Here is a 144179-nt window from a genome sequence, read left to right as displayed (position 1 = left end):
CCCTCTGGCTTCTACAGCCCTCTTGGCCCTGGCGACGAGTCGTTGTTGGTCTTCCAGGTCGTCGAGGGCGAACTTCGCCTCCCACATTTCGGTTAGGTCTTCGTTCGTCCGTCCTACTTCGTTATCAGTCGTGTGTTTTTGCAGATTACGACTGGTAATACACTGGCATGCAAGAAGCAAGTGTGCCAGGGTGTCCGGTACGTTGCAAATCGGGCACATATAGCTATATCTCGTTGGGTAGAGACGGTGCAATAGGGCCCCATGTATGTATGTGCTGCTTTGTAGGCGTCTCAGTATCACGCTTTCCTCTTTTGTCAGTTTTGGGTGTGGTGGAGGGTATACTCGTCGCTCAAGCCTCTAATGCTGGAGTAACGACGAGTAGGTGTTTTGAACAACTTCCGTCTCTGCAACGACGGGTCGAATGTCCTGTGGCCAGGGGGCAGCCCAGCTGACGCGCTCACGGGCAGCGGCGTGGGCCGCTTCGTTTCCCTGCAGACCCTCGTGTCCTGGCACCCATAATATACAAGTGTATGGGAGTTGAGTGCTTCGCCGTTTCAAAATATTGATGACATTGGCTGAGACATGGCTCTTAGCAAAATTCCTGCAGGCGGCTTGCGAGTCGGTGAATATCACCGCGGCGTCTGTACATGTGGTGGTTGCTAGAGCGATTGCCGATTCTTCTGTTGCGTCCGAATTGAGTGCGTTGACCGTGGCCGACGCTAATTCCCGGCCTTGAGAATCTACGACGCTGACAGCGTACGCGTTTCTATGCGGATACTTGGCCGCGTCAGTGTAGCGGGCGTCCGGGTCTTGCTTGAACTTTCGTTGAATAGCATTAGCTCTAGCCTTGCGTCTACTTTTGTGGAAAGTAGGATGAGTGTTGCGTGGAATAGGTGCGATGGACAGCGACTCTCTAATGTACAGCGGGATGTGCTTTTAATGGTCTGCATCGGCGATGAACGTGTCGCTGTAGTTGAGGTACCGAGCATCGACCTCCCCGTGGGCGTCAGCTTGAGCCTCTCCAGCTGACTGTTCCTATGCGCTTCGATGAGCTCTTGCCACGTGTTGTGGATGCCCATCTTCAGGAGACGTGTGGTAGAGGCCATTGGCGGAAGTCCCAGGGCTACTTTAGTGGCCTTTCTTATGATATTGAGTTTTTCAATTTCAGCGGTTTTCACATTCAGGTACAGCGTGCCGTACGTAATGCGGCTGGTGAACAGAGCTTGCATTATACGTAGCGTGTCGTGCTCTTTGAGTCCGTTTCGTTGATTCGCGATCCTCTTGACGAGGTGCGTGAGTTGTGATAGTGTCTGTTGGAGTCTCGGTAGGGTGGCAGCTCCCGATCCATCCTTGTAGATGTGAACTCCAAGCACTCGCAGGGTCTCGACTTTTGGAATTAAGGTCCCTTTCAGCGTTACGCTAGGGTCGGGCTCGTCGTATAGAGGGGATCTGCCTCTTGTTGTCGCTTTGAGGACGAGGTGCTCGGATTTCTTGGGGGCACAGCAGAGACCGCAGTTTCTGAGATACCGTTCGATGGCAGCATTTCTTTTTTTTTTTTGGCGTAAATAAAGCACGTTTAGCGTCTATCTGCGTATCCATCTATCTAGCCACTTAATCCTGCATGCTCTCATGATCGCCCCCTTAACTTGTCCTAAACCATAATTAGTATGTGAGGGTAAGATGATTTGACCAATATGACGCGCTGGTCAAGACATGAATGATGCGACAATTCCGTCACGTACGTCGTCAAACACTTCCCGCCAGACAATGGCACATACCCGCGGGCGGGTATGTGCCACTGGTATGAGAGTATGAGCCACAGGTTATTGACAGTATCTGCCCAGGAATGACAAGGACGCAATGAAATTTTAACACGCAGGGGTTGAGAAAAACCTCACATCGTCAGCGTTGACCAGACGAACGCAAAAAGTTAATGCAGACGAATGCAAAATAATAATAATAATAATAATAATAATAAGCAGGTGTCACAAAGCGAAGTGTGTAATGAGTAGGTGACTTACAACTTCCCACCCATGACAATGATGATATGTGCGGTTTAATGTCGCAAAACCACCATATGATTATGAAAGCCGTAGTGGAGGACTCCGGAAATTTCGACCACCTGGGGATCTTTAACGTACGCCCAAATCTGAGCGCACGGGCCTACAGCATTTTCGCCTCCATCGAAAATGCAGCAGCCGCAGCCAGGATTCGATCCCTCGACTTGCGGGTCCACCCATGACAATCAGCACAGCAGTATAATTTTTCATCGCATTCAGCCCCAGCGTCGACAAAGTGTGCATGACGCCTCCCAGATGTTCATCGGGTACCTCGCTTCTCCGTGGTATTGTGAATAATGGCATTATGGCTACTTTCGCACACTTCGCGAAATTAATAATAAAGGCGTAGTGCCTATGTTGCAACTTAATTTGCAGTAGTCGCTCCAAGATAATTTACAAGATTACGAGTTCAAGTCGGCATAACCGACGGCAAGAGACAGAAGCGAGGAAATAGAGGGCTGGCTAGATGACAAGGGTTTTAGAGAAAAGGTCGATCCTCCAGCCTTCACGTGGTTGTGCGGCATGGGCCGCGCTGGCCTAGCGTGTTAACGCATCATTGTGTACCGACTTCCGCGCAGAACAATAAACGTAATCACGAAATAAAGGAAGGGTAACTAAATATAGTACATAGTTCACGCTCAAACGCATGCTTGAATTAGGTTTGTAGACGCGCGTTCTTCGATTTCGCGCACTTTCAAATGATTCGCGTTTCTTTGATGGAGGCTACTTTAGCAGGAACTGCTAGCGTCACCTGTAGGCGCCACAGAGAACGCCGCTGCGCGGTTTGTATGAATTGCGTTGCGCGTCTTGAAACACGTTGCGTACTCCGGTTGTACTGACAGGTATGAAGTATTCTAGTGAACGAACTCTAAATGGACGCAATTAGCTCTTATAAACTATGCGAATAGATTCGAATGACTATTTCCCGTGTACTAAGATCAACGGCTGAAATATGTAGCATATTTATTTCACCGTGTCCATTACCATTTCACTACTATTAGCATACCATTTCACCGTGTCAACTGTGTGAATCTGACTCATGATTTTTTTTTTGCAATATTTCTCAATGCTCCAACAAGAGTGAGTCATTTCTTACTGCCTTGCTGGAGCTTAGCTCTTACCGTAGACTATAGCTTGCGAGCTATATTGGTTGTTTAGGCTCGTTTTGTTAAAGGAGCAGTGGCACGAAATTTTCAAGAAGGAATAATGAGCGCGATAGATATACGTCGATAAACTCAATATCTACGAGATATCAAAGCCAAATATAGCCTGGAACATGATTAAAACTGACTTGAAAATGCACGCCGCGCGACTGAGCGAGATCCGGAACCCCTGGCGACGCCGACATCAACGCAGGGGCAAAGTGAACAAACCTTCGTCACCAGCTTGTGTTCGCTGGTTGCCATGGCACGCGCCTTGCGCTTGCGCTACCTCCATTCTTGTGGCTTCGCGTGTGCTAGCTGTGCTGTTACGCCACCAGATGGGTTTACCTTGCCCCCGGAACTGCTCCTGCCTATCTCGGTACTCTTTCAATCCGAAACTTTAACTGGGTGCTCTAAAAACATATCTAAAAAATAACTGTCGCGCACTCGCACAAACTAGGTTTCCATTCGTGATAAGCTACCTATTGCAACAAAAAAAGTGGAATTTTTTCTGTCAATGCTCCTTTAAGCTCTGTTGCTAAACTCACAAACGATGCACAAGATGGTACAGTATATCAATGCGTATTTTTGGTTTAAGCAATATAGTGTCATACAAAAAATGACGAATAGTGCAACGGTCCTCGTAGGTGCTGCACTGCATTCTCAGCCCATCGGCTTCCGCTCGTACAGGATGCCGCCGCACTGAGGGCACACGTGGTACAAGTCCTTGAAGTAGTCCGAGTACAGGGGCACCCAGAAGAAGCAGCAGCTGTCACAGGATAGAGATGACGTGCACTTATTCAATAACTGTATACGAAAATTGGCAGGACTGACCAAACTTGATGTTTGGGCTTATGAAACAATTGAGAGTTATAGTATACCGGGCGTACCGTGATACCGGAATAGAAGTGCGCATGCGCAGATACGTACGTTACGCGTACCGCTTACGGTACGCGCGGTATTTTTCGGATTTAAGGTAGCGTAAGTGCACGTAGTGTACGTAAACATGGCGGCGCTCTCGGACGTCCGCTTCGAAGTGATTTTGGCGTAGTTGTTGAAAGATTCACCTTGTTCGCAGCAAACGACTGTTCAATGTGGCTTCGCTTGCCTTCAGTTAGCTTCGATGACTGAGTATTACGGATAAGTTGGCGTAGTTTTTGAGATAGCTTCCCATTTCGAACGCGCCTAGGCCTAACTACAAGATCAATGTAAACAAATCGGCAACGTAGATGTTTTAGCGTTTTGTACGCGGTTCATATTTATTTACTTTTATTATCACAAAAATAAACTTCTAACAATGCTTCGTGTGGTGGCATAGGCAAACATTCTCGTTTTCTTTTCATTTTCACTGTTCAACTTATTAACCATCTAATAGGTGGCGCCACCATTCAACTTGAGGGCACGTAAACCACGTAAGCGCTATTTCGCTAAACTATAAGACGCTGCCTACAACGAACTTTTGCTGCACGCTAGCGCAATTCCCTTAACCTACGCTATCACGCTAACGCTAAACTATAACTGTCTAAAATCACTGATGGAGACAGTGTTGTTGTCATAGCTTACTATAGTGAAACCATAAATTGGATAATACTTCATAATTTACCCACTTTGCGCGGTGCAAACAAGGACGAAGGAAAGAGCACACACGCACGAAAGCAATCTGTATTATTTCTGAAAGTGCATCTTTTAAACCACTGAACATGATCTGCACGATCTCGTCAAGGAACACAGCACTCGTGCATATAACACCCACACGTGATTACAATGCCTCGGATCAGAGCGTCCACAGTAACAGAATACAACAAACGCACATCAAGCAAACCACTTAGAAGAAAAAAATCATTAAAGATGATGACAGGAAAACCTGGTTATCCTATAAAGAAATGGAAGGGTGGCTGATGCACTTTCAGTTTTTTATGCAACGGGCTCCATTGGTTTCGCTCGCTGTTCTATTGCGGTGTTTACAGAAAATGCTAGCGCTTAATAGGCTGAAGTGTGCAACCATACTCTTGACAATGCATAGAAAAATGCACGCTCTGGTGGCCTCTTTCGCCTGTACAAGTGGTAATTCAGTTTGATGTTAAAGCATCTGCCCGTGTGCACCCCGTACTCATGAGCACACGTCATAGTAATGTTATCCCCAACGAAAACAGCTTCTGGCTGTGCTGTAGGGAGTAGGGGTGACGCACAAACAATGCGTTGGACACTTAAAGTCTTTTAGTGGGCAATACCCCTAGTTCAGGCAAACACTTGACAAAATTAGTCGGTAATAGCGAATATTTTCTACTCTTACGCTATCCAACATCACCCATCGCTTAGCGTGTGCTAGCCTGTGCTCACTTGCCCAACTCGACGGCCTCTCACTCACCACACAACTGATGCGCAGGTACAGCAGGCCACGCACATCGCGAAGCGGCCGTTCTCGAGTTCCACCTTGGTCTTGACCCGGTGGAAGCACTGAGGGCACGTGAGCACAACGGGCACGTCACCGAAGTCAGGTTGTTTCTCAGGCGTCATTTCCGGCCGAGCCGTGAGGTGCACCTCTTTGCACGCCATGCGAGCGTTGCGTGTACAGTAAACATGGTTTCGTTTTGCAGGTGGTCACTGTTCCCGCCACGTAATCTGTATGCTACAAATGCGCTTGCGCGTAACATAACTACCGACACATTCTGCAAGGAACAAAAATTCAGTGTCCGAACTAAGTCTCGGAAGTTATAGGAGAGGCCCTAATTTTAATATTTTGCGTATGCATACGGACGTGGACACAGACACCAAAATTAAGGGGGCTCTAAACTACACTGTTGATTCGGTTGTTGTAGCTCGGCGTTGCAGAAGTACCTACTGTAGGTGGGAATTCCGATAAAGGTTCACGCACCCTGAGTTTCAAGTCATTGTGCCCTCACTCGTTCATTACTTAAGACCCACTTTGGAGTTCTTTTTAGGGGCGAAGCTCCTTATGGCGTGGCTTGTGCGTCCCACAGTTGTGAGTAACCATCCCTCGTTAATTTTTGAACCGGCCATAGAGGGTGGTAATTGACTATACGCTGAAAAATACAAATGGTACGATACTAGATGGCGTTACTTGTACAAAAGAAGGGTTGACGGCAAAGGTACGGAAGTAGAGAGAGAAACGATCGTGCGACTACGATCGCGTGTTCTTCGGCGGCGCCGTACGCCAAAGGGCGCTTTATAATAAAATGTTTGGCGCGCGCATGAACAAGGCTGCTGAGCGGCGTGCGCGCAAGTCGGTGGCGACTCGCGCTCGAAGAAGGGACCCCAACGTGCGGGCGCGCGAGGCAGAAGCGCGCCGCGAAGACCCTGCAGTACGACAACGGGAGGCCCAAGCGGCGCTGCAGCGCCGTGCGGACCCAGCTTAGCCCCACTCTCCATCATTCACTCCATGGATATACTGTCATTTTTTGTTTATTCACTATACTTGTAGGGGCACTTAAGCTATTTGGAAGGAGAAAAAGAGTGCATGAAGACCTTTCGTACAATCCGAAATACCCGATTTAAGATGACAGCATAGTAGAAAAGGGAGATACGCTTGTGTAGCATAGCAATGCACACAGATGTCAGACAGCTAAGAAAAAGTGAAGTGAAGCATCACGTCTTAACCAGAGAAATCTTTAAATTTATTCACTGTTCTCGGAAAGTTGTTCGCAATGGTGGATCAGTGGTTACAGTGCTCGACTGCTGACCCGAAGGTCACGAATTTGATGGCCAGCCGTGGCGGCCACCTCTCGGTGGAGGCGAAATGGGAGACGCCCTTGTACAGTATGTGCGATGTCAGTACACGTTAAAGAACACCAGGTAATTGTAACTTCCAGAGTCCTCCCCTAAGGTGTCCCTCTTGATCACATCGTGGTTCGGGGTCGTAAAACCCCAGATATCATTATATGCTCTTGGCAAGCTGGTGCATGCGGGTGAAACGAACGAGCATATACCTCGAGTTCTTGCTCACGGACAACGCTCATTTGACATTCACAAACGAGACTATATGCCGTCTACACTAATGCCGGAATTTGTTCGAAACGAGCTTGTTAAATCGCGTAAAAGCTTAGTGAGTCTGTGTCCGAGTGAGTCCGGCTGAGAAAAGTACTTTTGAATCCGAAACCGAGTAAGCTGTTAGTGCAAAATATATTTATTGTACTAGTCTGGGTTATCTCTAGAATTTTAGCTGAGTTATACTGTCATATCTACCCATTTTCAGCGTCACTATCAGCCTTAAGTCAGCCTACACATATATACTATTCACAAGTACTCACTTAAAACGGGTTTGTTAATATGCCACGATAATAATTATATTTTATCAGAGGCGTCTGTTACGTAGTAGTAGGGGGGGGGGTGCCTTGCTCACTCTTTCCTCGCCAACTATTTCGCGAGAAGTTATCGATAATAATATTAGGTGTGTTGTTGTTGACGCGTCTTTATTCGCATTTTATGCACTTGGAGGGCTGAGGTGCATTTCGTGTTTTGTAACAATTTCTACACTGTAATGCAAACACTGATAGCTCGTGCTTGAAGATACGAGATCAAAAGGCGACTTGTAGAATACTGATCTTGTGGGATATCGGTGCTATAGAGTATTGACACAATGATCGATAAAGTCCATTACGGGCTACCGCACTCATGAGCCGACTCACTCAGACTTTAACCCTCGTATTCAGAAACGCTCCTCGACTCGAATTTCATCCATCACTTCACTGAGTTGAGCACTGCGCCGCTGCTCGACTGAAATTGACCGTGCGCTTCTCAAAAAGAGCTGCAGAATATTGCCGATATTCGAGTTGGTCTGCCAAGAGATGGCGCTCCCATCGACTTTTTCAAGTCTAGGAGGGCCTTTGAGTGGAGGAAAGTTGGTGAATAGGGGGGTTAGACTCAGATCTGACCGTCAGTCGTAGTGTCAGTCTGAGTGTGAGACAGTCCGAGTGTAGTAACTATTAAGGTGAGTTCGAGAAAGTCTGGTGAAGACAAGTTTAGTCAAGTTCCCGAAATAATGTAAGTGAAAAGTTAAGCTCCACGCAAATACTTCGATTACTTGTTCTTCTACGGTTCGCGGAGTCGTCCACCTGAGGAAAAGTTTGGTGGGCATGAGTATGAGTGAGCCCTAAGAGGAAAGTGTATTTCGAGAGAGTGCCTGAGTGAGCTCCACTTTTTTCGCCGTACAATGCAGACAGGTCTACAAGTTCTAATTGCGATTTGCATAATGACTGCGGACACTGTGGACTAATACTACAGACAGACAGACAGACAGACAGACAGACAGACAGACAGACAGACAGACAGACAGACAGACAGACAGACAGACAGACAGACGGACGGACGGACGGACGGACGGACGGACAGATGGACGGACGGACGAATGAACGGACGGACGGACGGACGGCCAGACAGGCAGACAGACGGACGGACGGACGGACAGACAGACAGACAGACAGACAGACAGACAGACAGACAGACAGACAGACAGACAGACAGACAGACAGACAGGCAGGCAGGCAGGCAGGCAGGCAGGCGGGCGGGCAGGCAGGCAGGCAGATAGACAGACAGACAGGTGAAGAACTGTGTTGAGGTCCTGAGGAACTGCGTTGTTACGCCATTTTTCGGGGGCAATCCGTAGCAGTCACGGGCCGCTCCCACGTAGGGACAGGAAGACCACGGCCCTCCGCCCTCTTGGAGGCCCTCTGGACAGCATGAAGTTGACCCGAGAGGTCAACCTCTGTTTGTGGCTTCCTTCCAGCCCTCTTCTTTGTGGAACTCGGCGTCACGTAATGCAGAACCTTTCAGAGCATATGAGGTAAGTAGCAATACGCGACGGTGGGCGAAAAATGACTGAACCTGCCTCGCGAAGGTAAAGACTCTGCTTGGAGCATCCTGAAGACTGATGATTGCGGTCGGATAAATTTAGGATGAATAGGTAGAAAAGCCCAGCAAGAGAGATGATAATGGGTCACGACCTCGTGGCAAGTAGGTACCTGTCGGCGTCCCCGCCTGCCGGAACCGCCGCGATACCTTACGCGTGGTCATGGGCAGACTCATTGGAAACATCGGGAAGCACGTTGGCCCTCATGCGTGCCGGGAACCATGTTACTTACTGCGGTCAATGTTATTAGATTCGTGCAATACAAAAGCAGCGATGAATGCTCTATGTAAATAAAACCGAGAGAGTTTCTACTAGAACGGGCTGACGACAAAATTTTATTAACCTATTGCAGAAAACACCGCAGAGCTGATCTGTGTACGTTGTGGGCTGTCATTTAAAACGCAGTATACTTGCCACGTATTTTCACTAAAGCTTCGCGTCACGCATGAACAAATCAGATTTCTCGTCTCACGGAGCGCCTAGTTCGTTCATTGATGAAATATTCATGCATAGCCGTATTAGTCCTTTCCTGCAAACACGTTAACAGTAAGACTAGCACGGAAGGAGAAGGTAACGTCTGCCAGAGCTGCCAATTCGTTGACTACTGACCCTTCTCTGGGGGGTTCTCCTTATATCCGCTTGGTGGCGTGACAGTTTATGGGCGTTGCGAATATATTGAATACTAGATTGCACTGACTTGAAACTCGACAGAAAAAGAACACTGATGCGCAATATTAGCACTGCTAACAAGTGTTATGTTATTCAGGTCTCGTGCTGTGTCGAGGGCGCAATATACAGTAGTTAAGAACATGAACCGACTAAGCCAGTAATGAATTTGGGTGAGCTTATACATACAGCAATATTTTAACAGTCACGGCCGTTGCTACCTATCGGCAGACTGTCTCAAGACATGGTGTTCATATACCTTCTTTGGACGTCTTCGGAGCTGCGCCTGGATGCTTGACATGAGGCTGACCGGGAGTTAGAGGTGGCAAGGCTACAGCAGCGGGTTGCTGAGTCACCACGGGTGGTGGTGGCTGCCGAGTCGCTGGCGACTTGGCTGGTGGCTTGACTGTCGGCTGAACGGGCGTCTTGGCTGACGGCTTCGGAGGCACTTTGAGACCCGGAGGCCCCGCGAGAAGCGCCGGGTGCACGGGAGCGCCTTGTACCAAAGCGGCGGCAGCCATCTTTCTTGCTTGCTTGCTTCTCTACTCAGAGTCTTACCCTCTACGTGGGATTGGCGAAAAGGCCGGTGGTTGGTCGGTTGGTTGGTCAATCGGTCGGTCTGTTGGTTGATCGGTCGGTCGGTCTGTGGTTAGTTCCTAGAGGAGTGGCTCAACCCTTGGTGTGGGATCAACCATGAATCGTGCGGCAGTGGGATTTTGAGAAAAAAAAAGGTAAAAGATTAGTCAAGTTCACGGTATAATGTAAGTGAAAAGTTAAGCTCCACGCAAATACTTCGTGTACTTGTTTGTCTACGGTGTTGTTCAGCGGCTTTTCATTATTTGGTGCGCTTCCAGTTAATTGTCACTGACTATTTCGAATGGTTTCATTTCAGATGAACCATTCGAGCTATGCATGACTCTTTGCTACAAATGATGTATTTGGTCACATTCATTAATAACAAATTGTAACTATACTTCTATTACACCTGTATATGGTTGAGACACACCAGAGTGTCGCAAGCTTCTATTTTCCCCCTCCAGCCATTTTTCTGGATTATCTTTCATTTATGTTCCTCATACAGCCACGTCATACCATACCAAACTTAGTGCGTATACCAAGTAACCAACCGGCCGTGAGCACACCATGAGCGTGGCAAGTAAATCATACCTTGCATGACATGCATATCATTCTTTTACTACAACCCCATCCTATTGATGTTTGACATACAGTGACGTCACGCAGTACGAATCTTGGTGCATATCAAGTTAGCGAACCGGCTGCGAGCGTGCTATGAGTGTGGCAGTTAAGTCATGCCACACGTGGCATGCATTTCATAATTTTTACATTACCAACTGTCACTTATGTTTTTAATACAGTCATATTATGCAGTCATGTTATACCAACTTTGTTACACAATCCGTCAACGAAACCGCCAGTAAATCACAAAGTGATAGATAGATAGATAGATAGATAGATAGATAGACAGACAGACAGACAGACAGACAGACAGACAGACAGACAGACAGACAGACAGACAGACAGACAGACAGACAGACAGACAGACAGACAGACAGACAGACAGACAGACAGGCAGACAGACAGGCAGACAGACAGACAGACAGACAGACAGACAGACAGACAGACAGACAGACAGACAGACAGACAGACAGACAGACAGACAGACAGACAGACAGACAGACAGATAGATAGATAGATAGATAGATAGATAGATAGATAGATAGACAGACAGATAGATAGACAGACAGACAGATAGATAGACAGATAGATAGATAGATAGATAGATAGATAGATAGATAGATAGATAGATAGATAGATAGATAGATAGATAGATAGATAGATAGATAGATAGATAGATAGATAGATAGCATAACATTTTTAGGCTCTTGAGGGCTCGTTCATTTGATGGAAAAGAAAGATCAATACTGTCGATCTTCATATCAGTACTTCTTTAAAGTACCCCATGGGCCCCTTGCGCCATCCAGTTCGCGGATGATCATCAAGCCGCTGGAGCATAAATGAGGTGTGCGGACCATCGAACGCTAAATGGGGTATATCATTACGTCGCCGTTAGCTTTTGGATCATGTAGTGGTGGCCTAGCGGTCAGGAGCGTCATGCCATGAAGTGCAGGGTCACATGTTCGAATCCGCGGTCGCAGTGGACCCGAATATTTTTTTATTATTTAATTATTTGCATATACCTCGAGTTCTTGCTCACGGACAACGCTCATTTCACGTTTGCAAACGAGACTATATGCCGTCTACACTAATGCCGGAATTTGTGCGAAACGAGCTCGTTAAATCGCGTGAAAGCTTAGTGAGTCTGTGTCCGAGTGAGTCCTGCTGAGAAAAGTCCTGTTGAGTCCGAAACCGAGTGAGCTGTAAGTGCAAAATATACTTATTGTACTAGTCTGGGTTATCTCCTGATATTTAGCCGAGTTACTGTCCTATCTACCCATCTTCAGCATCACTATCAGCCTTAAGTCAGCCTACACATACTATTCACAAGTACTCACTTTAAACGGGCCTGTTAATATGCCACGACAATAATTATTTTTATCAGAGGCGTCTGTAACGTTGTAGAAAAGGGGGGTGTCTCGCTCACTTTTGCCTCGCCAACTATTTCGCGGGAAGTTATCGATAATAATATGAGTTGTTGTTGTTGTTGTTGACACGTTTTTATTCACATTTTATGCCTTTGGAGGGCTGAGGTGCATTCCGTGTTTCGTAACATTTTTTTCACTCTAATGCAAACACTGGGGGCTCATACTTGAAGATACGAGATCAAAAGGCGCCTCGTAGAATACTGATCTTGTGAGATATCGGTGCTATAGAGTATTGACACAATGATCGTTAAAGTTCATTACGGGCTACCGCACTCATGAGCCGACTCACTCAAACTCTAAACCCCGTATTCAGAAACGCTCCTCGACTCGAATTCCATCCATCACTTGACTGAATTGAGCACTGCGCCGCTGCTCGACTGAAATTGACAGTGCGCTTCTCAAAAATAGCTGCAGAATATTGCCGATATGCAGTGAGTTGGTCTGCCAAGAGATGGCGCTCCCATCGACTGTTTCAAGTCTAGGAGGGCTCTTGAATGGAGGAGCGTTTGTTACTACGGGGGTTAGACTCAGATCTGGCCGTCAGTTGTAGTGTCAGTCTGAGTGTGAGACAGTCCGAGTGTAGTAAATATTAAGGTGAGTTCTAGAAAGTCTGGTGAAGACAACGTTTGCGGAGTCGTCCACCTGAGGAAAAGTTTGGTGGCCATGAGTATGAGTGAGCCCTAAGAGGAAAATGTATTTCGAGAGTGTGCCTGAGTGAGCTCCACTTTTTTCGCCGTACTATGCAGACAGGTCTACAAGTTCTAATTGCGATTTGCATAATGACTGCGGACACTCTGGACTAATGCTACAGACAGACAGACAGACAGACAGACAGACAGACAGACAGACAGACAGACAGACAGACAGACAGACAGACAGACAGACAGACAGACAGACAGACAGACAGACAGACAGATGAAGAACTGTTGTGGTCCTGAGGAACTGCGTTGTGACGCCCCCTTTCGGGGGAAATCCGTAGCAGTCACGGGCCGCTCCCACGTAGGGACAGGAAGACCACGGCCCTCCACCCTCTTGGAGGCCCTCTGGACAGCATGAAGTTAAACCGAGAGGCCAACCGCTGTTTGTGGCTTCCTTCCAGTCCTCTTCTTTGTGAAACTCGCGTCACGTAACGCTGAACATTTCAGAGCATATGAGGTAAGGAGCAATACGCGACGGTGGGCGAAAAATGACTGAACCTGCCACGCGAAGGTAAAGACTCTGCTTGGAGCATCCTGCCACGCGAAGGTAAAGACTCTGCTTGGAGCATCGTGGAGACCGATGATTGTGGTCGGGTAAGTTTAGGATGAGGAATTGGAAAAGCCCATCGAGAGTCCATCGAGGAAAAAGCCCAGGAAAAGCCCATCGAGGAAAAGCCCATCGAGAAAAGCCCACCTCGTGGCAAGTAAGTACCTTTCGGCGTCCCCGCCTGCCGGAACCGCCGTGATACCTCAAGCATGGTCATGAGCAGACTCATTGGGAACATCGGGAAGTACGTGGGCCCTCTTGCGCGCCGGGAACCATGTTATGCTGTGAAATCCGGCATCCGAGGATGGCCGCTGCCTCCCTCAAGATCGAGCCAGATGCGAAAGCCCTATAGCTGTGTAAAGCGCGTCTGTAAAGACTCTTACATGAGATGGGTCTTTCATTGCTATGGCGCTGAACGTTTCTTGCCAAAACCTTTCTGAGGCAGAGCGTAGCAGAATGTCCATGTGATCGACCAGAAAGGTCGAGTATGCCGGGAGATTATTGACTGGAGTGGCCAGTGGGTGACTTATGATCATCGACTGGATGAGCTTAAAATTTTCGGTACAAACGGCAGCGCGGGCGCATGTGTGATGCTTCGGGATTTCATTCTGTCAAAGAGTGCGAGTTATTGCAGCAGTTACGTCTCTCAAAAGCTTGAACTGGGGAGATGAGGTGTTTATTGAGTGATTGATTGATTTATGTGTGGGTTTTAACGTCCCAAAAGCACCACATGATTATGAGATACACCGTAGTTGAGGGCTCCGTAAATTTCGGCCTCCTGGGGTTCTTTAAAGGGACACTAAAGGTTGCCATAAAGTCGACGTTGATTGTTGAAACTTGTGGTGGTCCAGTAACCTCGTAGTATTACTTTTGTGCCAAGGAAGGGCCTATTTTGAAATAAAATTACGTTTCAGTGGTCCGCATCGGGTTAGCACACTTGAAATTACCCCCCCCCCCCCCTCAGGAAGCGGACCGAGCGGACCGACTCTAATCACTGTTGCCATGCACAACGTTGCTCGGCTTTACTGCACTAGTAGCAGGAGACCGAAAGCAGTGGGAGCCACAGCAGCAACAACAGTCATTGATCATTTTCCCGCCACCGGCTTCAAAATTGCAGATGTTTCCTTGGTTCAAGCGCGCTCCGATAGATAGCACCACCTAGCCCTTGTAACCACGCAAAAATTGATTTTTTGAACCACTCGCGCCATTCCCCATAGTAATGTCCAGAGGTTCTTAATTTCCATGAATCAAACAGAAACAAACAAGCAGCATTTTATTGCGGCTCTTGATGCACGGAAAGTTCTTTATTCAGCTGGATTGATTATTAGTGATTAATTGTGCGTGGTCCGTCTGATCTGATCGGGATCGTTTTGAAAATGTCCTACTGCGGTGCATGTGTTCTTGTGCATTTATCTTAATTTCTCGGTAAGTAGGGCACTGTTGTTGATAATATTGTTGTTTTAGATGTTGTCATACATTGAGCTTTCACTCTAACGAAAATTGTTATTTGGCTTTGGTGTCCCTTTAACGTGAACCCAAATCTAAGCTCACGGGCCTACAGCAGTTTCGCCTCCACCGAATATGCAGCCGCCGCAGCCAGGATTGGATCCCGTTACCGACGGGTCAGCAGCCGCGTACCCTAGCCACTAGAACAACGCGGCGGGGCAAGGCGTTTATTGATACGTTCGTGTATTGTTCATTTCATTCTTTTCTTCTTTATTTTATTCTTTTCATGTACTCTTGAAATGGTGCCGCATTCTTCCCATGTAATGATTCAGTTTTTATCTGGCCTTGTTGATTCAACACCATCGACGGAAATTGCGCACGATAAACAGGGACACAAGAAGAAAACACACTACGCAGGCGCTGTGTAGTGTTGTGTGGCCTTTTCTGGCGTTGCCTTTTATGCTGTGCTATTTTCGTCTTTCTATTTATTCGGTGATTTTGCTGAATAATAAAAGCTGACCGCTATCCTACGTGTCATCTCGCGTGAACTTGCGGTGTGCTTACTCGCGTGCCTTCATTCCTCCGAATAGGCGTAACACACTAAACCATCAAAGCATTTTACTACGGCAATCACTGTTTGCTTTTCTTCTTCTCCTTCTTCTTCTTCTTCTTCTTCTTCTTCTTCTTCTTCTTCTTCTTCTTCTTCTTCTTCTTCTTCTTCTTCTTCTTCTTCTTCTTCTTCTTCTTCTTCTTCTTCTTCTTCTTCGTATATTATTATTATTATTATTATTATTATTATTATTATTATTATTATTATTATTATTATTATTATTATTATTCATTGCATGGTATGCCAAGTATGAGACGGAGAGTAGATGCATACCACAAATAAGAGATAAGAAGAAGAGAACCTGAAGAGTGACGGAATACTTTTGCTTCATACAAGCTCATTGCAACCAAAGAAAGAAGGCAAGTGGTCTAGTATTGTCAAACTGTGCCGAGTTGCCTGTTTTTAATCAGCACCGCGGTGGAGCATCGGCTACGGTGATCGGCAAGTGACACAGCAGACGCGGATCTAACTTGGGCTAATGGAGTCGCATTTCTATGGGAACGCAATGCCAGAGGCCCATGTAGTGTGCGATGTCACTTAAATAACCTCAGTGGAGTGAAAGTAACCGGAGCGATTTCCTCTGCCACGCCTCGCATATAAGAATATGGCGTTTTTTCGCACGCTGAACTCCACGGTCATTTTTTTTTAAGCACATGTAGTGCGTTGCAATGTCTCCACTTCGCCCTCGACGCGAAGCAAGACAGTGGAGCTACTTCGCATAATTCATGTAACAGTCTGCGCAGGAAAGCATGTTCCACTTTCGTTGGTATGGCATGGCCACGGGCAGCGCTGGTTAGCACTTCTGGATATATTGAGCACGCATGGACACATTTCGATGGCGACAACAGGTGGTTGCAATCAATACAGCGTCCCTCTCCACTTATTGTGCCATATACTGCAGAGTCCTCAACTATTTACTACCACGCAAATAAGGCTAACCTTACCGCTATTTGGAAGGACAAATTGGGAACGCTATGTATGCGTTTCCAAAAAGTGCTTGTCTGGTTTTCCATAATGTGTTACACAAAGAAGTGAAGTATGTTACATGACAGCGACGTGTTAGGGCTGAAGTCCGTCATAAGGAATTTGAAAGCTTGAAGCCTACTCTTTATTTCTCCCGTTCAGTGACCATGACAGCCTACTTCTGAATAAAGAAAATTATTGCGTTAAAGAAAAAAAAAACATCTTGGCTTATTAATGTACACTGTGTTCATGGTACAACAGCTTTAGAGCGGGCTATGGTGCGCAAAATATTATTATATTGCGACCGCTCGAAGAAAACTGTGTTCGCTGGAAATTTCACCACGACAACTGCTCCGTGCAAGTGTGTCAGTTCAGAAAGAAAAATATTTATTTATTTATTTATTCATTTATTTCAATACACTAAAGGTCCAATAGGGATTCACATAGGAGGGGGGGGGGGGGGGTTAAGTGAATGCAAACATTTTAAACTACATAAACAGCAAATAAAATATAAATTAAAAAAGATAAGAACAAGGAAACATCGAGGAAATCGAATCATCGAATACCGTCAAATGAAATATAAATTTAAAAAAAACAAGAAGAAGGAAACATCGAGGAAATCGAATGATCGAAGACCGTCAAATACATTCATCAACATCAGTCGAACATACATTCATGATTCCAATAACAAACAAAAAGGGTAATGAAGAAAAGCTTTTTTTATATAAAAAATAGATTGCACCGAAAAATTCATTATATATAGCATAGCGAAGAACCGTAATTAAATAAAGCGAGGACATTCAGACCTATAGGTTAGCGATGTTCCTCGTTGTACAAGTTTCTCCGTAGCATCGAGTGAAATATGTAAGGATCTCTGGGAGAGAGTTCCACTGGATTATGCCCAATGATAATGGTGAATTTCGAAACTGCGTGCGCCCAACTAAAAGTGTCTAATAGACACTTTTAGTTGGGCGTACGTAATGAGCTACTACGTACGCGGCACGATACGTTGCGTATGCTGCATGCGAAGCGCTTAACGACACATTTAGTTCACCGTATTCACCTTACCAAGATACGTTTGGTTCAACTAGACGTATGTTATTAGAAATAAAACAGCGACCCACAGGTCGCGGGATTGAATCCCGGCTGCGGCGGCTGCATTTTCTGTGGAGGGGAAAATGTTGTAGGCCCGTGTGCTCAAATTTTGGTGCACGTTAAAGAACCCCAGGAGCCCTACACCATGACGTCTCTCATAATCATACGGTAGTTTTGGGACGTTAAACCCCGTGCTATATCTATCAATCAATTAAAACACCAACAGGTTCAGGCACTCTCGCACACAGCATGCATGCTGTAAATGGTTTTTTCAGGACTTCCCTGAGGCGCCAAGCAATCTCTTCCCACTGCTCCAAATGCCTAAACGGGTCGCTGGTTTGTACTTCTGGTAGCAGACCTATCGTCCCTGAAAGTAAAATATATACTCAATTATGGCCGGCTTTGTTGCTCTCTGCGTTCGACGCCATCGCTGCCGTTTTGCTATCTGGTGCCTGTTTCAATCGAGATATTATTTCCGCCACCCGTATTGACTGTACACGCCCCATGCGCAGATATCGATGAAATCTCCGTCTTCTGAATTGCCGGGATTTTTTTTTTTTTCGTTCGCTGATAAGAAGAGCCGTCTTCCATGGCAAGGCGCTCGACAAACGGTCACGTGCTTGGCACGCTTGACGAGTCCGATATCAACTGCGGCTCGTTCCACGAGAGCGACGAAATACCGACCGACAACAAAATCAAGGCGCATTCTAGTCGACCAGCGTGATGTCCTCCAAGCTGGGCCACTCGTTTCAGGCAGGTCCCGTCGAACTTGTGCCATCGCTTCATGGCAGGGACAAAGCAAAGTACCTCGACTAAACGTTCACTTTGGAATCGAGCGCCGGTGATCGGTTCAGGTGGCGCTGTGACCAACGTCCCTGCAAGGCGAGGCTGATGACGGATTTTTACGGTGGTGACCATATGGTGTACATGTTTCGGACACACGACGAAGACGTTCACCGGCTGGCGGTTAGCAAACAAAAGAGCCCTCTGTCGGCAATCTACGTGCAACCGGTACGTAAGTTCGATCGATTCATTCTTCTCTGCTTTTGATATGCGTGAACGATTGATAATTGAGTGTACGTGTAAATGACCTCACTCTGTAGATGGGGAAAGTGAAAAAAATTGACCAGAAATGGCACTGCGATTCTATCTTGTCCTCAAGTGTGATTATGCTTATTGGAAACACATGCGTGCGTGTGAGAGAAGGGCATAGGGGGAGGGATGCACCCTCAAATCATGCCAGAGGGGTGCCATGTCGGCCCGATACATTTACACTATCAGACCCCCGCCGCCAAATTTCAGTGTGAAGGGTTATAGCCATGCAAGTCTTTAGCGGTGTTGCCGACCGATGGCCAACGTTGTAGATTTGTAATAACAGTGCACTTATCGATTACCTTTACTTCGCAACGCCGTAGACCAAGTGCAGGCCGTCTTGAGGGTGTGAGAAGCACGCAATCACTTCATTTTCTTTCTTGCGTCTGTTGCGGAGCTTGCTTTATTTCGGCCACGATCATTGATGGGAAGGGAGACACATGGGATGATATTCACTCCCCTCCTCCTCCTCGCCGTCCTGATGAAGAAATAACCGTGCAGGGCTTCGTTGGTATTTCCTCTAATAAGAGACGGCGACATGTAGCTACCTCGCCTGCTCGCAATATTCAAGTGCTTGCAATGACGTTATTGAAGCCGTCATGTTTGGAGGACATGTCGGCAGACGAACGTTTGTGATGCCGCGTAAAAGTTTTCGGTACGTCGCAATAAGGCTCTTCTGTTATACACGCACAGAAGCCAATAATATTCCGGCCACGCAGTTAACACTTCGTATAAGTTAAACCGTCGTGAGATAAGGCAGCCTTGACGTCATCAAAACTTCCACGTTGGAGGAACAGGACATTGAGAATTAGTGACGTCGTGTGTAAGCTATCGATATTCCTTTTGCTTTGCTTTGCTGTGTGTGTGTGTGTGTGTGTGTGTGTGTGTGTGTGTGTGTGTGTGTGTGTGTGTGTGTGTGTGTGTGTGTGTGTGTGTGTGTGCGTGTGTGTGTGTGTGTGTGTGCGTGTGTGTGTGTGTTATTTTGAAATCACGCTTCCTTCTGTCCGTATACATGGCCCGTCTTAATGAGATGTGGTGAGTGCGCTTCCTCTCTTGCAAAGTGATCGCTCGCACTTCCATATCGAGATTCCAATGTTACGCAGATAGCGCGCACCGTTCGTGACCCGGAAGTATAGTGGCGGCTGTCTTTCGAGCACAGAAAGGCATGCACTGAGATGGGTGAAGATTATTGTTGCGGGACTAAAAGACGATCCTATAGGGGTACAACAGTTTTCAAGAGCGTCTTATCACGTTGCTGCCGTCGAGTGCATGTGCAGTTCGCACATTTGAAGTGGCGAAAATGCATTAGGTACCTCATAAAGCTCACATACACTGTGTTTATTAAAATATATTGTTTAAATTATACAATTTCTAGTCTAGAGTACAAGCACACTGGGAACGAAGGAGTATACGTTCGCGCTGTTTCCACTTCCGAAAGCACGATATGATTATGAGAGACGCCGCAGTGGAGGGCACCGGGAAGTTTGACAATCTGTTGTTCTTTAATGGCATTCACATCGCACAGTATACGTGGTTGTATCATTACGTCATCATCCAAATGCGACCGCCGCGGCTGGAATCGAACCCGTGATCTTTGGGTCAGATGCCTAGCACTCCACTGACCTACCGAGACGTACTTCCGTCGATGAATGACCATCGAAGTTCCGTAGAAACGTGGGGCGCTCCGTTCACTCGATAGACTGCGCACTCAATTGTCTTGGAAACCTCCCGTGTGTAAGATCGTGCTCCACTGTTGATTCAATAAACTGTCGGTTGAAAGACACTCCAAGTGTCTGTGTGACGCGGGTAATTATTATGGCCATATATGATCATATAAAGATGCATATGAAATTATATATGTCCATATTTTACTAATCTAACGTCATGTAAGGGTCCATTTAAATCCATATACGTACATATACAGCTCACAAAAGGTAATATACTGTTTTATACGACTGTATACTTGAATGCGTACAGGGCTGCTGGTATAGAGAGGCGAAACGCATACAGAAAAAAAATTCGTTCGTTTTAAAAGCGGGGACAATATCTGGGTGTATTGATTGACCGCATGATAGGTAACATGTTTCGACGACTCCAAACAATTCGGACCAGCCACGCTGATTTAGTGGGTATGGTGCTGACTGCCAACCCGAAGGTAGCTGGATTGAAGTTCAGGTCGCGGCGGCTGTATTTTTGTTGGAGACGAAAATGCCAGAAGCTTGTGCTTCTGGCATTTTCTTTATAGGTGCGTTTTAAAGAACTCCAGGTGGTCGAAATTTCCGGAGCCCTCCTCTATAGTGTCGCTCGTAATCACATAATGGTTCTGAGACATTAAACCCCAACCATTCTAAATGTCTAAATGACCGCGGTCTAAAATGACCATAGTCTAAATGACCGTGGTGTCGATAACAAGCTAGCTCAAAAGCGTAACGAACGGACACGACCTATATAAAAGACTGTCTGAGAATTCCAAACTCTCTGCGCTGGTGCCGTTCCCTCCTTTTGTCCGTGCGTCAGTCTGCGCTCGAAAATAGTTGTTACGAATTTCTCAAGTTTGCACAACGCCATATCAAGGCATACTTTGCAACGAGAATGATGTGATAATATGCTGGTTCGTGTGTTTCCCTATAATTGATCCTAACTGAATTGTAATAAAATATCTACCCTAAAGTTATTTATGTTATGTTTTTGCACAGAGATGAATTTTCGGCAAGAATTATAGCGCACGTCCGTTAGTGGTTATGCTCTTTTGAAGCATAAAAAATGTGCTTTGAACAAGGCCCACAGAAATCGACATGTCGTACGTCTCATCGAACATGGCAGTGCATTCACGAAAGAGAGCCAACGAAAGAGAGTACAATGTGAAATGAAGGTAAATGAAGACATTTATTGCACTGGAGCTTTGTCCGAACCTCAGTGTTTTGGAGCTTTCTTTGCCCATAGTCGAGAGAAAAGGCAAGCGGCATGCATATTGCGTGCTTGGTGTGTACTGCCTAAACCACTGACCAAACGTGAAAATCGCAAAAGTACGGTACGTCCCGCTCATTCTGGGACTCGATGGCATGCGATGCAGTTGGCAAGTATTGGCCTAAGTAGCATTTTTTATTGCTTTCAGCCACGCCTTCGGAAATTATTTGAGTTCTATAGCTAAGCTGCGTGTAAAATCAATTTTCAAAGCTGCAACACGTGTGATCGCACGTGCCTGCAGTCATTCAAGATCGGTGATCACCGGTAAGTGTTGGAGAAGTGGATCGGACCGCGGCAGTTCTGGCATTGCGAGCAAGTGAACTGTCCGGGACGGTGCCGCACCTACGACGGTCTCCTGGTCAGCGGGCCCTCGGAACACAAGTGCTCGTCTCTCACAGAAAAGCATCTGCCAGACAAGTATGCAAAAAGTAAAAAGAAACCATTACAGGGTCGGCTTATGCATTCGCCTAAGGTGACTCGAAGGCGAATTCCGTCTTCTCCCATCTTCTCAGTAGGGACTGGGCAGTATCGAAGATACATTTATCTTGGATACTATGTTTGATACGTTTAGCATATACTGTATCTGCATCCCTTTACGTATCGGTAAACAAGTATCCGTATTTCTGATACATTAAAAACTGTATCGTGTATCTTGAGATACGAGGTACTATTGCAACACTATACCGTGCGAAACATTAATCGCTGACTGAACGCTACTTCTGAAGCTGCTCCGGGTGCCTCTAAGCCACCTGAGCAAAACTAAGGGCATAGACATAATTTTCTTTTTCCGCCAGAAACCATTTGTTAGGGCAGATGAGGAGGTGTGCGTGTCCTTTTCGGTGAGGTGAAGCAACATGACAGCACTCGTGCATTCTTGACAGAAACAAGCGCTCTTATGTAGAAGTTTTCGCGCTTGCAAAAGAACCTTTTGTTATATCTTTTTTTTTTCTTTTTAAATGCGTCAGTGCCATGACACCTACCCTTGGCCACTCAAAAGTGCCACGTACTAGAGTGGGCAGAAAATAGCATCCTTTATTTTTTGCCTTCTTTCTGGAATCACTCTTTGTCCCCACAATGCGTGCGGCGATAACCGCGAAAATTTTGATACCACTCTCCTGCGTGGCACTTCGTTACAAATCTGAAGCCCGGGTTGCTTAAAATCTCGTGGCTTTCATACATCGATTATTCGGGCAGTTTCCCGTGGACGTCTCTGACGCGCTGTGCTCAGAGGCTGCTTTGCACGTGCTGTGGCACTTAACACGTGATCATAGACGGTGAGCTTTGCGCCGGACGAAGCCTAAAAGCCACGACGTTGCTACAAGTGCCTAAGCATGTCGACGGCGCATACCCCATATGGAGTTGTTCTATAGAAGATCGGTGTAAACAAGTCTGCAACATAAAAATTTTCGCTTGCAGTGCGTGATTCGTGTTTATTCTCTTTTATTGTCACTAAGGAAAAGTAGTAGTACTAATGCGTGCGGGAATGTAGGAGGGTTGTTAGTTTTCTTTATTTTGTTTTTTTTTACCGCATTCACCTTTCTGCTATGCAACGCCGCTGTCACATCTTAGACTTATACATAACGTGCTGTTCACAACGAACGTCGGCTGCGTAGTAGCGCTATTCCGTGCTCTCCCGCTAACGTTAAACTGTAACTGTTTATTGATTTCCATTTCTTTCGTATTTGCAGAGACGAACAGAGTAACAACGCTCCTGGTGTTGTCGCGCGCGTCGGTGAAGATGTACCAGACATCCGTGCCATCACAGAAAACAGCAGCCGTGACCTGACTGCGCGCAAACAGCAACAAAAAAGACACGACGAACCCCAGCGGAAAAGGCTGAAGCGGGAGGAGGAAGAATGGTGCCCGATTCTGCACAAGCAGCAGCCTCAGAGCCGCAGTCCAGCGACCAATCGTAATCGCGTCGAAATGGTATAGACAAGTTTTCGACGACTCTCACGTACACGTCACCCGTCACATCGAAACCACTGTGGCCCGTTTTACCGAGTGAATGCGAGAAACGTGGCGACAAGCCTGTATCTTGACTCTAATCAATTCGAGCAGCAGCGACGAAGGCGAGGTCATTTTCAATGCCTACACGCGTGAGTCGATCGAATGCAGGGATAACAAGAAAAGCACAAATAAGGCCGACGAAGAGACAGCAAGAGTGAATGCCAGAAGGGTGCAGAAAGACGATGCTCGTACGCGCTTCTTCGTAAACAAAGCACATGGAAAGTGTCCTGACAACGTGTCAGTATAGTCTTGCACGCGTCAAGCATGCGACGGCAAGGACGGGGCGTCCTGAACACAGTGTCGTCCAGTGGTTGCAGACGCCGTACTCCTGCAGCAGTAGTCGCGAAAAGAACCTACGCGAAGACGTGCTTCGGCAGATGCGTCGCTTTCGGGAGGCCGAAATTGAACTGGTGCGAGAAATGCAGGGCACACAGATCACCCTTAGAGCACTGTTATCTCGCAGGATCAGTGCAGTGCCTACCACGCCTGCAGTGCCTACCGTGCTTACGTTGCCCGCCATATAAATCGAAATGCACACAGGGCATTAGAAGTGCACTCCATTCGCGCGGCGTTGAGAAGAATGGCCACCACCCAAGCTTGATTCTTTCACTGGCAGTTCTGAAATGACGCGTATGTGAGTACGTACAGTTAGCGTCAGAAGTTTGGGCACAACCAGACACAAGAAAAAGCTTAATATGTCCGGCCGCTTCAGCAGACAGCTTTGAATGTGCGTTACCGGCTTCGGCACTAGCACGTACTCTGCAGTTCCACCAGATGCGTTAAAAAATTGCGTGAAAAATTTCCGTTTTTTTTCAGACCTAGTGTTCCTTGAGCGTTAGACGCTGTGTATGTATGTATGTATGTATGTATGTATGTATGTATGTATGTATGTATGTATGTATGTATGTATGTATGTATGTATGTATGTATGTATGTATGTATGTATGTATGTATGTATGTATGTATGTATGTATGTATGTATGTATGTATGTATGTATGTATGCCATTTACAAAAGAAACGAAAACCTGATATTTGTTTGATCCCATCGAACCTTTGAGTTGTAAGTTTTAAGGGTATAAATAAAACAGTCTCACTCGAAGCGTCATCAACTATTCCCGGTGAAAATTTTCAAAGCGAAAGAGATGAGGTAGTTGGTAAGAATTCATTCAAGGTATAAAAGTGTCTTGACATCTTTCTTGTGTCCGTGTTTGCGTGCTTCCCTTTTAAGAATAAATTTGTTTGCCTGTTCTGCCAAGTTTTCGTGAACGGTGGTGCAGATGACGGCTGTGAGCATTGGCACAGCGGAAGGGGGGGGGGGAGGTTGGAGGCAACTTTTTTCTCTCGCATATATTTTATTTTTACACTTGTGCGAACGCACACACGCTTACAAACCTGTTTTTTTTTATTTTTCTTCGTTAAAACATTTGTATTCGTACGAATGTCTGGGGGAGGTGGAGCGCCCCTCTCCCCTTCCCCGGGCTATGGGCCTGTGCCACATGCTGTGCATATACAATGACATTTTATAAACGAGAAATAAGAAAAAAAAACTGTAACAATATAGAGATTGTCCCTCGTGAGCGTTCGCAGAGCTCACCTGAAGAACACTGCTGTAGTGCTCTGCTGGAAATAAGGCGGAGAAACTTTCAGCACTATACTTTTAATATATTGCGTAGCATGCTTTTAGGCTGCAATAATATATTAATAATTTTTTGTCTTTACATTTCAAAACCATGGTGTGATTAGGAGGGGTGCCGTCGCGGACGGTTGCGGACATTTTAAACAACCTCTTGTTTTCCAACGTGCACCTAAATTCAAGTATACACGGGCATTTGGCCTTTCGCGTATACATCAAAGTGGGACCACCGTAGCTGGCATATGATCCCGTGACCTTTGGTTCAGCAGCTGAGATTACTTTCAAATTCAAATCCTGTATTTTTTTCAAATGCATTTAGAATGGACTTCAGAGTTAAACGCTGCGGTCTGCAGCTTGAAAGAGGCCCGGAAATCTAAAGCGCAAAGCAAGACTTTACATCAGGGCGCGCGTGGCACCTGACCTCGATGTGCATGATTGATGAACAAAAACATATCAGTAGACAAAGGATCATTGGAGATACAGGCATGACCACTGGATGGAAGAGCGCACGGCACTCTTTTTCATCCAGTGGCCGTGATACAGGTCGCCAGTATTGATAACAGTCAATTATCTGGACAGTGAACACACTGTTGGGCAGTGTCGATTTTGCATAGAATACAGCTAAAGTTATAATAGGGAATGTAGCACTAAAGATGATGACGAAGTATACCTTATTCACGAAGAAGAAGACAAATGATCGCGTGCAGGTTCCAGTTTCCCCCTGACAGCATGCAATACAATTGCACTATTCCACACGCTAATAAAAAAAAAAAATGCTTATCAGTCCCTGTCTTGACAGCTTCTTCAGTATACAAGCACCTATTAATTCCCTAGAACAGTGATTTTTCGCGGTCGAGAATAATGGAAGCGGCTATAACCAAGCTTCACTTCTGGGTTACCTCCCTCAACGTTTACCTACATAGAGCAAGTCAAGCGCTGTCTACTCTGTGTCTCGTCTGTAAGGAGGGGGAAACAATCAGTCGTTACTTTCTAAACTGTCCCCGGTATACACGTCATTGAGGAGAAGATTCATAGCACTACCTCTTCGAAACTTGGGTCTGGAAATATCCGAATCAGTTGTTCTCTCATTTGGCGCCTCTACTCTGGGCTGCAGTAACAGGGATGTTTACTACGCCATAGGGGAATTTATCAGTCCGGCTAGAAAAATGTTGAGTGAAATTCTTCACATTTTTAAACATTTAAGTACTAATATTCAGTAAGTAACTTTGTTGTATTACCTATCCTTAGCTTGTACGAGAAGTACTGCGAGGAAACGTTTAAAAAAGACAATTAACCTAACACTCCGCCAATCCCCCTGCGTTTGGTACGAGCCATGAGAAGAGGAGAAGGAGAAGATGATCGCATATAACCACACCATACGTCTTGCACCGTCGCAATTACATTCCTTCGTGGAAGATGTGGATTCTCTTGTCGGTATATAGTGGCATGTTGTTGGCTATTCGTTTTCTTAACAACGGGGCAAATGTCACATACGAATTGACCGAGTTATACTGTGCCGCTTATATCGTACGCCGTTAGTATGCACCACAAAAAGTTAACCAAGTAGCGCAGACGGACCTGTCGGCGCACAAGAGAGCATCAAGGTTATGTAGCACTATAAGATACACTTCACTGCAAATCACTTCTGAGAAAGAATAATTGTCTATTTGCTTCTAGTTGTCGTGCCATCGAGTACTTGCGAGATGCTCAGCGGATTGCGCAGTAACACTAAGGAAAAGCTACAGATTCAGGGGGAAAAGACTCCCCCGTCTGGCGACATACTAATGCGACAACAGCCGGAACCCTGCCATTTACAACACCCAAAAGAGGCGAATATAGCAGTTTAAGGGAGACTGCGTTGAAATTGTGAGCGTGGTGTTCACGTAGCCAGCGCCCTAAGCCCCGCCTCTCTCGGCGCTCTTTCAAACCGAGACCGCGAATGGCCGCAATAAAGCCGTCTCTAATTTGCCTTCGTGCACTTCGCAACCTTGATATGAAGGTCGCTAGCTACTTATAGCAGCAAAATAAACACGATAAATAACTTTTGTGTTCGTACTACAGAACACCTACATACGCTAATAAAAGCATAACACGACAGCGTATAGTATGTCGCGTCCTCAAGCGGTTGCTACTTACACTAATATTTTTGGGTCTATACTTATCGCTACTAGGTAGCAGCACCAGTTACTAAACTTTGAAGTTGAAGTGGCGTTTTAGACAAATATGTAATGCGCGTGAGAATCAGAAGCTCTACAAAAAGCAGAAAACGCCGGCGGTAATGTGGTAATGATAAAAGTCACCTGACATCATTAGAAGGTAAGGACGAAATAAAAATTATAATTATTATATAAAGTCTTGAAGACAATAACAAATAACCGAAATAACGCTAAAGATTAGCCTACAATATGAAGGAAATACCGTATTCTCAGAATTATGCTTAGACAATTCTGTTATCTCACCATTTACGATTTAATCTTTCCAACTGATGGACATCATTGCTACGCATCGTAGGCTTGGTATACTGCGACGTAACTAAATATACGAGACATACTGAATGGAAGAGAAGGATGCAAGATGAAAAGCCAAGGGGAGGCCATCTGTACAAGTATCTCTCTCAGTCTTCAAAAAAAAAAAAAAAATCAAACCAGTGGGTTTCTGAAAGTTTAGAGAATCAAGCCCAGCACATTCCAGATTGACTCGCGCTGTAACCACGACATGGCTTAGCAATGTTTTAGCCCTGATGTTTTAGAGGCGAAGCTCCTTAAAGCGGCACCCGTTCGTCCCTCGTAGTACGTAACTTGTCTTACGCTTTGACCTCCAAGGGGGTGCCGGTGGGAGATTTCTCCTGTGCGTTGTTGAGCAACGAAAAAATCGCAGCGTTTGGGTTAACTAAAAGCCAAATTCTTCTGTCTCTTATTCCCCATTAGCAGCCATTGGCATGTTCCAGTAGAAAACGTTAGTAGAAGTGGAAGTGTAAGCGTTAGCTAAATGCCGACTTCTGCTGTCTCCCATTCCCAGTAGCAGCCATTGTTTACCTCCGTGATTAATGTTCGAAACACCGTTGACTGATGAAAAAAAAAAAACAACGAAAGACGCCAGATGTTTTCTAAAAGCAAAACGAAAAGACGCCAGATGTTTCTAAAGCAAAAGGTGGTGGTGAAAACATTTAATAACCATTAAATGGTTACAGAGAGGTGATTGGGTTGGGGCCTTATTGGCCTCCTACCCTCACAGCACTAGGTGGAACCCCTATTCCGGGGCTCCATTGGCAAGCAACGCCGCCCGCGCACGTTGAACCAGAGCCTCTTGGGCCTTCAGGTCTTGACAGCCGAGCAGGGCCGCCTCCCAGTCCTCTCTCGTGGGATTGGGGTTGGGGGGGATAGATAGATTAGACTGGCACGCCCAGACGATGTGAAAGGTGTCAGCCACCTCACCACAGAACTGGCACGTGCCATCAAAGGATGAATTGAAATGTTTTAGCACCGCCGGGCACAGTACAGTATTGGTAAACAGTTTTAAAAGGAGGCGCTCGTCAGCGCGATGCAGTCCCTTACAAGGGTCTGGATAGCGCCGGTGCTCCTCCTTATAGTAATTGGTAATATCTTTGAATGAAAGGGCCGAATTGTCTGATTGCGAGTAGGCTTCCAAAGACAGGGAGATAGCCCGGGAAGAGAGTGCGCGGGCGGCCTGATCGGCCTGTTCGTTACCCCTGAGTCCTTGGTGACCGGGTGCCCAAACCAGATTTCGCGGAGTTGGATTAACGTATCGGCAGCTAGGTTCCAGTATGCGCTGAGCAAGCGGTGAAGCCCACCCTAGCTGATAGTTCCGACAGGCCCCTCGTGAGTCGGTGATGATATGTTTAGAAGAGGGATAGGTGAGAGCCAGAGCGATGGCAACCTCCTCCGCGTGTGTTGCGCTGTAGGCTTTGAAAGTGAGCCCGTTTACGGTGTTTGCGTTGTGTATGACTGCGGCAGTATACCACCCCCCATGGTGCGGGCCGGCAACGTCCACGTAGCACACGTGTTCCTCTTGACCAAAGTGTCGCTGCAACGCTTCCGCGCGCGCCTGGCGGCGACCACTGTGGTTTTCTTTGGACATGTTGCGGGGAAGGGGTCGGACCCGGAGGGCGCGTCTCCAAGGTTCTGGCACTCTCACCCTTTCCTCAATATAGTAATCGTGTTTGATGTGTATTCGGTCCAAGAGGCGGCGACCGGAATGGGTCTGTGCAAGGCGCGTGTATTGGTTAACGAGGTGGGCTTCTCGAAGTTCCCGGTAGGTATTCACCACGCCTAGGGCCAGAAGTCGCTGGTTGGACGTGGTGATAGGGAGGTCAAGAGCCCGCTTGATAACTTTACGGTGGATGACCTCGAGTTGATCATCCTCGTGTTTGCGTAGGTGCAAGTAGGGAGTCGAGTAGAGTATTCTACTCGTTACGAAAGCATGGGCAAGCCGCATTGCATCCCTGCTTCGTAATCCGCCCCGCTTGTTGGAGACCCGGCGGACCATACGGCCCACCTGGTCTCCCACCGTGCGAAGTTTGGCTATTGTGGTGTCGGCCTTGCGTTGGTGGTGTATGAAGAGGCCAAGGACGCGGATCTCCTTGGCCTCACGGATCGGTCCCGAGGGAAGACTGATATGGAGCTGAGTTGTGTCCTGAGGGGAGGGACGTACGTGCACAAATTCTGACTTAGCCGGGGCACACTGGAGTCCGCAGTAGGTTGCGTAGTCGTCGACTACAGTCGCTGCTGCTTGCAGGCATGACTCCATGTGACCCAGGTTACCTTGCGTGGCCCAGATCGTGATATCATCCGCGTAAAGAGCGTGATGTATCCCTGGTAAAGAAGCCAATTTGGGGGGAAGATGAAGCATGGCTATATTAAATAGGAGAGGAGAGAGGACCGCGCCTTGAGGAGTTCCCCTCGAGCCGATGACGTAAGGCCCATGTTCCTCATCTTGTATGCGTATGTAGGCTCGACGGTCTGTAAGAAACTGTCTAACATAATTGAATGTTTTATAACCACAGTTGGTCTGACTGAGGTGGTCAAGGATTACCTCATGCTTCACGTTGTCGAATGCTCCTTTAAGATCCAAGGCCAGGACTACCTTGTCATTGTGGGGGCATTCAACAGGATCTAATATGTCATGGTGGAGCTGTAGAAGTATATCCTGGGCTGACTTCTGAGGGCGGAATCCAAACATGGTGTCCGCAAAAGTGTGCTGTGTTTCTAGAAACTCGGAGAGTCTGTCGCGCACCATCGTTTCCATCAGCTTGCCGACACAAGACGTGAGGGAGATGGGGCGAAGGTTCTCCACGTCAATAGGTTTACCTGCCTTCGGGATGAAGGTCACGAGAGCTGATTTCCATTCAAGAGGGAGAGGAGTTTCTCCGTCCCAAATGCTATTGATGTATTTGAGGAGCGTGGCGTAGGCTGCGTAGGGAAGATTGGCCAACAGTTTGACCGTAACCTGGTCACGCCCTGGTGCAGTGCCACGCTTCATCTTGCGTAAGGCCGCCTGGAGGTCGTGGAGCTGGAACGGGGTGTCCAACTGCGTGTTCTTTTTGCCTGCGTAGGAGTATGCGGCCGTCCGGGGGTCCTTGGTGGTGCACAGGTATCGGTCCCTGAGCGTGTTTGCCAGCTGTGTTGTCGTTCCTGTAAAGTTGTGCATGACCTTATGTAAGTGACGTTGAGTTTCCGTGCGTGTTTGTGTTGGATCGATGAGAGCGCGAAACAGGCGCCACGTGTTGCGACCAGACATCTGGCGTGCAGCCGTGTTGCACCTGTCCACCCAGTTAGTGTCGGCTAGCTGAGCAGCATATTCCGCAGCTTGCTCCGTGAGTTCTAGGATGCGTTTCTTGAGGCGTCTGTTATGTTTCTGTTTTTTCCATCGTTTGGTGAGGCTGCGGCGGGCCTGCCAAAGATGGAGGAGGTGGTTGTCTACGTCCGTTTGAGTTTCCGTGAGCTGTATCAGCTGTTCGTGTTGTTTCAGTGTAGACGTCAGTGATTTAGACCAGGTGTCGTATCCCGACTGGAGAGGGTCTAAATAGGTAGAGTGGTGCGGAAAGTTGTCCAGTCTGGGATACGAGCTTGTGTAAGTGGGCGTTTTAAGGGACGCATGTACACAGTTGTGTTTAATACACAATGATCACTACCGAGAGTGTCCTGTGTGTTCAGCCAGTCGGCATGGCGTATGTTGCGTGTAATTGTGAGGTCCGGGCAAGTATCTCGTTGAACAGAGTTGCCTACACGTGTTGGGCTGGCGGGATCAGTGTGGAGGGTGAGTCCAAGTGTAGAAAGAAGTTCCGCAAGCTTCCTTCCACGCGTGTCCTCTCGTGGGTAACCCCATAACCTGCTTGGGGCATTGAAGTCGCCGACGATCAGGAGGGGGTCTCGTCCTGCCACCTGCATAGCTTGTGTGAAAGTTTCGCTGAACGTGACGTTCTTAAGCTTTGGGGGACAGTAAATGTTTAAAATATGAACAGGTGGGTCAGATCGCCTTATAGGCAGCACCGACACCATTGTGTATGGGAAAGGCGGTGTTGTGGGGAGTGTGACTTCCTGGGCGGTATATTGCTTGTGAACAAGTATACATGTCTCCGGGCTGTGTTGAAATGTAGTGTAATTTGTGAGTTTGACGTCCGAGCCGGGTTCCTGAAGGGCAACCACGGCAACAAGGAACTCTAAGGTCTCAAGATAGAGGCGGAAATGAGCCCGCTTCTTGTGGTTCTTGAGACCTCTGCAGTTCCACTGTGTTAGTAACAACGGCTGAGTTGCTCTGGCTCGCGACCTAGGGTTGGAGGCCATGTTCGGAGATAGAGGGTGGGGTTGTGTTGTTAAGATTACTCAGTTCACCAGCACCCTGTGCTGACGTACTGGAGTCTTCAGAAAAGTCCGACTCATCTGGAGTCACTCTGTTAAATTTTGAGGGGCGATTAACGTCCCTAATTGGCCCTACGCGCTTGAGGACGCGTGGATTGTCTTGTATCCACTTTTGGATAATGTGAGTTACTGTTTGTGTCACCTGTGCGATGACAGTCTCCATATGACGCGCGATGGTGTCGTGGATAATTTTGGGGAGGTCGGCCAATTGTGTTTCTATGGCATTCACCTGGGTCTCCAGGGCCGCGACGCGACTCTCTACAGTAGTAGGAATCTCCCTGTCTGTTATATTTTCCTCTTCGTCGCTCAACGAGGGTTTAGTAGTGAGATTGGTTTTGAGCGAGTCAAGTTCGCTGGCTAGTTTTTCATTCTGAGATCGCAAAAGGGCGAGCTCATGTCTGAGTTTTTGTGTTTCGGTAGTGCTTGTGGCAGAAGGAGGTGGAGAGGAGAGAGAGGAGGGAGAGGAGGCGACCTCCACCCAACTGCCCACCTTGGGTTGGTTGCGTGCAGCGTTGCCAGATGGAGCGCCGAGAGCTGGAGATTCCGCCGCGCCAGGTGGCAGCGTTGCCGTTGCTGCTTTGCCAGGAATTGGCACTTTGCCAGTTGACCGGTGCTTTGGTTTTGTTGGGGTCCCCGATGTCCTGGACCCTGGTTGCTGAAGCCTGATGAATTTTTCAGTGCATTCGCGGGAGCTGGTGAGGTGCGGACCCCCGCAAACTATGCACGTTGGGTTGCATTCGTGGGGGGCCATCCCCTCAGGACCAGCGCCCACGTTTTGGCCACAAAGGCTGCATCTTTCGGTGACCGGGTTGGGACAGATATCCGCCCGGTGCCCCAGTGCACCACAGCGGTAGCACGCTGGCACTGTCTTCTTGTACTCCCTGACGGGAGTCAGTTCTGCGTTATAGTGGACGAAACGCGGAACCTTCCTTCCCGCGAAAGTCAACACAGCTACGTTGGAGTTCCCCAGCTTGCGCGCATAGACTAGTTCACCGCCACGCCACTGCACACTATGTTTCAGAGACGCACTGGTTTCGAGGTTGTGCACAGAAATCACGCCGCGACACACATCACCGGTGAGCTTGAGGTGACCGCGAAGCGGCAGCGGTCCTTTGCTGGTGTTGATTTGAAAGTCCGACAGCAGTTTCTGAGCCACCTCGTTATTCTGCGTGCCACAGATGATGATGTTTTGCTCCCAATTGGGAGAAATGCTGATGTCATTCATGTGCTGCCTTCCGATGAGTTGGGAAATGGCAGCGCCGAGCTCACCTTGTTGAAACGCTGCCTTGAGGGCTACTGTGATGCGTGGCTTGAGCACGATCACGTAGTCGCCAGGATTCATCCTGACCGTTGGTTTCGGCGTCCACTTGGAGACTGGTGAAGTCTTTTGTGGAGCTTTAGGAGATGGAGCACGAGCGTCTCCAGTGGCTGAATTGTTGAGAGGAGTTTTCAGTGCAGACGCTCCTTCCGCGTTTCTTCGGCGGCGACGCCGACCCTCGACGAGTTGAAAAATGTCGGCTTGCTCCGCCGAAATGGTGGATGGGCCGTCGTCTGATGGATTTGTCGGGATATACGACCACGACAGAGTCGTAGGGTCGTAGCCACGTAGTTCAGGCAGCGCCATGTTGAGGAGTTGACCGAGCGGCGTCTCCGCATCCAGCAGCGGCGGAGCCGCCGCCGTGAGGCTTAGCTCGTTCGCTACGTTGTGATGCAAAGTTGCTCGAAGTGGCCGAAAATTGGGCGTACCTGGGTGAGATTGGTGTCCCCAGAATCTTGCTGACTTGGCAGATGCTGTCACACAAGTTTTAGAGCAGCCACATTGAAGAGAGCACGGTTCCAGCCGAAAATCGACGGAGCCGATGAGCGTCGCGTCCGATCACTTCGCGAAGCGCCCGCGTCTCCTCTAAAGCAAAACGAAAAGGCGCCAGCTGCGTAACGAAAGACGCCAGGTGTTTTCTAAAGCAATGGTTTTATAATCAAAACCATATCGCGATACAGGTTTGCAGTTGACGATGCTCGTTGCCTTCGGTGTGTGCTCGTATGGATAAGGATGCCGAAAGTAGAATAAACTTTGTCTAAACACATATATACCATGAACTCGAGGTGGTTAAAGTTGGGAAATAGACTCGAAGCACAAGCCGTAAGAAAGTGTGCGTGTGCCACCTCTCGTTTAGTCCCTAAAATCTCCGCTGGATGGCGGTGCTTCTATATGGGGAATATATGATGAAAAGATCTGAGATGGTGGTACTTGGAGCGTTCAATAGGTGGACGAACGGACAAATAGACAGATGCATGGATAGACGCATGAACGGACGCGGGGGTGGACGCATGGAAGAACCCAGAGCGGACGCTCGAACAGACGCACGCATGGACGGGTGGATGGACGCAAGGATGGTCACACAGACGGACGCATGGACGGACGGAAGCAAGAACGAATGGACGGACGAATGCTTCGCCCCACTCTCCATCATTCACTCCATGGATATGCTGCCAATTTTTATTATGACCCACACGCTACCTGTAAATAATGTGAATAAACGCTCTTGCTAACCGTACGGGCTCCTCTCGTCGACATCTCCCCGAGACTCTGGCTGGCTCTTGTCCTCTTGGTAGATCCCCGACTAAATCACTCCCAAATTTCTCAATTTTCCGTCTGTATCTACAGAGCGGACAGAAAGGGCCGCCATAGTCCTCTCTGGGCTGTTGTTAACGTGTGGGAGCCTCCCCCCTCCCTACCCCAATATCAAGGCCGTGGCGGTTTTTATGCACGAACATTCATGTACAAAAACATGCATGCTGGACAAATACCCCCTACTTTCCGTAGAACATTCTTGCTACAACCCAGAAAAAACACCCTGGGCTGGTATTCTTTAGAACGTGGCCTCATTAGAAGCTGCATTGCGCTGGTAGCACCGAGGAACCCAAGCCACTTTAAAATAGTATCGAAGCAGGCTTTGGGAAAATTTTGCTAGATCATCAGGTGTAAAACTTCATCCAGGTAATCTACGATGGAGGCCACGTGGCTATAGCGTCTGACTACCAGCGTCACTAACTGGTTTTTTCGAGTGGGGCCAAAGGTTCTCCCCTCCTGGTAATTTGTGTGGACGGTACTCATTCCTAAAGAAGGTGGCCTTTCTTTTCCATTATGAATGCAATGAATAGCGTGAATACGATGGCTCAAAAGAAGTTTACGGTGGACTATGGGAAAGGAGGGTATTACTGGAACCCTCTGCAACCAACTCGCATTTTTTTTTTCATGCTAACGTTTGCAGATAGTAAGTGTAAGCGAGATGTTTCAAGAATGTATATTGTGAGCCCGTAAGAGGTGCTGCTGACCGTGACTTAATAGAGGTTTTTAGCAAACTTCGGAAACACGTTACGGAAATACGACGCGGTTCTTTTCCGTATGCGCGTACGATGTTCGCGCATGTGCACTCGTCGACCAGTTCCGTGTTGCCGCCCTTCCGTAACGTGTTTCCATAGATTGCTAAAGATCTGTTTTTTGTGTAGAATGCTTTTCGCTCTTCTATTACCGAGCAAACTTGCGATTTCCCATGCTTATGTTCCCTTACTGAACATAAACCATGCACATTTTTCACGTGATTTCACACACCAGTTCACTGTGCTATAGGGACCCTAAAATGGCGGCAACCATGACTTTTTATCTCATCACTGTCATCAGAGGGTCAGTGCAGAGGAAGACAGGGAGTTGTTCGTTCCTGGCGTTCTTTTGTGCTCTACCCACTGTCTTCTGATAGGGAGACTTGCCACCAGGGAACACGAAGTTATGCGAGGGGCACCGGAACTAATCTGAGGTAACCGTTTGAGCCGAAGCAGCGTCTCAACCAGCTGGCCTTTTCCCAGGCCTTTTCACTGATGGCTCCCTCTAGGCCGCCATAGTTCTCTCTGGGCTGTTGCTAACATGCGGGAGCACATCAACGAAATTCGGCAAAGTTCCGTAGACAGCCTTATCAATGGATTTCGGTAAAATCTCAAGATGTTTCCTTTTTACCTAAGTATTCACAACTGCCTTCTGTCCCTGGCCTGTATAACGCGCAGCTGGTGTTTTCTTTCTAACTTGGAAGATTTACAAAGCTACGTATGTCTAAGTACATTAGCCACGCTTGTGTCAGCGAACGTGACACGTCTTTTTCCCCCGGTCAGTGCCCTGTGGTCACTAAGCGGGGAACTCGTTTCACCAGGTGCTGGCAAAGCGTTAGGAAGAACATGGCTGCCGAAGACGAGCGTTAGCCCATGAGATTCGTCGATGGCGCTTCCATCGGTGTCGGTATTTAAGAAAGAACAGGATAAAATACTGAGGCTTTAGATTTTGGCGTCGCCTTATTGCTGAATCCTTTCCGTTTTGAATCCAGGTGGGTTATGGTGCGGCCATATTGGGCTAATCTTTCTGTTTAGCAACCTTGATAACCAAACAAACAATGTTACAATAGGAACATTACGCATGAACAAGCTTGAGTTGATGCATACGATGTTTTGAGATTTTACTGTTTCACAAGGATACCTAAAAAAAAAAGACATTCGTTAGCAGCCCAATCAATATGGCGGTGCCTACGCATATTACGTAAAATCGTCTATTTGTTGTCTTTGTTCAACAGCGGTGCCCAGCTTGACGGTACCAACTCTTAAGAACTGGTTATCAACACTGTAATAATAAAATTAAAAAATACACATATAAAAGCGTCTTATAAGATTTGGCTCTATGGGATTTCGCTACACAGCATTATTGTGCTTGCGTACTTGATGAAACATCTGGCAATGCATTCTTACTTGCGAAAAAGGAAAGCCCATATGATCACGTTTGCACAGTTTTGTAACTCGGTTGGAATATTTTTGATATAACTGAATTACAGCTCTGCGAACAGTAATCGCCAAAATATACCGCAAAGCAGCGTGAGTGGCCTCATCCCCGGGGAAACGTGCTGAATCATAGTGCAGAAACGTCTTTAGTTATTGTTCAGTACTTGCGAGTCGCGTACAGCCTATCGGTATAGCACATGAAGTATTTGATGAAATCTTCTTACGCTGGCCCAGATGTTGGGCTGTCGCCTTAAAAACAATACACTAGAGAAAAAAACTAGTTTTGCAGTATATGTAAAATACTCTTTCACAATACCAAGTTTACCACTCCCACCTTTTGAAGACGATTCATACGACTCGCTCTCTGGATTTCGTGCCGACCGGTTGTGCCCCCGTGATCTCCGACGACAGCGCTGCTCTGGCCGACTGGGCTGGCCCTACGCGATCTCCTGACGTGGACAAGAGCTCTCGCTGAGTGGTGGCCTGTCCTAGGGCTACTTCGACCGTATCCATCTTTCCTATCCTCTTCTTACTTGCGTCGTTCGCTGTCCCTGCACCTTGCTCTCTCCTTCCTCTCTCTCTACCTCTTTACCTTTTAATCCTATCCTTTTAATCCCTTCTCTACCCCCATCTCTCGTGATCTACTGTTGAGGTGTCCTCCCCCTGAGAGACAGTTACGGGGCTCATTTTTCTCTTTGTTTCATTTTAAATCACTCACGATTGATACTGTAGAAAACGCGTAAAAATAAAGTGTGACTGATGACTCTACATTGAAGCTCCCGCACCAAACTCTACTGGGGTCTACGCAGTTTCCGGTGGGCAAAAATGAAATGCATAGCATTCGGGGGAAATCCGAGACTTGACATACCAAGAGCTAAAGACACGGTGGAGGAATACCTATTCCTCCACCGTGGCTAAAGAATTTAGTAGAGCCTACGAGTTCAAAAAAAAAAAAACAACACTGAAATCCATGACGAGAGCATAGCAAGTGCGCCAGGAAATTAAATTGACAGTGATTTTCCCGATCTATTGCTAAACCTATGGTGGTGAAATCACCGACAACATTCTTTTTAGAGTATCATTTATTAGTCCTCCTAACTAACTCACTGTTGAAATGTAGTTTTCCTATAATAATAAACACACTACTCGTATGGCACACCGTTAAACGAAAGTGTGTATGTAGAGTACATCGTGAAGCGGTTCCTCCGTGAGATTGTTAACATGACCGTGATTGCCAGAAACGATTAACCCTAACACGCCTTCTGATGGCCATATTTCTTTAAATTTTTGTATATATGTAATCACGTTTTAGCGCTCCCTCCAATTTGCTTTGCCGTTGCAAAGACGAAAATTCCGGCGACATCACGAGCTGCACTAGAAGTCACGTGGTGTGAGCGCTCGCTTCTCTCTAGCAAGCTCTGCTCTCTCTCTTCCAGAAATCTAGCAGTAACTCTTTCAGTTCAACCAAATATTTCTTTCCTTTTCCTTTTCATTGTATTCTCCTCGGTAGAAAAAAAAATGTCTTTTGACCCGTTCACGGAACCTCAGTGGGGGAGTTGTTTTCCTGCTGGGCAGCACACAAAGGAAAGCCACATGGACCCCCCTTTTTTTGTTCATTCCAAAACCAGCGTGACGAGATAAGATTCTGCTTTTATCCCCAACTGTTTCCCCCACCCACTGGGGACAAAGGACACGCTTTTAGCTTCTTTCCGGTTCTGGGAAAGGGTTCCCTCCCTAGGTGGCACGTGCGCTCCCTTTGTAATCCCACTGCCTCTTCTCCCAAATTCCCCTGCCTCCTCTCCCCCATCCCTCTCTTTATCTGTGTGGAACGTCACAGGCAGTTGAAGCTGAGCCGTGCAACGCTGCCGACGTAGTGCTTGCCTCCTGCGTGTCCCGCTAGAAACCGCGCAGTATTCAGACGGGCTTGTCTGCGTCGATTGCGACTCCAGCCATGAAAAGGGGACCACTGTTCGTTGCCTTCGTCGTTTTGTTGGTGCTGTTTATCGACGCAGCCTACGCAAGTAAGTGTTTTCTTGTTTATTATTCCTCTTTTTTCTGAATTGGCGTGGCTGTTGCCTGTGTGATGTATCTTATCTCGCTAGGTATCTTGCTGAGACGAGCAAACAGTCTTGATTTTATAGCTGTCTTTTTTTTATTGTTTAGTATCAGTCAGTTGGTGTGTCGCACGGGTTATATTCTGTAGCCGTTTCGAATGTCAGTCAACTTTTTTGCGAGTCTATTAAGCGGGGGTGGTGTATTGCAGTCGATATGTGTTGCGTTAGACTCGTACGTGTGTTAACGAATGACAAGCGTTCGTTATTAGATATTATTTTGGCCTAATAGCGTTGCCTGGCGTGACTTTTAATTTGTGATGCGGCTCCTGCACGCGGGGATGGTCGGAGTACCTGGCGGCGATGGCTAACGTTGTGGTGCTGTGTTGGAAAATTGCTCGTGTACGTGCGCGCAGCGTCCGTCCATAGGCAAGCAATGTTGTTCAACATTCAACCGTATGTCGTCGCATGCATTGCGTGGTTTTGCCGTCCTTTGCATAACCTCGTATAGCTGAAAAGAAAAAAACTCGCGCAATTTAGTTAGTGGATCATTGGGTATTTGCAGAATATTTGAACTATTTAGTTTTGTTTAATGCCGCGTTACTGATGCAATGGCTAGTTCATCTTTAATTTACGGGGCGTTCATTTGCCACAACCTTGCCATATTACTATGAGGCATGTCTTAGTGGGAGGTTCTGTTGGTTTCGGTCGTATGATGTTCTACAACGTGCCCGGACGTGTCGCAACACACGTACCTCCACAATTTGGCCTCCACCGAAACGAAAACGCCGCGACTTTTTGGTCGGTAGCCACTACGGCCACTTTCGGAAGTGGCCGTAGTGGCTACTTCTGGGCTTTTTTTTTTTTGTTAGCCAGCCCACCTTCCTAGAATGTGCGACTTGAAAGTCCGTGTATCTGTTGAAAAAAAAAAGCTACTTGGCTCATCGCGAATCGGCATAGTGTTCGTACGTTTCGAAGCACAGGCGATCCGTCTGAGCCGAACCTCAGCGCTGCTCAACCTGTGGTGGTGTTAGCCTGATTTCATCAGCCTTTTCCAGAACTACTACTTGTTGACGAACGCACATCTTCTCTCCTTTCGGCGCTCTAACAGTATGCAGCCGAAGTCGCTGTCAGGGAACCCCAGCCAAGCGATTGTCACGCTGTCGTGTTAGCTTACCGTGTCGCTTTTTTTTTTTTTTCACTCGTCCCCCACTGCCGCGCAAGCGTGGATAATTGTGTGCCTTGCGCTGAGTGCATGGGGAACTTTCGCGTGGTTCTTTTGCTTACGGACAAACTGCCGGCGCATTCTTCTCATCAAATCTTTGGCGAGCGCTCACTCCGATTTACTGTACACGAGCAATTTTTTTTTTCTTATTTTGCACCATTCAAACGTGCTCAGCAGCCCAACACTTCAGCCAACCGCGTAGCTCAAGACTGTATTGATGAGGGGCGCGAAGAAATTGAACTATTTTATTGTCTCAAAAAACGCACTTTCTATGACATAGTTGCCTAATGAGTGCGATGACTCTACGTTGTGACGACAAAGCGTGTAGTGTTTAAAGGGCACATGAAGATAAACAATCAGTTCAGAATTACAAACTATACACTGTGAATTCCAATGTCGTTAGTAAACCATCACGTGTTTATTAATAGAGGACAATACAGGTAAAATGTTTCAATTTTGTGCAAATATCTATGATATCGCGGCGTTTGGTGCGATAAGGGCAAAGTGACGTTGCCATCTACATTTGCTTGTTGCGCTCTTCCTCGCTTGCCAAGCTTCTCGCAGTTCATACGATGTTTTTCTTTATTACTAAAGTAAACTTCTAACACTGCTTCACGCAGTGACACAGGCAAACATTCTTGTTTTTTTTTTTTCCTTTTCACTTTTCTTTAACTTATTAACCATCGATAGGTGGCGCCACCATCCCTGCTGGGGCACGTAAACGCTATCCCGCTAAACCATAAGACGCTGTCCCCTACGAACGTTTGATGCGCGGTAACGCCATTCCCTGAACCTCCGCTATCACGATAACCGTAAACTATAACTGTCTACTTTGTTAGCGTAGGTCTACGTAGCGTACGTAAAACATGGCGACGCTATCGGACGCCCGCTTAGAAGTTTTGTTATGAGGCCAAATGTATTGTAGTGTCTAACGTGAGTTCGCCCTACTAATCAGATTGCCCATGCTGACCGCGTCATTCTCTCTTTTTTTTATTCCATCTACAGTGGACGATCTCGTCGGCCTGCTATCCGATCGAGTCGACTCCGTCACCAACATGGCGCGCGCCTTCCTGGCCGTCTTCGTGGGCGCCTTCACGATCAACGCTTGCGTCGTCGTATTCATCGTGTTCGGGGACGGCCGCTCGCGGCGGTTCCTCTTTCCCCTGGTGGTGATCTACGCCGCCCTGTACCTGGTCTTCGGCGGGTTGGCCTACCTGTTCCTCGGCCTCAGCGGCACCGTGGCAGATCGAGTCCGAACCCTGGGCTCCATCATGGACACCGTCTCCGTCGGCGACGTGTCGGACTCCGCCTTCTCCTACATGAAGGTTCACGAACACGATTGCCGCCTTCGCTTCGTGTGCGAACTGTCCGAAAAGGCCGTGCAGCGGGATCACATGTTCGCCCTTGTGCTTCGCATCGTGAGCGTGCTCGGCAGTGCCGGTGGTCCTTACGTCGAAGCCGTGCTCGGAGGTCTCAGCGGCCGCGGCTGTCACCTTCTCTTCGCTGACTGTGACTACTCGCCGTTACGTCGATCCCTGCCTTTCCTAGACTGAGTGAAAGTGGTTGTATAGATATGTGCTATTCGCTCTGTTAGATATTTATTCCAATAAATCAACCCAGTGTCATTTCCCCCCGTGAACCGTTGTTGGCCTTTTTTTGAAGCCCTCTCATGTCCGATCGGCCATGAGGCGGCAATGCGGACTAGTATATATCGCAGAGTTACTGGATATTTCAGTACAACGTCATGATGCATCACGTCCAGTGCAGAAAACTAATGGATTCAATTTTATTACCAGAAAACAATCTGGAGGGACGCCTGCGCCAAAAGCTGTCGCAGCAGCTTGACGAAGGCCCGTGGTCCCTTACATGACAATAGCACATATATGACACATGTCAACAAGTGTTTTTACATGGCATTTACATCGAAAGCGTTATACATACAGATAAGCATACATTACACGTACACATAAAATAGAAGAATGAAGGGTATGAAGAGAGATATATAATTTATTTACAGAACGGTAGAGGGGTCGGCCTGAGCTACAGTCTGCTGTGGCCTGCTGCTCTACACTGGGAAAGGATGACCGGGGAGTGAAAGAGTGATTGATGATGGTAAGAGAGGAAGATGAGAACCTGCTCTTGTTTGGATGGGGTAACTCTATCTAAAGACATGCATCCAGTCTAGCGGCTGCTAAGCATGCGACGACGGCTCCTGTAACCACATTTCTGCTGTTGTTGTCAGGCAAAAGGAATGCATTTAAACTACGTGCACACCAAACGAGCGGGCTTTCATGCTCACTTTAAGATTTCAGCAATACAACAATGCATTTTAACAACTTATATAAACACAGCAAGGCAGTATAGTTGCGCTCCTCCTTTCCAGTGGCAGTGCGTTTGCCACTACGGATAAATATCTATTATCGAAATTTCTCGCAGGCAGTGCCATGGCGTCAAACCTGCTATTTTTTTCTACCGGAACCGAATTATATCGACAGAGTTCAAGCAAAATTCGGCCAAAATGTATATTGCGAGTAACCCTAGCTCCGCACTGGCATGTCACTCGGTTCGGCTAATGTTTTCGTATGCCGCACGCAACTATCGATGGGAAAACAACGATCCCAACGCGCAGAAGTCTTACGTCCTCTTATTTACTACGTTCAGCACCGAAAGTCATGCATTCACGTATGCTAGGAAACGAAAATTCGCACGCTTTACCAGTTACACTGATCAAAGTATACATTTGCTCTCGAATACAACATCGACAGACCCCGTATACCAAGCTCACTTGTCAAACTGGCACGTTTGAAATAGAAGACAGTTATAGTTTACGGTTATCGTGATAGCGGAGGTTAAAGGAATGGCGTTACCATGCAGCAAACGTTCGTTGTGGACAGCGTCTTATAGTTTGGCGTTTACGTGTTCCAGCTGGGACGGTGGCGCCACCTATTGGATGGTTAATAAGCCAAAGAACAGTGAAATGGAAAATAAATTAAGAATGTTTGCCTATGTCACTACGTGAAGCATTGTTAGAAGTTTAGTTTAGTAATAATAAAAGTAAATACATACGACCCACGCACCAAACGCGAAAAAAAAATTATGTTGCCGATTTTTTTACATCGATCTTGTAGTTAGGCCTAGCGCGTTCGAAATGGGAAGCTATCTCAAAAATTACGCCAACTTATCCGCAATACTCGGTCATCGAAGGTAACTGAAGGCAAGCGAAGCCACTTTAAACAGTCGTTTGCTGCCAACAAGGTGAATATTTAAACAAATACGCCAAAATCACTTCGAAGCGGGCGTCCGAAAGCGCCGCCATGTTTATTTATTTTATTTATTCAGATACCTACAGCGCCCAACTGGGAATTATTGTAGGGGGAAAACAAACAGGGAAAGATACAGGTAGTATATACAACATGAAAAGCAACAAACATTATGTAAGAATAAAGATAACATCAACACTCTAAACATAAATACCATTATAAATAGACTAAACATCACGTTACTAAGAGGTTGATACAGGCTGTACAACACGAAAAAGCAACAAAACATAATAATAAAGTAAACTCTTAAACATAAATTAACTTTATAGATACATAACCTTAAGAAAGACAGAGTAGAAAACACAACTTGACAGAAGCTGTACATGGTGAGCTAAAGCTCAAAATATCTACCATATATCATGTAAAACCTAGTTAAACAAATATTCTGCGAAGGCTTCATCAAAGGAAGTCGGCAACGACAGTACAATTTCATTCGGGAGACTATTCCAGTCATGGGCTGTCTTCGGAAAAAAAGAATGTTTATATAGGTTCATCCGACACCAATATTCCCTAATCTTCAGGGAATGGTCTACGCAGATCTATAGGTAGGATCAAGTATGTAGGTTTCTTTCCTTAAGCCTGTTGCACCTATCAAAATTTCGTGGAACAGTTTCAGGCGAATGTATTTCCGCCTGTCCTGCAACGACGGCCATCCAAGATTGTCCCGTATGTCGGAAGAGCTTTTTCTGAAATCATCGTTCGATGACACAAATCGTGCTGCACGCTTTAGGATGCGCTATAATTCTTCAATACATGTCTTTGTACCGGGGTCCCAAGCGGAACATCCATATTTTAATATAGTGCGAACATTTGAAAAGTAAAAAATTTCTTTTAACTCAGGAGGAGCTTCCTTGAAGTTTCGCCTTAGGAAGTTGAGGACCCGACTAGCCTTCGCCGCTACGTAATCAATATGGTCATTCCAGGAAAAGTTATTTTTGTATAAAAGCCCTAAATATTTGTAGCTTGGTACAATCGTGAGGCTTTCGCCATCAAGAGAGTATTTCGTGTTTAAAGTATGACGTTTTGTAGAAAACTGGACAGTGTTACATTTAGAAAAAATCAGCGTCATATTCCACGTATTGCACCATGGTAGTATCTTGTCGAGGTCACTTTGTAGGTGTACACTGTCATTCAAAGTATTAATTTCACGGTAAAGACAACAGTCATCGGCATACAATCTGAGACGGCATGATACTCCTTCGCCTATATCATTGATAAATATAAAAAAAAAACAAGAGGCCCGAGTACAGATCCCTGAAAAACACCTGACAAGACTGTTTTATGTCGATGAGGTCGTTCCGTTAAGAACAACACACCCTTTTCGGTCAGTAAGGTAAGCTTCCATCCACTGGAAAAGAGCTGTAGGAATATTAAGTGCAGACAGTTTTACAAGTAATAGATTGTGTGCTACCGAGTCGAAGGCCTTTTCGAAGTCTAAGAAAATACAGTCCACCTGTTTAGCATTATTAATCGACAGAGCTATATCATGAGAAAACTCAATTAATTGAGTGTCACGTGAGAGACCTCTCCTAAAACCATGCTGTGCTAGAATGCATAAAATTGTTTTCTTGGAGATGAGTCATTGGATTAGATTAAATGATATGCTCTAGTACCTTGCATGAAACACTGGTTAGTGAAATAGGTCTGTAGTTTCGACTCTGTGTGTTATTGCCGCTTTTGAAAATAGGAATTACATTTGCAGTTTTCCAGTCACGCGGTAAAGCACCGGAATCAAATGACTTTTGACAGAGAATCGTTAGGAAAGGGGTAAACGATGCAGCACAATCCTTTAACGCATAATTCGAAATGTGATCGGGTCTGGGGGCTGACTTTACATTCACTTTTCGTAGTAGCGTTATTATTCCCTGCTCGCAAAAGGATATATCACTCATTTGTGGTAAGTTCAAAGCAGTTTTCAGGCCACTGGCCTGGGGGATCGACTGTACGAATACAGATTCGAAGTAGTTACTGAACTTTTCAGCCTTTCTTTTAAGGTCACCGGCATAATTATTGCCATCTATAATATCTGGAATAGGATCCTTCGCCATTCGCTTGGTTCTGACGTACTTCCAGACTTCTTTTGGGTTAGCTTTTAATTTTTCGCCCATTGCATCTAGATACGCGATTTCTGCCTCGCGCATTTCTTTTTCTATATTTTTACCGAGTTCCTTCATCTTGCTGAAAACGTCTGGATTCGGTGATTTTCAGTACCTGCGATACAGGCGAAGTCGTTTATTTATCAATGCGCGAATATTTCTACTAATCCATGGTTTATCTGCCTGACGCTTAGATTTGATTACTCGAGACGGAACGAATGACTTCGTGAGCGATAAAAGTTTGGTTTTCCATAGGTTCCATGCAGATTCTATGTCAAGAGCAGAAACGTGCTGTTTGAAAAAAAGGCAGGAATTCGTCAAGCTCCTGTGATAGTGAGGCATAATTGGCTCTATCATATTAGAACACTTGTCTCAAAGGAGGGACATGGCAACGCTTTAAAACACAAGATAGGTGTGCAAGAACAATTTCATGGTCGCTTATACCGGGTAATAAATTAACAGAACTAATGAGAGTGCGTTCAGAACAAAACAACAAGTCTAGCACATTTGCACTATTCGGGGCTATTCTCGTGGGACTTTGTACAAATTGGAACAGGGCATGTGCATTAATTATTTCACGAAATACAGAGTAAATAGGTAACGAAGTGGTTATTTGCGGCTGGTGGCAAAGCCAGTCAATATTTGGTAAGTTAAAATCTCCTCCAAGAACATTATACGTTGCATCTAAGGACAGTATAGTATGTCATTTAAGTCGAATATACATTGAGGAGTATTGGAAGCAGGTGGTCTGTAAAACGACCCAAATGCTATCGAAGTGCCATTAACTAAGGTGACCTTGCACCATGCTGTCTCACATGACGCACTTTCAACCTTAATACGGCTACAATTCAGACTACTGCGAATCATGACGAAAACACCACCGCAACGCGAGTTACGGACCTTGCGGTATACACTGTGTAATTTGATGGGAATATCTCATTGTTAGTTATAGTCCTGTCCAACCAAGATTCAGTACCAATCACTACTTCAAGGGTAACCAGATCTAACAGCAAATAAAACTGCTCTTTTTTGTTTTTAATACTGCGACAGTTTATGACAATAACCTTCGAGTCGTTCACTTGGCGCAGTCGCCTTTCGGGAGCATTTCGTGATGGCTATTGGCCTGCCCGGATTACAGAATCACTCTTACTCTCATAGAAAAACACTTCATGTCCCATAATTAGCTTATTGAAATTCAATTTAAGAAAACCACCGTGGTCACGGGCAAACTGAGCCAATTTCTTTCGAGCAATCCTGACATTTTTCGAATAATCTTGGCTGATAGAAAACTTGTTTCCCTCAGCTTTGAAGCAGCCGCAAGCACTCGCTGTTTATTTTTGAATGACAAGAATTTGACAATCAGCGGCCGTGTTGATTCTACTTGGTACTTCCCCAATCGGTGCGCTCTTTCAATGGATGTTGGACTGACTGAGATATTTAGTTTATCAGAAAAAAAAAAGAAATAACCTTTTCTTCGGATTCTGCCCAAGATTCGTTTACAGTGTCCAGAAGGCCATAAGTTATCAAGTTGTTACGGCGCGATTGCTTATCTAAATCATCTTGGCTATCGTGCAATGCCGCCAGTGATGAAATGGTTGTTTCAACACGTGTGGATATATTTTCAATTGCCGCTTTAAGTGAGGTACAGATGAGGCACACGTTTTTGCTCGTTCCACTTTGGCAGCCGGCTCCGTTACTTTTGATTCAATCGCCTGCTGGTCGGACCGAGGCGAACGAATTTCGTTAAGAATGTCTGTCTGTGTTTGAATCAATGACGGTATCTGCATGATAGCCTCAAACATTTTCTGTCCCTGCTCAGCTGAGAGAGGTCCAGGGTTTTCCTCGACATCACGACAGCATATTAAACACGTTTTGATAATGGCCGCAATGCATTCACAGTAACACACGATACAACTTACTAGGTCAACAGCAATCGTGCGCACATGGCGAGTGGAATCTGACGCCAGTTTTTTTGAACGCTTTACCCCTTACAGTAAGATATGAATAAGCGACCTGTAGATATACAGCGTGTAACCTTCTGGCATCCATGGCGGCGCCAGATCCCGAAGTAGCTGGGAGGAGGGGCAGCTTAAGTGGTTTTCCGTCTTCCGATGGGCGTGGTTGCTAACCAGCATAGTCGTTGACAGCTGGCAGCGGTGATAAGTCCAGTGGCACTTGACGAAACCAGGCATCGATGGAGGCCAGCCATGTACAGTCCGCATAGCTGACGTCATCGATAAGAAGACACGGTGCGTAGGTCGGATGAAAGGCAGTCACCACCTGCAGAAGCTGTAGAAACACAGCGTGTAAGCTTCTGGCATCCATGGTGGAGCCAGATCGTACACTACGTAGACTTACGCTACCACGGTAACATTAAATCTGAAAAAAAAATATACCACGCATACGGTAAGCGGTACGGGTAACGTACGTATCTGCGCATGCGCACTTCGATTCCGGTATCACGGTACGCCCGGCATACTATACTGTGTTAGCGTAGGTACAGTGTACTACACTGTAGCGTAGGTGTACGTAGTGTACGTAAAATATGGCGGCGCTATCGGACACCCGCTTAGAAGTTATTTAGGCGTAGTTGTTGAAAGGTTCACTTCGTTCATAGCAAACGACTGTTTAAAATGGCTTCACTTGCCTTCAATTGACCATTTGCGGAAAAGTGAGCGCCCCCTGTCGTGTAAACAGGAAAGCTTCGCTTTTGGTTGGAAAACAAAACGCTTGTTTTGTTGCTTTAAGACCAAAAGCGCATGCCCGTTACTGAAACAAGAAGGTAAAGGAAAAAAACATTCTGTTGACGTTTGTATACACGGTGTAAAACAAGAATTCCTCGCGTTTCAGCCTGAGAAATAACCAAGTGAGGTGATACCTGCACTCCGCTACCTCGACGGTTCGCCAGGCTCATTACGCCTGCTCTTTTAAGAAGAACATTATGTTATACACTTGAAGTTGAACCTTGAAATGTCTGTCGATTAACTATAGGTTCAGTGAGGACGGCTTGTGCACCGTCTGTGAGGTACGGTGTTTGCGTGAAAACGGCAGTGTTCGCCGTTACAACGGGTCATATTGATGGAACGCCAGGCTGATGTTTTCCAACCAAAACCAAAACGCCTGTACAGGAACGCTACCTGTGCGGTTACTGCTCATGCGCAGTGGTTTTCCCGCAAATGGTCAATTAGCTTCGACGACCGAGTATTACGGATAAGTTAGCGTTGTTTTTGAGATAGTTTTCCATTTCGAACGTGTCTGGACCTAACGCAAGATCAATGTAAACAAATGGGCAACATAAATGTTTTCGCGTTTGGTGCGTGGTTCATGTTTATTTACTCTTATACTACTGTTTATTTATTTACTAAAATAAACTTGTAACAATACTTCACGCGGGGACACACTGTTCCTACTTCTCAACCCTCCAATAGGTGGCGCCACCATACCAGCTAGGGCACGTAAACCACGTAAACGCTATGCTGTCCACAACGAACGTTTGCTGCACGGTAACGCCATTCCCTTAACCTCCGCTATCATGCTAACGGTGAACTATAACTGTCTAATACCCCTGTCACACGGGCACTTAAAAGTCTTTTAAGTAAGCGGTCTTTTTACGAAAAGGAGTTCCTGACAGCAGACACACGGCACAGAGCGAACTCCTTTTCAGAAGCGGTCTTTTTCGTAAACTGCGTTCGTCGATCTCTTTTACGGCTCTGAATGAGTAGCCTCGAAACCAGTGGGCGCCAGCAATTTTCGAGTGGTGGGAAAAAAAAGCAAATGCTTATTTTTCTGTCACCAAAACTTTTTGTAAAAACAAATTTCTTATCCTGCAGAAGGTGTAATGAACTCTTTTAATGGTTGTTTTTTTTTTCTACTCTCGTAAGCAGCTACAACGCGTCGGCAATATCACGTGGTGACGCTCGGTCTTGCACTGCTTTATCCTCTCCTTGGCGGCTTTTGCAGCGTCTGCCTCGCTTTCCAGAGCGAGAAGGCAGGCCGTGAGGCTTGCGATCCTCGCTTTTTTTCCCGTATATACGGTCGCCCATAACGTGTCGAGAGCAGTCGAGAGCAGCGAAAAACAAATACGGTAAATAAAAGCACAGTGGTGCCAGACGGACTTGTGCACGTCACTAGTTATGGGAATGCTTCCTTATCTAGTGCAAAAACTTTGACATTGGTGTTTCTTCATCTCTTATTCTTAAATTTATTTGAAGAAACGAGCAGTGCAACAAGTCTTTAATTTGTAGATCGTGATACATCGTTTAATTTTCATTGCTTCTCTTTTAACTGCGAGCGCCACGCTTTCGATAGCGTCTTCGAACGAAAACACTAAAAGGAGATCGTTGCTGCCGTGTGTCTGCGGCGCGAACACCTCTTTGTTAAAAGTCTTTCAACTTCGTAAAAGACCGCTTGCTTAAAAGACTTTTTGCGCGCCCGTGTGACACAGGTATAAAGCTACTTATCACTGTGGAAGGTGGTCTTCAACGTCTGCCACAACACCGAGGTAGTTGGCATTCGGGGACGTGATTACCAAATTGGTTACAAACCATCAGGAGGGCAGAGAAAAATTTTTTAGGGGCGAAGCTCCTTATGGCGTGGCTTGTGCATCCCTCGTAGTACGTAACATTATTGGCACATACCCGAAATAGGTATAACATTTGACCTCCAAGGTGGTGCCGGTGAGAGATTTCTTCTGTGCGTTGTTTAACAATAAAAAATAGTGCTCAATGTACATGCCAATGACTGCTAATAGGGAATGAGAGACAGGATCATTCGGCTTTTAGTCAACGCGCACGCTGCGATCCCCATTAGCAGCCATTGGCATGTACATTGAGCACTGCCGGACAAGAAAGGGTTGCTACATTATACTCGCTGGGTGTAACCTCCTTAGTTTTAGAAAGGTTTAGCGAGCGTTGAGCCGCAGGGCCATGAATACAATGAACTAGTATATACCATGAATGAATTCGAGGTGGTTAAAGGGGGGAAGCAGATACGAAGCGCAAGCCGTAAGAAAGTAAAAGCTGAATCCTCCTGTCTCTCATTTCACATTAGCAGCCACAGGCATGTACATTGAGCACTATCTGACAGGAAAATGTTGCTACGTTATACTCGCTGGGCGTAACCTCCTTGGTTTTAGAAAAGTTTAGCGAGCATTGGGCCGCAGTGCCATGAATACAGTGAACTAGTATATACCATGAACTCAAGGTGGTTGAAGGTGGGAAGTAGACCCGAAGCGCAAGCCGTAAGAAAGTGTGCGTGTACCACCTCTCGTTTAGTCCTTGGAATGTCCACTGAATGGCGGTGCTTGTATATGGGGAATATATGATGAAAAAATGCGAGATGGTGGGACTTGGAGTGTTGAATAGATGGACGAACGGACACACAGACAGATGCATGGATGGACGCATGAACGTACGCAGGGGCGGATGCATGAACGAACGCAGGGACGGGCGCACGAACAGATGCATGAACGAACGAATGCTTCGCCCCACTCTCCATCATTCACTCCGTGGATATGTTGCCATTTTTTTATGAGGTGGGGGGGTTCATCTCATTGAAAGGGCACTTTTCTGCTCTGAAATTGGGGGAGGGGGGTCACGGGCTTGGTGTGCCATCGCCTAGCTACGCCACTGCAAACCATTAAAATTGATTTTCAGAAAAAAGAAAACTAAATGACATACAGTCAACTAATGTTGGCTTGTACAGTGATACTGAGAGAACATACCTTGAAAATTTCCTTCGAATAGGCGAACAATCCGTGCATTTAGGATTCAAGCACGCAGTCTTCCGCACGCCGGCTTGGTTAGCGCGGCGTTGACGTGAGTCCCCATTGCAGAAAGCGCGCTCAAGTAAAACGCGGACGTCTAAATGAAAGCGAACACGCGCTACGAAGACTCTTCCACTCTATTTTTTACGGCTATATGTGTTTATTTTTGTAAGTGGTGAATTCGTCAGCCACGTGCGACAGTGGTGCCCTTTTTACGCGCTAAGACCAACGGTGGTTTCCACAATTTTGACGAGACAATTTTGTGCTGCGTGTGCTTTTTCCGCGTTCTTGCGTCGTCGTTGCATAATACGATTTCGCGCAGTGCACCTCTTTCCGTCTGCCCCCGTTGGACAACGCGAATGTAAACTGCTTTCGGTGTATATTTTATTTCGGGAGCTTCACGCTGTTCTTTTGCTGTATTACTGTTGCTTATTTTGACTCTTGCTCTTGGGAGCGTTTGTATTGCGGAAACGGATGGAACGTGTGCCCCAGCGACGCCTGTGTGCCGTGAACCCGCTTCGGCGGCTTCTCCGCTGTTTTGGCAAAGTACCTCGCGGGAACGAAAATGCGCAAGTAACGGAATAAACTGGCTATCACCAACCATACCTAACAATTTGTGAGGTATTACGTGCCAGTACTATTGTATGATTACGATGAGGCACAATGTAGTGGAGGGTTCCGGAAAGTTTGAACGTGCGCTTGGTGTACTTTAACTGTTTCGACGACGCGCGAAAACGGTTATCATTTCATATGTTTCAGGAAGATCATTTTGTTTTTGCAGCCCTGCCGCGGTGGTATAGTGGTTAAAGTACTCGGCTGCTGACCCGCAGGTCGCGGGATCGAATCCGGGCTGCGGCGGCTGCATTTCCGATGGAGGCGGAAATGTTGTCGGCCCATGTGCTCAGATTTGGGTGCACGTTAAAGAGCCCCAGGTGGTCTACATTTCCGGAGCCCTCCGCTACGGCGTCCCTTATATTATAATCATATGGTGGTTTTGGGACGTTAAACCCCACATATCAATCATTTTGTTTTTGCAATTTTGAACAGTACTCCATGCACATTGGAGGAAAACAAATTCATCAGAATGAAATGCTCTTTCCGACAAATACATGTTGTAGAGCCAGAAAAATATTTTAGAATAACAAAAAATGTGAAAAGTGTGCAATTTTCAGGGAAAAGCTGGTTTAAAGAGCAATATAAACACTAAAAATGCAAAAAATATTCAAAACAAAGAAATAACAGAACACGCAGTTTGAAAATAAACAACCCAAGAAAAGTATTAAAATGATTAATGTACAAAATGTTTCTATTCACACAGACAAAGAAAATCAGAACCGAGGTGCTGCTTCATTGCTTGTGCCATGCGGTCAGAGACACGGAAGGCTTGCTAATGCAGGACACCTGTTCGCGTGCCATCTGCGCGGCCTCAACAATGACTCGGGTGCGCTCATCTTTGTGCTTGTACAGCGTCGCTGTGTCCTTGAAAAGGGGCACACAGAGTCACTCAGTGCAGTGCAGAGCAAGAAAACCACTTTTTCCTTTCTAACATAGATTTGAGGACACGACTAGCACTGGGGTGCAGCTTGTGCATGCCAAAGATCCTCTAAAAAGAAAGTCAAATATTGAAAAGTTTGTGAAACAAAACGTTGTTTTTCGGAACAGTCATCTCTTCCGAATATAATATAGATGTTCTTGCTTTGTTTTTTGTTTCTTTACTTTTGGGCTGTTTCATTGAAGACGCCCTATTGTTGGTGGAGAGAGAGAGAAGAAAAAAAAAGAAGGCAGGGTGGTTAACCGGCTGCTAGGATCCGGTAAGCTACCCTGGCCACTGCGCCGCGTCGCCCAAGAGGCAGATAGAAATCAGGTGCCTTCTTCCCTCCTTTCCAGAATCACTCAATCAAGCTACCCCGCAATGGGGTAGCCGTGCAAGCGCCATGGTCTCCGTACGAACTACTGACCTGTCTGCACGACTCTTAGTGGATCGATTTTATGTGTGCGAGTTTGTGCCCGTGCTTTGTTTTGTTCTTATTTTCTCTCTCTCTCCGTCTCTCTTTTACCCGCTATTTTTATTGAGTGCAATTTTGCTGTGGACAGGGGCGCTCCCTAATAGCACTAAATAAACCCGGATTTACGAAAATAGCGACAGCATCGTGGTTAGATGGAAATGCCGAACTAAACCTAACTGTGGTCTCCTCGCGGTGACCTTGCGGTGTGTATTCCAAGCACTGTGCGTAACACATCATGTGCGATACTCTTCTTGGTCGGCGTGTGAAGCCAGCTGCCCTCATGTGCGCAGGCTGCAGCGAAAGCAGCAGTCGAACTAGGGCCAGAAATGCCCATCGGCGAAATGTCATCCCACAGTTTCTCCGCTTGGGTGCGGCAGCTTCACCACTTGGGTGCAGCCTGTACACGCGCTACCCGCACAGCCGCACCACGCGCTACCCGCACAGCCACACCGCACGTGGTTCGGTTGTGCGGGTAGCGCGTGGTGGGGCTGTGCGGGTAGCGCGTGTACAGGCTGCACCCAAGTGGTGAAGCTGCTGCACCCAAGCGGAGAAGCTGTGGGATGGCATTTCGCCGATGGGCATTTGTGGCCCTAGTTCGACTGCTGCCCTCGCTGCAGTTTGCGCACGTGAGGGCAGCTGACTTCACATGCTGACCAAGAAGAGTATCGCACATGATGTGTTACGCGTGTACAGGCTGTGCCTCGTTTTACTTCCTTACCTAAAATTTACAAGATGTCGAAATACGCATGGACCAAGACGAGACTCCTAGATTTACTATACACTTGAAGCTAAAAATATAATGTAGGTATCAAACCTGTGCCCTTCGTGATGAAATTGCATAGCTGTAAAATGCTACATGGTATACTCACGTAACAGCGCAAAAAAAAGCAAATGACGATGGTAGAGACAGAGTTACAAAAGCACTGCCTTCGAGCTGTTTATTGTACTGACGATGTTGGTACCCATGCCAGATGTCAACAAAAACTATAAACTTAACAAGATAACTATAGTGTCGCTACTGTCATTCTAGCTGTCTACAGGGTCTTGACGTGTGCGCACCCCTTAAAGCGAACAAAGAGCACATCAAGGCAGCATAACAGAGTCCCGCGCTTGGCGCGACTCGTGGGGGCCGTGATAACTACACGTACACAATAAACCACCTCACAAGGTAACGTGCAGTTTCCGAGACAATTTCCATCGGGGAGAATCCCGCCTGCCCGGGAAACTCCCCGCCGCGCTATGCTCCAAAGCAGCTTTGTAGCTGCTGTCAGTTGTCACGTGATCACACAGGGAGATGGTGAGCTTTTGGGCTGGGCGGAGCCAAATCACCGCGACATCGCTACAGCGGCACCTCGGTATGTGGACGGCGCCTAGCATGGGTCTATTGTGTACATTACTTGATTTTCTGGAAGCGTTTTCATCCAATGAATCATTTCCTCGTTGTTTATCCTTACTGCCACCTTCTTCAGTGTTACAAACACGTGGTAATATAGTATGAAGTCTTAAATGCTAAACTCCGCGGATTGATACCGCACAAAGAATGCAGATTCTCGGACAGTGTTTCTCCTGTGCATCACCGTTTGTTCTTTGTCCTGTTTCGAATCCAACTCTGCAGTGTTTGAGATTACGAACCGAGCCCAGTAACAAATTTTGTTGCAGTATTTCGAGTTCCCCGCCAGGTCACCGTGCTCACTCCGGCGCGCGGCATTTAAAGTTCGCCGCCAGGGAGCACTGGTAATGCTCGGACTGCGCACTTTATGACGCAGGTGCTGGCGCCGCCGCCGGTACAGTACCGCCGGTGTATGCCCCCTGCGGGGCTGACCTCTTCCCTCGCTAGGGGTTGAGTGTTCCGGAAGGTGAACTCATCCGTTCGCTATGGCCGCTGAGATGCAGACGGCAAAACGCTCGCGAGCGCGGCGATTATGCACCGCAAAACGGGGTCGCCCCGTAATAACGACTGGGACAGAGAAGAAGCGCGCATTAACGAGACAGGCGGGCGGCCAAATTGTCCCCGTCGGAGACATTAATCAGTCGGAAACCGTGAGAGTGCGCTGCGGGCGGCCGGAGCGCAGATTGATAGCCGTCCCGGGCGCTGCAAAGGTGTACGGCTGTCGCCGTAAACCGGGCCAGTCGCACAGCTCGATTCTCTCGCAGTGTACAGCGAGCTAAACGTACAGGTATGTCTTGGGAGCTTCTCCGCGGCGGGTGTTGGATCCGCGGACACGCTCGCGATCTCAGCGCTATCAGGAGTAGAACACGTGGCGGCGTGCTCTCACATTGAGTTCGCATGGATGTCACACCAAGAGCTCGTTGAACGCACGACACGAGCTGACAAGTATCTCACGTCGGTCACGCTTGCGAGCAGGGCGAGTTCGTGCAGGCGATGCGTGTCCGGATTCCGTCGAAAGCAATCAGTCCGTCTCTGCGCTTCATTGTCGAAATGCTGGAGGGCTAACAAAAATAATGAACTGATAGCTTGGACATGGCTTCATGGATGCACGACGTGGCTCCAACATGGCGGCTTAGATGACGTCAAGACAGTACAACCACGTGACGACCAGCTCGCATCAGTGTGATAACGACGTCGCTGAAACGTTGTTGGGCCTGCGAGTATGAATAACGCAGGAACCAGCAAGAATTGTATTTTGATAAGTAATAACACCAAGTTCACGTCACCCCGTGTTGAAGCTCCATGACGATAGTTATAGTGCGAGAACAGAACGACGACAAAGAGACAAGAAGGACACGAGCGCTGTCTCTTTGTCGTCGTTCTGTTCTCGCGCTATAACTATCATCATGGCATATCCCAAGCTGCCACACTTGAAACTCCAACGTGGATGTGCTATAGTGTCCTCAGTACAAGTCAACTATTCTGCTTAACATTCCTTGCTTTTATCGCCATGATTAGTGTAGACCTCAGCTGGTCTGAACTAAATCAAGCTAATAATAATAATAATAATAATAATAATAATAATAATAATAATAATAATAATAATAATAATAATAATAATAATAATAATAATAATAATAATAATAATAATAATAATAATAATAATAATAATAATAATAATAATAATGATGATGATGATGATGATGATGATAATAATAATAATATTAATAATAATCAGCCAGACTACGTCGACTGCAGAATAAAAGGCCTCTCCCATGATCCGCCAGTCGACTCGGACCTGTGTTGGCTGGCCACTTTATCCCCGCAAACCTACTAATCTCGTCTGCCCTAACTAAGTTCCAGTTGTAAGTTATAGCACTCGTCTTCTTCTTGTCCCTTTGTCATCGTTCTGATGTCACGCTATAACATCGTCATGTGATACCAACTAGCCCACACCACCTCGCTTCAATGCTGATAATTTGTTAAAAGTGAGTGTTCTAAGAATTCATTTAACTTGTGGGCTATTATGTGATCAATAAGCTGACAGCATGATCATGTTGAAATACCGGTCGGTGCCCCGCCACGGTGGTCTAGTGGCTAAGGTACTCGGCTGCTGACCCGCAGGTCGCGGGATCGAATTCCGGCTGCGGCGGCTGCATTTCCGATGGAGGCGGAAAAGTTGTAGGCCCGTGTATTCAGATTTGGGTGCACGTTAAAGAACCCCAGGTGGTCAAAATTTCCGGAGCCCTCCACTACGGCGTCTCTCATAATCATACGGTGGTTTTGGGACGTTAAACCCCACAAATTAAATCAAATCAAATATTGGTCGGTGATGTTGTACTACAAGATGGTCGCCCTTCTCGAATATAGGAACAAATCACGCTCACTTCCAGTCCTCTGGCAGTTCTGCTGACAACAAACAGACGCGAAAAAACAACGAAAAATAAGTGAGACCATGGATGCATAGAACCTGTGAGAGGACAAGGAAGAAAGCAGTTGTTGCTATTTATATGCACAGTTGCAGGCGAAGCCTTGCTATAAGCTTCAAACCAGCGTCCCGACAAAGCGAGCCACCTTTTGCATTTCTGCCCTTTTATTAATATCGCACACAAGCGTGTCAATAGTTGCATCAGTCTATCTAAATACAGAACGTACGGCAGAAAAAGTGGGCCTGTTTCTTTCGGTGCTTACACGGAACCTAAAGGATGGAGAACCACGCGTCTTACTGGAAAAATAAATATGGAAATTACTGTCTCAATAGTACCGGTCAAAAAAGCGTGAGCAACAGCCCCGAAGACTGTTCATGAAGTAATCATCACAATGGCTCACGCACTTTGGCAAAATACTGCAGTACCTCTCGAAGTGAATCGCGGATATCCAGACCTTTGAAACTATTCGCAAGCACGAGTATGCTACTGCGATGCTATCAGAATCGACAGTCATGTTCTCGAAAAGTCGGCCGTCGGACGTGGCGGTTAAAATCGGAGCAAGGACGTGTTCTGTTATGGAATGGTCTCTAAACAAGGCTCTTGCATCTCAAGACAACAAATCGGCAGCCCATTGTTCGTGAGGCTCTTACAGGGATGGGCGAGGCCCGAACCGAAGAGAAAACGACTTCCGCGAACACAGTTTTGTTCGCCTGCAGTTTTGTTCGCCGTGATTCGCCTCCAGGCCGCGATGGCAACAGAGAAAGTGCTTTGCAGCGACCGTTTCTGCGCTGTGATGCAATCGAGGAGGCGTACCGTCTCTGAAGGGCTGGAACAATGTATAGCTCGGGGTCTCCCCCACTTCTGATGACAAGCTTGATGGATCAGACGCGACAGGATATAACTGGTGACGCGGCCGAGTCGCGTATGGCGCGATACAGTCCATCATCTCTTGCGCCTACAGCCGTAGTGGAAGCCGGAATGATCGCTGCTAATGCAATTTCACTCGTCGTTGGTGGTGGCGTGAGGACGACTTCACTGCGCGTAGGTGCACGTAGAGATGATACTGCTTGAATGTACGCTCTATAAAGAGGGATGTTCGACACAACGAAATGAGAGCCTACAGGTGTCCTGCAGGTATACGTATAGCAGTCGAGGAAACCTGCAGTCTGAGGGAAAACCCGTTGCTTGTTGCACGGTATAAAGGTTCCTCTTCGACGACTATATATCTAGCGCCCACTCTTCGCGAACGCTTGTTGTCCGAACAGCTAGATATAGTACACTGCATTAACTATAAACGCATATCAGCGCTGCGACCTTCGAGCGAGCTGTTGTAAACGTCGGTGCAACGTCGGTGTAAACGTCGGTACTTAGAATCGACAATCAGTGGGTGCATGAACATTAAATATCTCTAATTGATAGGTCTAAGAACTGGCTAACCTCCCTGTCCTACCGCTTAATTTTTCCTCCTCCTCTATTTGATAACTTTCTCGGCGGTCATGTGGGTGTCCACCAAAGACTTAATCAATCCCGCTTGCGGTCGGCAAATGCGTTTCAAATACTCGTTGCACTATTGATAACCTTAAAGTACACAAAAACGTTTCTTCCTAATTTTGACTACAGTGTATTAAATATCGAAATCAAAATTGACATAACCACCATATGCTTCAGCGCAACTATTTTGTTCTAGTCCATATTATGCGTGCGTTAGTGCACACGCGGTAAGAACTTTAGGATAGGATATACTGTATTCATACCTGGATTATTCCTTCGTTGATTGGTTATTTGTGGGCTATGTGGTTTAACGCCCCAAAGCGAGACACGTCGTATTAGAGAGCTCCGAATAACTTACATCCCGTGGATCAGCACATGCAAAAACGAGCACCTGTGTGCTCATTTTCGCTTAACATGAGCCTTGCTTAGTTTTGAAAAAAAAAAAAAGATGTCATGTAGATCAACAGCACGTCTTTATTCTTATCCGTCTTTGAAGTCCCGTTCGACTTTCACTCCCCGTCCCTTAGAGAGAGCAGACTTTTGCCTTTTTTCACGAGCATCAGCGGCACTTGACAGGCGACGCGCGCATCACCGGTAATGCCAGGTTGTCCAATAATAGGCAACGGTTGGGAAAATAACACAACGGTCTCCTTCAGTGCTCGCTGAGGAAGGGGCCCCTATAGAGAGCAGTCATATGTCCAGTGACTGCATCCTCGTTGTTCCGTGCTGGCGTCGTCGTGACCCTGCCTAAAAAAAGTCTAGGCATGCGTGCTATTTGCCCTTGCACCTATATCTGTGCGACGCGACGCCTCACACCAAATTACAGCCGTGGTCAGCAGCGGCAGCGACAAACAGCATCGTCCACCTTTCGCGTCATGGTCTTCATGTAGGCCAGCCAGGTATTTACGCTTACGGTGCAAGCCACTCGGTGTACCGCGTAGTCGTGATTACAACCCGCAGTGAAGGGTTTCAGCGCGTAAAGACGCGAGCAAGGGACAAGGGATGGACTTACAATTTAACTTTTTACCCGCCACGGTGCTCCTGGCATGGTGCTCGACGGCCGACCCGGAGGTCGCCGGAACGAATGCCGGCCGTGGTGGCATTTCAATGGGGAATGCCAGAAACCCATGTGTCTAAATTCAGGTCACTTTAAAGAACACAAAATGTGATCATTGGCTGATCCCTCCAGTGGGCCATCCTTCATATAATCGTGCCGTGGTATTGGTATCTCTTGAAGCTTCGGCAATCACCATTAGAATAAAACTTTACTAAACGACGGTTTTAACCAGCACAACGCCACTCATGTGTAAAGGACCAGCAGCAGTAATCGTGCAAACATTCAAACTAACCCCCCCCCCACCTCCTTTTTTTCTTTCTTTCTTTTTAGCCGGGCCTCGACGCGAGCAAAACGTGGTGAAATTATAGCTTTGTCAGATATTGTAATTCCTTATCTGTAAGACAGAAAGTTTCCCATAGCACGCAACTCGAAGTGCTCAGATTTACAATTTTGAATGCGTCAGCTGTTGTTGTTTTTTTCTTTCCAGTCTATTACGCTTACTCCCAACAATCGAAACACCACCGTAAGCCCACCAAAATGCGGGCCGGATCAGCACTTCTTGCATTGCAAGAGGAAGTTCTCTCCTGTTGGGAGCAAATTGCGATGTCTGCGCATGCGCCCATTGAGACATCGGTTCTCCAGGCGAACGTCTTGACGTGCCCTGGCGCCCTCCACTTTGTCATCATGCACCAAGTGACCCAGAAAACCACACTGATAGCCCACAGTGTAACTACTCCGTCTGCAGAACACATGTCCTCTCGTCCGTTGAGAGCCACATTGGAATATCCGAAGAGAGAGGAAAAGTTGACCCAAACCTTTGCACCCTACCGGAAGCGGGCATTAATTAAAAGAAAACAAACAAAGGGGCACACGCGTACACGAAACGCCTTACGTAAGAGCTATCCGCTATTAGACATTACCATGACGGTCGTCTCATTACCATATCGTTCGCTTTGCACGAGTGGTCTCGAGCGCCGGATAATCGGAACATGATCGTGCGTAACAGACATTTCATGAAATCGTCCCCTGTAAATTAGGCAAAAGGAAGGGATATGGTACAAGACGATGTTATGGCGATATTACCGTGGAAATACAGAATAACCCCCAAATCCACTGGCATATGTACGTGTGTTTCACCTTGATATCTTTACGTTAGGGCTCGTATAATTACGCTGGATCGTGCACGTAAGGTCGGGTATACAGCACACGTTCTCTATCGCACCACTTACTTGTTATGAGAGAGAAGAGGAAAGATGTGAACGTGACGTGCAAGAAGGAGAGAACAGTAAACTAGGCGAAGTGACTCTGAGCATCTGGTTGTGTAGTAAGCGCTTCGATTTGTATACCAAACGTGAAGGATGTGGAGTTGCTGCCATATAGTGCCGCCTGCCCCGTGTAACTGCTCATTTACATCTTTCTCACCACCGAACGGCTGTTAGTACGCAATTTGTTGTTTAACATGAAGGCAATGAACCCGAAGCGAAGCAAATGGAAGGAAACTGTATTTTAGTTTTTCATAACGAACCACGAAACACCTTTACCCGTGGTGGAGACCCTCGATTACACAGAAAATTAAGCAGACTATAACCTCGGGGGTCTCACGCTACAGGTCCGGCAACAATCACCCTTACCCCGCGCTATTACACAAGATTTATCTAGAGGCACAGTCAACTAATGCATGTTTGTTATGCGTGGATGTGCCAGTCTCAAGCATATGCTCTGGTGGTGCCCACATTAACGCGGCGGTCAATTCACCACGCTGTCAAAATGGAAGGCTGCTATTACCAGCTCCGGACTCGAATAACAGTCGTAGGCAGTTCAACGAGCCTGCGACACACAGAGAGACGGGATCGTTCTGTTCCGACGTAGTATCACCCCGATACTACGTAGTATCACCACGTGATATCACCAAGCGCGTCCCGAGAGAATACAATTAAGGTTTTAAAGCATACAAAAAAAACTAGAGAAGTAAATGTACAGCAAAAATAAAGCTTCCTTCGTACATATTTATAGGAACACGGATGAATAAAATGGTGCGTAAAAGAAGCTAGACAGTGTTTACTTCATCTTGATAGGAGTATCAGGGAGCCGCTTCATTCATACCACATCTTGAAAACCAGTGCGTAAAAGAAGCTAGAGAGTGTTTACTTCACCTTGGTAGGAGTATCAGGGAGCCGCTTGATTCATATCACATCTTGAAAACCATGGTTCGCTGGCATATTTGCAAGTACGATAGCATCGGCACCGAGAAGCAGTCAGCGGTGCACGCCTGTAAAACGCGAGTTCATGCGGCAGCACGAGCGGGATGCTGAGGCCTAGTGCTTTACATTAGCGCAACTTCGCGTCGTCTCCACGAGCGTTTCATGCTGCTTCTATGTAAAAAAAAGAGAAAGTTTGAGAGAGAAAGAGAGAGAGAGAGAACAGTCGGCCACGTCAGGGAAGAAACTTTGAGGAAGCGACGGGTGACCCGGAGGTCTACCCTCTTTGCTCTTTCCGTGGCGCATCAGGGGGGGGGGGGGGGGAATAAGCCGTTTCCTCCTGTAATGATGCCGGCCACTTCCACCACCAGCACCACTCACGGCTGCCGGCCGCCGCTGTGGCCCGAAAGAGCCCTGTATATGCTCTAGGCTTGCTACAAGTGGCAGCCAGCATGCAGTGGCGGAATAAGCGGCGTCGCCGGCTTCTGCCGGAGAGATGCATGCGTGCCAGACAATGCCTGCATTGTGTGACCCGTCCTGGCCCGAAATTGAGTCTCGTCGGCTCGTTGCTGGGATCCTTCCGCGAAATTTCGCTAAGGGCGGGTAGGCTACGGCCGATATTTCGAAAATGCGTGAGAACGACGCGAGGAGAAAGCAGTGATACGTTATAGCAATATGTTGCCTGAAGTGTCCCCCTAAGCATGCGCCGGCTTCTCCAGGGGAGGGGCATAATTTCGCCGCAGCACTCCCCCCCCCCTTTTTTTTTTCCCTGCTTTGGGCAAGACAGAAAAAAAAACAAGCTTTGTAATCAATTCAAAGATGAAAACGAAGCGGTCACGTGCTGCTCGCAATAGTGTGTCGTTGGTTCTGTTTTCCGAAAGCTATAATGAGAAGTAAAGGCATCTTGGAATGCGACATCATGTATCCTCGATCGTCACACTCAACAAAAAAAAAAAAAGAAGAAGAAGAAGACCCGTATCTCCTTGTCCTGCAGATTCAAGGAACTAGGGCGGAGTGAATAAAGATGAATGGATCGATGGGTGGATGGATAAGGCTGCACACTTTCGATGTGGTGGCGGCTCACGCGAACTAGCCATACTACATAGTAAAATTAAGTATACTAGCACTATGTACTGAGGGATGAAATTTCACTGGCGCCTTGACTGTAGCCACTGGAATCGGGTAAAATAAACGGTATCGAAAGCTCGTTCTTTCCGAATGTCGGAACGAGTTCCCATTACAAGTTCTCGTTCCAGTTACATTTCGGAAAAAAAAAATGGCAGACTCCACGTACTGAGGGAATCGATGATATGCGAAGCATGAATGAGGAAAGTTGATATGTACTGGCTTTAAAATAAGCACTACGTTACGAGGTGGACGTAAGTTGTGCCGTATATATATACATGACTTCCATGCCATGATTATCATGTCTGGAAGCGTCATTTATCTTCGTCGTCTGTTCACGTAACGTAATACCAAATTTCGTATATGTGCAGCTAGCGAAACAGCCGCAAGCATGCTATGAGCGTAGCGTGCAATCATGCTTCACAAGGCACACATTTAAAGATTATCATGTTTGGACGCGTCATTTCCCTTCGTTGTCTATTCACGTAACGTAATACCAAATTTGGTACATGCGGAGCAAGCGAAACAGCGGTGAGTGTGCTATGAGCGTAGCATAAAGGCAGTGTTTACAAGAGAAGCATGTCATGATTATCATGCTTGGACGCGCCACTTAGCTTCGTCATTCATTCACGTCCCGCAATGCCAAATTTGATATATGTCAAGCTAGCGAAAGGGCCGCGAGCGCATCATGAGTGTGGCATGTTTTCATGTTCTTACATGACAAGCATCTCATGATTATCATATTTTCACCAGTCATATACATTCGTCATTCATTGACGTCACGTAACACGAAACTTGGTATAGGTTAAGCTAGCGAAACGACCGTGAGCGCACCATGAGAGCGGTGTGTAGTCATGTATAAATCATGATAATAGAGAGTTTTAGTACTGCGTACGCTGCGTACGTGGCGGCGTTGCGTACGTAAGGATGCCACGTTCTGCGTAGTGCGCATGCGCAGACCGCAACTCGCACGTATCGCGTTACGTACGCAGCCGCTATACGTACGCACGCATGAGATGCGTGCGTGCGTACGTATGAGCTGATCGCGTCGCTCTCGAACAAGTTCGCGAAAGCGCGAGACTTCGCTTTGCAAAATAGCTGCATCGAAGGCAAGCACCGACCGGCTCTGTAACTTAAAATATGGCCATAATCTGGCTATAACGCTTGGATTGGCTCACATTGGCTGTCAACAACACGTACTTCTATTCTGATCTACCAGATGACGCAACACGCTTCACGCTCGTTACGTACGCGGGTACTATGGCGTACTAAAAGCCGATTAGTGGCAAACGACGCCACGTAACGCAAGGCGCTTGCGTGATGCGTACGTAGCACCATTCCGCAGTACTAAAACTCTCTATTGTATACAACGCACTCTTCAATGAACTTTTTTATAGGCTAACGTAGGCACGGCGAACTTGTGCCCGATAATAATAACACAGCTAGATTGTCTCGAGGATTCACTTCTGCCTCTTCTTCTACGTTCTTCTTTTTTCCAACACGGTTCGCGCGCAGCTGGGTCCCACAGGCTCGTGCGTCGCTAATCATCTAGAAGGCACAAGTATTTGCTAGCGCGCGTAATTTGAAGTCACATTGTGGCAATTTGCACGTCCTGATTTCCGCGTTAGGGTCTGTCATTTATGTTCGCTATGCAGTCATGCCATACCATACCATGGTTTTCCACAATGCCATGTGAACTAAACCACCACAAGAACAGAAAGACCATGGAATGGAAATTATGATATTCATGACCTACATATCATAATTTTCATGTTATGGTAAGTCAATCATGCCAGTCATAGAGTCGTGGTATGCCATACAAATTTTGGTATCGATAACTTAACAAAGACGGACAGGAGAGTCAAAAGTCGTAGGCGGCTAGATAGATAGATATATAGATAAATAGATAGATAGATAGATAGATAGATAGATAGATAGATAGATAGATAGATAGATAGATAGATAGATAGATAGATAGATAGATAGATAGATAGATAGATAGATAGATAGATAGATAGATACGCTCAAAGTGGCCGAAGTTCACTGAGAAATGCTTCGCATTTAAAAACGGAACGTGTCGTTATATCATGGTTGCATTTGATGGCTTTTTAATAAGACGTTATGCATAATCATGAGCATATGAGCAAGCATGTATTTGTGGGAACACGTCGTTTTAATAATTCACGCATCACTATTGATCCGATTACGGTATGCACAATTTTTCTGTCTGCTGTCGGGCGAGAGTGTTTTTGTAGAGTGGCGCTCATGTATACGCGGCACGCAAGCGCGGAAACTAAGCTACGCCGTTGCACCACATATTTAACTATGAACAGCGTAGGTAAAGCACTGAAGAGCTGTTTCCAACATTTAAAGCTGGGCCTTATGCTTACTCCTACTTCGTTTTCTTTCTTGTTTCTTGAAGAAACTGCACGTAGCATGCATGCCATCACAAATATCCGAACACAAGTATATCTTCCCCCACGTCCTTGGCAAAGTGTCCTTCCAACCACAACTGGGAGTAAATTAAATGAAACTACTGGTGTACATCGTCCGTATACACCCGTCTGAGAAGTTCATACTTCTTACTATAGGCCGGACCACGCGCCGTTCTTTCGAATTGCAGCCCCGTTACCGGGATGTCAAGGTTATAGCACCGTACGATACCCAGAAATTGCTCGGTGTCTTCAAGGCTCTCACAGGAAGTGCAGTTGTCTTGGGATCCTCTTTGACCTCCGACGATTAAAGCGAATGGCAGGATCGTCCTGCTACTGCTTAAACATAGATCTCTCGCTCGATGAATTGAGGAAATGGCAATGGTCGCCTCGATTGCGGCGATGTGCAAAATTTCGGTGCTTCACTGATGTGCTAAATCACCTGTCGGATACCGAATGCATTCGCACGTGCTTACTCATATCCGGCAGGCATACACGCATTTGTCTCTAATTGTCGGGGACAACCATGTATTTCGTATAGACAATTGAGCGTTCTGTGACGCTCCATGGAAGTCCGGTACGAAAGATTCCTTTGTATAGCACGTGTATCCCCCTATTCAAGGAGAGCACTCCAAGTCTGTGGTATTACTGTGCGAGTCTTGCACGGCCTTTCTATGAATGTATAATGGACGTCGTGCCCTTGTTTGTCAGGTCATGTGCGTGCATTGTCTTCGGTGATCCGTGTACGTTTGATTAGGATCGGTTCGATCCGGGTTTGCACAGTGCTTATATTCCATGTGATTCATCAAACGTGCTGCATTTTTAAAGCTGTGAACGTAAACATAAATCATCACCGTGCATAACAGGAAAACATTTCGATGGGTATAACACACACACACACACACACACACACACACACACACACACACACACACACACACACACACACACACACACACACACACACACACACACACACGCACACACGCACACACACACACACACACACACACACACACGCACACGCACACGCACACACACACACACACACACACACACACACACACATTTAGCGAGGAAAGTTAAATGTATACAAATTGAAGTGCACAGAAAGGAGCGTTGTGAATGAATCATGGGACAAACAAAGGGATAGGGTTCGGCATACCAGCTGCAAATTTTCATTGTCCTTTCCGTTGAATGCCTTGAAATTTATTGTTTCTTCATATTAAACCAAAATTAAATTTCAACCATCACTGCTTTCCTTGGCGTCATTCCCTGTTGGCTTCGAATGGCGGTCCCTTGTAACGCACGTCACCAGAGAAGTTGCAGGCCTATATAGCCATCGTGAGGTACAATCCGCGACGCTGCAACAAGCCTAATCTGAAAAAACATTACGCCAGAGCGCGCGCGATCATTTCCCACATGCTCGCGAACTGACACCCCCCCTTCGTAGTCGCGTCGCCAACTGGTTGCATAATTCGATCGCCTCGTCTACTCCCGCGTGGTATACACCTAAATTTCACTTTCCTTGAAGCCACGCTTCGACGGTTGCCCTCTAACGCTAAGCCAGACGAAACAGCCCTTAACCGATCGTTACGGCGTCGCTATTTATACAGGTATCCCAGCGCGCGTAGAGCAAAACGAGCACTGCAATTGAAGGCAGAGTGGTCGTTAACAGCTCATCCCGAGAGAGAAGTTTCCGTTCGCTTCCTCAGAAATGGATGCCCTCGCTGCTGTATACAGGAACGCGCTTCTTGTCTACACAAACGGGCTGTACTATCGTAGGCGTGCACGCACCGCCAGTAATGCGCATGTGGTCAGCAAACGGCTCTGCTTTAGCGACTAATGGTCCAAGCGGCCGCACAAGAGATCTTGAAGCTGCTGAATGGCAAGCTGCAGCGCAGCTGCGTAGAAGATTACTGCGTCCCCACTTTCACCGCTTGCTATTCTTCCTTCTTTTTTATCAATTTTTCGTTTTTTTTTCAGGTGGAATCCTTGAAGCTCTTGAAGCCGAACAACCTCTCTTTGTCTGTAGACAGCTAGTATTAAACGCGTGGTCTATCGTTCATCAGCCCTCCGCGATTATTTTTTCCCCGTTTCAAGCATGCATGACGATAGTTATAGCGCGAGAACAAAACGACGACACAGAGACAAGAATGACTCGAAAGACACGAGCGCTGTCCTTCTTGTCTCTGTGTCGTCGTTTTGTTCTCGCGCTATAACTATCGTCATGCCATACCAACTAGTCCAAGCTGCCACACTTCTAAGTTCAAGCATGCAGTCACGAATCGCTCACAGTCCCAGCTCCTCTACCCGTTTAAGTTTATGCGGCGTATTCTCCCACAACTTTATCGCCGAAGTTTTTTTTCGTACAATCGGAATCGCCACAGAGTGTCACGTTGGCTTTCGCAAGCCAGCACGTCGACTGCAACAACGCCAACACTGAGGCACTCGTTCTATCTGACGTGACCTTCTCGCTTCGCCTTGTAACAATTGCCGTCGGGGACGTCTTGTAGTTGCTTTTTGTTAAGCAATTCGAATACATAGATCGTGTGAACACCGCGAAGGCGTATGACAAGCGCCTCATTTGGACCTTTGAGTATATGAACTTCGTCGTCGGTACGTGGCGTAAAGCCACTCAAAACGTGTAATGAGTGGCCTTTCTAGCGTTTTGATGCTGGCCTGGTGCCTAAAGAATTAAAATAAAGGCATAGCGCTCATCTTATATGTCAGCATGGGAAAAAAAAACCGCTACAGATTCTTCATCAACATTTAACTGTTACACGGGTTCGAAATCTTCAGCGCAGACGTTTTCATGTATTCATATCTTTCATCTGAGAGCGCTGTGCGCCACGGACATTGTAAGCTATGAGGCGTCCTCAATACTAAAAAGCACTTTGTTAGAGATAAGTTACACGCGAGTCAGAGAGTTGAGAAGACTTAATCAAGCGAAATATTGTGATGTCTGTGATCCACGAAGCTATACAAAGACGGAATTTGATGGCATGGTTCAGAGCATGTATGTATGTATGTATGTATGTATGTATGTATGTATGTATGTATGTATGTATGTATGTATGTATGTATGTATGTATGTATGTATGTATGTATGTATGTATGTATGTATGTATGTATGTATGTATGTATGTATGTATGTATGTATGTATGTATGTATGTATGTATGTATACGCATGGATGAACGCACTCATGCATACACCCATGCTGTCCTGTATATTTACATATTCTGCTCTGGTTAGTGCAGCGTATACGGGCTGTCTACGCCCTGCGTATACCACGAGGTTGGCGAAAAGTGCCCGTGGTTGACGCTAACGTGACGCGACGACAACAGACGTAAGAACGTCGTTGATCTCTCCGCAATCGCAGCGACGAAGACGCGTTCATTTTGTTCGGCTGCGCGTGGCAGAGCAGGTCATCTTTGTGACGGGCTTATGCATTTCTCTAGCACTTCCTGCACATCGTGCCGCCCTGTACAAGATTCTGTCATGTTCCTTTTACTCGCGCGTTTTATTCGGCTTACGTATATATATAGCATAAGAGCATTTCCCAAACGCATCCTAGACGGATTCCTCCCATTTCAGTCTTTTTTTTTCATGCATCATACGTGACTCTAACCTCGGAAGTAGAACTGCTGCGTGCCGACGTACGAAGCTTTGACGAGTGAATGGCATGTCAAATGGAGTATCCTCTTGCAAAATATGGGCCCCTGGTCGGTCTTCAAAGTCATGGCTCAACTTTGCACACTACGCCCCCACTTTGTAGTGGATCGACACCCTCCCTACTCAATCATCGATTTTCCGCCCGAGCGGCCCTCTGAATCGGAACAGGTGCTTGCTATGCGAGCCGATATTCCTTTCCTTCTGTGTTTTGAACTCCTTCCTCCTTATGCGTGCTTCGCTTTCAATGTTTCCGTTGTTTTCGGGCCGGTATTTTAAACATGAATAGATTCCAACAGGCCGGCCCATCTTTCCACCTCACTGCAATTTTGTTTCCTGTATAGTTCGTGCCATTGGTCACGCGTGCACGCTGGCGATCATTGTATTTCGTCGGACAACTCACGCCGCTCCGGTGACATATTCCTTTATCGCTCTATTCACTGGCTACTTTGGCACTTGTACTCTCTGGCGGCGCCCACTATCCACAGCTGTCAGTTGCTTATATTACGGCGGATATTGTGCGCATGTTCAGACTGACCAACTTCATAGCATGCTTGTTGGGGCTTAATTCATAAAAATGCACACGGGGAAATTACACGTCGAGTTTGCAAACTTAACACTGACGGCACACCTTGAAATTATAGACCAAACCACATCAAAATTTTTAGTGCGAACGCTATGAATTGTACAAAAAATTATAAATAAAGTAATATAAGTTTTAGTTGCCAAGTGACTTTTGTAAAAGGGACAGCATCTAGACTTTGCATTTCTAAAGTCTATTTGAGTTAATCGAACAAATAAAAAAAATTGGCAAGAAGTGTAGACTCCATGTTTTTTCACGTTACTGTATACATGCTATGCGTGTATTTATGTGATCCCGATATGCTTCATTGTTAATAGCCGCCATCGGGAGTAATTATAGGCGATGAACAAAGCTAACATCTCCACGTATGCAACTTTCAACGTAGACGTTTTCACAAGGCATGATATTTTGTTGGCATATATATGTATAAAATGTGCTAGGCTGGTGTTGCGTATGAAGTTAACCGGTTTCTTGTGGAGTCTATTGTCAAGTATCGAGCGGTCATAACTGGACGGGTCACTGTGGCAAAGGCCGGCTTGCAGGAGGTGACCGGAGCTATATTGTAACCCCTGGCGTCTCCAAGTAAGGGCCGTTCCACGCGCTTCCCGCACAGCCGCAACGCACGTATCACACCCAAGCAGAGGGTGAAAGAGCGTCGCCAATTGGCTTATTTGTCCTCCGCTTGCGTGTGGCAGGGGTCCCGGCACGTGAGTTGCGGCTGTGCGGGTAGCGCGTGGAACGGCCATAAGATGACACGTATCTGCTCACATCACTGTAATAGAGCAGTACGGACACACAGCACCAAGCGGTAATGGCAACAGTTCCGCGTTGAGATGGCAGCCGGTATAAGGTCACCCCTGCCTGAAGCCTCCTAAACTTTACTTCCTCTGCTCTAGTAAGATGAAGGAGGACAGAGCAGACAGGCGGTGGCACAAGAGCACGTGTGTGCTGCCGAAAAACATTTCTATGGACTCGTAGTGAGTTGAGAAGTATGTAATTACCATTATCGGTCTATGTTTCTTTTTTCACGAGGTGGTGGGTATAATTAGCAAGACAAACTGCGATGTCTACTAGTCGTGTGCTGCAGGTCGGAGGGCACTTCTCTTAACTATTGACCTCACGCCAGAGAGGTTGCGTTGGAGATCACTCTAAGAGGCCTTCATCCTTCAGTGGACACAAGACAGGCTGGGGATGAATATGAAATTGGCACGCGAACCCGGACGAAACACCAGATGGGCAACATAGACGTTTATATATATATATATATATATATATATATATATATATATATATATATATATATATATATATATATATATATATATATGATGAGATCCACCAATTATAAGTCCGGTACTTCTAAACATTGATCCTATTACGAGTACGCTTTTAGCAGTGTCTTCTCATGGTTCTCCATGAACTGTCCGTTACTTGTCCTTACAGCCAAAACTAGCAGGGTCTCTTATACGCGTTCGCCTAAGACGACTCAAAATCGAAAGCCATCTGATTCTTCCTTTTCTTTATAGTGACCTTTATTTATAATGAACCCGCAACGTGTCCAAAGGTTTGCAGTCTTACTTTTCTTGTCAGTGCGAGTATTGATCCCTATCGCCCCCCTCTCTCCCTCGGGAAAAAATGTCTGCACCTTACCGGGTCTTGACTGTGTCCCTTTAATCTGCCCCATGACCTGCCCACCCTTTCCAAGCGACGATACTTTATGGTGACGTCTTCATGCGACGGGATGTTATTTCAATGCATAGCGACACCACAAAATTCGGTGATTGGGACGTCATGCTGACGTAATAAGGTTACGTCATCGTGTGATGAAGAATCTTCAAGTCACGTGAGTTTACGCTAACGCCGCCGCCCGCCAATGGTCACTTCATGCCTTTGTTGAGTCATCTAAGGCTTTCGTCATTATAATGTCGCTCCTTTATCTCTGATCCTTCTCTGCACAGTGAGCTATCGGTGTTACGTTCAGACAGAGACATGTTCGCCTGGCTACACTTTGCTAAAAGTAAAAGTTGTCTCCCACTAAAGCTGGCGATGCCTTCATCGTCCGCTCCTCGTTTTCTCCAGACTCCTTCGAGGAACGGGAAACTCACTGGCTACGTCAACGTCCTCATTTTCTTGTTCTTGGATGAGGTCAGCGTTGCGTATGTCTCCTCTGCGACGTATAGCGGTGAGTCTGCCTCTATAGCCTTGTCTTTCTCTCTCTCTCTCTCTTGTTGGCTTGTCGCGGCTACCTACGCGTTTGTTACACCTTTGCGACCACGACGCACCTTTGAAAGGACTGTCGCCGCGTCTCGTCAATTGACCCACGCGCACTCACTCCTTGTCCCGCGATGATTGGTTCATTCAGCGATAGAGCTGAAGGACATCTCGGTAGGCCGGCTGTCGGTACAACGAAAATGTGAGGATTAACTTCGCCAACACTTGCGGGTATGGAAATGCTATGTTGTGTTGTCGCTGGTGTGCTCTGGAAGAGCTGATGTTTATTCCTCTCGGCCACTCCATTTCTATAAGTCATCACGATCCACGCGCAAAAAAGCACGAAAACACAACAAAGGGCGTGACACACTTTTGTGTTTTTTTTTGCGCACTGATCGCAATGAGTAGAGAGAGAGAGATGAATAGAGAGGAAATGCAGGGAGGTTAACCAAGCTTGGCTCAGTTGGCTACCCTACACTTGGGGGAGAGGGGGAATAATAGAAATGAAAGAGGTAGAAAAGGAGTAAGAAAGAGAATGATGAATAGTCAGCTCGAGACTACACAGCACGGTCTTACACTGTTCTTTCGCAAGCGCTCTTGAAGTTTGTTAATCCTTGAAAAGTACAAGAGGGCTTTCGTGGCTTTGCGCGTATGCGAAACCGTCGGCCAAGGTCCCAGGACCTTCTCTTCTGTAAGCGGCCGTGAAACCAGCTGGTAGAGCTTGGCGTATCGTGTAGAACGTTGCATTCACCATCACATAACGATCACAGAAACACAGTGTATGTCCTATTGTTTCGATATTGGTGCGCATTCGAGTCACGCCTGGAGGTCTGTGTCATTCCTATGCGAATAAAGCACGCCTTCGTGAAAGCCACTCCTAACCACAAGCAGTACAGTAAAGTTGCTACGGTTTCTTAAATGCAACCGTGTTAAGCGACCGCTTGTATCACGCACCGACGCACAAGTACCCTGGGGCTGTTTCCTTTCCTCTTTTTTCTTTCTTTAATTTAATCTGTTCAACCATTCCTCCATGGCATGGTAGCAAACCAGATGCGAATCTGGTTGACCTCCTTTCCATTCATTATTTTCTTCAACTGCCTTCCTCCAGAAGCGCACATAGGAAAGGTAAAATATATGGTTACCCTCTCCCCTTCCCTCCAAAAAATGAGCAAGTCAAAAAATTCACAGAAAACGGAAAAAAAGTAACGAGAAGAACATGGCAATGAACATAGTTCACCGGAAACGCATTTCTATTCTAATTTTACCTACTGAATCGCTTCGCTTCGTGTGTATGACACAGCTGGTCATCACATGCGCTTAGCCACTTATCTAGTCCACTCTACGCCACGTACTTTCGGTCGTTCAATCAGCTAAGCAATACTGGCAGGTTTAATGCTAAGGAGAGTCATCAGGGGATGGTCGGGAGAAATCGAGAATGTGCTCCTCAATTTTTTTGTTGAATGAAGATGAGAAGGTTGTGTTTCATACATGCATGAGTGACTGCACGCCCTGCTATCGGAGTGTCATAATTACCAAATTATGACGTTCTTGCGAGCGCGAGCTTAATCAATTGCGGCCGAGAACAGTGTAATGTTGTTGGTTTGCAGGAAGGAAATGAGTGTCTTGATTTGGGGAACAAAACGGTGGTGGTCCCATTACTTTTCGGTCGGAAATTATTTATGCCAAGCGCTTGCACAGGAAGACTAGGTGACGAATTAAGCCTCCGACACGTGATAAACTATACGTAATTTGCCTTACCCAGTTGTATTACGAACTTGTCATTCATCTATTTCTTAATGCGCCTAGGCTGCTGAAACTGTTACGAGCATGTCACCATTCCCAGACGGGCATTCACTTAAAACATTTTCAGCACCTTCGGATCAAAAAGAAAGAAGTTGATGAAAGAGTTGAAGTCTTCCCGGAAAGGGTGACAGAAGTGTGTTTCTAGGGCATGATAACGAATCATGTCTAATGTGTACACCTTGGATACATCATTTCATCATGCACACCAGTCCTAAGTGATCAAGCATTGGACTATACCAGAAAAAAATAATAAAAACAGCTTAGATAAAAAATAAATACTTTTGCCGTTATATATATATATATTAAGAGCATGTGTAGTAATTATTAGAAACCAAACATAGCGCCTTAATACAGTCTTGCAGGCCATCGACTGTATTATAATTCTGCCCCTTGGAACTGAGAAGTGGTTGAAATAATACGAAGTAACCTGCCCTGTCCAAAGACGAACATACCCTTCTATAAAACTAGCACTGTTACCCCTTTTTGATGTTGTATGCAGCAGTAACACTAAAACAAGTTTGAAGCAGTTGTATGACATGCATTACCCGCTGCCGAAAAGCCCCACTGGAACTTCGTGCTGACGTGCTATGCAGTGAACGTGAGGCAATGACAAACTTCGTACTACCTTGTAGTTGTCCAGATGGAAAATTTTATTCCGCTTTAAAACAAAATATACTCTTCTGAAAATTTGGGTATGTTTTGCTGGTAAACCATACTGTGCAACAATATATAATCCATATTTTTAATTGAACCGCTCCATTACAAAAATCATACCGCAATATGAGTCAAAATGCTATTTTTATCCAACTTGTAAATTATTCTGGCAACGTTTCTGCTTCATTCCCTTTCAAAGTAGTTTAATCATATAATATAAGAACATATCCAACAGAAATTGTAAATAAATTACTCATGAATGAAATGCGTTTCTTATTCAATATGAAGCACAATGCAATTTCGCACCAAAGGGAACAAGAAAGAAAGTTAAAAGGAAAATGAATGAACGATTATAGTAATGAAATCATAGCACCCTGAGAATAACTAAAAAAATGTTTCGCGCTAATTTCTCAAACTAGTACTAATATATACATTATTTAGCGCAAAACAGTTTCACTTTGGTGCCCAAAGGTTGAAGCGCCCTCCAGGCAACACCATTTTTTTTTGCGAAATTTAACGCCTCAATAACTACTTAGCACATTCACATATACCTGCACATTTTTTTTCAGCATTATCCTAGATGGTCGAAAATAAAAATGCTCTCTCCTTATATATATATATATATATATATATATATATATATATATATCTATATATATATATATATATATATATATATATATATATATATATCTAGCAGCAATATATTTTCATGTAATCAGAACGTCATCATACGAGAGTCTAAGATATTCACTGCAAACTCCGTCCCCTGTGCTTCTAGGTCTGTCATGTCAAAGTGATAGTAAGGTGCAGTGGTTGTATAATCTACACAAGTACCGTGACCCACAGTGACAGTGCCTCTGAGTTTTGCCAAGCGCAGCGCTAGACTCGTTCCTCTTTTCGGATTGAGCGCGAGATTTCGAAGCCGGGCGAACCAAAGGTTTGCTTTTTCGGTGGTTACAAATGCACCGTTCCAAACCTGCCAATTTTATTTGAGGTCAATAGAGAGAGAATAAATTGAGCAAAAAGCAGAGAGGTCAACCAGAACTATAGCATCCGGTTTGCTTCTCTGCACTAAGAGGAGGGGAAAAGAAGGAGGAGAAAAAAAAACGAAGAGAAAGAGTACACGTGCGAAAATAAATTATCAAGATCGGGAGATGTATAGACTATTAAACAGGCCACTACCACGCAAAAAATTGCAGTGAGGCCATGAGTGATTTTCTGTACGAAGACAGATCGTGTCGGCATTTTAGGTGAAGCGCGAACCTATAATCAATACAAGCTCCACTTGTAAAGCCTCGGTTCACGTGTTATTCACCTAAGTGACTTGCGAAAGCTGCTTTCATTTCTAAGTGTAAATACCTTTTCTCTAAAGTAAAAATCACGCATATTGAAAACTGAAGGCTCGTCCTTTCTACCTAAACTGCTACACTTGGCTAAGCAGTGATGACAGAAGCTCTGATGAAATTTGCCAGGTCATCAATGTTCTCGAATGCCAGCGACGTGAAAAGTATATGTACGGGAACATCAACTATCTGAAGCGCACGAAAAGTGCCTGTGGACACGGAAACAGGCAGATGCGATTGGGATCGCTAGAGCCGCAAAGACAGGACAAACAACATTATCGCCAACTTGTGGGAGCTACTTACGCACGAACGCAGCACTTGCCGTGAGATACATCGTTGTAGTAGGCTTTAAAAAAATAATTTGAAACTGCCAAGTCAAACACTGACTACCACTGACCACGAGCAATTGAAATTCCAAACTCATAAGAATGCATAGCTGTCACGACGGGGAAACGCACCTGCAGCCTTGTGCTGGGAAAGACATACCTAGAGTTTATGTGGTGGTAGTGATTAGAGGAAAGGAAAGGCGCCTAGTTCCTGCGGCCCGTTAGGAGAGTTTACGTAGAAAGCATATGCAGTACCTTTAGACATACCGAAACCCCTCTCGCGACGTGAGTGAAGAACTGCAGTTCCGTTGACATAGTCTAACTTAAGCATGAGACGTCGTTGTGGTTGCCCCGAGGAGTTTGCAGAGGTAGCGCGCACAAAGAGACTTCGAGCAGTTACTCCATTATAGTGGTCTGTGGAGCCGGAAGTCATCTTTAGCTGTAGACTCACTCCGCCCCCCCCCCCCCCCCAACCGCACTTCCATACACTAATACGAGCTATGTCGATAGGTCAATAAAGCCGAAAACGTTAGCCGCACGGAAAATTGGGCGCCCCTCAAAGGCCCGCCACTTTTTTTTCTGACAACCTTCACTTTGGGCCATTTCGGGCTATAAGTGTAATAACTCATGCGAACCACGGGACCTCGAAGACATGTGCCTGCACAGACTCCAATTCAACGAGAGCGGTGGAGCCACCTTTGTGTAGACTGGCGCCTCCACGCCTTCTCTCAAGAGACGCGAACAATCTGTCGGGTCATCTCACAACAAACGTCCGGAGCTCAACAATTTGTTCCAGTCGCGTCGAACGGATGGAGCGCGCATCCGCGGCAAATCGTTTCGCGGCGAGCACGTGCTCTTCGTTTGTTCTTTAATACTTTACTACGAGGCGGTGACGAGTGACAAGAGACAGCTGCAGAAGCAGCAGTAAGCAAGTCAGGAGCGTCGGCAAAGGCCGCGCGTCGGAAAGGGGACCCAGAGCGCTCTTCGCGGTGTCCTGCTTCCCCGAGGAAAGCCCGACTGAAGAAGAAGAGGACAATGCCGGAGAAAGTGCCTCGGCTACCGCCGCGCGATCTCCGCTTTGACCAGACTTCCCCCCACCCCACCCCGCACCGCCCTCCTCACAGCATGGTGAGCCCTCCCCCTTTCCGACCTCCTCGTCAAAACCCAGGTAGCGCGCGCGCGCGCCTTCGTGAGTGAATAAAACAATGCCGGCACGCTGTTTTCTCCTCTCTACTACGAGACCGGGGATGACCCGGCGAGGAGAAAGGGGAGAGCGGACGAGAGGCCTCCACCGCGTGCAACCCCTTCTCCTCATCGTATAAAACCGCCCATGGACCCCGCATGACACCTTCACTTTTCATTGTGGCTCCCTGTCCAGCACTGGTCTTCTTGCATCTTCTGGGTGGCAACGGCCCCCCCGTCCGGACTTTGAAGCGGCGGGACTATTTCTTGTAGCTTTGTGAAACTCGGCGTCCAGCCCGGGCGTCCTACGTGCACTGAAGTTACTACTGGTTCTTCGCCAGCGGTTCCAGGTGAGTTTCGTGGGTCGGCTCCGGTTGTTACATGGCATCCAGCCAGGACAGGGTCCCTCTGGAAGTTCCAGCAGGAGTACGCGAGAATTCCCCGTGACCTACATAGAGACACCCGCTGGTAGGGAGTCGTGCAGCGATCGGTTTGGATGCGGATGCGACCAGCCATGAAGCCGCGATGATTCCGACGTATCTCTCCTTTTTCTATTTCACCAGCACTTGGATATACGATGGTATTTGTGCACTCACCAATCTGCGATACCTCCGGTTCTTTCCGTCGCAGTGCTTCGATTCCGGCAGGTGGCGGATCTAGAGATTCGTGGGTATGTTGTGCCAAAGGAGTTATTATCTGTTTTAAGGCCCGTGTATGGTTGCATTAGAGTTCACGCGTAGTACTGGTTTAGCTCGTGTATCTTCTCAGGCTTGGGCATTGCAAACCTTTCGATGTCGAAGCGTCAGAAATCTTGTTTGACCCCGACGGGACTGTCGCGAAAGTCGCAAGTGGCCGTGTACCACATAGGGCCGCCGAGGATGTTGCAGTGGCATGAGCTGATGTCTTGAACGTCCATTTCACTATGATGTGTTTCCCACAACCTTTTCATTACTTACACATTCTGTAACTGTCACGTCAGAACGTTCTCCTCAAGTGTTCACAGTTCTCTGTTCCTTATTGAATACGTATACCAGCTAGTAAGGGTGCGTCAAGACACGCTGGTTGATTATCTTAAAAAAAAAAATGTGCTAGATGAAAAGTTCATGCATAGGAGCAAATCTCACAAAGAAAGAAACAAGAATGTAGCTTTTCAAGAGTACAAGAAAGTGCAGGTTACAAATGTATTTTTCGCCCTATTGAGACATCACTACAAAGTGTTAACCCTTTGTAAATAACAAACATGGCATAACCGTCAGGTCCAGCTGAGTTCCATTTTTTTTTTTCATTCAAAGCCAAAGTACAACTTTGATCTATTTGGTGCAAGGTGTGTGCGCGTCAGCAACACTCATTATTTTTTTATTCTACCTTCCCATTGTTGTTTTTACGCTTCTCGGTTGACCATAGTGTAGAGTTGCAAAAATATTTACCATGAATAGCCTTTTACATTCTTATCTACACGTTGTCTTCTTTCTTTTTATCCCTGCAACAGTATGTTAAACGTATTTCAAGTATGCTAATATGCTCTGCCAGCGTGAAAATCAGGTAGAAAGAAGAAAACTACTGCAGACCGCACTGCAACTCTCCAGATGTCATTGCTGACACGTGAACGTCTTTTATAAAGCCACATCTTCACTTCCTAATCCCCGTCTCGTACCGCGCACGTCAACTGGCTCGGAGTTTTCGACATCGCAGTTCGGCGTGAACGCAAATTGTCCTACGTGTCAAGCGCCTTTGTTGCCGTTGTTCGTAAGTGTCTTTCGAAAGAAATAGTGCCCCTTTTTAAGAACGAAAAGGCAAAAAAAAAAAGAAAGGAAGATCAAGAGTGCGCGCGAACGCATACAACAGCCACAGGACAACTCTGTTCCCGAAACGCGCTCCATGCAAACGCACGTCGCGCATTCAGACTCCACCACCGCGAGAGAAAAAAAAAAAAATAATCCCGCGCGGCAGCTGACAGCCGCGAATCGCGGAAGAGCATCGCCGAGAAACCGCGGCGCTGTCCGGACACGCTTCTTCCCTCTTGCAAACGGACGCCACGTATTATACTACGCGACGTGTATAACGCGCACCTCACATTTGCGGCAACAACAATGGCCTCTTGGCCGCTGACCCTAATTTAGGAACCCCCCCTTCTCACCCCGTGCCAAAAGCTTGCCTCTGAGGACGACTATATGACGCGCCGTCGTTCACAGAGACGACCTCCGTCTTTTACATTGCCTGAGGCTACGAACCACTCAAGTCTATACCGCAATTTGGCCGCTCCATCTATCACTGCGAAAGAAAGATAACCGCCGGCCGCATCTTCCCAAATCGCTGAAGCCTGGTCGTCCAGGAAACACAAGACTTTCTGCGTAGACCTTTTTTCTCGGTCCGTTGCGAAGAAAGACTGAACTGATGATGACTGGGGGGAGCGGGGGGGGTGGCAAATCATACGCACCAGGTGTGTGCGCGCTGTATGTATGTACGTGCACATTAGATGTTCTGGCGAACGCGCGCAGTCACTGGGATCAAATCGTGCCGGAAGAAAAGTACAAGTGATGGCGGAAGAGGGGGGAAGGGCAAGGGGGTTGCGTTAGAATAAATAGAGAGCATGTGTGCATCGGGCCCCGATTCTTGTTCCGGTACGCTGCGCCTCCGACTCTGGATATATGTGCTATGCGGTGCGAATGAAGGTGAATCGGAGGGGGAGGTTAAAAACGCAGAAACGGAGAACGCGTACTGGTGTCGGATCCTGTTTGATCGGGCATGAAATTGAGACGACTGGCGCTCTCAGCGTGTTTGATTACTCGGGAAAATAACACGTTTGTACGTGTGCCGATGGCCAAGCTCTGGAATTGGTAATCGGAACTCAATTATGAGCAGCAATGGCGAACAGCTCTTACCAACTTCTGGCCACCTCGGTAAAAATTACATCCAGCAATGAAGCCTATCATTACAGGCAAGTTACAACGTGGGAGAATGTCGTGGTTTGTGGGTGAGCGGTAACCGCTATGACGCAATGCTAACATACAGGGGCTGGGCGCTAGCGCTAGTTTCTGCTCGGGTTTTGGCAGCATTTGCAACAAGGGATGATACACCTCCAGCAACATAAATTGTTCCCGACAAAACTCTTCAAGGTCCCTTCAGAATCCTTCAAGCTAAATTAGTCGAATTCCAGGTTTGAAGCTTGCACATGTGCGTTCATAACAAATGGCAAACGATTCGAAGTACTCTGTATTCTACCGGGGTAGAGAGGTCAAAATACGTGCACAAAGGAACGTTTATTGAATCAGTACATGAAAGCGCTAGAGGCGCTCATGAATTACAACATTTCTGAACTGCGTCAATGTAAATTAAGCAAACGCTAGATGCCATTTTACACAGACTGCATTAATACACTTTAGGTTAACAAACAACTATGCAAGAAATGTGCTAACAGAAAGGGTCATACTTGTGTTTAGAATAAATTTTAGACGATTTAGAGTACGATGTACTCTTTCATGGGAGAGCAATAAGCTGTCCTATTTGCAAGACGTTACTTCATCGAGGATAACAGTGTGTTTAGAATAACTCGTGAACGTTTTTGAACACTGCAAGCACTCTAATATGTGTGTGACTTATAAGCTGTCTTAGCTAGGCATGATATTTGGCAGCAGAGCACTTAAAAAAGGTAGTTAATGATTCATAGTACTTCGTGCTATACTACGGCATAGACACGACGTCAACCAGCTGAGTGGACATGAAACAGAACACACTTCGATAGATGCCAGCTCGTGCTAAACACCAGGACTGAGCGTTTCAGCTTCGCTGGTTAGCCATATGTGCGGTGTACTTAAACAGGAGGTATTTACTCAGTGTTTTACGTTTAGGGTGAGCATGCATTAATAGTATTGGTAGTAACAAAGAAGCTTTAGCAGATAAAGCATAAGCTTTGTTTTCTTCATCATCATATTGGTGAAATCGAACGTGGTTTATTCTATGATCCAGTGCACTAAAGAACCACCGTGGTGGTTCCAGTTACATGCATGTACATCACACTGGGAAGGTTTGCGGGACGTTAAATAGACGAGAAAGCAATATTTCCGCTTTACACCTAAGCCCCTGAATCATTGAGGGGTGTTAGTAGGCGCAATGCACTGGTGACCCTTTTTCAAAACTGTGCAGTTAGCTTTTCTGCTATGCAGTTTGGACAACTAATGGCGGCTAGTCACTTACTGCGAATAGCCTACTCAAGCGCGGTTTGCCTACGCAATGACATGGGAAATTTAGGATGGGCTCTCTTGATATAAACACTAATAAATGATAATCTCCAGCACATTCAACTAGGACCGCGTCTCCGCTTGAAGCACGACTGGTGCCACAATTACATGGGCAAATATGCAGCGAAGAGAAGCGAACTTGCGAATTGCGAAAAGGGTGAATTGTTCCAGCATGTAGGGGTTCTTGCGACGTGTACACCCGCGAGATTAGAGTCGTCATGCACGTAACAAAGCAGAAATTCCCATTTTCCGCAGATCCTACGTCTAGTGAACTTATGTTGTCTGGTGTACATTCGTGACGTTGGCGTGAAATGACGACAATGACAATCCATTGTTCAGGCGCACTGCACATGAATGGTCTTACCCTGCACTATAACAGGATAAACATCATCAATGTAGTATATACTAATAAGCGTAGCAGCTGCAGAGATCCAATACTCAGACAGATTTGTGATCGGAACATTACCTTTAGCTATAATGTTAGTCGATGATGTTGGCCTTAGTTGTCTGGTATAATAAATTGACAGAACTCTGCAGTTGTATGTTTCTGTTTGCGGGTTATTACCCCTCACCAACCCATTGCATCTCATCCACTGGTTTTACTCTTTGAAAGTGTAGCACTCGCCTTGCAGCACTAGATATCACAATAGGTGTACACTAAGGTTCCTAGAATAGAGAAAATGTAGGGGTTTTATAGTAAACCTTACGTCACTGTGTTGATTTGCTAAGTAAGCATTATAGAAATACGCACGCGCGATTTAGATCACGAGTATTGGGGGATCCCCATATGTGTGCCACGCCACAATATTTTAAAGCATAATGATGGCTGTTTCAGAACCAATCAGCACCTCAGTCTAATCAGGGATCATTGCCTTCGATTACATTGTCAATCGGTTCACGGTTAAACTGCTAAATGTAGCCAAAAAACTAACCAGAAAACCAGTTTCCTGGCTATCTAGCATCTTATGGCGAACACGATTAAGCAGGGAATGGAGGACAAAGAGCACTGAAAATGGGACTTTCAAATTTTCATGGCACAATATTCCAGCGCTACTGAGAAACACGAAGTGGCTAGTTTTTACGCTCAGTGGAAAGCATTTGAAAATGGGCCCAAACACGCCTGATCCCTTGGCTGCACTGCAGCTACTCGACCTTGATGTTTTCTCCGAACACTATACATTTAATCAGAAAAGTAGCATTCTTACTGTAGCCGATGGTGCTATCAAATGCAAACTTTTGTGACTCTTTTCTGATTGTCATGTGTCTTTTGTGAAGCAAAAGGACGTTCTCGCCACTACAATTGTATTTTACAAAAGTATTTTTTAGAGAAAAGCCCTAAAATTCTAGTCATAAAACATTTATGTTTTAGCCTAAAGAGAAGGTCATGCCTACAATTATTGTTTTGCTTTAGACAGATACCCTGGGCACATGCAAAAAACAGGAGATGTTTCACCAAAAAAAGCCAAATTATATATTTTTTATTATTCTGAGAACGGCTCCGCATTTTCTTGTCAAATTCACGAAACATATATCAAAATACTTATTAAGGCAGCCTGCAAGATTTTGTAAAGTTTGCTTTAAAAATAACAGAGCGATGAGCAGTAGTAGTTTCACACCTGTCTGTGCTACCCCCCCCCCCTTAAATGTGCACCTGAACCACATCATAGCAAGCTTAAATGTTTCTTGCTAACTTCTTATTACTTTCAAGTCCCGTTTTACCGTTATTCAAGGCGAGTTTTCGCGGAGAGAACACATATAAAAGAATCACATCATGGGGGCATCAGAAGAATCTCGACGTTCTTTCTTTTCTCTTTCATTTCTCGCTCATTCAGAAAGCACCGCTCACGCAGACGCGTTGTGTACAAACAGCCCGTATATATAGGAGCCCTACATAACTTCCTTATAGAGACCAAACGTGATGCTTTGCTGATTGCCTGCATGCGGCTAGAAACAAGCGAATATCACAAAACGAAGCCATTGTACAACGCCGAGCGGATTTCCTTATGCGCGTGCCTATTGTGTCGCTCTGCGTAGAACAAGGGGAGCTCACTTCAAAAAAGCGCCTCGAATCGATGTTAGCTGACAAAGCCGTATCAAACGGCTCGCGCCGCACAGCACACAGAGCTCCTGCTTCTTCCTTCTTATACTTTTCTTCTTTCTTTTTTATTAGGCGTCCGCCACATACCAGAATAGCGCTCGTTTAATCTGCATCCATGTCGATCAGGGGACCGCTGACCCGTGAAAAGGCGCTTCTGATGCGATACGATCAGCACACACACGCCGGCGCCGCCGCCGGCGTAGCGGTAACAGGTTTGAAAGGTCTCGGCGTGGCGAGGTAACACGCGGGCACTCGCGCTCGTCGGGTGGCTCTATAATTGCTGCACGCTACAACGACTGGAACGCCGCCGTATCCAGCCGCTATGCAGAGTAGGAAGTGCAGTCCATGTCTCTCCAGCAGCGCGTGGCGTGGCTTGATAAACCACTCCTGCTGTTCATATGGTTAAATTTTAGAATGCAGTTTTCTGTTACGTGCATCGTGTCGTCATTGCGGATTGGAATGACTCAGTCATAACTTCATTTTTTTTACAAATAGCATTGTTCAGAGAGGGATACACTGCAGTAGGGGATACAAGGGTAGTCATAACGATCAATGCGTGACGTTAGTGGGACGACCGCTCTTAATCAGGTCCCGCTTAAAGTGCTAGATGCAGCTAAGAAACCGGACATTCTTCATTAATAGTTGCATGGATGCAGTGCGGGTGCGGGTGCGACTCCCAATCATGCCGGTCACACTTTGAAGGGTGCAAAAGGCATCAAGACACGAATACTTAGATCGTGCACACAGTTTAAGCACGCGTTAAGATGACCTCAGAAGGTCAGTTGTCTCTCCTTTTCACGAGTACAATCCCGTAATCATGTATTGCTTTTTGCATTAATTAGTCGAAGTTTAGCGGTTCATTTCATGTGCTAAGCGAGTGGAGGACATCAACTAAACTAACGTTGAGGTAAATGAATCACTTTGTGCAGCCGCATGATGATTAGCTGAGCCATGGTTTGTATTTAATATTAACGTGCATTGACGCCGAAGAATGGTAGTCGTAATGGCTTAAGATATAATTCATCTCTTTATTCTTGATGCTTTGCATTATATGAAGCTAAGTACTGCGAGTGTTATATATAGAAAATAGAAGTCCAGAACCTCGGGTGAAGAAGCTTGTGTTATGTGGCTGTGCTGTGGCGGCGACTTCCGTTATATGCCGAAGTGCATGTTGGTTGATGCGTCTTAGTCATAACCTTGAAGGCAGCTAAGGAGTCATGACAAGTCATTTTAAAGTTATTCAATCTTCGCCACGTGCTTCTTACGCATAAGAAGATAGTATACATATATAGTATAAGCTTGCAGCTACTAACGCAAATGCATATAATGGTAATTGAGAGCGGAAAAGGAAAACACTTCTGAGCAGGGCTAACCTGATACTCGGATTGGTCTCGAAATTAAATGCCACTTCAGACGCCGGGACCCTATTGAAAGCTTGCTTACATGCTGCATCAAAAATACAGCGTTTGATGGTGTTAACAAGATATAACCAAGACACGGCGCACTTTTTCCGTATGAATGGCAACAACAAACTGAGCCAATTGATGTGCTATGAAGTCAGTGCATCCACTATACCTGTGTTGAAGCCTCGTAGAAATGATTACCTTAGAACGCCCACGTTTGTCGCACTATTTTTCGGATGATGGAATAACAAATCAATCGGCAGCCTTTTCTTCTATATCACACTAAACTATAACCGATTACACTTAAAAGGCGTGCGATACTCTGCGAACCTACATTTTGCGCAAGCACCTGTGTATATAGTTCAATCCGTCTTGTCAGTGTTTCAAGACCAAGAGGAGTTGCAAAACTTTTGTCTGACGTGCTGTTAGTATGACGTCAGAATCTGACGTTACAAATGAGTTCATTGTGTAAGAAAGTATGCATGCAATGTGTATATTTTATACATGCACACAGACACATAAACACACATAAGCACATTTCTATCCCTCACCTCTCCCTCCTGGCTACGAAGGTTTTGTCAGATGTACATTCTTTCCATTGACGCTAACGTATACCTTTCTATTTTTTTTGCGTCAATGTGTTGGCCAGGCCTGCGTATTGACATTCGCTGATTAGACCAGGGTACTTTGCATATGTTCACACTGCTGCCCCCAGTGGTTCAGTGATCACTGATCTCCACCCGAGAAGTGGCTCTTCCTAGCTTGTGACGCCGCTGGGCCGCAGAGAACAATACAGAGCCGAACACTTGGGGGCTTAGTCTCGCCACTTTGGCGTATTCACATAAGCCATATCCAACCAGCGCCTCCCGCTGTCAACACGTCCGCGCAGGCAACGTGCGAGGGATCGGCGCATCGCGCGGTGGGGCCGAGCCGCGCATTGGCAGGTGGTGTTATGGAAGTAGGCGCCTTGAGCAGAGCATGTCACATCTCTTCGAGAGTAGCGCCGTCATCGATGGAGGGATCTCGACTCTGCACAGACTGCTCCTGAACATGCGTCGGCAGATGAACGGCTGGGGTGCGGCTCTTAGCTCCTCCTCGTTGTTCCAGCGCCCGGCAACGCAACTACGTCTTGTCGATGTGTGCGGTTGCTCTGACGTAATCTCAGGTGACGTAATTTAGTGCAGGCGTGCCGCATTGCATAGCTTCGGTGCTTTTGGACGCACCAATAGGTGTAAAGAAGGGATGGGTACACATCACCTACGGCGCACGTAAATGTATGTATAAATGAAGAGGCTTGAAGAGAAGAGTGTGGTTACCCTTTGCTTCGACAGTGATACATTATGCAGAGTTGCCATATGAGCGATTTGATGCCTCGTGGTTAGTTGCGGCGAATAAAAGCGGCAACAGTAACACCAACTAGGATTTCATGTTCTAAAACCACGATATGATTACGAGGATCGCCGTAGTGGAGGGCTTCAGCCGTTTCGAACACCTGTGGTTCTTCAACGTGCACACCCATCACACAGTACATCGGCTTCTTGCGTTTTGCTACCGTCCAAAATACCACTTCCGGGATCAAACCTGACACGTTCGGCTCAGCAACCGTGCACCGTAACTAATGTGCCACCACGACGGCGTAACATATTACCTAAAAGACATCACATGTTAAATGATGTCTTATGGGCGATAAAAGTTGAGAGCCGATTCATCGAAGCTAGGTTTCACAATTGCCGTAAGGTGGTCCATGATGAGCAGCGACCACATCTTTCTGGAGGCTGCGATGCCACTAACTTTCGTGAGTCGAAGTGAGAGTAAGCCTGGAACACAGTCACGGAAGCACCCTTCCGCGATAAACCAACGAAAACAACAAAGCAACAAGAAAAAAAAAACGCTAGATGCCCGAGCGTGACAGCGGCTCCTGTCTCGCTTGAACAGAGCGTTCCAAAGCGCCTCACATTAAAATAGGAGCGCGGAAGCAAGCAAGAACACAAGCACACAATCAAGCACAGTCGGATAACGGGAAGAACAGGAACAAAGCAAAAGCAGAAATAAAGGTGCCACGGTTTTATACGGAGCTGTGCGGTGTGCGGAAGACAATTTTTCACGTCTATGCGTCCGCATTGTTATATGCCCCGAGCATCTTCGAGTTAACAGGAGGTCCTTTCAGCCAAGTCGTGCCGGGGAATTAAATAAAAGGAGCGAGGAAATAAGAACGCCGAGTAGGAAGGAAAGAAAAGAACAAAATAAAAAAGTAAAGCATAATAGCGGACGAAAAACGTGACACGAAGAAGGCACTACCGGTACGGAAGACTCTCGCGGCGTCGCTGTGTTAGTCGGCATTGTTTGCGACTGCACAGCGACTACGCAGCGACTACGCAGCGACTACACAGTGACATGCAAGAGTGAGCTTAAGTGAAAAACGTGTCTGCCAAGACGACAACTGTGAGAGGGTATAGGACTCGAGATACTCTCACCCCGCCCGCAAGACTTGTTCATGCGCTGTTCGGAGTTGCATTAAACTTGACGTCAATTAGTGTGAAAGAGCCAGCTGTGTCTGTATGAAGCCGTACTTTCGCTTTCGCTGTGAACGCAAGAATCTTTAGTTCATGCAAAAAATGAAAAGTGTAGAAAAGGAGTACGCAAGGTGGCCTCGGATTCCGTGCACAGTCGCGCTCTGCCGCGAATTTCGTTTTAGCTGTCACGCACCAGGCTTTTCTTTGTTATGTTTTGTTACTTTTGCTTATTTTTTCACGACGTAAAACGAGATTCACGCCTGAGACAGGCCTCCGGGCGCGCGTGATGAAAAGTATGAGAAACAAGCCTTTAATGGCTTCACGGTGAGCAACGAGAATCATTACGCTCTGCAGCTGTCGACACTCTCAAGATTTATGCCGAGACGATGCGCAGACACGTGGTACTTTTTTTCTATTATTTTGCTCGACAATGCGCCTTTTTATCCTCGTGCTCTCACTTTATTTTCACTTTCATACCGAGCGATGCACGACTCGGGTATGAAACGACGAAATGCGGTGTTGCCGTGAGAAATAAATGAACAGAGAAGACGTTGACGATGAAGCAGGTGTATCCGCTAGGGGCGAGTTTCTCTTGTCATCGTTTCGACGGACATCGCTTATGCAGGCCGCCGCTTAGTCGTTCGACATCACACGCCTCTTTTTGTTGTTCTTAAACGAGGCCTAGCTGTGTGCGCGCATAAGCTATATACGATGAAACGAAAAATCAAAAAGACAAAAATGACCGAAGAGTTTGAGGCGAAGGGTAGGCAGTGACACAAAGGGAAGATGAATGGTGCCTTTCGAGATTCCCTTCTTTATAACCTTCTTTTTTTATTTTTCACCTACAAAAGCGTTTCTTTCGTCTCGATAATGGTGGTCCTTTGTTGTCGGTATTGATGGTTTGGTTGCGTAAGACAGGCGTCTTTTACACTCCACTGCGTGGTGATGATAGAGCTCGTGGTTTATCGTTGTTCATGGGAGCACGTGCAGTGTGTTGAAACAGGTTTAGACTCACAAGACATGAGACTAGGAGAGCCTTGTAGTAACTGTCACATTGTTGTTGTCGCTGGTGATGGTGCAGCGACCTTGCGCGAGTACAAAGGCGGGCCGCCAGGTGTGTGTGAAATCGGTGTAACGTCGCCGGCAGATATGTGAGCCGTCTAGGTGCTGCAGACCACTCTTTTCATCTTCTTCTTGATGGCTCCTTGTAGGAACGGCTGTTGCGCAGAAGCGTCGGTACCTACAAGCCTTTAGTCATAGTGCTTTGACGCTTATTAATCGATTGCACTGAGTAGCGCAAGGACGTGCAGAGCATGGTCGGCGTCTAGCATGTCTTGACTTGGCTCGGCTTTTGCCCTTTCACCTCACTCTTTCTAACCCTTTGCTATACTTAACTTCACGTGGCTATTCATGCTGTTGCTTCTTTTTCTATCATTTTTTTCTATTTCTTTCGCTGTGTATCGTTTTCTCTCTTTCTAAAGAGCCTTTCTTTCTTTCTTTCTTTCTTTCTTTCTTTCTTTCTTTCTTTCTTTCTTTCTTTCTTTCTTTCTTTCTTTCTACATATTTGTTTCTGTGTCATCCTCTCCGTGTTGAAGGTATATCACCTTCTATCATGTCTAATTCTTTCCTTTCTTATTTCTTTCGCTTTATCTTTCTTGCTCGGTAGTCGGTCTCTCACCTTCTATCGTTTCCTTTAATTTCTTTTGTTTCCTTCCGTCAATTTGTTATTTCTATTCCTTTCCGACTATCACACTTCCTCTCTTTCTATACCTCTGTACTCGTTCTCCTCCTCCTTTCCCTTCGTTTCTCTCTTCCTCCCCCTTACTTACCTTTCCTAACATTTTCCTTACTATTTTAGTATACAAGGCTATACTTTGCTTTACCAACGTGCTTGTATATAGCCGATTGTTTAGGGCATTCGCTTTCGGCTCGTGTGTACGCGGATTCGTATCTTCTCTCCGCCATAATTTTTTCTTTTCGCAAAGAATTTTTTTTCTCTCTTATCATTTCTTCCTTTTTTCTCTCACCCTTGAAGCTACGACATCGAGCGCCGAATAAATCGGCTCATGTCTTCTGGTAGCGAAGCAGAAGAGAAAGAAGATTTATTTATTGATTGATTTGTGGTGTTTCACATCCCACAACCACCATATTATTATCAGAGTCGCCGTAGTGGAGGGCTCCGGAAATTTTGACCGCCTGGGGTTCTTTAACGTGCACCCAAATCTGAGTACACACAGAAGAGGAAGAAGAGGCAGGCAGTGATAGAAAGGACGTAAATGGCGCGTGCCGGATCTTCATGATGCAATTATCTTTAACAGCTCTGTTTTAAAAGAATCGCAGCTTATCCAGAAACTGAATGATGATGAGAGGGGCGAAGCGTCCGTTCATCCGTTCGTGCATCAGTTCGTCCGTCCAACCGTGGGTCGATCTGTTCGTCCGTGCGTCTGTCTGTCTGTCTGTCCCTCTGTCCCTCCGTCCGTCCGTCCGTCTAGTGAACACTCCAAGTACCATTATCTCGCATCTTTTCATCATATATTGATGATATAGAAGAAACGCCACCTAGCGGCATTCCAAGAACTAAACGAGAGGTGTCTACCTACTACATACAGCGAGGACGCACGACCCACGGCTTGAGGAACTTCGCCCCTTAAAGTCTATCCCCTGTGGAACATACCCGCTCTCTCAGGTATGTGCCATCGGTGGTTACAAACGGGTATGTGCCACCGGTGGTTACAAACGATAACGGGACGAACGGGTGACGCCATAAGTAGCTTCGCCCCTAAAATAGGTATTAAATGTTCATGGTTCAAGTAGGCAGCTAAGGGCAACGAAGGGCAAATGATCGCATTATGTTGTAGTGACTACGTGATCCATATAAAACTAGTAATTTTTATCCATGTATACTCTGCGTTGGAAGTACCTGTATTCTGCATTTGCCATAGAGCATTGATGAATACGCATGTACTTTCAGCATGCTTAAGCAAGGAAGCTGTGCGAAGAGCGAGAACGCTCTTCCAGCGCCTGTTCTTTGTGTATTCTCTGCTTTGTCCCCCTACCCCCCTTTTGTTTCTCTCACGCTTCGTAATCATAAGCCGATTGCTTGTTCTACGTACTATATATCTTTCACACTCCCTAAACACATTCATTCTGTGTGTTTCCCCCGTTAAATAACGAATGAAAAATATTACCGATTTCTAGTAGCAATACAAAAGACCTTAAGTTAAAGTGTGCTAAAAAATTGCTCCTTCACTTATAACAAAGGAAGGCTGCCCTAATCGTGAGCAGATGCATGACAAACCGTGACAGGCACCCGCAAAACGCGACTGGTGACGACGTCGTTCTAGGTTTCCCACACTTTATCACCATGACATCATACATAATGAAGCCGTCTGCATGCAGCTATAGCTGAAATTCGTCGGTATATATAAACTTTGAGAGCTAACCTAAACGGTATACATTGTACCACGCAAAACAAACAAAAAAATGACGTGCTCATTTCGCGAAATTGGAGAACTTTTGCTCTTGTTCGGCAGCCAATAGATTAAGAAAAATTACCCAATGCTGGTGTATGGGTGTGGTTGGGTCATTTAGGATATTCGTTTCTCGTTTTGTCTTCGGTTAGCCAGACAGTCAACACAAACCTTAGTGATATGAAGCTCCAACAAAATACTTTGAGTCTAAACTTACAAAGCGCATGTTTTCTTTTAGCACTCGTTTAATGGCGTATTGAGATAATAGACCCCAATGCAGCCCATATTCTCAGTCAACTGGAGCCCATTAGCCACTAAAACAGATCTATCACCAGCTTCCATGCCTAAATAGGTCGCATGCTATCGTAGGATTTCGGTGGCATTTGATCCCCATTTCCTTATCCCCTGTTGAAGGCAGCAAACCGGATGCTCGTCTGGTTTACCTCGCTGCCTTTTCTCTTCTCGCTTTCTGTCTTCTCGGTGCTGCGTTGTTCACAACTGAAAAGCGCGTATGTTTTCTAGTCTGACCATTGGGACGCCCTTCTCAGACAGTGCTCTGTCACGTACCATAGTTTTGTGCGTCTTGTGCGTCAGAACCCCTGCCTACACTCTAAGCCGCCATTCACCAAAGTTGGACTAACTGCAGTCGTTAAACCTACGGACAAATGGTTCGTCCAACAGGGACTAAATGCGTGACAGTGCGTGTCGTGCGCAAACGTCCGGCAATGAAGGAACCAACGGGGAGGGCAACTGCACCGCGATTGCCTTCTGTCGATGCTGTACTGCAATGCTCGGCGTGGTCGGCGATCATGAAATCAAGTTATATAGGCTATACGCCACTGTGAAAGCGAAGCACTATGAAACGAATAGATGTTATGAGAGGCAAGTAAGTAGCACAACACGCAGTCGGTGCAAAGCTAGCGCTCTCGCGTTTCCACCATGCCGGCATGGGCGGGCCGAAACCAAGTGAAAGCTGGTGAACACGGGCAATACGGATAACTCGCTTCAATGTGCTTAATAAGTTAGAATTACGAAGAACACTGACAATGCTAATAACAGTCAGCTGTTCATCAGCGGTCGTGTACCCGCACAGTGACCACAACTTCAAAGCGATATATAGAAAAAGTAGGCTTCGTACGGCATCGGTATGAAGCTGGCTGCCAGTGTGAGTGCAATCCGACGCATGAGAAGGAAACGTCGCATACAATTTCTTTCACCGAAAATATAGGCTGCGGAATTAAAGCTCAGACAAATCTAGGTCTTTTTCTCCATGCGACAATTGTTATCAAACAGGGTGTAGGCGATCGTGGGTATGACTAATCGTGGGGCCAACGGTACACAGCGAGCGACTTACCAGCACGATGGAAAAAACCGTGCCTGCGAACAGCCTCGTCGCTGTAAGTATGCAGATATCTACATCACTCCGTAAGACACCGCGAACATTGGACACCTTCTGATGTTCCTTTGTGACTATAAAATAACGACGACAAATATTCCACGTGAGACGCATGTTGCGATCGCCGGTGGTCGTTTAGCCGTACTCCTCGTAAGCCTATCGACACCGTCGGAAAGCCGATACGGTATGGCATCGGCGTGGCGCCTGGCTGCTTCGCCGGCTTTCTTGCACGAGCGCTGTGTTTGTGTTTGCGGACTCGTGCAGCAGCATCGAGAACGCTGGTTCAGCTGACATGATCGAATGCCAGCTGATAAGTCGTATTCTGACTCGAGGGATGTTGAAGATTAGATGAATCAATATTAAAAGATTGGTGCGCTTCGGTGCTACAAATTAACCTATGTAAATTTTCACGTTACGGTGTCAATGTTTATTGTTTTTTAAGTCGAGCGAAATTCGCCTACTGGCACTAGATGGGAGGTCAAAATATGGGGTTTTATATATCCGTTAGTTCATTCTTTGTAGTGTCGGTCAGTGTTTGCGTGTGAAAAAACACGCAAACACTGACAGACACTACAAAGGATGAACTAACGGATATATGAAACCCAATATTTTGACCTCTCGTCTAGTGCCAGTAGGCGACTTTTGCTCGACTTAAAAAAAAAAAAGTCAGTGTTTGCGTAGAGTGTCGGTCAGTGTTGGACGGTCAGTGTTTGCGGTGTTATACTTTGAAATAATAGTGCGTATGTATATATATATATGTGCATGTTGCATCACCAATATACTCGTTCTGCACTGCTGATTAAATTGGAATAAATCTAAAATATACTCCACAAGTGCAGTGTCATCAGTTCTTTTTTTGCCATTTGTCCAGATGGTTCAACTGTTAGTCCCACTGAAGCATTCTACTAGGACCAACATTTAAACTAAGTGGAGTAAGTGCTCGGGGGCAACAGTTGAGCCTTTAAAGTTGCTCCCGCAGTTAGTCCAAAATTGGTTCAAAATCTGTGGCAGCACATTTAGTCGTCTATAGGACCAATGGCATACTCCCTTTAGTCCTTTTCGGCTTAGAGTGTACCGTGATCACATGATATCGTCGTAAGTTCCCCGAGGTGTCGAGTAGAAATTATTTGCATACCGAATTAGGATGTATCGACCACAACATTGCGATCACCCATAAGATGCAGCATATTCGGTTGACGGCTGCGTTACGCTCAGGCTGGTGCATGTACTGTTTGTTCGTCAGTGTAACTTTCTTTGAGATGGGATACAAAAGACTAAACTGTGAATGTTTTGTTCTCGAGTCGTCTTTTGAGAATGAGACGGAGAAGCTGTAAACTTTCTCACCTTAACAAAAGTAGTTTCCGGATGCTCTCGAGTCCTTTTGCTGGAAAGCTGGCCAGCGAACTGGTGCAGCGTACGGAGAGAATTCCGGTACGGGCTGCGGGCTTTTTTTTTCAGGGCGTCGAAAACGTTGTCTTCTTCTTTGCGTTTCGGGTTTATTGTTACGTCTCAGTGGTCGTCAGGCCACTTTCAAAGCAAAGCACGTCGTTTGTATACCACAACTTGTAACAAAGAGAACCGGCGAACAATAATTGCAAATACTCCACAAAGGACGCTTCTTCTTTCTTCCACTAAAGTTTGCACTCGTTCTTGTTCACTTGGCAATGTAGCTTGTACTTTTGTATCTACCTACTTCTGCAAAACAAAAATTCCATCTCTTTTTGGCCTAGTTTCTTCTCGGAGAACAATAAAACACATCTGGTGCATATATGTACGTTCGTTAGTTTGGGTTCGCGCAATTTCATTGCACGCTTTTCTTTGTTTTTATGTATCAGAATTTATGGCCTTTAACTGGTAAGAACTAAGTCGTGGACTCTAGTCACGCCCATAGCTTTAACGCTCCAGAGATTTCAGAGCTTTAGAAAACCTCTGAAGTGCGAATATGGCGTGTTTCCTAAATACATTTCAGATAATAAAAACAGGTTCGGTTCTCTAAACTTCATTACACATGCGCCTTTACAGATAATGTTTCGTGCTACACTCTTTCTTTATTGTTTTTATTTATGTCTTGTAACTCGACCAAACTTAGAGACGACGCAGATGCTTCCGCGTGCAGCATAGCTTTGCGTATATCATTATCATAAACGCGTACAAAATGGCTGCCGATGCGGATATGCTTATTTATTTACACGTTACACGGTTAGCATTTACCATTTTTTGTTCACGCTTGTAACCTTCAGCGCTTCTGTCTGAGCATACATGTGCGTTTAATTCCTATTACTAACTCTCGTCAGGCATGGTCTGAATGCTATCAGTTTGCGGCATTTTATGTTCCGAAACCGCGATATTATTATAAGGAACGTTGAAGTTCAGAGGTCTAGAATATTGGATAATCTATTTTACTAACATCGCACAATATACGGGCCTCGAGCATTTCACCTTCATCAAAATCAAACTGCGGTGGCGGGAATCGAACCCGCGTCTTCTGTGTCAGCCGCTTGGTTTTCCCCCACCCAGTACGAGGAACAGGAACTCTGAGCACAGCTGATCCATAATTTAAATTCTTTTTTTATGGGATGATCATCACAGATGAGGCAAACCTTTTGGAAGCATAAAATTAACAGAGCTGTATCTCCGTAGCATTTTAACTGAGTGCTAAACCCGCATCAGTCAAATAAGAAAAAAAAATACTAATTTTAAATATTCCAACTGTTCACGCACTATAACTTCCCACTGATGATTGTAGGAGAGCAATATAAAGAATTCCGTAGGGAGCTTTAGCAAGTCCTGAAATGAGGGCCGAGATGTTTAAGATCGCAATAAAGAGTCGTGAGTTTAAGTCAAAGGCTCAAGACGGAAAACAATCAACACGTTTCATATTTCATAGGTGTCATCGTAGATCAGCGATTTATATGGTATTTTTGTTTATTTAACATCTTATGCCCGATTCACGTCATCGCAGTCTTGATAAATCATTATTCGACAGTATCACGACAGGCATGACATAAAAAAAATGAGTACCACTGTGATTCGGCATCTGCGCATCTTCTGCGGTCTTTGTCATTCGTGTTCGTCGATACAGATTCCGTTACAACAACTAGCCGAACGTTCGACTTTGGCCCCAATTTCTCTCTTTGGAGGATTCGCGAAATGTTCGAGTATGTTCCGTCATGCATGAGCTTAATAACCTGCAATTAGTAGCGCAACCGAATCTAAAAGGAATTTGTCGCAGGTTCGAATTCCCGGCCACTTTTTTTAAAACTAGGAAGATCTTGTTTAGGAACACCTGCATTGATTGCTTATGTCAAGGCAAAACTGATGTACCTACACTTTCAAAGTATAGTACTAAAAACGTACTTCTGAGGGAAGGGCCGAAGTGGAACTTCTCCCTCTCGGCAACATCGTGGCCGGCGCTTCCACTGAAAATGTGCGAGGCAGTCTCTGAAAAGATCGGTTCTCGCAAATCGTCGGAACCAGCTTTTACTAAGGCCCCACCTACAGTGGAAAAGATTGCAAACAAAACGGACTCTGTCGAAGACGATGCCAAGCTCATCAACCTACTTAAGATGCTGATCGATCTCACTGATTGCCGGTCGCCAGTCCCCAGGAGCACTAGTCGCAGAACAGCTTTTGGAGGCGCTCGTTCCAGTTCTCGACGACCTTCACTAAAAACAGTATGAACAGTCGAAAGCCCCACGCCTTCGTGCTGCAGTGGAATGTCCGATCATTACCTTTATAGACGTTTTTCATGTGACTATATAATTTTTTTTTGCGTGTGCGTGTTCCTCATCCTTTTTTTTTTAACTTTCCTCTTCTCTCTCCCTTTTTTCTTCCTCCATACCTCCCCTTTCCGAAGGAGCAGGCAAGCTTTGTGCCCTTATAGGTGGCAGTTGTCAGCTTGTTCCCTCCCTATTTCCTCGGTCTTTGTGTTCTCTATGTACTCAAACCAAATAAATAAAGAAATAATCTTATTCAAGCTAGTCACTGATTTTTTTTTTTCGTCAACTCTGAAACCGTAGGTTTCAAAGGGGCAGGGGGTGTCCTCCCTTTATCATAGAAATGGGGCCACTTCTACAACACTTCTACAACATATCTTATACAAAATCGTACCTGTACTGCCATTGCCTTAATGTGCAAAGTTATGACTGTGCAGTCTTTTGTCGATAATGGAGGCCGTGTGCCAATGATGCTGCATTACAAGATCTGCCTACTTCCCGCTTTTATCCCCGGAAAGCAGGCGACTAAAGGCAAGCTGTTGTTCGAAGCAGATGTTTTTTAATTATCTTATTTGCATTCATTGAGGAATTCATTTTATTTCGATCACGACCGATTTGAGGGGGCGAAACGGTGACTCTTCGCCCCCCCCCCCCCCTGAATAGTGAACCTTGCGCGCGCATATGCTTACACCCCCTTACAGGCTTTCCCTGAACCGACTTGCCTTCATCAACACGCGTCGTTCATGACGTTATACTTGACGTCATTTGTAATTGCGCCCTTTATCAGGGCAGGCAATACCACACGAGCGGCCGACGCGCCCGCACAAATCGGCAGGCGACGCGACGCTCTGCCATGCAGTCCACCCCAAAAGTGCCAGAACCAGGTCAAGATTATCATAGACAGCCGCCATTGTGATGCACATGAAGCCGCGCGTTGTGGAGAAGGTCTCGGCGGCGTGCGCCTCTTTTGTTTCCCAATCGCTCCCCCACCAACACACAACAAGAGCGCACGCAACGGACGGCCGACGGGCGACAAAGGAACGACGTAAAACGGCGCCTCTCGTCGCTACCGGACCGGGGTTTCCGGCAGTAGTGTCCACTTCCGCCACCCCCCCGGCCGGCCCAGGGGTCAAGCACAATACTGTCCGCCGCCCACAGGCGAACAGCGCGCAGTCTGCTGCCGCTTTGCTCGCGGTAGCGCTCTCCCTCGCACGAGTGGCAGTGGATGCGGGCCATTAGAGATGCTGCCCTCATCACGGCAAAAGCGTTTTCGCGCTTTCAAGCCGCGGGTGGCGTACCTGTTGCGTAACACGTTCCCTTGTCATGCAACGCAGCTGCAGCCTTCACCTCCGTGCCAGGACGAAGTCCTCGGCCGGTCGTTGCGTGCCTGCTCAGGCGTCGTCTTCTCTAGCGCTAAATCGTCAGATAACGTGCGAACCCAGTGGGAAAGTGTTTGTGCAGAAGCGGCGACGGGAAGGACGATGAGCGAGCTGCGCGCCTCATAGCTTGTTTTTTGCTTGCTTCGAGGAACTAGATGAAGACGTCTTTGTTTTTGTCGCGGTTTGTATTGCTCATCAAAGAGCACACTCGAGCTGTGTGTACTTGCTTGTTTGCACGGTTGCTTGCCCCGGTTTGTGGGTCGAGAGAACAGCTGTACGATGGTGTTGCTCGGAGACTTCTTTGCATGCATTCTATGCGCACGTGTTATGAAGGAAGCTCATATTTTCGCTTTGGGGTTACCCAACCAATGAGCACGGGAGCTTCTTTGTCTTTCTTTAACGTACATCGATGTTTTGGAGCGCGTAAGACGCTCTTCGTGCATTGGGGACAAAATGGGGTGATTTTCACAAGTATGAACCTATTCTCTCTGATGTGTGATTTGCTCAAACTGAAGGTTGGTTAAGTGATGTTATATGGGCGACGAACGCAAGCGAAAACGTTCATTCCTTATAGACGGACAGTTTGTGCATCCCTCTCTCCTGTAGTTGGGCTGGTTAGTCGCGCTCAATCACTTTTAATAACCCTTTAAAGCTTTGAATTAGGAGTGAAACTGTGAAAATAATCTATACCGCTTACAGTCTTTCCGATCGCTGGTGCAATGCTGAAAGATGCGGCGGAACCTTTGTAGACATTTCAGAAACATCTTCTGCCACCTGTTGCTTTTTGGTGCATTTTCCTTCAGTGTTCTCATGATCATTTAATTATCGACATTATGAATATGCACCTGACTACCCATACTTTTTTCTATTGATTGTTTCTCAGCTTATGTTTATTATCAACGCAAAATAAAACAAGTCTTCGTTTATCCCCCTTCTTGACCAGCGTTTTTCAGGTTGGCAGATTGGTATCAGCTTGCAGACACCAAAAAAGTAACAACGGTACATCAAAGGGCACCTTCAATATTTAACCAGACCATGTCGTACCGAGCGTTCACAATCACAGAATAATGTATGTAAAACAATCATTGACTAAGGCTAACAATATGTGTCCCATAGCACACCCCTATATGATTTCCTCAAAAGATTTTGTAAATGAGGTGACAGCCAGGTTCTGGTTTTAACTCTGGCGCAGTCCTACACGGAGGTCGATGAGTCGTAGTAAACTGAAATCTGAGATTATAGTATCCTTGTCTTTTGCGCTGTGGTCCACACAATATCTATCCGCCCGCAATAAATTTTTGAGCATGAAACCTTGTTTACATGCAACAACCTATTCGATATGACTTTAAGGGTTGATTACTCGGTGCAAATTAACACGTGATTTTACTTTTCTTTCACTTTCAGTGTGCAAGCGCTCAACATGAGGCTCTGGTTGAGCGTCATCCTCTTCGGTGAGTTCCAACCTCAGTTTTTCTCTCCTGGTACAATTTTTTTTCATAGCCTTAGTATTCGTGCTTGGGCTTTTGCTCGCCTTTGCGTCATCATGCTTGATGTTTTTCCCATGTTTTCTTTTTCCCAGCTTCGCTGGCGGTGCACCTCTCCGCAAGGCCACCAAAGAGGGTAAGTTTTCTTTACGCTACACTGCTACAAGTGTAGTGACAAATACTTGCAATAAGATTTATGGGAGAAAGCGGTAAATATTATCTGAATCACTTTAGACTGGTGAGGCATTTTCAAGAGAGTGCTTTATTCAATTTCTTTCTGATATTACAAGAAACAAAGGTCTACGTTAGCTCCGGTATATTTACCAACTGATGCCAATATAAAGTTACTGCAGGTTGCAGAAAGAAAGGCAGGTGTATTTTCTTTTGTGTTACACCAAATTTCTTCAATATGAGGGCAAGGGTCCATATTCACAAAACTTTTTTTCATTGACGTGTCTCTTTCACTGGTCGTTTTATACCCTCCCCTTACCCCAAAAAGTACAATTCAGTCATTGGTTGAAACTATTTGCTAATGCCGCATTTAGCCTTAATGTCAGCTAAAACATTTTCTTGCTAACAAAACACATGGTGGCTGAACAGTTCAAACCGCTTAGAGAAAGATATACAAATGCGGGAAAGGGAAATTAGTAGCAGCAGTGGTGGTGTTAGTAGTAGTAGTAGTAGTAGTAGTAGTAGTAGTAGTAGTAGTAGTAGTAGTAGTAGTAGTAGTAGTAGTAGTAGTTAGTAGTAGTAGTTTAGCTTGATGTGATTATTGATTCAGCATTAAGCAGGTAGGCCCTCTTTCCATAGCTACATCGCTACTACAGTATGCTGAGCATGTTTGAGTAGAGGCTCTTGGTTCTCTCAGACTTCAATTAACGAGGCGCCATCTAGATTGTCTCGAGATGTTTGAATTCTAGATTGTCGATATAGCTTTTCACTTGCTTCGAATAAACATCTCGTAGGACAAAAATAGCGTGAATTTCTAATGACTTGACAACACTGAAAGCTGGCTTTGTTGTATGCACAGAACCACTGTGGAGAAGGCAACACAATATTAGATTGCTGGCACGTGAATTACAGGCGCATTAGCCGCATACATAAATCGTGCATAGGCTAAAGGCATGAGTGTTAGGCTATCTTCCAGGCTTGTATCGTACGTAAGGTTGAGCGAGCTCACAGGAAAAAAAAAATGCGGTCGTGCTGCTCTTCAAAAAGCGGTCACTCTGTGCGAACATCCGCCGGTGGGTCAGCAGGCCATGGAGTGTGAAAAGCTTTGTGTCGAATGAAAGTGCTAAGAGTTTGTCGGTTTTTGTCAAGCGCTGTTTCGACGTATCATGTGGGTCAGTGGACTGCTGACTGTTGGTTATGAAGCGTCCTGCACGTGTTAATATTACTTCAATATTTGTCTAGATACTTAGAGACGAGCAAGACGTTATGTCACAATATGGTCGAAACAATTTTTACGGTGATCTCGAGTAATCGGAGGCCCTGTATTGTAATTAATGTGTCTCGAACTATGTATTTATTAAAAAACATTGACAAGAATTTGACAAACATTTGTATTCATGCTTGAAATGAGAACGGTGGTGTCGAGGACCATAAAAAGAGTATCGCAGTGACTTAGAAAATATTGAGAATATGTTTATTACCGGCATTTTTCTTTGATTTTGGTATAAAGGTGGAAGCTTCACAGTGTCATGCCAATGAAATTTGACCCGGGTCCTTGTCACGTGGGGTGAACAACTCCTGCTGTACTAACAGCAGCTCTCTCATCTGCGGTCAGTTGCACGTGGTCCACGTACACAACGACCAGCGAATTGTCGTGCTATGAATCCGACAACGATTCCAGCGGGTGTGTTGCTCATGCATTGATAATTTATATGTGGGGTTTGACGTCTCAAAACAACCATATGATTATGAGAGACGCCGAAGTGGAGGGCTCCGGGAATTTCGACCACCTGGGGTTCTTTACCGTGCACCCAAACCTGAGCACACGGGCCTACAACATTGCCGCCTCCATCAGAAATGCAGCCGCCGCAGCCGGGATTCGATTCCGCGACCTGCGGGTCAGCAGCCAAGTACCTTCGCTACTAGACCACCGCGGCGGGGTATGTGTGTTGTTCATACAAGCCCATAGAGCTTGGGACGGCTTGTACACGCTGGGCGATAAAAGTTTTACAATCACACTAAATTTTTTTGCACGTGTTCCCGTACAGAGAAAATTGACAATCTACATCAAGGAAACAAGAAGCCTCTTTTTCGTGATGCCCCTAATATTCTTCAATATTCTTCAAAAGTTTGCAAGCGAAACAAAATTAGTTTAGAGGCTAATTTTTCCTAAAGTAAATATATCGTGTCAGTGAAGCATTCAATGAAGTGATGCACAGACATAGTAGCATCCACAATTGCATTACCTCATTACGGTGGGTCACTTTGTATCAGCCAACATTGACCAATACAAAGTGTGCGTACGGGCTAGTTATTATTCCATTTTGTAGAGTAAATACAGAGCAAGACACGGGACAACAAGACAAAGCACCCGCCTCCATTAGTTTCATTGTGCCTTGTCTTCCCTTGCACTGTAAATACTTCACAAAATTGACCAATTGTTAACCACCATAGGTCATTATTAGTGAGCGCTAGTAGCGTTTCGCCAGCAAACATGGTAGGCTTCATGCAGGGGACTTCCTATAGACTGATATAATTTTAATTTTTTCTCATATGTTCCGTCCTGAGTACAGTTTGATGCGATAGTCTTCATGTCATCCGTCACAATGGTTAGATTAGGGTGATCGGTTGCTGAACTGAAAGTCGTGGGCTCGGTATTGGCCGCGGTGATTGCCTTTCAACGAAGGCGAAATGCGAGAGGTTCGTGTGCTGTTCGATGCCAGTGCAGGTTAAGGATGACCGCGTGGTCGAAATTTCCGGAAACCTCCTCTGCGCCGCGCCTCAGAATCATGTAGCCGTTCTGGCAAGGAAAACCACGGATATCAATTATAGTTTGTATACGTCATCTCTTACATAGATAAGTTCTTTCTTCCCCTTCTCGACCAGAAAAATAGAGGCTTGACGCTGGCTGTGAAATTTAGGTCTACATCAAAGCAGAAACTTTGTCAGTGACACCTTTCCTGAACACCACGCAGCAATGGTGGGTATTGACATTACTTCACGATTCTACGTTAAGCTCTAATCACCCGTACACTTTGGAACGCGTGAGCGTGTGACGCGTAAACAAGGCGCTCCAGCCTCTCCCTTTGAGGGAGAAATGGGACTTTCTTGTTAAGACATTAGGTAATATTTAGCACAGTGAAACATAAAGACGAGAAGGTATATAGGACACAACATGTGCGCTAAGTGCTCGCGCTGTGTCCACGAGTTGTGCGCTGAGCCTATACGTGTTGTGTCCCCTGAGTGCACGCGTTAAGTACTCGTGTAGTGTCCACTTGTTGCTAGGCGCTCGTGTTGTGTCCCCGTGTTGTGCGCGAAGCACACGTGTTGTGTACGCTATGCGCACGTGTTGTGTCTTACCTTCTCGTCCTTGTGTTTCATAGCGCTAAATATAGACCATCTCGCTCAAGGCTCCGTGGGTGCCACCTCAATCCGCTCTGGGCTGTTGTTAGTGAGCGTGACCCCCCAATACATCCACTGCCGAGGCTGTGACGTCGGCTTTTGTACTCTCGTGCAACAACCCAAAAAGAAGGAAATCCTCCTCCTCATAAAAAAAAAAAAAACGTACATAACCTGCCCCCGCTGCGGTGGCCTAGTGGCTAAGGTACTCGGCTGCTGACCCGCAGGTCGCAGTATCGAATCCCGGCTGCAGCTGCTGCATTTCCGATGGAGGCGGAAATGTTGTAGGCCCGTGTGCTTAGATTTGGGTGCACGTTTAAGAACCCCAGGTGGTCCAAATTTCCGGAACCCTCCACAACGGCGTCTCTCATGATCATATCGTGGTTTTGGGAAGTTAAAACCTACACATCAATCAATCAATCAATCAATCAATCGATTAATACTTAACCTGCTAAGGAAGAGAGCGCACAGCCGAGTTACAGCACCACGTTGTAACGCACGTGTTAAGACCTGACCACACGTATGCCTTGCAGTGTATCAGCACGTGGCTTTTAACGCGATAGCGTTAGAGAGCTCGTGTCGCGAAAATTCCGCCGTCGACGTCAGCACCGTTCGTTGCGAGCGAGAAATCGTCCGTGAGCAAAAAATTGAGAAAGAAGCAAATAAAACGAAGAATAAAATTTTTGGTCTTATTGATCAAACCTGGACCGTTCGCGTGGCAAGCATATGTCCTACCACAAAGCCACGATGTTTTTTTTTTGCTTTATTGCCTGTTCATTGGCGCGCACATGAAACCACGAGCACTACAAAAACAAGCAGTAACATTCTGACACAAACTAAAGTTCCCCGAGTGCTGCCAAGGGCGCTACCCTCGTCAACCACTCAGGTAAAATCTCCTAAGTTTTCTGCAGTTCAACAAACTTGGCTATACATTCGCGGAAATACATTCGAGCTGGCCATGCATCCTGATCGCAATAAAAACCCGCCATACGGGCCCGCCATAAGCAGTAAAGGCCACAAAGCGTAATCAAATCAAAAGGCATTTCCTCTTCGTCCACTATTGGCAGAAATCTTATACCAAAAGAATTTAAAAATAATTCCTTCTTTAACGTCTTTAGAAGTACATCACAAAAATATACTCCTTCCCAACAATGTAAGAAAACATGGTCTATAGTTTCCGGTTTTTCACAGATAACGCAATTTGTACCCCAAGGTGAGTAAAAACCACGGTCTGCTTCAAATGTCCTGGCAGATAATGTACCTGTGTGAAGCTTAAAGAAGGACTTTGCCGGAGGAGCCACTTGCATTCTCTTCACTCGTTCAAGCAAATCTTGCCAATGACCTCCAGTGAACATGGCACGGTACAGGGGTTCAGGTAAAACAACATCACACGCATCTTTGTACAACTTTTTGCGGGTCAGTGAAAACAAATATTCATTGAAAAATATGACAGATAAAAACCGTACAGTTAGAATAACCTCCTTAAAATATCCGCGGACAGCACCGGTCATGTCATTCGTGCTAACCACATATACAGGTAAAGCCCGCATCAGTCTCAGTTGGCACACTGTACGTAAGAAGGGATCCCTTGTGTAGCAAAAAAAAAAAGAACCTATTTACGAAATTGGGGTAAACCCAGCCCTCCATGTTTCACTTTTGGAAACAAATTAGTTCGACTGCATCTCTCCAAGTTCAAAGCCCACACGAACACTGCGAAGATGCGGTGGAGCTTTTGTATGTTTGTCCTTGAATAATGCACTACTTGCATCACATACCAAAGTTTTGAGGCAAAGAAAAGATTGCAGACAGTCGCCCTCGGAAACACTACAGATGATTACCGTTGCGTCTATTGGCTTTCGTCCGGATTTCTTTCACTTGTTCTTGCCAATAGTTCGCCTTATCTTTATAATATTCCAGTGTAACCTTGGGGTGCCACTGGAATATTCGACAGGTGTGGTCACCCATTTAACATTGGCAAAATAGTCTGGTCTTGACGACCACTCTCCATGCCAGAAACCCAGACACTTTACCCAGTTCACTAGACTGCCACTTGCATTGCCGAACCTTTTGACTACATTGATGGTGGTGGTAGCACTATCTACAAAGCCACGATGTTACTTGCAACTGCTTCGGGAAAAAACACTACATTGCCTTGTAGTGAAATGAGTCTCCTTAACGTATTTTGTTCGACAGTGTCGACGAAAACGAGCCCAATCGGCGATTTGTAGGCGCGTTTTGGAGGTCATCAAACTACGTCGGAAAAGGCTGGAATAGTGCAGCCATCGCCGCTAAAAACACGGAAACTTTTATACAGCTCTAAAAATGGACAACTATGCCCATCTAGTGGAAAACATATGCCTTTCCAGAGGCGTAGAGGAGCCGCGTTGCGTCGATCAAGCAAACAGCAAACGCCAGGTAAATGTGCTGCCATCTTTGAGGCATTATGTGATTCTTTATGGTAGAGGCAAGTGGCCGCACTGCACAGTCATTGCATCACTCTAGAAACGTCACGCTTGCGCTTGCGCGCGTTGGTGTGTGTGTGTGTGTGTGTGTGTGCGTGCGTGTGTGTGTGTGTGTGTGTGTGTGTGTGTGTGTGTGTGTGTGTGTGTGTGTGTGTGTGTGTGTGTGTGTGTGTGTGCAACAAATAATTGAGTATGCACTTAGCGGTTGAATGGCGCACTAGGAGCCGGATTTCGCTATCATGTTCAACTCTTAAAGGCGAAGCTTAAAGGTCCCCCAATCTTTTGACGCCCTCTCTTTTTGTAAGGAGAGGGTGGGGCACCACGTCCAAAAGTGAGGTGCTGTGCAACGCGCACATACGGTCAGGTCTTTACAACGCGTTGTAATGCGTACTTGTGGTTAAGCTTTTACGATAGATTACAACACTGGACGCCGGGATTCATCTCGCAGATAACACGGCAGTCACGTGGTCGTGGTGGTGGTGGCAGCAGCTATGCGCGGCCTGATGGTGGCGGTGCTGGTGGTGGAGCCGGTGACGTCGACTATGGTGGTCCATCACCAGGTGTTACCTTTGACGACGACGTTGGACCCGACGTAGATCTACCCGCACCAGGACCCGGTCCTGGGCCTGGTTATACACCTGGTCCCGGACCGGCACCAGGACCCGCTCCAGGACCTTCTCCTAGACCAAGTATGTGTTAACCATTTCACCACTTGTGCGGGGCATCCATCTTTGACAGGAGGTTACTTGGGAGGTGGTATTGAAAAGCAGTAAAATTTAGTTTTAGATGAGCTGGTTCATGGTCTAACTAATGGAGATGCCTTGTTAAGAAAAAGACGCACAAAGACGCATCTTCATCATTGCTCCCAATGCTAGTTTTCCCTTTTCATTTATCTCAGAACAGTCTAGTAGTCCAAAAGAATGTCACCTCGGGCAAGAGTTTTTTGTAGGCTTTAAATTAAATAAGTTTTTCTTTTCATTTACCATGTAGCTGTGCTGCTGTTATTCTAACAGAATGCATTATGAAGACAGGAATTGAAAGGGAACACAGATAATATTGGAAGGACGTTATCTTTTCTTCGTCCCGCGCTAATTGTTCCGCGTGGTGGCTCTAACACGCAGGACCGAGACCAGGCCCTACTCCAGGACCAGGCCCTGCTCCAGGTCCAGCTCCTGGACCCGGGACCACGCCAGGACCCGCACCTGGGGGTCCTGGTGGTGGTTATGGTGGTGGTGGCTTCGGAGGAGGTGGACAAGGAGGTGGTGGAGGAGGCTTTGGAGGTGGTGGACAACGAGGTGGCGGAGGAGGCTTTGGAGGTGGTGGACAGGGAGGTAGTGGAGGAGGCTTTGGAGGCAGTGGACAAGGAGGTGGTGGAGGAGGCTTTGGAGGCAGCGGACAAGGTGGTGGTGGAGGAGGCTTTGGAGGAGGTGGCCAAGGGGGTGGTGGAGGAGGCTTTGGAGGAGGCGGACAAGGAGGTAGTGGAGGAGGCTTTGGAGGCAGTGGACAAGGAGGCGGTGGAGGAGGCTTTGGAGGCAGCGGACAAGGTGGTGGTGGAGGAGGCTTTGGAGGAGGCGGACAAGGAGGTGGTGGAGGAGGCCATGACGATGGCCAGTACCACGGTCATGACGACCACGGCGAGTGGCGCCTGGAGGATGCTATCCCCGGCACTCCGGAGACTGATTACCCGACCTACACTACCGTTCCGCAGACCAGTTTTGATTGCAGTGCACAAGAGTTTCCGGCTGGGTACTACGCAGATACAGAAGCGCGTTGCCAGGTATGCGCTTAAATGAGCTAACTGTTGCAAGGCGTTGTTTAATTTAAATATCCCCCACTTGTTGGATCACAGTGAAAGATAAGCAGATTATGAGTCCATGCATTGCTGTCATCGGTATCAATAAGTTTGCATCTTATTTGTCGCGTAAGGATGTCTCTACTACGCGAAGGCATGACTTTGTCATCGTCCAGCTTACATTGATGGCTTTCGATAGTTCAGTCAGTTATCTTGACTGCAATAGCATCATCAACAGATATAGAGATGGCTTTTATAGCGGATACACTATAAGATAGCTTTGCTCAAGGATTGTAAGGCTTCTGCCTCTTGATACGACTACTTGGATCTAGTTTCTTTGTTTAGTACGTACCATAGACCATGATGATATGATTTTTAACGATTCCACTCACTGCTTCCACTCCGCCCACCCAGGTGTTCCACATCTGTCAGGCGGACGGTCGTCGCGACGCCTTCCTGTGCCCCGTGGGTACTATTTTCAACCAGCGCTATTTCGTATGTGACTGGTGGCAGAACGTCAACTGTGACGAAGCACCCAACTATTACTATCTCAACGGTGACCTATACAAGCCGGGTCCCTCGTGGAGTCCTGACGGCGGTCAGGGATATGTGCCCCCGGCTCCCGGACCAGCGCCAGGGCCTGCTCCTGGCCCTGCCCCGGCGCCATACCCCGGCCCTGCTCCTGGTCCTGCCCCACGTCCAGCTCCAGGTCCTGCCCCAGGACCTTATCCTGGCCCTACTCCCAGTCCTGCTCCAGGACCATACCCTGGCCCTACCCCCGGCCCGGCACCAGGACCGTATCCTGGCCCTACCCCCGGTCCGGCACCAGGACCGTATCCTGGCCCTACCCCCGGTCCGGCCCCAGGACCTTATCCTGGCCCTACTCCCGGACCTGCTCCAGGCCCTGCTCCAGGTCCTGCCCCAGCGCCATATCCTAGTCCGGCTCCCGCGCCTGCACCACGTCCTTCACCAGCTCCAGCTCCCAGACCAGGTCCAGCACCAGATTATGGAAGGCCAGAGACGCCTCAACCCGAACCTCCGTCAGACTACGATCAGGATGACTACGATCAGCCACCCGCTAGAGGCTATGGAGGAGGAGGCCGAAGGCCGCGAGCCAACTTGGCGCAACCCAGCGACTGGAACGCCGTGTACTTCTACGACCAGCCTGAGCAGGAAGATCAGGGCCGTTCCGGTGAAAGCGAACAGCAGAGTGTTGAAGGAGAGTACCAGGCGTAGAAGTGAAAGAATTCTGGGTCGTACAGAACATCATCAGTATACGTTCGAGAAGTGCGGCTGCCTTCTTGAAGGGCTTGAGTCGCAGCTTGCTCGCCGCACGGGTAGTAGCGCTTGAGCAGGTATTGAATGGTGAACCAGAGTATTGCAAGCTTCTTAGCACAAAGCGAAACGTGGTGACTGAAATTGGCCTGTGTATAGTCAACATGGCGTCTTAAAAAAACTAGAAAAGACAAAAAAGATGGGGAGGGGGGCAGTGTTCTTAGTACATACTTTTTGTAATCAATGCAGATTCAATGTAGTGCCCATAAACGAGAGCCTGTGAATTGCTGAACAGATCAATATGGCCCTGCAGTAGAAGTTTCTGAATTGACGCCGATACCATGCTTCGGTAGTCGAAGTCAGAAGTCTCTAGCGTGTTTCAAATTATGTCAGCTGCATGTGGGGATGAATGCAGTCTTTAATATAGTGAGCGCAGAATACGTTCCCGATGACATGAACTTGACGCACCTTTTTAATCTTGTTACATTCGCGGCGTTTTTCGACCCCATTCTGTGCAATCTTTTTTTTAGTCACGCGGTTAGCGTAAGCGACTTGCTGTTGGCTAGCCGTGCTTTTGTGATACACCACTTGGTTAGAGCTGGGTGTCACCTTTGATAGGTCCCGTGGCTTATTGTAGAGGATGTCATAAGTAGGTGCAGAGTGGTCAGAGATGAATAATGCGAACACATGTGCCGTTCTGAACGTATTAACATTTAGAGAAACACACCAAAATGATTGTAGGTTTCTAGCGCCTTTTCTAGAGGTCAATGCGTTTGTGATTGCATTTGCTAATTGCATTTGCAAAGTGACGACATGATAAGCGTAAAAGTATCTTTGCAAATCATTTCATGCTTGCGTTAGGGGTTGTAGCTGTTTCGCAACTCAGTGGATTTCAGTGACCGTTAGGTCCCCGTGGTAACCCCTACCCGTTCGGTTGTGTCACTTGCCTTAAGTGAATAAAGCATCTCCCACAGGACATACGCAGTGAAAAACTGGGATACCCAATTTTTAGGAAAGAAAAGTAGATGTACTATGGACGTTTACACAAATGACGAAGCGTATGGTTATCTCATTCTGGCTGCCCGCATTACGAAGCTGTTCACCCTTCACGACTTAAGGTATTTCAGTGTTCGAAAAAAGAAGCACAACTGCGCAGTCGCTACGTCAGACGTGCAATACAAGAAGCCATAACTTGAGTCTTTCGAAGCATTCCGACACAGCAAAACACTTGCATGGGTCACCCTCCGGAGCGGAAGTGGTGCGTTGAAAGGTGTGTGAGGGAAGGTGGCTACATTTTCACGTCGTCTGCGCATCTCCACCTGACGCGCCAAAACCGAATTACAGCCACACGCGTATACCGTCGTTCAGACTTGCGGGCCAGCTGAACCTGTATACCTGTGTGACTCCTGTTTTGCGCGGTTTGCTGTGCAGTGTTTTGATTGCTTCATCCAGGCTTGCAGACTGCATCCTTTTCTCGTCTTTACTCTCACGCCCAGAACCACCCACGACGCGTCGCGAGGTTTTAACAAGCGGTCTGTTATCGGCCAATCAGATTTCCAGAGTTTACGTGACATTAAAAGGCCTTTCACATTTTTTTGTTACTTAACCTTTACTAACTTTCAAGTGTTGTATAAGCATGTGTGCTGTGTTTGCATAGGCGATCTCCCCCCCCCCCCCGCTTTTTCCCCACCTTCTCTCCCCCTCCACTCCCTCTCCAATCCGTCCGTCCGTTGCTTGCAGTCACCAGTCACAAAACTGTTGTCAACCGCAGCACGACAGGTTGATTTGATAGTGTATAAAACTTATCACAGTACCGTGACTATTAATCAGCAAGGTTCACGTGCTTTGTACAGATCTGTTTTCGGCACGATAGGTTTTTTGTTTCTTTGTGTTTTGTTTACGAAAGCGTTGGTTCGTGTCGTGGGTGCTTTCTCGACTGCAGTGTATGTGTGTATGTGCGTCTGTACCATAACATTGTGTAAGAAATCACCTCGATACCCCCCTGAATACTGTGTAGGTCTATCGATATCGCTCTTCAGTCTTGTCGGGTCGTGTATACAGTGTGCGCGTCTACCGAGATCTCTGCTGTTTTCTTAGTTTTGTTACTTTCGCGAGGACTTCTTTGACGACTGGCAGATGCAACGGCTTACGGAACGGCTGCGCTGGAAGATTCTTCCTGTCTCTTGTCTATAGACTCAATAAAGAATTTTCCTGTGTTAATGGTGTGGTGTGGAGCTGTGTGTAGCATAAAATAGAAGCACCGTCATGGTGATGTAGTGGCTAAGGTACTCGGCTGCTGTCGCGCGATGGAATCCCGCTGCGGCGGCTGCATTTTCGATGCAGGCGAAAATGCTGTAGACCCGTGTGCTCAGGTTTGGGTGCACGTTAAAGAAGCCCGGGTGGTGGAAATTTCCGGAGCCCTCCACTGCGGCGTCTCTCATAATCATATGGCGGTTTCGGGACGTTAAGCCCCACATATTAATCAATCAAATGCTGCAGTAAATTTGGGGATGTAACTATGTATCAAGCGAACATGAAAGACAGCGCGCAGCTCGGACCTTCAACTTTGCTGGAACCTCTCTCCCCTTCGAATTGGAAAGCGTGAACCAAGCTCGTTTTTTTTTTGTTTTCCTTCATGCTTTGTTTTTCTTCATGTTTTGTTTCTTCACGACAACCAGCTCCGAACCAAAAAGCTAGCTACAGACGAACGGAATGTGCCGCTCAAACGAAGCTAGATAAATTTATCCGCTCGTTTAAGTTGCCACTGGTCCGAGCAGTGCCATAATCCTTTTGCCACGACACATCTTCCTCATTCCATGTCCTTGTTCCGGCGCACAATTATATTCACCGTGTCGCGCCAACTATAGCCCACTAATAAGCTTCCATTGCTTTCAGCACTCTATAGCTTTCACTCGCGGCCGACCAGAAAATGGGCGGGACTATGATACTCGTGAGCAGGAACCACGTGCTCCTGTGATCCCGCTTCCTCTCAGCGCTCGCAGGTGCATCCTCGTTTAGTCACGAGGGTAGCGCCCGCGAAGAAGCAGCCACGCACGCGCCATGTTACGGTGTGCAAACCTGTAATGACTCGCCCATGACACCACGGGGCAGCGCGTGGCAACGCATACGCAAGCGCCCTCTTTTTTTCATGGGATCACGTACTCGCAACCCACTCTCCCTCTCACCCTAATAAGCGGCCTCTTCGCGGTACGCGGAACGAAAGACCGTTGCCGCTAGTGCGAGTTTGCCGAGTAGTGTACGTATGAACTTCCTGGTGGCATCAGTATGAAAGCGGAAAATGCCGCTTGTATACGCGTGTAATCCCCACTCCCTCCGTAGCCTCTCTTTAGCGCTGGTTTCCGTGCCACTTTGCATCCTCGCGTGCGAACTCGTTCACGCACTCCTTCACTTGTGGATAACACGCGAGTGCGCGCTAGCGGCAAGTGCCGTTGAATCGCTGGCGGCTCCTGGTGACGCGATCAATTAGGAAAGGCTACAGGTACCGGCTTGTTAATACTAGGGTTTCAATACATTAAGATGTCTGCCTGCGATGTGAAGAGCACCATGTACTGATCTCGTACATGGGAGACATCTTTTTATCGTATTCTGCCTCTAAACTTCCGTCAAGTTTGAACGACCAAAATAGCGAAGTGTGAGATCCAGCAATTCCGCTTCCAAGAAACATTGTGCATTTGCCCATTTATACGGATGAAAAGGACTCAAAAGTTATCTCACAATCTTACTCGCACCACTCGTCACCTCGGTGATGACTCTCACGTTCGTGACCGACCTCGAAGAGCTTCGTGTCTGCGCAATCAGTGTGGCAGGAACGCAAGTTGATATCTCAAAACGACCCCCTGGCTCCGCAAGCTCTACACGCAAGCGCTGCGATTACAAGTGTGCATGCGAAACATCGCTGCAGAGACAGAGTCTCTCAGTAAAGTGAAAAGTTGGGCGAGTTGGTGCTGGTTCATGATGATACGGGGCTCTCGTTCATCATGAACGAGAGTCGTCAAACGCGCGCGCCTCGACAACGGCGACGACAAAGACAGGCCACGAGCTCACTTTCGTTGTTCCTCTTTCGAATGAGCGTGCGTCTAACGAGCCTGATTAAACCCTCGGCGACTGTCACGGGGCCGCGCGAATAATTGCACTTTTTGTTGAGGCCCGTGCGCAGTATGCGTCAACGAGTGCAGTAGCCTCCCCCCTCGCTCACCTTTTGTCACAATGCCCGGCAAGCTCGTGGCGTGAAGACACGGGACAAAGGAACAGGAAGCGCAGGACAGAAAGTCCCCCCCCCCCCCCCCCCATCAAGCTGTATACCTCGTGACACTTTGAGCTCTCTCTCCTTATGTTCCGCATTAGAGGCTCACCTCTCCTACAATCGTGCTTACATCCCTCCTTACCCGGACGACCCCCATTGAGATGTATAATGTGCATGCGACGTAAGGTGGGGGAGTGGGACGCTAATTACGTCGAGTTAGCGTGTGGTCATCCGGGCGTCAACGTATAGAACGGGGCGGAGAGCTACTCTCGAGACTCCATCGTCATCGCATTTGAGTTAGTATGCCGGAGTTGGAAACGCGAAGTGGGGTGGGTTGCTATTTTCTGCGGCGTTCAAATTGGACTCGCATTATAGCATACTTGCTGGCGTTCTTTGTCTGCCCCGCAATCCGCCTTGCGTGATGACCTGGCCACCTTGCAATGGCGGTGGGAGGTCTGACGTTTGACAGCCGGTAGTCCGCGATTCTAAACGAAAAGGTCAAGAAAGCCTAAAGTACAATTAGGTGATTGTTTCATAGATGTCTGAAGACTCTCCAAAAATCTTTAGGAAAGCAACTGAGCGTTGCTTCTAGCAAAATAAGTGGGCCAGTGTATGAGAAGGAATAGCAACATGACTTGCATACTTGCGTGTCATGTTGCCAGGATTTTCAAACCAGTTGAATTCATCCCTTTCAAACGCCGACAGAGTGCTCTCAATTGACCATCCGAACATGTCGCAAGACAAATGGAAGGCTCCTTCCGTAGCGCAAGCCCGTGTATCTTCTGCCAGAGTCAGTGTTTAAGGAGGGCTCTGCTTTCACGTTCACGTAACTTCCATGAAGTGGCGCAAGTACCGCATTAACTCAATTGTGAGGGCCTGTCAATGAGATACCCACACAGCGCGCCGGTACACCTGCCACACCCAAGCGGGGGCAAATGAGTGAATCGGCGACGCTATTTCACCCTCCGCTTGGGTGCAGCGGGTGTCCCGGCACTTAAGTTACGGCTGTAGGGTAGAGCGTCAACAGGCCCTAACTCGACCATAATTTTAATGCAGGGGGTATATTCATTTCCTCTAGGAAGCGGGAATAGTTACTTTGTTATTCGATTATAACAGGAAAATTGACTTTAAGTAGAGAAAATTTGCAACTCGCGTTATATTCGAGGAATTTGTTATATTCGAGTAAATGCGGTATTTAGTAAAATAATACTGCAGATAAATTTCATTTTTTAACCAACCGTCGCAATAAATGATCACTATGCTGATGATACCATCATTCCAGTAACATGACCAATGAGATTGAAGCATGATACCATACTACAGTCCCGGGACATGCTTTCGCACACATTTTGCAAATACTGTCCCTGATTGCCCTATAACTTCGGCGGCTGTTCTTCTGTCCCGCCAATGCCTATCTTGAATGGAAGGTGCCTGAAAACCAGAAATCGTGGAAGCGTAATTACATAAGTGGTACCTGACTGTACCGTGATATCAATCTTCAGGTGGAGGTACCGTAATGTACGGGAACTGGACCACGACATGCTTGTTGGCACTAAACGACGATTGCTACTAACCGACATGTACCTACCGCCATCCAAAGGTAACTTTCTTTTTTAACAATGGCATGATTCGAACACATAAGAACATGATCCAGAGACAAAAAAGTGTATCGGTCAGGCTCACTTGTCCTGTCGTTCGTCATTCGATTGCTTCTACTTTTAATGCAACCGCAAACTTTCAAAAGAAAGAACCGTAACCATTCGGGAACATTCTGAAAAACACGAAGCAATCCAATGCAAGGCAAGAAAAGGTATCCGGACATGCGTCAACATAAAAAATGAAGCTGCCCCAAATGAACGCACTGAGGCTCACACGCTCCGGAAGTAAAGGATGTGCATGACAAAAGAACGCCTTACTGCCCAAGGTTGCAGCAACGACGACCATATTTTGCCACTGATAACCGTTCGATATGAAGTATACTCTCTCGCAAACTTGGTGTTTCACTATTTGTACGTCGGCGTCTCATGTGTTTGCCCTTAGAACACAAAATTCCGTTTCCGATCCCCTACGTTTCCCCTACGTTGAACGTCTATTTGTTAAAATCGTATACCTCCAACTGCTTCTTCCTCCAAGTACATGCTGGCGTATATACAGCAATATGAACTTCCTAAAACCTCCGAGCCATAAAACACCGGAATGGGATATAGTTATTCGACATCACTATCTTACCATTCGCATACCAATAAAGGTATTCCATATATCATACGCTGACTTGAATAAAAAATGGTCTCAGTGAAACGCGCACCCTCACTGAGCTCCGCTGCTCGGAAACGCCCTGGATTGTTTCATAATATGCAACACGCGCATAAATGAATACAGCATGCTGCACGTCTTCGGTCGTCATTTCCGACGCACAAGCCAACAATTTCGGCAGTGCGATTACGGCCACGCTTAGTTTACGCTCGGAGTCAACGGCGCAATACTCTCGCGAGCGGGCGTCGACGCATCGTAGTGCAATAAGTTACCGCATATAGAAAACCTCGGCAACGCCTCCACATAGCAGAGCGACGACGCGTAAGCGGTGATGCGGAACAATGCGCTTCCGCAAGCAATAGATAGATCGCACGGCACTACGACTTTCTCCGGTCAATTCGCTGATGACCTCCTATAGAAAGAGGTGCGCCGCAGCCCGCAAGAAATTCTCCGGTTCGCGCAGCGCACATCCGTCGTTGATCCTTCGGCCTCTTTCCCATGCCTCTAGAGCCGCAAACGGCATGACCCCTAGCGTGAAACACTTTAACTCCAGCGAAAGTTTCGTTGTTGGTTCCACGCCGGCACCACGTAACAATGAAGAAACGCGAGCGACTCGTATATACGGGAGGTGCATGAGCTATTACGGTTCGCCGCGGTGTTGCGTATCGTCCCCGCCTTGGAAAGGGCGCCCCCGCTCCACTTTCCCACCTACGCTACGCCGCCCTAATACCGTGCAGCGCTGCGGAGGCCATACGCGGCTGGAATAAAGAGCCAAGTTCCGGGCATGGATGTTTCCGTGAGTGGGAGCAGTTCGAGAGTGGCGGATGACTGCCTTAACTGACCTGCCTTCAGGAATATTGACGGATGATTGGCGGCTGTGCACGGGCGTGACTCACCAACGTAATTGAAGGATGTATGTCCGTGTGATTTGTGAGGCTTGTATGCGAATGATAGGCGTGACGAGCGACTATGAAATGAATGGCGGGGCGGGTGAATATCGCTCGACTTTTGTTACTGGCGGCCGACTGGCGCAGCAGAGGTTGGCTTCAGTTGAGCTCAACTTTCCATAAAAGTTTCAGTAATGGGTAAATAAGGTTCTCCGTATCCGTATCCTGAATGTTTGTTACGAGTGAAAAACCGGCTAAAAATTTGAATAAGATGCAGTTTGTCTTTTGTAAATGTGGAGCTCGACGGCACAATAGAGCAGTAAAGCTCAATGCAGTGATCTTTGATGCAATGATCAATGCATATATTAATCCTTATTGTGAAAGAGTGAACCTTCGAAAAGGTCGTAAATGATATATAACTGGACGTAAACGTTATTTTAGCACTGAGAGCCAGGATGCGTGGTCACATTACGGTGTAATACACATACCCCCGATATTGCATAGCGCCGCGGATATCAGAAATGATTGAGGAACGCGTGACATGCATGGGCTTATATACAACGAATGGTCAGTGTGACTCGTGAAATACCGGCGGCCGACTGACACTTGCTTACACATCCGCTCTAACAAACGCTGCACCGTATAACTGACACAACTTGCACGCATCACCAGGAGGCAAGTTCCAGGCTGCGCCCACTTCTGAGGTCACTCCTCGGGAAGGAGCCCAAATGGGAGACGTATACGCGAAAACATGTCGAAATAAAAGCTTTGCGTAACGGGTGCGGAGACGCGGTGCGTTAAGCCTCGACACGGTTGCCATGTCCACATCGCATCAGTCGAATTGACGCCTGCACGCTGTTACGCAAGTTGCCTACCAGACAAGGGGCACGAATTCACAATGCGTAATTTCCACATAGCCGGGATGATGTATATCAATTCTATTGCAATGCGCACTCGTCGGCATGATAGATGGAGCTCGCTCAGACTCGCTCACAACTCGTATTTATGCGGTTCACTCGGACTCCTGCTGACTTCGGCCTCGACGTACAATTTACTGCAAACCTTCGACTAACACACTTTCCTCGTGCACTTGTAACAGGGAAGTTTATTGCGTACTGGTAACATCAGTTCCGGGGAGTACAAACAAAATAACTTCAGTGGGGCGTCCAAACAACTGAGAATAGGCATGACGATATGTGCGCTTAGCGATGTTAGGACGATAGGCGAAAGGACGGTCTATGGTCCAGCCATCATGACGCTTCCACATATACAGGTATGAATTCCGATGAACACGCTCAAGTTTCTATTCGAATGCGATATTTTCCGTATTTCTCTTATGATCAGTTGGGGATAGATTGCCTTAATTGTCATTGTTTTTACACTTTTTGACACTTAGCTTTGCTACGAAGCTGTTCCTTTGTTCTTTTAAATGCCGCATTCCCACTTAGATGCCATTGCACCCTGCTCTTTGAGGATGCAGAAAAAAAGGAAAGAGGGATAAATGGTGCGAAGCATAAGTCACAGTGCCTTTTCATTTCAGGGCGTGCAACATTACGGCAGCCACTAATTTTCGCGCGGAGCACTTAGGTGGCAACGTTCACGGCTTGCGCCGAACCTTCCTTGTTCTCGACGCTAGCACTGCGGCTGCCTTGGCGGCCACGCTGGCTGTCGTTAGCCTTGCGACTGCTGCGGCGGCGACCCTGGTTGTGGTCGGACTCGTGAGCTGGTGGTTTCGACTCCTCGGCAACACGTTCTTCCTTTTCTCGCGCTGGTGCTTCGGTGCCATGCTTCCTCACGCTAGGCGCCTGGTTGATCGGCTCGTTGATCCTGGACTTCTTGTCGGTCTTGTCGATGGGCTTGGGTTTCTCGCCCGGCACTGCTTCGTCATCACCGTAGAAGTTCTTGATGCGCTTGCAGTAGTAGGTCATGATACACTGGAAGAAAGTGCTCAAGCATAGCAGGAACGTCGTGAAACCGTTGATCAGGTAGCGCATCTTGGGCAGGTCGTATATCCAGCAACCGCCGCGTTCGCCGCATCGGTCCTCCCAGACGATGCAGGAGGCGTCCGTCAGGGCTCCGTACATGAGCGGGTACGGTATGAAAGCTGTGTTCAAGCGAGGCAAACGATTACGTGAAAAATGACGCTGTATACTTGTACCTTTTCAGCTGGTCGAACTGCGCGTTGGGACAAGATGAAAAGGAAGGTGCAAGACAAACAAGTGCGATTTACTGACATGCCGTGACACATTTATTGTCATGCAAATCATGTTTTGTTTTGCTTTTTATGCTTTTTTCATGGCCTATCACGTGTGTTTTTGATGGCTTTTAGCTGTTTTATCGATAACTCCTTAACATGCTATTTTCCATGGTTTTGAGTTGTTCCATTGCTATAGCCCTTAGAGCACATATCACATGGGCTGGGACTGTTAAAAGGCTGATTTAGTCCCTCAGCGAACCCAAATGTTAGTCTGTGCTTGTTTGACGTGCTTCTTTCCTCTTGTCTTGATCCACCGCGGAGTTCCACCACACTCAACTCTTACCAACATTCCCAAATCGATACGCTGCTTACTACTAGCTGTGCCCCACGGGCACAGCTAATGACATTAACTTCTTAATGCCTTAAGATTTGAGGCACTTTTTGTTGCCACACTGACAAATAAATTCGCACTCACCTTAATGCCATTCATCGCATAATGTTTTCACTGAAACGTATCCGACTGACAAATGCGCACTCTCAAATTGAAAGATTGCTTTGTGTAGTAGACATAAAACATTTGAAGTGGCATTAACCATGCCCTAAATATTTTATGCATGACTTTTAACAAATCAAATGTTATTTTTGAGTAGCAATTTAGCAGAATTCATGTCAGAATAGCAACAGCAATTGCATGGATACCCGCCGTGTGGGATTACGGGCTCCGCATTCAAATTATAATGACCAAAGTGCCTGTCATCAGTTTCAAACAACGCTTCAAAAGACAGAAAAAAACTCATGCTATTTGCAGTGTGGTGTCCTTGCACATTTCACTATGTCTGAACGATGATTATAGTTGTTAGAATGCATGTATATATTAAAGTTACCCTTGAATTGTTCATTACAAAGTCACTGTTAACGACATCATCTTGTCCCATGCCATTAACTTTAAAAGACTGAAAGTTTCGGCAAAAAAAAAAGTAAGAGTCACTCAGGAACCTAATGTCATGACTACTGAATGTAATTTCTTCGGCCCGTGTGGCACGGGCAGTCGTCCCACCGGCCAGTCGTTGTAAAGGCGTTGATTACTCACCGAACAAGGTCAAAATGAGCAGATATGTTGTGAATGCCAGACTTTTGTCCCTTGGTTGTATGCACCTAAAAAAAATTAATGTGTTATTTTAGTAGCGAACCACAGTAAAACATAACTCTGCCTAAGTTTGTAACAATGGACAACTTATCAAAAGTACCCTTGTCTTTAATACGTAGTGATCATTTTAAATAACCACTGAAGCACATTCAACGGATTAGGGCTGTTTAAAGCCCACATGGAGCAAGATATCACTTTTTCCAAACTCGTTTCAAATGAATCAGTCTAGCCTATGTACTTCAGCTATTTGATTTCTCATGGTTTCTACATTCTTTGGCTAATTAATTGGCTTCTTGCATCTTAGCTTATGCCTTCACTTTTTTTTTAATTTAGGTGAGTGCGGGCTCTTACCATTCTATGGTCACTTCATCGAATTTTGCCAACTACTTCTACATCCTGTACAATGCCTCGGTGTGCACACAGAATGAAGTTAATTTAATTTTTAGTTTCACCATTAGGACTTTGTTGCGTCCATTTACGGTTAGCCAGTTTTCTGAAGAAGGTATTCAAGATCCGTAAGTTACTACGCTCTGCGATTTCTATCTAATAACTCAGCTCTGGCATTTCAAAAGCCGATGCCATATTTCTCACAGCATGTTCTCCTGCTTGTTTCTTGCCTATTTTGACATCAAAGTTGGCCATCAGAATAGTATACAGTGTCTTTTTTTGTGCCTGACTCTACGTTTTGATAGAAGCGTTCAACCAAATGATCCTCATGGTTTGATGTAGGCGCGAAGGTCTGTACTCTACCTTCATCTTGTACCTTTTGGTAAACTTAATTGTGATACCTGCCAGCCTCTCACTGATGCTATAGTATTCCTTTGTGTTGCCAGCGATAATCGTTCAGATTCCAAGTTCAGAGCAAAGTTCAGATTCCAATAGCGATTGAATGATTGATATGTGGGGTTTAACGTCCCAAAACCACTATATGATTATGAGAGACGCCGTGGTGGAGGGCTCCGGAAATTTAGACCACCTGGGGTTCTTTAACGTGCACCCAGATTCCAATAGCGGCCTGTCCGGTCCCAGAAATTATTAACACCCTCTGCCGCGTCACAGGTCTGACCACCACCTTGTACAGTTGCTTCACAGCCGCTGGGGACTGAGCGCCAAGGTTTAATTGCTGTAGTCATGGGAGGTAGTGGTCAAGTACCAGGGTGGCTAATCCTGCTCTGGTGAGAAAGTGCATTGCTGGCTCGTGGTCGCCAGTGAGGCCACACCCCAGGCATCTTCTTTTTTCTTTAAACGATTCATTTATCTCGCATTTCAAGTAAATACACAACTGGGAATGATCCGGCATTTGCATTCAAACCGAATTTTGTCATTACATGCTAGGCTAATGCGCTAGTAAAGGTAAGAGGTTCCCTTGCACTTTTTTTAGCACTGTAGAATACCACCCGACCGCTCTCAACTTACATGATTCGTAGCTCGCCTGGTCTTTTCTAAACTGTTTGAAAGTTCATTTTTCTTTAACAAAAAAAGTCACTCGGCGTGGTTTCGAACTTCTGACTTGGCGAGCTTAGGCCGGCTTAGCGCCTTGAATAACCCTCCTTGTCCCGCGTTCATTCTCTCCTAACATCTTCCTGTTTCGCTCAATTTCGACATTGTTGGCTTCAAATTGTCCGTAATGTCAGAATTTAGCTGATTTAGAGTAGTTGGTTTTTACTATGTTTCCATAACTGATGATTAAACGTCCAAAAACCACCATATAATTACGAGAGACGCCCTAGTGGAGGGCTCTGGAGATTTCGACCACCTGGGGTTATTTAGCGTGCACCCAAATCTGAGCACACGGGCCTCAGCATTTTCACCTCGAATGAAAATGCAGCCGCCGCCGCCGCCGCCGCCGGGATTCGATCCCGTGACCTGCGGGTCAGCAGCCGAGTACCTTAGCCATTAGACCACCGCGGTGGGGCTATGTTTCCATAACTTTACGTAATACTCATATATATTTGTATTCACTTGTATTTTTTTCTATTTATTTGCATTGAAGTACGATAATAACCACTTCCGGTAAAATGGAATCCTTGCCATGGCCATTGAAAGAGCTGTGGCAGGTCTTGTGTAAATAGCTGTAATAAAATAACAGGTGAATGCATGTATAGCATAACGAAAGCTGTTGGCCTAATTGACCAACGGAATAATAATAATAAATAATTTACATCGGCTGATTTAGTCATTGATTGATAGATACTGTCAGGATCACGGTCGAAAGCGACGTGCTGCTCTGCAATGAGGCCTATGTTCAGGGGAAGACAGACGCTTTAAGATATGAAAAATTTGAGGACTTGGGCCGTTTTGACAAGCGGACGTTTCGACAAGCAGACTTGTCTTCTTCAAGGCTGCAACTACCTAAAGTACTCGTATTCTTCAAGAGTTCAAATGCTTAGCACTTGCAGCATTGAAGAAGACATGCTCGCTTGTCGAAACGTCGCCTCCAAGGACGGCCCAGATCCACAAATTTTTCATCTCCAGATATGACGTCATACGTGATGTCTGTGCTCGGGTCACTCGGCCGCGAGCTGTTTAGGCGCAAACTGACTTTTCCAACCAGAGCATTTTCAGCGCTTCTTGATGGCAGCCCACTTTTATCAAGGTTTGGGAGAACACGTGGGGCAAACTACTGCATTTGAACCGTTCTTATCGCATATTTGCCGCGAAAGACTTTCGCTTGTACCACTCTCACGATTACGTTTGGAATGACTTGTCTCGAGCTCAGTCATCACTTCTCGGCGTGGCCAGCATAGAGATTACGTTTACGATCACGTTACAACGGAGTGCAAGCGAAAAGTTTTGTGCAGCAACAAGCAATCGATAAGGGGTGGTCGAACAGAGTTGCGTTGTCCGTTCCACGTGTTCTGCCATCTTTCGGTAAAACGTAATAACCCGCAAGCAATGGAAATTCCGGTCTACACAGTCTGCGCCGAATTCGTGAGCGTCGAGGACACGTGTTTGCGGATCCGATGAAGCGAAGTTGTGAAAGTATCCAGCCGGGGAACGTTGCAAGCCTCTGGGGTGCGGAAACAGCAAACAGGGATCGTTGCTATAGTCGAAACGGTGATGATGATGTTTGGTGTGGCAAGGGCCATTCATTGGCCAAAGAGCGGCACGTCATGGGACTAGTCGAAACGGTGGCCGAGACCTCTCCATTTCGTCTGTGCTTCCGTGAAGTTTAGCAGAGACGTGAAATATAGATACTACTGCTTACTACGTGCTCCAAAAAAGATGAGAATGTGCAGCGTTTTCGCAGAGCTCCTGTATACTGGCTCAGAGGCGCACCTTAAAAGCAGCAGAGTTGTTCCAACCAGGGTTGTTCCCTACACTACGTTGACGATGAAGTTGATCGTGGCGAACAGAAACATTGAGGAGTGGCATTGCTGACTGCATCTTGTGGGGGTGATGCCACCCATGGTGAAGTTCGTAAAGTTCTCGGGAATTAGACATCGGCAGTCGGCGTACTCCTGCAGAAATCGACGTAAGTTTTTTTTTGCCTGTATTATTCTGAAAATTTGAGTGAACTAACGGTACCGACTAAGTACATAAATTATTCGTGCCCTCGTTGGTACTGACAACTCGTATAATTGTTGGCTACCTTAGAATTTTGTCGTCGGGGGAAGAAGAGGGTAGGATATTGTTAAGTCTTGTTGCACCAGAAAGCGGCAAGGGGGGCGGGTGGAATGTGTACTTCCTTTGCATCCCCTACCTACGACTATATGTTGGCTTCCGTTGTCATCTTCGACACCGATAGTTACTTTTCGAGTTTGATGCGGCGTATAAAGTTTTCGACTTAAACGCAGTGCAACAATACTCACCTCGTTAACTAGTGGGCCCTGCGAGCAGCCAGCAAAGCAGGCCGAGAAGTATTGCTTTTGTGTCGTCACGTCGCACACCGGGTGATATACGCTCGTGCTGCAGTAACACTCGTCATTGCATTCGTTGTGAATAGTCAACCTTGGTGAAACGACAAGAGGAGGAAAGACCAGAAACGTATGTTTGTGTTGTCGGATTGGGGTAAGTAAAAACGTCGCACTAAAAGATAAATGGCTCAGTATCGCGTGTAATTGGGCTAGCTAGTGTACATTGCCAAATTGGTTTCCATTCTCTAGCACGTACGCAGTAGTCAGTTCTCACGTCTAGAAAGACGGAACGTCGCTCTAGACACGAGTTGACCCCTGCACTAGTTAAACGCCGCAGAACGGAACACAAATTGTTGCTTTCTGATGGCATGCAGTGCGAAGCAAATACGTAGAACAACGCCGAACATTTTCATACATAAATGTGTATCGCATCACCGAAATAAGAGTGCGTACTCCTCTAAAATGTTACACAGCGCAACTTACATTCATATGTCGAGTCCCACCGATTGTTCTCTGGTGTAAATCGACACGACGGCTCATACCTGCCGCGGTAGCCTAGAGGTGGTGGCGCTCGATTACTGCAGAAGGTCAAGGTATCGGATCCCAGCCGATGTGCCCGCATTTACATAATGCTAGAGGCTCATGCATTAAGAATTGTGTGCACGTTAAAGAAACACAGGTAGTCGGAACTTCCTATGTCCTCCACAACGGTGCCCTCGTAGTCATATAGTATATAGTTTTGAGGACCTAAACAGCTATTTACATTAGGACACAAACACACCAGAAAGGTTGAGCGTTAGCGCCGTGTTTGTCGTCTCTCGTCATCTCGTTTCTAGTTCTGTGTTATCTTTTTTAAGGTAAAGAGTACCTGAAGAGCGCGAGGAAGCACGCACGCTCACAATACGTTTAACAAATTCTGCTTGCCCACGAAAAGTGGTAGTGATTTTGGTGTACGGTGCCCGGTAGCTTTTAATCGAGACACGCGTGTTCAACGCATTATCACCAGCTGACAGAGGGCGTTGAAGCAATTCGGTGGACGTTTCAAGCTTCCGATCAAGAGTAGAACGCGATGGTGTATTAGGGCCCCATGCGCGCACCGCCTTCTCCAGTGCTATAGCCTCACTTCGGTTCTCGGTGTGTGTCTCAACCAGGCCGTGAGGAAACGAACGACTGCGCGTGCGACTTTGGTCACTTGAAAATGTCGTAATACACACTGGAAAGAAAGTTAAGTGCCCACTATACACCATAATTCTTTCTTTTGTGAATCAGCAAAGGACCCGTTACGCGTTAGTAACGCAACACGCGAACCTGCAGCCGCTACTCACTAGATGGGTGCCTTCGCCGCTAATTGTGATTAAATATTTCTGAGTGCTTTGTAATTCGCGGGGCCCCGCCGCGGTGATCTAGTGGCTAAGGTACTCGGCTACTGACTCGCAGGGCGCGGGTTCGAATCCCGGCTGCGGCGGCTGCATTTCCGATGGAGGCGGAAATGTTGTAGGCCCGTGTGCTCAGATTTGGGTGCACGTTAAAGAACCCCAGGTGGTCTAAATTTCCGGAGCCCTCCACTACGGCGTCTCTCATAATCATATAGTGGTTTTGGGACGTTAAACCCCACATATCAATAAATCATTTGTAATTCGCGGGTCTCCAAAATAACCGCCACTTCTTCTTACATGCGTTAAGCCGACTTCTTCCCCTACATTACATCTGCATATTGTTTTTCCTAAGCAGTTTAAAGCAATAGCGTAGCTCTTTGGGGAAACACCACCTTCCAACGCTGACGGCCTGGTTTCAAATCTCACTCGAACCAAGCATTATAAATGCGAAGCATTTCTTAGCGAACTTCGGCGACTGTGAGCGGTTTCTATCTATCTATCTATCTATCTATCTATCTATCTATCTATCTATCTATCTATCTATCTATCTATCTATCTATCTATCTATCTATCTATCTATCTATCTATCTATCTATCTATCTATCTATCTATCTATCTATCTATCTATCTATCTATCTATCTATCTATCTATCTATCTATCTATCTATCTATCTATCTAAGTATCTATCTATCTATCTATCTATCTATCTATCTATCTATCTATCTATCTATCTATCTATCTATCTATCTATCTATCTATCTATCTATCTATCTATCTATCTAAACACAAGCGACCGACCCTAAAAAAAACATCATGACATGCGTGCCGTGTATCAACATGACTACATGCCACGCTCATGATGCGCGGGCGGCTGTTTTGCTTGCGTCACATATACTAAATTTGGCATTACAGTACGTGAATGGATGACGAGGGTATGGGGCTGGTGCAAACATGATAATCAAGGTATGATACTTGTGCAAAGATGATAAACTTGAGATGCGTGTCATGTAACAACATTACATGCTACGCTCACGATGCGCTGGCGGCTGTTTTGCTAGCGTCACATATACTAATTTTGGCATTACAGTACGTGAATGGATGATGAGGGTATGGGACTAGTGCAAACATGATAATCAAGGTATGATACTGGTGCGAAGATGATAAACTTGAGATGCGTGTCATGTAACAACTTTACATGCTACGCTCACGATGCGCTCGTGACCATTTTGCTAGCTCCACATGTACCAATCTCGCTATTACGTGACGCGAACGGACGACATAGGTAAATGACACATCCAATTATGATAATCATGGCATGCGTGTCATGTAACAACTTGACTACATGCCGCACTGATGACGTGCTCGAGGCCGTTTTGCTAGCTTCACATATGCCAAATTTGGTGTTACGTGGCGCCAATGGATGACGAACGTATGTGACTGATGCAAACATGATAATTATGACATGCGTGTCATGTGAGAACATGAATACATACCACAGTCAAGGCGCCAATACATTTCGACGTGACGTGGTGCGCGTGCTCGCCGGCGCTCATTTCGTCGGGTCACGCCGGCGTTGCCACGCCAGGCACCAGTCCTGCCATGTACTTGCAGGTGCGCGCCGTGCTGCGTTGCTTTGACGAATGCGCGTTTTAGCCCGTCCGGCGTCCATTCGTCACGAAAAGAGGAAGACGCAGTGTTGTCTGGGTAGCGCATCGGTGCGAAATGCAGCATGTCATATTTTGCGCCGGTTGTCGTCGGGCCGCGCCGACGGGCGCCGGTCGCGCCGGTCGCGCCTGGTGTCAGACTATAGAATGATGATGATGATGATGATGATGATGATGAATGATGATGATGATGATGAAGAAATAACTTCATTGAATATACAGTGAATGGAAGGCCCGGGCCTAGGGCTGCCTAGATGACCGCTTGGAGCTGATGCTCCCGCGCTGCCTCCAGGGCTCGCTGACTATATATAGAGGGCTCGTGTTTTGCTATAACGTAGCGTCGCTGTACCCAGCGTGGGCTACATTGAAGTATATTGGGTCCTTCATGATGCGCTCGCGGCCGTTTTGCTAACTGCACATATAAAAAATTTGGCGTAACGTTACGTCAATGAATGACGAAAGTATACGACTGGTGCGAACATGATAATGCTGACAAGCATGCCATTTAGGAATATGAAAAGATACCACGCTCACAGCGTGCTCGTGGCCGTTTTGCGAGCTCCACACATACTAAATTTGATGTCACGTGACGTGAGTAGATAATGAAGGTAAACGACACATCCAAACATGGTAATCATGACACGTAAGTCATCAATTACTTCCACCTCGTAACATTGTACTGATTTTAGAGTGACATATCAACCTTCCTCATTCGTGCTTCGCATATCATTGATTACCACTGTACGTGGGATCTGCCTTTTTTTTTGTACAAGGCACAAGTTCACCTCTTAAATAACAAGCTTATCTTTCTCCCCCTCGTCTTTTGTGGATTCCGGTGACAGAGACGCCTTGTGCAATATGACGAAGGCACAAGGAAAAGTAAATCAAACGAAAATTCTGAAGCACTCGACTGAGGATTCGAACCTGTGACCCTTCGCTCCACAGCGCGTCGCGTTAGACGACTCTGCCACGCGCCATGCATCCAACGGCATAATAACGGCGAGCCATCCATACACACCATTTACGACTGGCAGCGTGCAGATCTCAGAGGATCTTGGTCGCCTTCTCTATCACGCAAGTCTACCAACGTTTTCTTTCAGTTTGAAAACTGCATGCCCTTGAGACACGCCCGAAAAAGTGTCCCCTTTTTGTACCCACTCGCAATCCGGAGAAAAAAACAAAAACAAAAACCAGGCACACTTGCATCACACGTCACCGCTTGGCAGGGGCCGCAGAAGGATCACTCTTCACTCAAAGCGGCGCAGTTTAAAAGAAACAGAAATATCTGGAAGCGTCGGGTTCTGCATAATCAACGCTTGCAGCGCGCTGCTCAAACACAAAGACGTAACCATTGATACTTATTAGTTCGCGCTTGACATGTTTATACGTGTGCATTATTTTCGTACGTCCTTACTAGTGCCGTAGGGGGTGCGCTGAAAGTTTGCAGCTGCTCGTCGTTCTTCGTGTGACGTTCCAATTTCTGGCTAGAACATTCATCTCTTCATCCATGCGGGGAAACTGTGACTTTTACTTTTGCGTTTAGAGAAGTGACACAGTGAGACGCGAATTCTCACCTGCCATTCGAGTCGGGAGTTAGGGGGAAATCGATGGAGGAGCAGGTGATGGTCATGATTCCAAGAAACGACAGAGCAGCGAAAGCAGCCGCGCTCGCGTTCGCCATGCCTACTACTCTTGGCGAAGGCTTCAGTAAATGCACGAACATACTGCCCAGGCCGACGCCAATCACGTGGGAGAGGATGTTGGAAATGTCTGCGTTCAATTGCGAAGCCGTGAGCCAAGGCTTACAAAATAAGATTGCTTAACGAACACCAAGGAAGAAGTACCAAGTCTCGAAGAACGTCCAACCGTTCAGCAGTTTTCAACACCACTCATTAGATACACTTGGGACTTCATTGTAAAATACTTAATTCACTCTGCGAAGCTATACGCGCTTTGTAGTAGGACACTGTAATTTTATCAGAATTTTGTAGGTCTCTACTGCCTAAAACCAGGCATGGTGGTCTTGTGGCTAACGCACTCGGCCACTGACCTGCTGGTTGTGGGATTGAACCGCGGACGTGGCAGCCACATTTTCGGTGGAACCGAAATGGCAGAGGCCCGTTTACTGTGTGATGCCAGTGCACGTTGAGCAGCACCAAATTGTAGAAATTCCCAGAGCCCTCCACTATGGCATCTCTCATAATCATATTGTGGTTTAGGGATGGTGAACCCCAACATTATTATTATTATTATTATTATTATTATTATTATTATTATTATTATTATTATTATTATTATTATTATTATTATTATTATTATTATTAATATTATTATTATTATCATTCGTACAATCAGGGGTCGTAATCAGTAATTGGCTTTCTTCTACAGATACAGTTTATTTTCACCATATTTTCCCTCATTTACGGCAGGTCTTCGCTGTGGCCAACGAGAGATGGCGCCAGATGCGCATATACCCTCCAGTAAGTGAATTTTATGTCCCCAAATCTTGGTCATGAGCGATGTTGCCCCTGTCACTTGGACCTTCACAGTATCCCCGTTATTAAGTTGTCTGTAACATTTTCCCCTTTGTTTGCGCCAAGTAAACCGTGTGTTAACGGATTGGCGCCTTTTTCACTTGGACCTTCAAAGTGTCCCCGTTATTGAGTTGTCTGTAGGCTTTTTTTTTTGTTTATGCTAAGTAAACCATGTGGTTACGGATTGGCGGCTTTCATGGCGTAGATCTAGCCGTAGTTTATTTGCGATTCCTCCAGCACCAACTTCGTAAATGAGACAATAGAGCAAGAGGTGGTCCCGCCGACTCTCTTCTTGACCTCTGCGAGCCTCTCTTTGACTTGCATCTCTCGATGAGGTACAGGTCTTCCCTCTATGCACTGAGGTACAGGTCTTCCCTCTATGCACTGGGGTACAGTTCTTCCCTCTATGCACTTGGCCTCAATCATACCCCTCAGGGCATGTTAGCAGCTGCACGCCGAAGTTGTCAACGGCAGAACAGTTTCGCTGTAAAAACTGGAAACATTTTTGTCGTGTTTGAAAATCACTTTTACGCGATGCCAAGATCACCATATCTCACCACCTGACGAGGCTTGCTGTAGGCCGGAGAGAGCACCAAATGAAAAATACAGGCGTAGAAGCCGCCTTTAAATACCCGCCGCACCAACATTTCGTGATGTCACAAATTTTGACATCTGCTAGAATTTACCTAATTATCAGCCAGTATTTACGACGTAAATTACGTTATTGAACTAATTTTCTGTCGTATCCGCACACGCTTCTTAGTTTGCAGACACCATTGGTACCGATTAATTCATTCACACCCAACGCTTCTTCGTTTTAAAAGCTTAAACGGGGTCAGGACTCCGCAATTAGCTCCGGCACACGCGCCGTTAATCCTGGAAGCCGTGATCAGATGAATGAAACTACTCTATAGGCCACGAGAAAAAAGTCATTCCTGTAGCTTACGCTGCGATCCTGCTGCGTTTTTTGCACACGCATGGTATTTCTCGGCAGGCCCATGTGCTCAGATTTGGGTGCACGGTAAACAACACCAGGTGGTCAAAATTTCCTTTGCCCTCCACTACGGCGTCTATCATAATCATTAGGTGGTTTCGGGACGTTCAACCCCCGCATATCATATCATGCTATTTCTTTGTGAGAATAAAAGACAATAATCACTCTGTAAGGTGTTAAATATCCTAATAATGGTATGGTTTGTAGACTCACCGGCCAGTAGACTCGCGTCGGACGCTGACTGTGCAAACTGATGCTGGGCGTACCTAGGGAAGGAAAGGGCATAGCCACCGATGGCTATGTACGCTACCACGGAGTGGAACATTCGGAACATGTACACGGGGTTCCTGGCCAATCTTCTGAGTCTCTTTATCAACTCTGAAAAAAAAAATGATGGCAAAATAAAACATACCGCAATAATGCTAGGCTTCTAAGACATTAATATTGTAGTCATTATTTTCAGAGGACTATAATTCATGTATTGGAACTGAGCTGCGAGATTGGTGATAAAGATTAGTGTGGTAAATCAATGGTGAGAACACTTGCGGCCAGAAGAGCCTGAGCAATATAGCGATCTTGCTGCGTACCAGAAAACGACTGTTGTAATGTTGGGGTTATCGTTGTAGCGGTAAATTAATAAGTACTCTAGCCGGACCAAGACGTATGAGGATGGACAGACAGACAGACAGACAGACAGACAGACAGACAGACAGACAGACAGACAGACAGACAGACGTGTGGGCAGACATACGGGTGGGCAGACATATAGATAGATAGATAGATAGATAGATAGATAGATAGATAGATAGATAGGTAGATAGATAGATAGATAGATAGATAGATAGATAGATAGATATGGTTAATGGTCTCCTAATTACCTGATATGTCTTTTATCACAGTAGATGATCCGACTCCCACTTGTTCCTTGTTCGTTTCGGATCCTGAGTGCATTTTGTTTGGAAAAAGGAACATAAGAATCGTGCCCATCAAGATTCCCAAGGCGATGAAGATGTACCCGAACCACCAAGCTCCAATCCATCTGGGGTCGCCGGGCTTCAATGAGGTCGTCTCTGACAAGTTGCGTGGAGAGAGGCAAAGAAACAACCCCCTTGTCCCGTTAATGAAAATAATCCTCGCGTTTTCTCGTGCACGATGTTCTCCAGCCAATATTTGTGCATTTATTACCCGGTTATCTCTCGCGCGATAGTCAACAAGCCCAAGCCCGAGAAAGCCTGCCTTTTAGAAATTAATTTATATCGACGTTAAGCGTCTTGCATTGGCCGAAACCACTCTGCAACACATTTAAAGCATAGCCAGAAAACACTGCCGTTCAGCATACGGCCTGGAATTTATAGTCAACTATCAGAAGCAACTAGGAATGGTTCCTTTATTTCTACGAATGATGTCATAAACCCAAATGACCACGCCAAATGGCTGATTTGAATGCCATCGTCTGTCTTGAGCTGCAAGCCGCGAAGTTATTGATGCCGCCGTGGGAGGCCGCCATATGCAAAGCGCGCGGTCGCAATCACGCTGAAAGTAATTCGCGCGTTCTTCGCGAGCCGTCACCCGATTTCATCACGGGCCTGTTGTTATGGAAGCAAGCGAGTACCTCAGTTTATGCGATATTGCTGCTATATTTCCAATACGTACTATATGCACAAGCATAAAACGATATGCTTACGCGTAAGATCTTCAGGGTACTTCAGGGTTAGAAATGCGAGGGCGAAACCCAGGACTGGTCCTATTAGACGGAACACCATGACGTAGCCTGTAGTATACAAAATGACAACGTCGAATTAGTGAATTTTTTTACCAAGGTGGCATCTTGTTTCACAACGTTACTGTGCATCGTTTATCATGACGAGTACTGTGATTTTATGTTAAATATTTGATTTTTCCCTACAATAAAAAAGTCATGTTACCTGAAGCATTCCTTTGCTAAGACTTCCCATACCATTTTTCGCCCATGACATAATGCTGATTAATGTTAGGCATGAAATTCCGTTAGCTCCATTTTTCGACAGCCTGCAAGTATGCTTGGCCGCTGACCTGTTGCTCCGAATGACGCGGCTTCGAACCCTGGCCACGGCAACAACATATTGCCACTAGTACAAGTTCTGAAACTATTATTTCCACAGATGCTAGCATGCTTGTATGTGCCGCTGTTCAGAAGAGGACAAAGATGCGCGTGCAGAGAAAAACAATAGTCGTACTGCCGTTGTTCGAATCAGTTTGACGTCCTTGTGTGCCCTTATCAGTAGGTTACAGTTACGTTGTAACGTGACACTGGTGGAGGTGCTGGGTAATAGTCTATGCACTGTTACCACGAGGAAGATCTCGGTCCCAACATTGACGCCTTAGTAGAAACAGCCAACCTTCGACGCAGTCGGCGGCAACTAGGCCTACCACCCCAGTTCAGCCCTCTTCCGGAACGCTCCAGAACCATGGCATATGCGACAACTGCAAGCCAGACTGAACCATCCGCGACTCCGCCAGCACCATGGCTACCAGCCTCCCGAACGCCAAAGCCCTTCCATGGGGAGCCCTACGAAGACGTTGAAGACTGGCTGGACCAATACGATCGAGTCGCCGTCGCCAACGAGTGGGACGAGCACCGGAAACTGCGGTATGTCTATTTCTACCTGGAGGATTTGGCGCGTATTTGGTTCGAGAATCACGAGGCCGCCCTGACAACCTTGCCGGTGTTTTGCACTCAGCTGCGGAACACGTATGGTAGCGCTGACCGGAAAGAACAAGCCGAACGTCTCCTCAATTCTCGCAATCAACGACCCAATGAAAGCGTGGCCATGTTTGTTGAGGAGATGTCTCGTCTGTTCCGTCGAGCGGATTCTGCAATGACGGAAGACAAAAAGGTGCGCATTCTGATGCGGGGTGTCAAGGAGCAGCTGTTTGCAGGACTTGTACGAAACCCACCAGCTACCGTGGCAGAATTCCTCCGTGAAGCGACGACAATGGAGCGAATGCTGAGACAGCGATCTTCGCAGTATGAGCGGTCCGACAACCTTGCATGTCTGTCAGCACCCTTGGTAACACCCGATGTCACGAGCGTGAGAGACCTTGCTGAGCTAGTCCGTAGCATTGTACGCGACGAGCTGCAAAAGCTTCACGCAGTGCCTTCACAGCCTCAAGTGGCTGCTCTGACAGACGTCGTCCGTGAAGAGGTGCGGCAGCTGGTACGACCATTAGCGCCACCTCCAACCGAAGCTCCTCTGCTAACGTATGCGGAAGCTGTACGTACTCCTGCATCGGCAGCCAGCTATTTCCCCCGACCGACTAGTCTGCAGACGCCACAGCACTTCTCGGGCGGGCCACGCTATGAAAACCAACGACTGACTTGCCTGCAGATGCCGCAGTACTTTTCGGGCCCACCACACTATGAGAATCCGCGACCCAATTTGCGTAAATCTAGCGTGTGGCGCGCTTCCGACAATCGGCCACTATGCTACCACTGTGGTGAGCCAGGTCACCTGCACCGGGAGTGCTCGTACAGACAGATGGGCCTACCTGGATTTCGGCCAGACGCTCGTCGGCCCAGGGACGGCGAACGACCCCGCGGCATCGCAGAATACTTGGCAAGTCTACCGTCTCCGAATCTTCAGCGACGCCAATCACGCTCTCCGTCTCCTCGACGCTCTACGTCCGCGAATCAATACTCCACTTTCGCCGATGTTGTTGCGGGACGATCCGCTAGGTCCCCAAGTCCACGCCGGGTAAACTAGAATCAGCGGCCTCCGGGGGTGGGACCGCTGTTAAGCTATCGTCAAAACAGCCTCCTCCGACCCTTCCACCGACCTTCGACGATACCTTTCAGCCGACACCTCACATCGCTGACGAACCCGTTTCTGCTGACATTGCCGTTCGTGTCGACAACCATCCAGTGACTGCTCTAGTCGACACCGGCGCCGACTACTCAGTTATCAGCGCTGAACTTGTGGCTGAACTCAGAAAAGTCACGACTCCTTGGGGGCATGGACCAAACCTTCGGACAGCCGGTGGTCATCTCTTGACACCAATCGGGAGATGCACCGCAAGGCTGCAAATCTGTGAGTCGACGTTCGTTGCTTCTTTCGTTGTGCTTCCCGACTGCTCCCGGAAAGTAATCCTTGGCATGGATTTCCTTCGTGAGCACGGCGCTGTTATAAATCTTCGAGACTGCCTCGTAACGTTTGCTGACGACTATGGCCCGAAGCCTAGAGATACCAATCCGCAGAAGACTGCGCTTCGCATTGTCGACGACACCGTCACACTTCCGCCACACACCAGTATGTTCGTTACAGTACAGGGCGACATAGACCATGACAGTAGTGGTATTGCTGAAGCCAACCTTTCGGTGCTCTTGTCTCAGCAAATCTGTATTGCCCGCGGCATAATTCAATTTAAACGTGGGATGACTGAGTTGTTGGTCACCAATTTTAGTGGATCATACCAACATTTGGCCAAGCGAACAACTATCGCTCATTTCGAATCCATTGACAATGAAGCGTGTGCGACGATAGCCCCAATTTCTGCAGCCGTTGAAAGTGACACCACGGTAACCGATGCAGTCGATGTCATCCGAAGCTGTCATGTGCACAGAAAGAGCAAATCCGCTGTATCCTCCGCATGTTTAGCGACTGTTTCGCGTCTACATCCAAGATAAAACAAACGCCAACAGTAAAGCACCGCATTGTCACTAACCATTCTGAGCGACCCATACGTCAACACGCCTACCGAGTATCACAAAAGGAACAAGAGGCTATACGTTCTCAAGTGAAGCAGATGCTCGAAGATGGCGTAATACAACCCTCGAACAGTCCATGGTCGTCCCCCGTCGTACTGGTAAAAAAGAAGGACGGCACTCTCCGATTTTGCGTCGATTGCCGCAAACTCAACAAAGTCACAAAGAAAGACGTTTATCCGCTTCCGCGCATCGACGACTCACTAGACCGCCTCCGACACGCCCGATACTTCTCCTCTATGGATTTACGCAGTGGCTACTGGCAGATCGAAGTTGATGAACGCGACCGAGAGAAAACAGCATTCATAACGCCTGATGGTCTGTACGAATTCAAGGTGCTGCCCTTCGGTCTGTGTTCTGCCCCTGCGACATTCCAGAGGATGATGGATACAGTGCTCTCCGGTCTCAAGTGGGAAGCATGCCTTGTTTACTTAGACGACGTCGTTGTCTTCTCCCAAACGTTTGAGCAGCATTTGCAGCGACTTAGATCTGTGTTTGCTGCAATTCGCACGGCAGGCCTATCACTGAAACCCGAAAAATGTCATTTTGGGTACAACGAATTAAAGTTCCTCGGTCACCTTGTTAGCCCTGATGGTATTCGGCCGGACCCAGACAAAACATTGGCTGTCGCAGATTTTCCACCACCTACCAACAAACGTGATGTGCGTCGATTTTTAGGCCTCTGCGCATACCTACAGACGCTTTGTGCAAAATTTCGCAAACATTGCCGAACCCCTCACTCGTCTGACAAAAGACGACGTTCCCTTCGTGTGGGGCCTTGAGCAAACACGCGCTTTCTCCGAGCTCCAGCAGCGTCTCCAATCTGAGCCCTTACTCGGACACTACGACGAATATGCCGACACTGAACTACACACAGACGCCAGTAACATCGGCCTTGGTGCAGTCCTTGTCCAGTGGCAAGGCGGTGTCGAACGCCCTATTGCTTATGCGAGTCGGATTTTATCATCTGCGGAGGCGAATTACACAACACCTGAAAAGGAGTGCCTAGCTGTTGTCTGGGCAATAGCTAAATTCAGACCGTACCTGTATGGTCGCCCGTTCAGAGTTGTTACCGATCATCATGCGCTCTGATGGTTGGCGAACCTTAAAGACCCTTCCGGACGTCTGGCGAGGTGGAGCTTACGCCTTCAGGAGTTCGATTTGACAGTCGTGTACAAGTCTGGCCGGAAGCATACTGACGCGGACTGCCTTTCCCGAGCTCCTCTTAAGACAGTGTCAGGTGATCACGATCTCAACGGCCGTTTTCTCTGCGCCGTTAGTGTATCCGACTTGGCCGAACAGCAGAAGAACGATTCCGAGCTTCGACAATTCATCGAATATCTCGAAGGCCGTACGCCGCATCCACCACCAGCATTCGCCCGCTCGTCATCATCGTTCTGCGTCCGCAGAAATATCCTCTATAAAAGAAACTTCGACCCTTACGCGACTGAGTACCTGCTCGTTGTCCTGCCAGCGTTACGAGCCGATGTCTTGTCCGCCTGTCACGATGAGCCTTCCTCAGGCCACTTGGGATACACACGTACCTTGGCCCGGATTCGCCAACACTACTACTGGCCTAAGCTCAGTCGAGACGTGAAGCATTACGTGAAGACGTGTCACGAGTGCCAGCGCCGTAAAGCACCACATCAGCGCCCAGCCGGCTTTTTGAAGCCCATCGCTCCTCCGACACAACCGTTCCAACAAATAGGCATGGATCTACTCGGACCTTTTCCCAAGTCTCGTGACGGCAACCGCTGGATTGTAGTCGCTACTGATTACATGACGCGCTACTGCGAAACGAAGGCATTACAACGTGGTACCGCCATTGAGACTGCCCACTTTTTTATGAAAAACATCGTCCTCCGACATGGAGCACCAGCAGTTGTCATAACTGATCGTGGCACAGCTTTTACCGCCCGGATGATACAAGACGTCATGCAGCTTAGCGGCACAGTACATCGAAAAACTACTGCATACCACCCACAAAGCAACGGCCTTACAGAGCGACTAAACAAGACGATCGCCGACATGCTATCCATGTACGTTGACCAAGACCACAAAAACTGGGATGACATTCTCCCTTATGTCACGTTCGCTTACAACACCGCTGTGCAAGAAACAACTGGATTCACACCATTCCGGTTGCTTCATGGCAGGGAGGTCACTACAATGCTCGATGCCATGCTTCTACCAGACAGACACCAGATTAGTGTCAAGACGAACGAATTTATCAGACTGGCAGACGCGGCTCGTAAGCTTGCAGTCGAACGAATTCATAAGCACCAACGCATTGACTCGCTGCGGTACAACGCTCGTCGTCGCGATGTCTCTTACCAACCCGGAGAACGAGTATGGCTGTGGACTCCCAATCGACAACGGGGCCGGTCGGAAAAGTTGTTACGCCGCTATTTTGGTCCCTATAGAGTTCTCCGTCGTCTCAGCGAAGTGAACTATGAGGTTCTTGACGAGGACATGGCTCGTCAATCCCGCCGTTTACAACAGCCACACGTCGTCCATGTTTCGAGGATGAAACCATTTTACCAACGCTGACTATTCGTCACTCTCCCTTGAGTAGACTTACAGTGATTGTGAACACCCCCTTGTGTACTGCTTATTGTGTGTGTTTTCATCTGGCAATAATGTTATGACATCGGGACGATGTCCTTTGGGAAGGGGGGTAATGCCACTAGTACAAGTTCTGAAACTATTATTTCCACAGATGCTAGCATGCTTGTATGTGCCGCTGTTCAGAAGAGGACAAAGATGCGCGTGCAGAGAAAAACAATAGTCGTACTGCCGTTGTTCGAATCAGTTTGACGTCCTTGTGTGCCCTTATCAGCAGGTTACAGTTACGTTGTAACGTGACAATATCAATGGAGGTGGAGTGCTAGTCTGCGTTGATTTAGAGGTGCACGTTAGCGAACCCCAGAGAGTCAAGACTTCCCGAGGCCTACACTACGTCGTCTCTCATGATTGTGTTGCAGTTCGGGGACGTAAAAAGCAAACAATTACTATTCAGACGGAACACAAGGGGGATAACGGTGCTACACTCGTATAAAACAGACACACACACAGGCGCAGTCTTGCAACTGATTTTATTTCACACAGTCCGCTTTTCGTTTCGCAAAAACCATCACCGCACATGCGCTGAGAAGTAAGCTACCATAACAAAAATCTTGATTTGATTGATGTGTGGGGTTTAACGTCCCAAAACCACCATATGATTATGAGAGACGTCGTAATGGAGGGCTCCGGAAATTTCGACCACCTGGGGTTCATTAACTCATAACAAAAATCTTAGCTATCACGATATGTCATTTCAACAACACTCATTGAAAAATCTATTTCCTATGTTATGCAAAAACACCGATGACTCACGGACACATTCACTTCCCTTTTTTTATAGTGTAGTACGCTTCGCAAATTTCCCTTGCTCTATTATCGTGGAAGCGGCTCTATACCTTAACTTCTTTCGGTTTCAGTTCACAATTTCACCCCGAGCAGTGGATAGGCTGCATTTGATAGGTTGCATTTGAGCAGTGGATAGGTTGCAAGTTGCCCGCTTCCATTTTTTTTTACTGACAATTTATGTTCACGCATGCACCCGTTCACACATCTTCCGGTTTGTCATATACATAACTCTTTACACTATGACAAGAAAATTTCATATACCACGTGAACGTTGCATTGCGTATATAAATGCGCACGCCTTTTTTCGCATCCTTGTCCCTTGTTTTGAACTAACCACGAATTAACAAAAAATGAATAAACTAAATCAATAGGCATAGCGCAATTATTCCCTTTGTGTTAATATTCACTAACTCGCCTAGCAACAAATTCTTCTAAATTACTATTCAGCATGTAAACTTGGGCAAGTTGATAGGACATCATTGAGTATAAAAACAGCGAAACAGGCAAAGATTTACGTAAGCAGCACTCACATCACTGTGTGTGTTACCTTCGTAAGTCTTTGCGCTGTTTGTATATTCAAATACTACTGACACGGCCGCTGGATCAAAGCGCACAGGGTGCGGCCTGCTGCGTGGAGCCGCCGCGCCTTGGCGAGGGAGGACGAGCGTTGTTGACAGTTGCTGCCGCAAGTTTCGCGATGGCGCTAGTAGTAGGGGACACACCGAAGAGACGCACGGGCGCGCTATGGCGAACGCGGCATTTTCGCGCCAATTTCTCGCCGCGGAATGAGGTTACATGCTCCAAACAAATATAGTCGTGTTCAGCTTGATGCGATCTGCCTCACAGTCCAGCTAGGTAGTTAGAGTGGCCAGTTAGTATGCCAAAAAACTGCTGTGTTCCACTGTGCGCGTCGAACACAAAGAAAAATTCTGGTTTGAGCTACCATGAATTTCCATCGAGTGCTGAACGACGACAAGCATGGCTCACCAACATCTCCCGGCAGGGATCTGGCGGAAAGGAACCGAGGTGGGTACCTAGTGACCGCTCTTCGGTTTGTTCCCTTCACTTCACCGAAAATGACTATAAGAAAGGCACCAAACTGAGAATGCTCCTGCCAACTGCTATCCCGACGGTGTTCCCCAATTACCCGTCCTATATGCAAAAGCCAAGGGCTCCAAGGATAAGAAAGTGGCCTTGAAGAGAAGTACCAGATGGTGGTTCATCAGCTTGTGCGAAAAAGAGTGCACGAAATGGCCCAGATGAAAGCAGGCATGAAGATGTTGAGCCTGATCTCTTCGGAGATCAAGAACATGTTGCACCAAGCGGGTCTTCGGACGGAACGTGGGACTGTTCATTGCCTGCTGATAGTATGTGCCAAACCAGTTCATGTACAGATAAAATGTCTCAAACAGACCTTGACCTTAAGCGGATGATAGAGGATGCGAAGAAAACGACGAAGCGCCTGCAGCGGAAAATTTCCCGCCTCAATAAGTCACTGCAGACGCTCCAAAGCCAGCAGGATACGGTTCGTGAACGGCTTCAAGCTTTCGAAAGCAACAAAGAAATCGCCTGTTTTGTGAGTGTACTAAGAGCCGCAGACGAAGGCCATAAAACCGCCGAATTTATGAAGAATCAAGTGTCGAATTTCGCTTCCAAGAAGCCAGCGTACACTGAATCAATTCTGAGGGAGTGCGTCCACTGGAAAGCGTGCTCCAACAGTGGATGCGAGTATGTGAGAACAAGGGGCCTGTTCAAGTTGTCGTGCCACACTACAGAAGTACATCGGGCACTCAACAGGCGAAATAGGCGTCACATCACTCATAACAGAACACCTCCGCGCAGAGTTTCAAGCGCTACAAGTCTAACAAGAAATCTTCTGCTCCCTAATCATCGATGAAATGGCGATACAGCAGAAAGTTAAGTACGATCGCTAACTTGATAAGGTTTTCGGTCTCGTTGATGGGTCCTGAGCAGCAATCATGTGCAACGCTTGAAGTGGCGAACAGGTTGTTGTGCTTCATCCTGCGAGGGCTATCAACTGCCTATGTAATAACAGTTGGGTACTTCTTTACCCGGTGCCTCAGGAGTGAGCAACTTCATTCTATGACAATGAATGTCATGAAGGCAGTCGAAGATGTGGGTTTCCGTGTAACGAGGATTGTTACCGACAATCACCAGTCAAATGTTGCGCTCTTCAAGAGCCTTTCCGAGGACGGAATGCTTGCGCATGTAGTGCCACATCCATTGCGACAAGGTGATCCTCTTTTTTTGTCTTTTGATCCGAATCACCTCATCAAGAACCTCAGAAATAATCTTGTGGAAAAAGAGATGATGGATGGAGATAATCTCATTCAAGGTGGTCTGTACTTGAAGAAGCTACTCAGCATTCAGTCACAGCTACTCGTAAAGCCAGTGAGGTTCCTAACACAGTCACACGTTGAACCGAACAACTTAGAAAAGATGAAAGTGTCAAGGGCTGCGCAAGTTTTCTCCCCAGTCGTAATAGCAACGCTTGAGTTCCTACAAGAAAACCCGCAATGCCACCCTGATGCGACAGAATTTCAGGACTGTTTGCCCACCATCACCTTCATGAAAATGGTGTCGAAGTGGTATGACCTTCACAATATTGGCGCTGTGAAGCCGCGTGGTCAAAGGGAAGAACCATTCTACTTGATCGACGACGACCGTCTTTCGTGGTTTGAAGTAGACTTCATCACGTACATCGAGGAGATTCAGCTTTCTGGTGGCAAAACAAAAAAGAAAATGACGAAAGAAACATGCGAGGCAACGATAATGAAGACGAGGTCAACTGTGGCATTGATTCAACATCTATTAGACAACAAGTAGGTTTTTCTTGTTTCACCTTCATATTTTTTATCGCAGTTACGTATATGTGTATTGACTTAGGTATCAAACAAACTTGTTTCCACCTTTCGCTACGTCTTGACCCCTGCCTTGAACAGCGACCCCGTGGAGTCCCTCTTTCAGTTGCTTTCGACAGTTTAACGGAGGCAACGATAGAGTTGATGCAAGAACCGCGGTCTTCACAGCCGAAAAGCTGTTAAAGGTATATTTGGTGCCCGTTGGAGAGCACACCCATGTAACCTACGCAATTTTTTCTCCAGGTTGTAATCCTCCAAGCTGCTAAGAGTGGGAACGCTCCCCATAGCTCCGAAACAAATGCACCTCTAAAACTCAAAGCCCGAGAAGGCAACACCGCGGCCGTGCCACTTGCGGTCGTCCTCGGTGCTAAGCGGCTTTCCTATGAGGTAGGAGTATTAAATGTTTGGCTTGCTGTGCCGGATGACCTGTAACTAGCACCCCTAGTATACCTGGCCGGATACATCGCGCGTGCATGTGAGGAGAAGGTAAGGACGATTATTTTTAAGCTTAGCATTATTTGCTGCATTCTTTCGAACGCGTCGCTAGCGCACCAGCCAGTCTTAATGTTCACTTCACTTTCGCCTTCTTTGAATGTTAACTATAATATGCGAACCAGCAGTTTTCCCTCTTTCTCATATTTTTCTCCTTTTGCCCTCTCTTTCGCCACTAAAAACCAAGGGCAGGGTTCCAGGCTGACCACGAGTGAAGAAAAACTCAGGTCAGTCCAGAGCCAGGGTTCCGGCCCGAATCAGGATGCGGGTCCCGCCCCGCCGGTGTGCCACCACTGTAAGGGTCGACACCAGATATGCTTGTATGCCACTCTTTTTTCCGTGGGTTGTTTCATTCCCACTCTTACGAAATTTAGATAATATTTTTCTTTAGCTAAGCGAAGTAAGAAAAGGAGCCTACATACTTGTCGCATAGTACTTTTGATGAAAATTTTACTTGGCTTGATTTTATTACTTGCAGTTGCCCTGTAAATCATGCAAGGTTCTCCTGCAAGAGACGAAACCATGTGGCAGCATCTACGATTTAGTGAAGAAAATCGATAACGGACAACTTCGGTATCCCAACATGGAGATCGTGAAGATTTGCAAACTCGCATGTGACTTTGTCAGTGAAGTGATGAAAGACACTGAAGTTCGAAGAAGTGGAAATCTGTGTAAACTTCTTCACTCAGCCCTCCTTCCACATTTGGTTACCTGCCCTGCACTACGGTGTGGTTCGGGCAGCCTTCAGCACACGAACCAGATCTGTGATGTTTTTTTTTAAAAAGCTGCTTCGACCACTCCTAGCTAACTGGGCAGGGAATGTGAGTGCCACTGTGCAACGTCTTGTAAGGCTGGCACACAAGCCCCTCTCCAGAAAAGTTCTGCGCCTTTGAGGACCATGGCACCTCCATTTTTTTTTTACCTTGTAATGCAGGCAAAATTGTTCTGCTGTATTAGAAAATATACTGATATTTTAGAGATTGTAGAGCTCCAGTTAATAAACGCACGTTTAATTGTAAGCACAATACCCGGCATTTTCATTATTTCCACATGCACAGCAAAGAAGACAATTTCATATTCAACAGTCTTCAAACGGGAAATATGCAGACAGATGCTAATTTAGAGTTACTATAGCTCCTGAAATACTCTGAAATGAATTGAGGGTTATGTAATCCACCGTCGCGCCAGCGGACAAAGGCAAACATAAAATCATGGCCTTTATTCAAAAGTGATTTTAACGAGAAGCTAAAACGTTGTGCTGTAGTTAAATGCCGTAAAAAGGGTCTGAAAGTTCTTTCAAGTCCTTTTGTAAAATAATATGAAATACGTGTATTAATCCTCTGGCCTGAGGACGGGGCAAACTTGTCATAAGCATGAATTTAAAGCTGACTGTCGCAGGGGCGGGATGGCTTAGTCGAGGCCACTCCGTCTCCCGTAGTAGCGATAAACCATTTGTCACAAGGGAATGGGTCCCGTAGTAGGTTGGAACAAAGCACTGAGAGGATATCAAATTCAAAGTGTCCGCTTGCAGCACGAAGAGTCGCGAGTTAAAACATCCCGGGAATTCGCGCGCGAACCGCTACTCCACCGCTTTTCATTGTCCTTGACCGGTGGCGCCACGGCGGCAGGCGAATGAACTCGGCCTCTCCCGCTGTTTCGGGCACACGCAGCAGGCCGCACCCTGTGCGCTTTGATCCAGCGGCCGTGCTACTGATTAGCTCAGCAAATATTAAAAAAAATATACGAGCTTCATGAGCCATCTTGATTTGCGAGCCAAGATGCCCTACACTCCATAAAACTTGTTGCTCGGCTAATTGGTTCTACCTTGCGCCCTTCCATAGTCACTCCATACCTTTTTTGTTTTATATTTCAGTATGCTTTAGTTGTTCGACTTACACATTCTGTCTTCGGTTTCAATTGAATGGCGTCAAAGAAGTTATGAGGTGGTGCTGTAGTCGTTAGCTGTTTCATAGAGGATGGCGTACTGCTAAAACAATACTCGAAGGAACGTTCAAAAGGGACGACAAATCTCACCAAAGTAGGCCGCCGTATAACTCTTCTCGACATTGTCGTCCATGTAGGTGCTGCCGATGGTGTAGTACGACGTGGTACCCAGGCCGTTGAGAAAGTTACCCGTGAACATCATCAGGACGGGACCGACAGAGTGGCCCCAGAACCACGGCACCTCGTCGCAAACCATGTTCGTTGAATTCAACGGACCGCCGCAGAAGTCCATATGCTGTACCTTTGTGCTCGAAGAATACATCATGTAGTGCTCACTGGGACCGTAGATAACGTAAGGCAACAGGTTGCACAGAGTCCCGAGGAAACAGCAAATCATTCCGGCGGATATCCAGTTGGGCTTGTTGGTGCGCCCGAGGAAGACGATGAGCACTATGTTGGCCAAGATGGGACTGACGTCGTCTCCGATCATGATGAAGGCCGACTGTCGACTCGACAGCGAGAACCTTCTCTCTATCGTGGACAGGGTGCCGGTCAAGTACATGCGGTAGGCACCCTGGCAGGTGCCCAGCACGGCGAGCACGATGGCGTACCACTTGGGCGTCGCGAACGCTTGCATCCACTGCGGCCTGAAGCTGCCTGTGCCGCACAGGTAGTCCCTGGCATTGCCGGCGTCATCGTTGCCGCGTAGCGGTTCGCGCGGTGGCGAAGCGCCGCCGTCCTTCGACGGCTGTGCGACAGCCACCTCTGCGGACAGGCTTCCGCGCGTTTTAGCAGTGTCATTGCTGCCCGCGGCCGCCTTACCTTTGTGGTCGTCCATACGTAGTGATGGTGGTTTGATGATGATGATGATGATGATGATGATGATGATGATGATGATGATGATCTATATGTATGGCTCACAACCACTTTGGGAGATCGGCCAAGAAATGAATAATTTATAAGAGCTGATCACATATGAACTGCATATATAACGAATGAAACATTTTAAAAAAATACTGTTACTAATTTAGATATTTTAAATCAAAACGGCCCTGTTTCTTTCAAGAGTTTTTCTACAGTGGAACAGAGATACCGGTGACCACGACCTAGCGAAGAGACTCTCAAGAAGAGAATGTGAGAAACAGTGAAATCCAATCTAATTTGATTAAAATACACTTTAAAATGTTTTTTGCCGTAAACTGAAGCGGCTACATAATAAAAATAACGCGCGATTTTTACGTCCTTTATACAAAACGAGCA

General features: G+C 46.7%; 3 protein-coding genes across 5 annotated transcripts in view; 2 read left to right on the top strand and 1 right to left on the bottom strand.

The window, feature by feature from the left end:
- Nucleotides 1-42031, top strand: part of LOC142817725 (uncharacterized) — a 461268-nt gene extending 419237 nt beyond the window's left edge. Inside the window, exons 1-3 of one of the 3 annotated variants that reach the window (XM_075895196.1) lie at nt 18326-18728; nt 38954-39137; nt 41398-42031. In XM_075895196.1, coding sequence (XP_075751311.1) covers nt 39068-39137; nt 41398-41945 — 618 coding nt within the window. In that variant the 5' untranslated portion in view covers nt 18326-18728; nt 38954-39067 and the 3' untranslated portion in view covers nt 41946-42031. Of the gene's footprint in view, nt 1-18325; nt 18729-23464; nt 25039-38953; nt 39138-41397 lie in introns of those variants that run through there. The other 2 variants (XR_012895324.1, XM_075895197.1) reach the window with 2 other exon arrangements.
- Nucleotides 42032-77694: 35663 nt separating this feature from the next.
- Nucleotides 77695-108677, top strand: LOC119174729 (uncharacterized). Its single transcript, XM_075895195.1, has 6 exons — nt 77695-77829; nt 99097-99143; nt 99272-99312; nt 105657-105897; nt 106330-106985; nt 107415-108677. Exons 2-6 carry the CDS (start codon nt 99113-99115, stop codon nt 108234-108236), a joined length of 1791 nt encoding a protein of 596 aa, XP_075751310.1. The 5' UTR covers nt 77695-77829; nt 99097-99112; the 3' UTR covers nt 108237-108677.
- An 8507-nt stretch (nt 108678-117184) lies between these two features.
- Nucleotides 117185-143757, bottom strand: LOC142817467 (solute carrier organic anion transporter family member 74D-like). The gene is made up of 7 exons (XM_075894480.1): nt 143010-143757; nt 131134-131220; nt 130328-130519; nt 129663-129827; nt 127496-127691; nt 118967-119031; nt 117185-117783 (listed from the first exon to the last, which is right to left on the bottom strand). Exons 1-7 carry the CDS (start codon nt 143755-143757, stop codon nt 117263-117265), a joined length of 1974 nt encoding a protein of 657 aa, XP_075750595.1. The 3' UTR covers nt 117185-117262.
- Nucleotides 143758-144179: the final 422 nt, after the last annotated feature.

Source organism: Rhipicephalus microplus, chromosome 5 (assembly GCF_043290135.1).
Source record: "Rhipicephalus microplus isolate Deutch F79 chromosome 5, USDA_Rmic, whole genome shotgun sequence".
In the NCBI taxonomy this organism is placed as follows: domain Eukaryota; kingdom Metazoa; phylum Arthropoda; class Arachnida; order Ixodida; family Ixodidae; genus Rhipicephalus; species Rhipicephalus microplus.
The sequence above is the reverse complement of the archived record's forward strand: the minus strand, read 5'-3'. Positions and strand labels throughout refer to the sequence as shown.

Excerpts from the sequence above, each read along its gene's own strand:
- LOC142817467 (XM_075894480.1), bottom strand. The coding sequence starts at position 143,757 with ATGGACGACCACAAAGGTAAGGCGGCCGCGGGCAGCAATGACACTGCT. Across the intron at positions 131,221-143,009 it reads TTATACGGCGGCCTACTTTG|GCTACGTCATGGTGTTCCGT; the intron begins GTGAGATTTGTC and ends TGTATACTACAG. Across the intron at positions 130,520-131,133 it reads GTACCCTGAAGATCTTACGC|AGACGACCTCATTGAAGCCC; the intron begins GTAAGCATATCG and ends GCAACTTGTCAG.
- LOC119174729 (XM_075895195.1), top strand. The coding sequence starts at position 99,113 with ATGAGGCTCTGGTTGAGCGTCATCCTCTTCG. Across the intron at positions 105,898-106,329 it reads AGGACCTTCTCCTAGACCAA|GACCGAGACCAGGCCCTACT; the intron begins GTATGTGTTAAC and ends TCTAACACGCAG. Across the intron at positions 106,986-107,414 it reads ATACAGAAGCGCGTTGCCAG|GTGTTCCACATCTGTCAGGC; the intron begins GTATGCGCTTAA and ends CCGCCCACCCAG.